This window comes from Xenopus laevis, chromosome 8L, assembly GCF_017654675.1.
Source record: "Xenopus laevis strain J_2021 chromosome 8L, Xenopus_laevis_v10.1, whole genome shotgun sequence".
Lineage (NCBI taxonomy): Eukaryota > Metazoa > Chordata > Amphibia > Anura > Pipidae > Xenopus > Xenopus laevis.
Genome location: NC_054385.1, coordinates 87,072,052 through 87,216,230, shown reverse-complemented (window position 1 = coordinate 87,216,230; position 144,179 = coordinate 87,072,052). Strand labels below are relative to the sequence as shown.

Below are 144,179 nucleotides of genomic sequence, written 5' to 3'. Positions count from 1 at the left end.
TTGTTCCAATGAGCATGAAATAAAGAAAATAACCTGTTGTGGAGTGCCCAAAATCTCTGTTGCATCCCCCTGCAATGGGCCATTGTCTGCTTTAACAAGAATATCTCTTTAGAATCCATAATAGGGGCATTCTTGAATGCAGAAACATGCAAGTCACAAAGCTGTAATAACTGTCAATGGAAAACATATGCAAAAAAAGAGAGACTCAGATGAGGCTTAATGAGATAACAGACCTCAGATGTTGGGGTGTCCACTAAATTGACAATGTGTAAACCAAGAAAAAAAGAACCAAAGGGACTTATCCCCACACTACATGGGCCTGAAAATTTTTCAGGCCCATGTAGTGTGGGGATAAGTCCCTTTGGTTCTTTTTTTCTTGGTTTACAAACTGTCAATGGAATTTGATCTTTTTTTTTAACTGTTTACTAGATTTGCAATATATTGTAAGCTAAAGTAAGTTGGCTTTTCCTGTGTTCTGAACTTACTAATTGCAAAAAAACACACAAAGCAATCTGTGCTTAGCTTTCAAGGTCACCAGTCCTTCATGGCTTCTGTGTATACTTAAAACAGAAGTGCCATCCTAATATTATTATTATTATTATTATTAATTACATGTATTTATATAGCGCCAACATATTGCATAGCACTGAAAAGTAAATGTGATTATACAACTAAATCACATGAATTCTATACATAGAACATATGGAGTTACATACATCACAATCAATACCGGTACAAAAGGTGATGAAGGCCCTAAAAGGGAAGGGAGTAATACACAAGGTGTGGGAGTGGGCAAGATCAAATTAAGTGGGTGAGAAATGTGGTACTGTATGCGGTGTTGCATTTGGTAGTTAAGCAGAGTGAGGGTAGTCTTCTCGAAAGAAGTGCATTTTAAGAGATTTCTTGAAAGCAGAAAAGTTGGGAGAAAGTCGGACAGACGTGGGAGAGAGTTCCAGAGGAGGGGTGCAGCCCTTGCAAAGTCTTGAATGCGAGCATGTGAGTTGGTAATGAGAGAAGAGTTGAGTAGCAGGTCAGTAGAGGAGTGTAGTAAGTGGTTGGGTGAGTATATAGAGATGAGTTCAGAGATGTAGGGTGGGGCAGAGTTATGAAGTGCTTTGAATGTCAGGGTCATTAATTTGAATTTGATTCTGAAAAGGTAGCGGTAGCCAGTGCTGAGATTGACAGAATGGCGTGGCAGAGGAGGAGCGGTTGCTGAGGTGAATGAGCCTCGCAGCAGTGTTCATTATGGACTGGAGAGGTGACAGTCTCTGGAGGGGAAGGCCAATTAAAAGAGAGTTACAGTAGTCTAGACGTGATATGACGAGAGAGTGAATAAGAATTTTGGCAGCATCTTGGGTGATAAATGATCGTATTTTGGATATGTTCCTTAGGTGGAAGTGACATGATTTAATAAGTGACTGGATATGAGGAGTGAATGACAGGGCAGAATCTAGGATAACCCCAAGGCATTCTGGCCTGGGGAGAGGGGGTGATAGTGGAATTGTTAACTATGATGGATACTTCCAGGATGTTACTGGTGTTAGTTGGAGGAAAGAGAACCAGCAGCCCTCCCACATGTGCATTATCCATCAGATCCTGTCAAGCCAACTGTAGTTATATGGGGTAGATGACAGCAACAAATAAGTATGACAATAATACAATATAGATGTTAACAACATGTCTGTTAAAGAAAAGCAAAATTGTTAGAAGAAATGGGCAAACAGGTGTCCAATTGTGGCAAGCACTAATTCTGCTTTTGGTACTTTTGTGATTTATCTTGACACAATAATGCAACCACGATTAGATTTTAACACAAACATTTGTACACATTTTACTATCGTGTAGTATTAAAACACACACACACCATTCCTAGAAGTCTATGATACTGTGCTAATACTGTTATTCTTTCAGGAAGTGCAGTTGATGTTGTCATATTGGAATCACCATACACCAACATCCGTGAAGCTGGTGCTTATCATCCCTTTGGGAGAGTAAGTAGCTTCTCTCACTTCTAGGTTCTGCTGCTTTTTTTTAACCAAACTAAAATCTGTGATCTCTAATAAATATATCTACACTAATGCGTAGAACTTCAAAGAATGGCTACTCTCCAAGGTACATACCTAGACTGAGATTGAGGTAAATACTTGAATTGATTTCTGAATGATTGAAACAGGAGTATTTTAAAACCTTGTTGTAAGATAAGGGGGCCCTTTGAACCTGAAAGGGGAGCTTGGACTGAAAACGTATGCATTAGGGTGCCATAAGTAGCTCTTGTGGTTCAGGTTATGATAATAAGTGTTGTGTTTTGTTTATTTGGCTAGTTAAAAACTAGCATTGCCCTAGTTTAATCGAAAGCTCAGTTCAAAACATCAAAATAACCCTCACTATTTTATTTTGCTAGATCTACCACAGCTTCCCTGGATTTGAATACTTCTTCCTAGACACATTTGCTCTGAACAATATAGTGTTTCCCAACGATGAAAAGTAGGTATTTGCTGTTAGTGGAAGAAGAGTATAGAAGAATATTGAAAATAATAATGGATCTGATGTTTTGGCACAGACTTTGCTATTGCTTATTATTTTTTTTTAATTCATAAGTAATGTTTTCAAGCTCCCCTCTATACTCCTTTAAGTAAACTAACATTGTTAGATGCCATTATATTGGTAGATTTTACACTGCTAATATTTTGCATTTGTAACTTGAGTGCCCATTGTTTAGCCTAAGCAGAGGCCAGGCAGAACAGCAAAAGCTTAATCTATTGACACAAGAAGCATTCTCTCTATTTTGTTTGTTCCATAGAAAGCCAATAATGTATTTTCCCATTGCAGTGTGAAGTTGCTAAATGCACCAATTTTAATTCTACACGCAGAAGATGATGCTGTTGTCCCGTCTTTCATGGCCAAAAAGGTATAGTGTCATTTGGTTTTAAAATGTAAGTTTAAGCAAGACCCCTTCATGTAAAAAAACAGCATCCCCAATTTCCAATACATAAAGTCCATACTACAGTTACCATAATGTTGCAAAAGCTTCATGTTAATTTGTTATTTATACATTATTATTTTTTCTACAGAAACATAATACACAGACTGGTGTCTTTTTGTTTTTTTTAATTCAACTAGTATGTATGTTGAGAACCACTGTGTGTCATCCGCTATACAGCTCCATAACTTGTCTTCCATTGTAAGACAGGGTGTCATTTATGCATGTTCTGTACACTGCTATCTTGCAGCAGTGCAGAGCAAATAGTTAAGGGCCCCAAGGGAAGCCCCCTGTGCTCATCTGTACTCTGTCTAGCCCCCCTTCAACACAGCTGAAGTGGAGGAGGACCTCATCTGAGGAAAATAGAAGGTCACTGGAGGAAAAAAACGAGAGGGCTTATGCTGAATATACTTTTTGCATTTCGATAGGTATTAATCGCTTTTCAATTTATTATTCAACAGCTTCATGACATTGCCTTAAAATCACAGAATTCCAGAGGTGTCAAGCTGGTTTTATTCCGAGCAGATCTGGATTATGAACACGAGAATATTTACAAAGATCCCAAACTACCAGAAATTATATGGTAGGTTTGTAAGACATTCTGCTTGTACAGAAAAAAACAGTCCTTTTTGAGTGATCCAATGTTTTGATTAATGAGACATTCTCACAATCACTGTCCCCCAGTAAGTATCAAATGGGTACTGGGAGGCAGAGCTAAATTAAAGCATATCGAAAACCTATACGATTCCTGTGTGCCTTTTATTTTCATGATGTTTTTTTTTTTTTTTAAATTTATGTGACATACTGTCACCATAGTGCAGCCTGCACCATTTACTTATTGCTTCCAGTCCCTGCCAAAACATACACGTTTCTGGGCAATTATGCCCATGGCTGCTACTATACCAACAGAAGCTACTCTGTGACGTACACCTCATTAAGGACTATCCAGTCGGTGGAGAATGGATAGCTTTCACACTCCTTTTGTGAAGGATTCTAGGAGTTGTAGTCCAGCAACATCTGGAGACCCATGCTTAAGAAACAGAGCCCTAAGGAATCCTTAAACTTCTTTTATATAACATCATAATTGTAATACAGTGATTAACATGAGATGATATGCAGGATGTAAACACTTAGCTAAATTTGTCTTTTATTTGTATCCTATAATCACTGTAACTGTTCTTTCCTTCTGCAGGGATTTCCTGAATGACATATGAATGCACAGCTGGACTGAAGTCTTTGCAAATGTATTGTTTATGTCACTAATAAAATATTGTTCTTTTTATTGTCTTCTACTATATTATAAGAATGGTGACATGAGCACCAACATGTTGGGAAACAACCTGACATGGCATGGAAAATGAAAGGACCCTGGCTTGGAGAGGGTTAATTTTAAAGACCACATATAAATGGCATATCTGAGCAAAACAGCACCATTTTTCTCAAATATGCTGTTTTGCTTAGATATATTTTGTTCAGATCTGCTACAGGCTTAATGCTGTTAAGATTTGTTTAATAAAAGTATAAACTGCAAAAAGGTTTGTGGCCATGCAGTTTATTACCACAGCCGAGTGTAGCAAATTTTAGGAATTTGATGGTGGGTAATGGCACGTTGTTCCATTACCGCGTCGGCAAAAAAGTGCCCAAAAATAGCTACAAATACCTTTGTATTGAAGGCCGTTAGAATGGCATTATAATGTAAAAAATGCTTCCTTCCTTATTTCTGTGCAGTATACAGTCAATCCAAATGACAGTTCTATTTTTGTGTTTTGTTGCTTACACCAAAGGTGATTTCATGCACGTTTTGAAACGCCCTGTCTGTCCTCATCTGGAGATTGCTTAAATTGTGCCCTAAGTACTTGCATCGAGTGCATTGCTGCATTTGGCTCTAGATTTTTAATCTTTAATCCTTACCAAACAAATTTGGTGCCTGTGTGTCTTCCCTAGCCTGCCTCTCATGCAGTACAAAACTGCCAGCACTGCATTATTGATGGGGGAGTGCAGAATACAAACAAGTGTAGAACAGGGTGCTGCTGAGGATGCAGACCATCACCAGATGGGGCAAATTTTTATTTGGGGGCTGTCAGACTCTGTTTTTACCTCTAAATAAAAGCATATCTAGAAAATGTTGCGGTTGGATTCCAGTGAAGCTTCTTGTGAAACAGCTATGGCAGAACCTCTTAACCAGCAACCACATAGGAATTCCTCTATGAACTTGGGTAATATGTAATGAAAGACTCTAGAGCTGAAAACAAACTTGTTTATTTGCTTATACAAATGTGGAACTGTGGGTATTGCATCCAGAAATGTCCTAATTGCTAAGGATGTTACATTCTGTGCATTTATTTCCTGATCTGCTCTGTATATTATTATAAGTGGATATTGGTTTCTCAGTTTGCATAGATTCTCTCAGTGCATAGAAAAAAATCTTGTCTGTTATCAAGGCTCAAAGGAATCTGGTGAATTTACTGTACATGTATGGGACCTGTTATCCAGAATGCTCGGGATCTGAGGTTTTCTAGATAACAGATCTTTTCGTAATTTGGATACATTAAGTCTACTAGAAAATCATGTAAGCATTAAAGGGTTGGTTCACCGTTAAGTTAACTTTTAGCAACTTTTCAACTGGTCTTCATTATTTATTTTTTATAGATTTTAGAATATGTGCCCTCTTCTTCTGACTCTTTCCACCTTTCAAATGGCACTGACCCCATCTAAAAAAAACAAATGTTCGGTAAAGCTACAAATGTATTGTTATTGCTACATTTTTATTACTCATTGTTTGTATTCAGATCATCCCTTATTCATATGCTAGTCTCTTATTCAAATCAGTGCATGGTTGCTAAGGTAATGTGGACCCTAGCGAACAGATTGCTGAAATTGCAAATTGTAGAGCTGATGAATAAAAAGCTAAATAACTCAAAAACCACAAAATGAAAACCAGTTGCAAATTGTCTCAGAATATCAATCTCTACATCATACATAAAGTCAATTCAAAGGTGAACAAAACCTTTAACATATAATTAATACAATAAGGATTAATTATATCTTAGTTTGTATCAAGTAAATGTACTGTTTTATTATTACAGAGAAAAAGGAAGTAGTTTTTAAAAATGTAGATTATTTGAATAAAATATAGTCTATCAGAGACAGCCTTTTTATAATTTGGAACTGGATAACGGGTTTCCAGGTAACGGATCCCATACCTGTAATACATTTAGGTAGTATTATTACTTTTCTTTAATTGTGGGGCAATCGGGCATTTCTTTTTCACAAATGTTTTTATTTGTTTTCAATATGCATATTAAATAGATTGTAACAAAATTATAATAAACAGAAAAAAAAAAAATAAGGTAAACAGTCAGGGGCTGATTCACTAAATTCGAGTGAAGGATTCGAAGTAAAAAAACTTCGAATTTCGAAGTATTTTTGGGCTACTTCGACCTTCGACTACGACTATCGAAGGATTCGAAGTAAAAATCGTTCGACTATTCGACCATTCGATAGTCGAAGTACTGTCTCTTTAAAAAAAACTGACCCCCTAGTTCGGCAGATAAAAGCTACCGAAGTCAATGTTAGCCTATGGGGAAGGTCCCCATAGGCTTGCCTAAGTTTTTTTGATCGAAGGATATTCCTTCGATCGTTGGATTTAAATCGTACGATCGTAGCATTTGCGCTAAATCCTTCGACTTCGATATTCGAAGTCGAAGGATTTCAATTCCTAGTCGAATATCGAGGGTTAATTAACCCTCGATATTCGACCCTTAATGAATCAGCCCCTCAATGTCAAGTACAGATTCAAATGTTAGAGCAAGCAAGGTTAACAATAGTAATCTAAGGTCTTGCCAAGTGATCATAAAAGAGGGAATTGGGTAGGTGTTCCCCTAATTGTAGATATTGAAAGTTACTCACGATTTTATTGTCTGTAGATGATAAGTTAGAGCGCTAGAGGTTTGTGATCATGGTAGAGTGGTAGTAAATAGTTGGTTAAGATGATGACTCCTGGGGGGTCCCATTGTAATTGATTGTTGTGGATTTCCCACGGACCTTAGCAGTTGATCCGCCTCACAGACAAGATCGGTTCCCAGCAGCAGCTTCCTTTCGTACCATGTGGTGTTTTGAGAAGTTTGAATAGTGAGTAATATTGTAAGTGGTGGAAGGGTGTAAAAATTTATGTAAGTCATCCAGGTGTCAAAGAACAGTTCCGTGATTTTTTCCTTGTTTGTTAGGGTTTCTATCCAGTCTAGATGGAATATGTATTGCAGTTTTTGTCGCACCAAAGATATTGGCGGAGGAAGTCGGGATAGCCAGGTGTGTAAGATGGCCTTCCTGGCCGCCGCCGCCAGTCTTTCTGCTAGGGCCCTCTCCGGCTTGGAGGTGTGTGGGGTAGATTGCATTTTGCTAAATATAGCCCATGTGGCATTAATGGTTAGCGACTTCCCAGATAGGTTTTCCCAATAGCTGGCGATTTCCTTCCAGAACTGTTGTATAAGTGGGCATGACCATAAACAAATCATATCAGCACTGGGTGCTTCGCATTTTAGGCAGCTGTGAGTGTGTTGTACCTATATGAAATCTTTTTAAAGGTGTTAGGTAAGTATGGTGTATATCGGGCATTTCTTATAATGCTCTCCCTAACATGGTCCATTGCCAATAAGTTGGTTGTTCACATACTAAAAGTTGATCTGAAGGTTATCGAATGGCCTGATGTTGACAACTTCCCATCTGATCTTTATTTTTATTTATTATTGTTATTGATTCAGCTTTCAACTGTGGTGCTACAATATCACTTTTATTGTTCTTTTGTATTCCTTATCTTTATATTCAGGCCCCTTCTTTCAATAAAACCACGGCCTGGTTGCTAGTGTAATTTGGACCCTAGTAACAATATAGCTGCTGAACAAAAAGAGAAATAAAGGAAAAACCTCAACTAATAAAATATACAATTGATCCCCAACTAGTGGCTTGTGAGCAACATGTAGCTCTCCGACCCCCTTGGATGTTGCTCCCAGTGACCTTAAAGCAGGTACTTATTTTTCAATTCCTGGCTTGAAGTCAGGCTTTAGTTGCATAAAAACCATGTCTGCTGCTAAACAGAACCTCTTATAGGCTACTGGTCCATATAGGGCTACCAATTGCCAATCACAGCCCATATATGGCATCCCCAGCACTTTTAGAATGCTTATGTTGCTCTCCAGCATTTTTTACATTTGAATGTGGCTCACTGGTAAAACGGTTGGGGACCCCTGCTCTACACCATATGAAAAGCTAGTTTTACTGTGAATAACACCTTTAAATAATTAGTAAATGAGACATTGTGGATGATATACTATGCAGGGATTGTATTTAGTTCAGCCACTACCTCTTCTTCTTTTCCATTACTGCTGTTGGTATAGTGTTCCTCTATTTTCATAGATATACCAATATTTTTTCTTGCCTGTTTCTTGTGCATGGAGACAAATATTTCCTGGCATGTCTTTTTGCTGTTACCAACCAGGGTGTGTGTTACATTGGCCGTGAATGAGGAACTAGCTGGAAGGTGGCACTGAGGGGAATAGTCATGATTATTCCATGCACACGCCCAACTTGAGAGGAAATGGATGGTAGCTATCGGAATTGCTGTGGTGGCATGGGGACAAGTTAAAGGGCCTCATTAAATTCTTTAAACTTTGGGAACAAGACATTTTCATAAACACTAAGGGGTCTAGTTATCAAACTGTATATCACACATCACTTCTGTATGATTGCAAGACATTGTGTAAAAAAACTATTTATCAAGCTGCTGCTGTTAAAAAACTGGTGATCATTTATCAAGGTTTTTGTATTCCATCACTGGCAGTATTACTTCCCTTTGACTTGAAAGGATAATGCATTAAACACTGTGATTAGGTGATGTAAAAAAATTGTTGTTTATTTATTATTACTACTTTCTGTATGGTTTTCCTCATTTAAATAGCTTTAAACAGCATAATAAATAGGCCCCATTGTAACACTGCTTATCAGTAGGTGCCCCCTATATCTCCTGGACATCCCATTAGTTGTAGAATCTGCTTCTATAACACCTCTGTTAGTTCAAACTCTAATCCTACGGGAATTATAAAGATGTTGTGCAGAATCTCTGTTTTTGGAAACTGAGTCATGCCTTTCGGATTGTGTGCCAATATGAGGCCTGCAGAAACGTGCTTTGTGTTCAGCTAGAGTGAGAATCAGTCTCCTCATAAGCTTGAGGCAGGGATCATTAATGCTGCACATCTGCTCACTCGCATTCTGATTAGCCATGTAGTGCAAGGTATCTGTGTCAGCCCAAGGGACACCTCTGCTGGAACAGCTCTCAGGAAAACATGGGTCAAATCTTCCACATCACCAACAAAATTAATTTAGCATTTTAAATAGCAGGATGTGCCAGGGGCACATTGACATCTGTATATCCACTAAGGGAAAATGTACTGGAAATTGACTAACTGGAAACAAATGCATAGGTTTAGTTAGATTTATTCCAGTGTCTTTCTTATTTCTTCTTCACAGTCTCTCCCTGCCTGACCTATGTGGAGCCCTATTAACACATTCAGTACTCCAGGCCTCTCCAGGTTTCTTCTTATTGCCCTGCAATACCAGTTTTGTTTGTGGGATAATCTCCCACACACTCATAGATTTGTAATTTAAATAAATTGTAGATTGCTTCTGATTTTGGATGATTGGGGCAATGTCTTGCTGGGCTCAAGCTAAATGATAAGCCATGCACCACTCAAACTGATCAACACTGAGCTTTATTATTAGTGTTCACAATGTTTTTTGCCAACGCATGTAATCTAGTGTTGGTGTAAAGAGACATGGAACATGTTCATTTTGCTTATTCAGTTAGGGAACTAAAGGTCGCCATACAGGGGAAGATATGCTCATTTGCAGATCTTGCTCCGATGATCATAGCCATCTTGAGTGGGAGATATCAGGCTGATAAGATCCTTGGCCCTAGGGCCCAATGATCAGATCGCAAGGCCAGGAATCCAAGAGGTTGGATCAAGGACCTCATCAGTTATCTATCACGGAAGCCCGTTGGAGGGCCCCATACACTGGCTAATAAGACGCTGACTTTGTCAGCAGTTTTTCTCGGCCCGTGTATGGCCACCTTAACAGTTGTTCAAGGGGTTACTGCACCTGGGTAACTGCCCAGGTGCAAATTTGCCCACTGTTTATAAATGAGCCCCATTGTCTTCCTTGTGTGGTATGCATTGGAGCTTCTATATGATTGTGCACAGATCCTCCAGATAGGAGTCCTCTATTATTTTGCATAATTTAAGAACGAAAATTCTAAGCAACATTCATTTTCAAAATGTGTTAAATAGTGTTAAAGTTAATTGTAAATGTATTTGCAGGTCAAAGCAGTTTTTGTTTATCCCTTTCTATTCTATCTTAGCAATATAATAAGTCAGTTCTCTTCTAGGTCTTTTAATCTTTAATCAGCTGACTTGCAACATTGTCTCAGTTACATTTCCAGATAACTTTAAAACAATTAAAACTGTGTAAATAATGTAGAATGAAAATGTCAGTTTACTGGGCATAAATCTGATTTTGGGTGGAGGACCCCTTTAAGGGATTCGGGGAGCCGGAGGAAGACAGGAGGAAGCCGTTCAGGGAGATTAGTCGCCCCAAAGAAGAGGTGATTAGTCGCCAGGCGACTAAATCTCCCTGAATCGCCAGGTGTGCCCTTACCCTTAAAGGGTTTGCTCACCTTCCAAACACTTTGCAGTTCAGTTGTTTTCAGATTGTTCCCCAGAATTAAAGACTTTCAATGACTTACCATTATTTATTTACCTGTTTTTCAAAATCCAAGTTTAATGTTCCTGTCTGTGGGGTTTGAGTCAGTAACGAAGTAGAGTAGTGCACGAGTAGAGTAGTGCACCTGGGCCCCCACCCCCCTCTGTACGCGATTTTCCGCCCAGAATCAGCGGTGCGTGAGCTGCCGGGGGGTCCTGAGAGGTTGCAGGCCCTGACCCCCTGCTCCCCCAGTAGTTCCGCCACTGGTTTGAGTTGAGCAGCTCAGCACACAACCTTGCAGATTGAGATGCAGATTCTGAACTGTTACAATTTTGCAACATTAAGTTGCACATGCTGTATCTGTGCTGAATGGAATATACTTAATGTTTACTAATCTCTGTGTTACTCACTAGCATGAAAAGCTAATGTAATTTTACTGTCACTTAACATATTGACAGCTGGCATCAATGATAAAAAAAAGTCTAGTGGATTTAATGCAAATATGCAATATGCAAATATCCCCTGTACAAATTCCATGGCTATCTGTATTGTTTAGCAGTGATCTTAAGCTGGCCATACATGCCCTGATTTGGATGGCCACTTTGGGTGGTTTCAGCAGAGACAGTTTAATAAATGGAAAAATAGGCAAAAACACCCCCTCGACTGCTTCACAGCTTCACAATATAACCATTGTAATTAAATGTATCCTTATTTTTACATCAACTTCCTAGTAGAACCAATGTTCTTAAGGAATCTTACTATTAAAAAGCTGGTATCTTTAGAAAATATGTTTTTTTTCTAGAGGTGTCATATGTAGATGTGGGTTAGGAGGTTGTGCTTGTTTGTTTTCCAGTAATAACCTTTGTTAATTTCTCCCTCTGGTATAGGACAATCTGGTCTCAGAATGTGACCAAAACACTGAAAATAAAATCTTGTTTTTCAACATTGTTGAAAAGGTCTGTAAGTGCTTTGTTTTAATATATGGAGGGGGGTTGTAGCAGGGGTGGGGGGCCATGGGGCTGGCAGGGGTGCGGGCCCCTGATTCAGCAGCACTGTGGGCCCACCCAGTCCGATGCAGGAGCTGATTTGGGCCCTCCCCCCGTGGCTTTGGGGTCTGCTTCCTGTACGGTTACACCAATGGACAAGAGGAAGGAGGTCCTTGCCCTGTAGAGCTTACACTCTAAGTGGGTGCGTAACTTACAGACACACAGATCTGTCCAAACAGGGCCAGATATAAACAGTGGGCACTCCTACGCCTGCTGACTTACATCGCCTCTGTCCCTTCACTTTTATTGGCGCATATTTTCATCATCAGGATCAGACCAATGGGGATTGGTGCATGGGAAATTTAAAAAAACGATTTTATCTCCTGCACACCCCCATTGTTTCTGAACCAATGTGGGTGTGGTTGGGCAGTATTTCACCCCCTAAAATCCTACAGCCCTAGACCCGGGCCTTGGTGGCCTTTCCACAAATCCGTGCCTGTGTCCAAAGTAAAACATGTGCTGAGTGCATCAACCAATGAGGAGGCGAGCTGCAGCTCCTCATTACTTCCTGTCAAGAACCAGCCAGTCATAGCTATGTATTTGTATAGTCATATCTTATAATATCCATAGGCTGATCCATTGGACTCCTTTATGGTTGGCCAGTGAATGACCTCCTTAACACTTGTGCAGAGCTATGGAAGTCCCACCAGCTGTTGCAGGTCCAGACTGAGAATTAAAGTAGGCCCTGGCATTAAAGGTACACAGAGGCCCAATCAGCTCACATAGAGGCCCAAACAGCCCACTAAATACTGACTTTCTATGGGACCTTATAGCAGCCCCTATGGCATTTGCCAGAACCCACAGATTGCCAGTTGTTGCAAGTACAACTCCCAGCACTCCTGAAGCTATTGACTGTTGAATAAACTGGAACTTATACACTGGCAGGTTCCACAAGTTCTAACTAACAAACAAACAAACACAGGCAGCCATCTTGTTAAATGTTCTGCTGTTGCTCCTCCACCAGGCTGATAGCAACCACTGCTTTCTATTCTATCAGTATTGGATCAATATAGGAGTGATATTATAAGAGTACTTCGTTTGTCAGTCTGCTGCCACTGCCTAATAAGCAGATCACACGCAGTGAGGAATAAAAGAACGAGCCATGGCTGCTCTGTATACACAAGCAATGCCCATACCTTGGTGCCAAGGGGTGTGAGACAGGAGTAGTCAGTTTGGGGTACCCAGGCAGTCCACACCCCTCTAGTCCCATTGGTTTCCCCGGTGCACAGCCCAATAAGCAGCCCTGGGAGGAGATAGAAGGGAAGCGGCAGTCTCTCACTGCTATTCGCCTGTCATTGGTCTCGGCGCGGGACAGCAAACATGGCCAAGCCTCTGACCGACCAGGAGAAGAGAAAGCAGATCAGTATCAGGGGCATAGTCGGGGTGGAGAATGTGGCGGAGCTGAAGAAAGGATTCAATAGGCACCTGCACTTCACTCTGGTCAAAGACCGCAATGTGGCCACGGTCAGAGACTACTACTTCGCCCTGGCGCACACCGTGCGGGATCACCTTGTCGGCAGGTGGATCAGGACCCAGCAGTACTACTATGAGAAGGATCCCAAGGTACACACTTAACCCACACTAACCCGTTCTACCTCCACAGCGCTGCGCCCTAACTCTGCCCTAATACCTTTAACTTCCTACAAGCGAAGCGGCCAGTTAGTACAGTAGTTACTATGTCTGTTTTGGCGTCTATATAAAATGTGCAAAAGTCAAGTCTAAGTCTAAACCGCAGCTGTGCAACTAGTACTGGGGTCGGTGAGTGTTGCAGTTCAGCACTGCCGGGACGCACGTCTCTACGTTATATAATGAACTCAAGTGGGCCTGCGAAATACTTTGCACAGCAGTTCTGTTACTGGGATTAAATCGGCGCCACCTGAGTTAAATGTATCCAGTGGCCTCCTAGCAAGCGAGCTGAAAGTAATTGTAACCTCTTGTGTTCCCTAGAGGAGGCAGCGGTCTCCGGCATCTAGGAGGTTAATTATGTCAGGAGACTACGTGCTCAGCCGTATAATCGAGCCCTTGTTTGCTCCTCCGCACGGTTGGTCTGATCTGGTTGGGGCTGATCGCTGGCAAGTCTGACACAAATACTACTTCTGCTGCCAAAGCCTCATTCGTTTTCCCATAGCACAAAGAAACAGGCCTCACATACTCTGTACTAATAGGAAGTGATGAGAAAAGGAACTATTTGTAAAGTTCATGAGCGCAATCATGGTCTATGCCCTCACAGTAATAAAGTAACAACGTTTCTTTTATGATCTACCTTTTGTTCCTGGGACTTTAGTAAACTTTAGTTTGTTTAAACCCTAGGAGCCAAAGCAGTCTCAGCCATTCTTTTTAGGGCAGTTTGAGTTCTGCTAAGGAGGTTTGTCCTTTCAATTCACTTTTAGTATGAGAGAGTGACATTCTGCAGTTGGTTTTCATTTTTTATTATTCGTGCAGCTCTCCAGTTTGAAAGTTCAGCTGTCTGGTTGCTAGGGTCCACATTACCTTAGCAACCATGCATTGATTTGAATACAAGACTGAAATGTGATTAGGCGAGGATCTGCATAGAAGGATCAATTATAAAAAATTAGGAATAACATTGCATGTTGACCCAGACCCTTGCAGAGCTTTTGTTCTTAAATGGGGTCAGTGATACCACATTTGAAAGCCGGAAAGAGTCAGAACTCGGAAGAAGGAGGCAAATACAAAAACGATAAAAAAAAAAAAAAAATATCAAGGCTAATTCAAAAGTTACTTAGTGTAAGCCATGTTAAAACATGTTAAGATGAAACACCCCTTTAACACTTTGGCAACAGGCTTCATATCCTGTCTTCTGTGCTTATAAGTTAAGCTGGCCATAGACGCAAAGATCTGATCGTACGAATCGAGGATTCGTACGATTTTCGGAACGTGTGTGGAGAGTCCCGACATTTTTCGTCCGGCGGAGATCGGTCATTTGGTCGATCGGACAGGTTAGAAAATGTCTGTCGGCTGCCGATAATATCTCTGCGTGTATTGCCGATCGTACGGTTTTCAGTGGGAGACTGTCACTAGCTTTGGTTGGACATAGATATCGTACGATTGCTGTCAGGGGCAGAACATTGCTGATCTGTTCTTTAACTAATCTGACTGGTAAGACTTTGATCTGAATGGTTAGTGGCGGGTCGGGAGATGGGAAAGTCCGATCGTACGATGATTTGTACGATCGGATCTTTGCATCTATGGCCAGCTAAACAGGTGTGCACAAGCAACTCAATGCACTACCCCTTTCACACTGGTGCAACTTGCTTCAAGCTAGTATCACAGGTTCAATGCTAGGGATGCATCGAATCCAGGATTCGGTTCAGGATTAGGCCTTTTTCAGCAGGATTCGGCTAAATCCTTCTGCCTGGCCAAACCGATTCGGGGGTTCAGCCGAATCCAAAATAGTGGATCCAGTGCATCCCTATTCAATGCACAAGAAGCAATATGCACAATGGAAACTTGGCTGCAGAGCTCTCTTTCTGAGCCCAGAATGGCTTTTGCTTCTGTTCTCACTAAACTAAAATTCTAAAATAATATATGGACATTGCCTTTGGTTTTAATCCGCGTTCAGACATTAAAGATTAATAGAGCAAAAGTGCTGTTCTGTAGTGCCAATTCCAACTCTATTTTTCTATAAATTTGTTCCATCATTTTCTAAGAACTATGACGTCATGTGATTAGCTTTAGAAGGAGTTTAGTTTGCTCTGAGTACCTATCAAGCCAGAACCTGTCAGTGATTTTATACCAGAAGTAATATCAAGCATGACCGAAATCCTGTGCAGGTTTGTCCTAGTTAAATAAATTATTGTTTCTGTGTGCTCGAGGGAATGCTTCTCAGTGCAGTACTCCAGAGTTCATGACTGGCAGTTAGCTATGATCTAACTGCAAAAAAAGGGAAGTGGTAGTGGTTAGCCATCTAAATCACCTATCATCAATGAACTTGAATGAGAAACTCCTAAAGGTTTCAGATCTGGATCTCTTAAGTTTTTTTTTTTGGGGGCTGAAATGTATTGGTGCTGAAATAAAAAGAATCACTTGGACTTTAAGATCATGGTGGTTTGAATATTACATTAAAGGGACAGTTACACCTAAAACACTGATTCTAATAATAAGCACAATACATAGAACTTGTGTATCAAATGCTTTCAGGTTATTTTTTAAATTTCATAAAGGAAAACTATAGCACCAAAATGAATACTTAAGCAACGGATTAAGTAGCTTATTAAAGAATCTTGCCAAACTGGTATATATATTTAAGTAAATATTGCCATTTTAGGTCTCTTGTCTTGAACCACCATTTCGTGATGGTCTGTGTGTGCTGCCTCAGATCATCTGACCTGAAATGCTACAGCTCGAACTGTAACAGGAAGAAGTATGGAAGCGGAACTCGTCTGTTAATTGGCTCATGTGACCGAACATGTATGATATGTTTGTGTGCACCTTGAATCTTACGATCCCAGGAGGAACCCTTGTTTGTTTTTATTTATTTTCTATTTAGGATTACCCAATGATACATACTACTAAAAAAGTAAATTATGAAAATGGCTTGTATACAAGGGTTTTACTTCTAAGTTTTATACAATATATTTTTAGAGACCTACATTGTTTGGGGTTATCGTTTTCTTTTAATTGTCTTTTGATGTGAACAACATTTGAAACACCTGAACAAAGCCATGCAGCCTGTCCATTACTTGAATCCACTTGTCATTGACAACGTAAGTGAATTTGGGCCACAAAACAACATTCTGCAATTTTTCGCCTGCCATAACTACACAAGTGTCAAGAAAAGAAAAAAAAATAATTCAAAATCTTATGCACCAAATGCACTATTTTTTTGATCCGGCCAAAACCTTTGTGAAAGTTTCAGCCAAATACCGAACCAAACGTAAACTAATTTGCATATGCAGATTCCATCCAGGAAGGGTTAAAGAGAGGTCAATATATTTTTAACTTATTTATGTGTTGAAAGTGTCATGTGATTTTAAGGATTTGGATTCGGTTTGGCCAGGCACTTGGATTCGGCCAAATCCTGCTGAAAAGGCAGAGTACCGGTAACAAACGAAATCCTTTATTTGGTGCATCCCTATTATGCACCCTCCTTCCCAGTGATATTAATTATTCACTGGAGACTGTGGGCTGCTGCTTCTGTTCGCTAAAAACTACAGGCCCAGGGCACTGCTGTAGGAACTTATTTGTCACCACCATCTTTTACTTCTTGCTTCTCTTCGGCCTATGATTATTTGTCTTCTCCTTCTCCTCTTTCAAATGGAGTTCACTGACCCGGCATCCAAAAAAAAATTGCTTTTGCAATTTTTTTGTTACTTTATTTTATTACCTATCCATTTAGGCCCTTTCATATTCTAGTCTCTCATTCAAACCACTGCCCTATTGGACCCAAGCAACCAGCTGGAAAGCTGCTGACAAAATCTATATTCAAACACTGCAAATACAAATTGAAGACCACATGCAAATTGTCTCAGAATAGCAGTCTTTACATCATACAAGGTTATATTAAAGCCTAAGAACACGTGGTGCTCCCACAGAAGTATGCTGATGTGGTGCAGTTTTTCGGGAACAGGAGGCACTGTCCAAGGGTTTCAGGTAAGCGACTGTTTGCTGAACAGTAAGTGGAAATCTCCCCCCACCCTGGGCGCCCACTTATTTCTAGTCATCATCAGTAAAATAAAAGTTTATTATTACAAAGCATTTTTCACACATTAAGCTCTAGAATATATAAGGCTCTATATTAGTACAGTACAATATTACAGTACATAAAATGTTACCTTAATGTCTATTGGAATTCATACTCTATTCATAAGCAGTATATTGTTAACACCCATGTAGACTATATATATATATATATATATATATATATATATATATATATATATATGTGTGTGTATATAATTTACAGTACATAAAATGTTACCTTAATGTCTATTGGAATTCATACTCTATTCATAAGCAGTATATTGTTAACACCCATGTAGACTATATATATATATATATATATATATATATATATATATATATATATATATATATATATATATATATATATATATATATATATATATATATATATATATATATATGTGTGTATATAATTTTTATTTTTTTTTTAAGATGTTACCTTTTGGAAACAGTCCCCTCCTACAATAGTTAAATACTCCTGCAATACCTGAGGGCAGAATTAGACATGATGGGCTTTTTCCGGCAGTACTCATGTTTTACTTTTAACTGGAAAAAATGCAATGGTGAAAAACCAAGGTAACTATTTTGAAATCCTGGCTTTGACCTTCACAGGAAAACATTGCTGACGGTGCAGTTCTGTCGGATCATTTCAGTGCAGTAGCCTTTTTAAGCAATAGGCTGTGTTTATTTGTGTGACTCTTCCCTCAACCCCTGGTATTGTTAAATGTTTTAGTTAAATATAAACAAGATAGAACATTTAAACAATTCCCACAGAGAAAGCAATGCATTAAGAAATATTGGGAAGTTTTGCTTGCTGAATAATGAAGCTGAAAATGTTAAATTTACAACGAAATGTCTTGCCACACTTGAGTCAACAGCCTATTGCTTTGTGTATAATGGCTGAAACCATGGCCTTCCCAATCACAGTATCTGTTTGGGAAGGTAGGAAATCCCTTAAGTAAAGGCTGCAGTGGACATTAAAGGGGTTGTTCACCTTTGAATTAACTTTTACGATGATGTAGAGCAGTGGTCCCCAACCAGTAGCTCGTGAGCAACATGTTGCTCTCCAACTCCTTGAATGTTGCTCTCCGTGTCCTCAAAGCAGGTGATTATTTTCAAATTCCAGGCTTGGAGGCAAGTTTTGGTTGTAGAAAAACTAGTTGTACTGCCAAACAGAGCCTCAGTGTTGGTTGACAATCCATATAGGGGCTACTATAAGGCCAATCACAGCCCTTATTTGGCACCCAAAGAACATTTTTCATGCTAGTGTTGCTCCCCAACTCCTTTTACTTCTGAATGTTGCTCACGGGTTCTAAAGGTTGGGGATCCCTGATGTAGAGTGATATTCTTAAAAAATGAAACCAATTGCATATTGTCTATGTGGTTTTTGATTTACTCTGCTTTTTATTCAGCAGTTCTCCAGTTTGCAGTTTTGGCAATTTGTTAACTAGGGTTCAAATTATCCTAGTAACCATGCACTGATTTGAATGAGAGAATGGAATATGAATAGGAGAGGGCCTGAATATAAAGATGAGTAATAAAAAGTAGCAATAAATAAAATATTTGTAGCATTACAGAGCATTTTTTTTGTTTGTTTTTTTTTTTAGATATGGGGGGGTCAGTGACCCCTATTTGCAAGCTGGAAAGAGTCAGAAGGAGACCAATATTTCAAAAACACTTTTTAAAATAAACACCCCTTTAAATGCAATCCTTGTCTGATGGGTTTTCATGGGCCACATGTTTGATGACCAAATCACGCAGTACATGTATTTGTTGACATCTTGCCATATGAGGGTTTCTCCCCATGTATAGCCAGTTTCATAGTCTGACCAGATTGTGCAATAGGTGTCTTTAAGGAGCTGTTCACCGTTGAGTTCTCTTTTAATAGTGATATTCTGAGACGTTTTGCAATTTTTCATTTAGCATTTTAATCAGCCTGGTTGCTATGGTCCAAATTACCATAGCAATCATGAATTTATTTGAATAAGAGACTGAAATTGGAGAGGATCTCGACAGAAAGATGAATAATAAAAAGTAGCAAACATGTGAAGCTTTATAGTGCATTTGTATTTTAGATGGGGTCAGTGACCACCATTTGAAAGCAGGGAAGTGTCAGAAGAAGGCGGCTAATTATTCAAAAACTATAACCGAAAAAATTACCAATTGAAAAGTTGCTAAGAATGAGCTATTCTATAACATAATAAAAGCTGACTTAAAGGTGAACCACTTTACCACTACAGGGACATATATTGCCTGCTGATTCAGCCACTCTTTGCAGCATGGGCAGCCCATTGGCCTGTGCATGGACTCCAAAAAGTCTTGTAAAATTTAATATTTTAGATTAGGCTTTGATTGTGGGTGAGGGAAATTTAAACTTGTCGTATTTGTATTCCTGCTAAGGTGGACCACACCAATGCAAAATAGATTGTTTATTTTTGCAGCAAGATTGGACCATTGCCTTGTGTGTATTATGGCACCAATTCAAATCCTACTTGGCAGATTGGTTCAGTTTGGACATGCACATGAGTTTTGGTATGCTTTGCGGAGTGTTAAGCATGGGTCCGGGGGCTACTCAAATGGTACTTCCTCTTGTTAATAATTCTCTTCCTCAATTTGGTACCTGGCTGGTAAAATAACCATGCCACAGGAAGTTTACACAAGTCATCCTCTGGAATGAAACCCAGGCCTCCCTTAGCCTTTCCTAATTTTTGGCAGATAATTTATTAAAGTGGACCTGTCACCGACCCATACAAAGCTGCATAATGAAGGTCCTTCACAAACGAAACATTGAACACAAATTATATTTTCATTAAAACATCCATACCTGTTATAAAGGTGTTTAAATATCTGAGCTGTCAATCAAATATTATCTGTCTCGCTTCTATGCCCGAGGCGTAGAGGAGGGGCAGTCCTTTACTTTCACTTTCCATTCAGCCATTCCTACATGTCTCTGCATTCCTCACATTTCCCCTTCCCTCCTCGGGCTCTAATTGTTTAAGGTACTGCACATAACATTTTGGGGAGATACACAATTTGTCTTAATTGCAGTGTCCACAAAATTGCTCCTGTCTACTTGCTGTGATAGTCTAATTCCAAGACTGAAGAAAACATAATTTAAATAATATAGTGTGAGTAAAGTTTACTTTGTTCAACTAACATGATAGAAAATAATTTGGAATTATTTCTTAGGATGATGGGTCCCCTTTAAAATAGAATAAAACAAAAATAAATAATTTGTAGAATTTACTGTGAAAAACTTTTTTCTCCCCCACCAGAGGACGTACTATCTCTCCTTGGAGTTCTACATGGGCCGAACTTTGCAGAACACAATGATAAACTTGGGTCTTCAGAATGCCTGTGATGAAGCAATTTATCAGGTATTAATATCTATTTGAAATAATTTGTGCATACTGCATTTTAACTATCCCTTTTATCAGAGCTGCCGTTGTCTTTCGTAATGGAAAATTAGTTCTTTATGGAGTGCATAGATGTTTGTAGTTATACAGCACACAGAGTGCCATGAATTGGTATGGCTATTGTAAATACTGCATTAAAACAAGCAGTATAGCATCTTTCTTGTATGTATGTGCAAAGATACAATATAGGAATGTTTTATATATGCAATACTGTGAAGGAAGTGTTGGTAACTCAAAAATGCTATTCCTTACAATGGACATTATATTTATAATCCCATCACTGCTTCCTACAGTCAATCATTGGTAATAAATAATTTTGCAGACAGAAGTCACGGTTTCATTGGCTTTTGCCTCATGTACATAGGCACAACTATGCAGAACATGATTCATCCTCTGTAGAATAACCTATAACAAGAGATGAGAAGATATAAGAGATGAATGTACTGTATAATAAATTGTGGGGGTTATAATCTGATGGTTTTATTAGCTTGGTCAGTATAATGAAGCTGTAAATAGAACCTTTATGTGTACAGTCCCTCTAGAGAAGCCATTGAACTAAATCAGCGGTGGTATACTGTATGTGGCACAACTCTGCAAGTATAATAGCCCTTGAACTTACAGAATATGATTTCTACTGTTATTTCATGCTGTCATAAAAATAACTATCTAGACGTTTTGTTTGATTTTCGACACCCTAAACCTCTCCCTATGTAAGCTGTGTGTATTTGTGAATAGAAAACACTCCTTTCCACATCAGGCACTGGGAGATGAATCCGATAATTCACTTGCATTCAGCATTAGTTACAAGGAAAACAAGGAATATCACAAAAAACGTCCATATAATAGTAAAAAAATGAGCTACTATCACCATGATTTAATGACATAACAAAGGTCAGAAACATGGTCATAAAGTTTAGGTGATGGTATTGACATAGTTTGCATAAGCAAAAAGGCAGCTGTATCCACCGTTAAACTTTAGGGGTTTTTTTTACTCATTTTTTTGTTTGTTTAGAGAAAACTATAAACAATGAAACAATGGAGTATTCATTTAAAATTGGCATATTTCCATTAAAATAATTGGCCTTTTCCCTGGGATAAAAAGCTGCATTTATTTAGAAGAGTATCGGTGCATCTGATATAAACTGTCCTAAAAGTACCATTTAGTGTAATCTCTCTTCTTGTCTTAAATACAGGTTGGGTTCATTGGCTTTGGGCAGATGATTAATTCTATTTCCTTTAAGATTTGGAAAGCCCCATGTCTATTTATTTGTGTTACTTTTGTTCTAGTTCTATGCAAATTGCACTTTTACATATTTTATCTTGAGCCACCTTTAGCGATGGTCACATGGGAGATAATTGAGGTTCTAACTGTAACGGGAAGATATGTAGGAGTAAAAAACACAGCTCTGTCCTTCATTGGCTGATATTACATAGCATTTACCAGAAAGATAACTTTAGTACTTACAATGGCAATTTTTTGTTTTGGAGAGGATTATCAAATATTACACACTACTAGTAAAGTATATTTTCATGAAAAAGATTTATTTGCTTTTGTTTACTTTTAAATATGGGCTATATTATGTGTGTATTTCTATAGACCCCTTTAATGTTGGAGGTATAGTTTCCCTTAATAACCATAGGCAGCCATGTGTCCACTCAATTTCAGTACTCATTGGGGAGGGAAAGGGAGATTTTAATCTGTATATCCTTCTCTATTGTGTTCTTATGGGAGGAGGGATATAACCTTAAAATAACTAATACGGGGGGGGGGGGTTAGATTGGGAACATTTCTCTGTATCCATGGCAAAGAGGAATAGGTCAAGGAGGTCTTTTGTGTTAATCCTTTTGTGTTTTCTTTTGGCAAGAGCAATTTATAAGGAAACACCCCATGAGTTTAATAAATCGCAGGGTTTCATGCCAAAGCTTTTCTTTGTTACAAAAGCTTGTTTGCGTAAAATGATGAAGATTGACAAGAGTTTCTTTAATTGCCCACTAATTGTTCACGCATGGTTTTTCATATCTGAAAAGTATGATGGTCTTGGTGCTTACAATGTTAAAAGTGGCCTACTTGACCATTGCTCCACTGTGTATTTTTTATAGCTTGGCTTGGACATAGAAGAACTGGAAGAGATGGAGGAAGATGCTGGTCTTGGCAATGGTGGTCTGGGGAGACTTGCAGGTTTGTAACAATAGATAAACAATGGTTCAGCTGAAAACTGTTTCGGTTCCCAAAAATTTAAGACATTGGGATAGCAAAAAAGTAGCAATTTACATTCAGGTATTTTTAGCTTTTTTAACCTAGTAGTTTATCGATTACAATAAATGTAATTAGTATTTTTGTAGAAAAATCAGGACTGGAATCACCCTAGATATGTATAGGACAAGTAATGTCATAAAATGAATATATATACATGTATGTGTGTAGTGAAGACTTCCTGCTGGTGACAAATCGACCTGTGTGTGACTAAAGGTCCCTCTGACCATAGGTATCGGAACATGGGGGGGGGGGCCATGTTCCCCCAGAATGTGGGCACAGCCCTGTCAAACCAAACACCCCAGAGCAAGGATCTTCTGTGGCCCATGCTTCTGATTGAAGTCTCCCAAATATGTCTAGTTGAGGCATGTTCACATTTGTACTACTGCATTTCTCCTTTAGCTATGCTTTTTTTTTTTTCTCCCTAAAGCATGCTTTTTGGATTCTATGGCAACACTTGGGCTTGCTGCTTATGGCTATGGTATTCGTTATGAATATGGCATCTTCAATCAGAAGATAAAAGATGGATGGCAGGTAAAGTACACTGCGAGTTAGGTGACTTTACTCGAGATAATGAACAGTTTTCTCATTGACAGGGCACTTATATTGTGGCTGAATGGGGTGCAATTTGTACCATGCAGTATTTTCCACTATATATCTGCTCACGGTTTCTCTCAATGATTACAATTGTATGGGGTGCCATTTGTCTTGAGTGCATTTTGTATATGAAAATATATTTTGTCTGCAAAAATGTCTCCCAATACTTTTTTTGGACACAATTGATTTTTCTCAGGTTGCATATGAAATAGACTGGTTAAAAAATTACAATGCCATATTTTTAGTATAGAATGAGAGCAATCAAGTTTGTTCACAAAAGTATATTATAATCGCACATTCTGTATATGTTAACATGCATTCTGTCTCTCACTGTATTTTGTCTTTTAAATGTATAAAATCCATTTAACAGAACCTATAACCAGCAAAATATTTGATCCTATAAGTGAGTAGCGTAAGCTAAGCTACACCATATAGAACATTAATGCTAGATATAAATAACAAAATAGAAACTTGTGTCTAGAAAGAAGGAACATTCTATATCACAGAATCCATTATGTAAACAAATTTAACACCACGTTCTAAAGAACAAATTGTTTTCATTTCAAAAAAATTTATTATTTTAGCACAAAACCAATTATGATGGTTTTTAGACATATTGGAAGAAAAACATGCAAACTATCACTTGAGGTGATGGTTATTCCCATATCCAAACCTAAGCCATGATTACAGTAGACCTATCGCCTCAAACTCGTAATTCAATTTTATTGCATCATATTAAAATCACCCCAATATTAAAAGCCCCTCTGTATAGTAAAATATACCAAAAAATATTTATAGATCAGTGTTAACTCTATATATGTGAGATGCTTTATAAATGTGTACTGTACATAACAATTTTGCATAAGCTCCCTCCAAGTATACTCACTGTTAAAAAAAAAAAAAAAAAAAAACCTTTAGTCTGAACAAATAGCACCACATGTTCGTTGTGTAGACTAAGTACGGGTAAAGCACCTATAGATTTAAGTCTCATGGCCTGCTGTTGTGCAAGTACAACAGATTCCAGCACTTAAAGGGTTTGCGCTCCTTTCAAGTTAACATTTGAGTATGTTATAGAATGGTCTATTCTAAACAACCTTTCAAAAAAAACCTTCTGCCTCTACAATGTTGTTATTTTCTATTAATGTTGCCTGGTTGCAATGGTTGGAATGAGAGACTGGAAGATTAAAAGGGACCCTAGCAACTAAATAACTCAGAACTTAGACTATCACTGTCTACATTATACTAAGTTAATTTGAAGGTGAGCTACCCCTTTTATTTACTAATATATTCTCTGGATATGTCTATTTATGAAGTAAACACAAAAGTAAACACATTTATTAATAGTCGTTAATGTATAAAATGAAAAATAGATGCAAGACTGCTTGGAAATATATTTTAGCTGCAGTAACTTTGATAGTCCTGAAGAATAGCAGACTGCATTTAATTTGAACCCACTGATAAGTTTGTTTTCATTGTTGCAGCCCTATGTACATCAGAGCTTGTTTGAGAACTTAGTTGGCCAGACTGGAGTATCGGTCAATGCATTTGGCAGAAACCACATAAACCACTGACTACAAGATGCAAACAAATAAACAAATGCCGTTGAACATGCAAAACTAGCATAATTGTGTATGCAAACATATATTTCTGTTATTTCCAAACTAAATTATTTGCACTGGGGCATTAGTCCAGAACAAAGTTAGTGTGCCTGTAAGGTGTTAAGAAATATTGCTGCTCTGTAACAGTATATATGTTACTAACTGCACAGTGCAGATAGTCTCCCCACTCATGCAGTGAATGTGCCCTGCGGATTTCTCAACTGGAACCCTCTTTGTGGTTTGATCTTTGTGCTTCAAACTTTTTATTTTCCATTTATGTTGCTGTTCTGTATTTGAAAACAGATAGAAGAAGCAGATGACTGGCTGAGACATGGAAATCCCTGGGAGAAAGCTCGGCCAGAATTTATGCTTCCTGTTCATTTCTATGGAAGAGTGGAGTCCACAAAAACAGGACCTCGATGGGTGGATACACAGGTGGGTTTCATGATGAATCTCCATTTAAGTTTCAATTTTTGCACTTGATTAGTCTTACAGAGGTTGAGTTCATCTTTGTACTCAAGAAAAACATTAGTCACTATCCAGTGATATCCTATGCTATTTGGTCAGGTGGCCTATATCATGTTGCCTCCCTCTAAGATCTTTTTGCATTGTTTTTAGGATGATCACTCAAACTAGTTGTTCCACATCTAACTCTCAGAAATTCTTTTATCACCACTTTTGTCACTAAACCCGCATATTGTTAGAAATGTGACATAAGCATGTCTTACTCCTTAAACAGGTTGTATTGGCAATGCCATATGATACCCCAGTGCCTGGCTACATGAACAACACTGTAAATACCATGAGGCTTTGGTCTGCTCGTGCTCCTAACGACTTCAACCTTCGGGACTGTGAGTGTTCATAGAATGCATATTCTTTGGAAAGGTATAATTTCTACAAGGACATCTCTGTGCAGAGCCACATTTGGTTTTGGAACTGAAAAGCAGTTTTATCTTAACTGGGATTATTTAAGAGATGTTCTAGCCAATTCAGAGGCATTCAAACAAATGTACAGGTTTGTGGAGATGCTCTCTTTTGAGTCTGCTGCTTACCATTGCATAAATGTGAGGAATTATATCCACAGGATACTTTAAAGATGAAGGAAAGATACAAATACAGTTTATTGTCAATAGATTAGCCACAATAGTGCAAGCTATAACACTATATTTATTCTGCAGAATGCTTTTCCATACCTGAGTAAACCGCTCTAGAAGCTCTGTTTGTTAAGGATAGCAGCTGCCATATTAGCTTGGTGTGACATCCCTTCATGCCTGAGTCTCTCCTTTCTCACTCATAGCTCTAAGCTCTAATTACAGCAGGGAGAGGAGGAGGGAAAAGGGAGGGGGAGAGAGGAGCATGCTCAAGCACTATCCCTGGAGGTTTATGCTATAAAACAGTCTGATATAGAAGCCCATGTATACACAATAGAAGGAAATAAATGCTGTGTTTCTTTTGACAGAGGACTCGGAGCAGCATTCCTTTGAGGATTTACTGGTGTATTTGTATAGGCCTTTCTGATAGAGCTTACTTAATTTTAGCCTTTCCTTCTCCTTTAAAGCAGACCTGTCACCCAGACATTAAAATCTGAATGATAAAAGTCCTTTTCAAATTAAACATGAAATCCAAATTCCTTTTTGTTTTTTTTTATAGCTGTTGAAGTCATTTAAAAATCTCAGCTGTCAATCAAATATTGCGTGCCCCTCCTCTATTCCTTAGGCATAGAGGCGGAGCAAGCCTTTACTTTCACTTTCCATTCAGAACTTTCTAGATGTCACTGCTCTCCACACATTCCCTCTCCCTCTTTACCATTTAATTGTGTAACCAGTGCATGGGGGATGGACATCGGGTCCCTCATTCTGGTACAGATTTTGAGATGATGCAAGGCTTTTCTTAAGTGTCCACAAAATGGCACCTGCCTGCTTGCTATAATTGAGTCCCCAGACTGAGGGAAACAATATTCAAATAATTTATACAGTGTAAATAAATTTTATTTTGCTTGACAAACATGATAAAATAGGATTTGGAATATTTTTTTTCGGTTGACAGGTCCCCTTTAAAAGGGGCATTATACAACTAATGTTCATAGTACAAACCAATAAAGAATGTGTATTTAGTCTGCTTAACACAATGGGGTTGCTCCCTCCTTGGATTAATACAACTTGCCTAGGCATGTTTAGTGTTTTAGGCTCCAACTAATATTCAACATGTCGTTTTAGCTATGTGATTAACTTCCAGTGTAAAACAATCCTTCAATATGTTTCCTTGTGGCTTCTAAAAAACAAACTTACTTGCAGTTTTAGAATTTTAATGTTTTTTTTTTTTTTTTTTTTTCAATCCTATAAACAGTTGTAGTTTCACCAAAAAATATAGGTGCCATATACAACCAATAAATACGACTAAAGGTGGCCATACACGGGCAGATTAAAGCTGCCGATATTTGTCCTTTAGATCGATTCGGCAGCTTACCTGCCCATGTGTGGGGGCTCCCGACAGGTCCTCCCGATTGATATCAGGCCAAAAATCGGCCAGATATCGATCAAGTTTGATTTTTTGATTTTTTTTTTTGTACAATCCAGGACCACATCGCTAGTTGATGCGACCCGTCGGAGCCCATTTGTAGTATTGTGATCCTATTGTTCGGCTCCAGGGCCAGATTAATCAGATATCGCCCCAGCTGTTAGTGGGCATATCGGGTTAAGATTGGCGACCTTGCCAAACGAGATCTTATAATGTATGGCCACCTTTAGAGTAAATGTAAAAGCTAGTATTTCTGCCAGTTGGTATGTACAGGTTACTGTTAACATTTTGGTTGTCATTGGTTACTAGATCTGAAACAAACATTGACAAAAAAAAAGAAATCTGACAAACGTGACATGCAGAATTTCTAAATCCTTTAAGGGCAGTGGTACGTGTGCGATTCTGGATATACTAGTGGGTCAGATGTCTGTCCCCCTGATATGCTGACTGATATGTTTTTGAGCACCTAAGAACAAAACAGGCAGATAAAAAATTGGTTCCTGGTAAAATGGAATGTGTGCATTTTGACAGGGTCTTGTATTGAAAGTTCCACTGGCAGACTTAGTGAGAGATGTAATAAAAACTAGAAATCACTGGGGTGACAAAATACTTGGGAGTAGCCACATGTGCCATTGCTCTAATATTGGAATACTGTCATACAACCTAAAGCGAACAACACAGTGTAGGATGATCTACTGGTTTTAATTGCTCAGAATTTTGTGTTGATCACTCCTGAAAGCTCCTGTTGGCTCATGACTCATCAGTGTGTTGAAGGTCACTGTGAAAAAGATGGCATAAAATCTGCTCATTCCAACTATATTTGAATGCCAGATTGGTGACGTTTTGCCACCCACGTGTGCAGTCAAACTGATATTAACGTGTCACTGGGTGCATGAGCCGACTGAGTGAATTGCACAACAATTGGAAGTATTCATAGGAAGCTTTTGCCTACAGGAGTATTGTGCTGACCCTGGATTCTCCCAAAAAACTGCTATTGGGGCCTCTTGTTTCTGTTGTGCCAGCATGCATGTTCCTGTGCTTACATTTTATTTTCTCTTTCCTCCTAGTTAATGTTGGTGATTATATCCAGGCTGTGCTGGACAGAAACTTGGCTGAAAACATCTCCCGTGTCCTGTACCCAAATGATAATGTAAGTTCAGATGGTGCTGCTAAATCCTTCTGTGGAACCTTTATATCTAAATGGGAAGCTGTCTGAAAATCATTGGCTTTGTAATATGACCGCACAAATGATATTTCAGAATGGGAACATTCATGGAGAGTGACCATTCCTCATTCACTCAGCATCTACAGCCAATTCTTAAATTTCTTTTCTGCAGTTCTTTGAAGGGAAAGAGCTTCGTCTGAAACAAGAGTATTTTGTGGTGGCTGCTTCCCTGCAGGATATAATTCGCAGATTCAAGGCTTCAAAATTAGGGTGCCGGGATTCTGTCCGAACTGCATTTGATTCCTTCCCTGATAAGGTAAGTGCACCTGTAAGACTGGAACATATTGTTTCACTTCACCTAGGCATGATCCTTGCTTGATAGCAGGCGTTTTATAGCACAGTATTCACTTATGTGTAGTCTGTATTTCAGTATCTGATGCATATGCTTTTTAGGCTGTACAATTGTTTAAAAGTAATGGAACACCGAACACCATCCTTATTATATTGCTTTACCCTTATGGTCCAGAACTTTGCTGCTACTATTTTATTTTTAAATCTGTCTCCATAGGTAGCCATACAGCTGAATGATACTCATCCGGCCCTAGGAATTCCAGAATTAATGAGGATATTCCTGGATATAGAAAAACTGCCCTGGGACAAGGTAAACATTAAATGTTTAATTCCCAGCTGATGTGAATGCTGTATGATATCAGTTATAGTGTAGAAGTGCTGCAGAATATGTTTGCGCTATATAAATAAAGCACAATGGTCCATGAGAAAACCATTATACTGGCAGAGAAGAAAAAAACCTTTTTTTTTGGGATTTTTTTTTTTTCTTTCTTTCTGGATTGATATCTATATAACTTTTTTTATTTATACCTATAGTTATATTTATTTTTTAGCAGCACTCCAATTAGGAATTTAAAGGGGCCATATACCTCATATATAGATATAATTAATATATATTTAAAAAAAAAGTTTTTTGCTGAACTGCCTTGCCTCTTCTCCCAGGGTCTTTTTTTCAAATGATGATAATTGCAAATAAAGCCCATGCTTCCCTAAGCATTAATGCCAGAATAAAGAAAAAAGTAAAAGCTTTTTATAAATGAATCAACTTTCACTGGAAACTAAGTTTCCTTGTGTGAGAAGATATAGATGTGGCAGATATTTGTATGAACAACTTAGTATGGAAATATTAAACATGGCTTCATCTGAGGCCTTTTATAAAACACTTTATAGTATGCTGTGTTATTATTGTCAGAGTATAGTGCTGCAAAATATGGCAGGGCTATATATAATAAAAGATAATGCCAAAATGTGCTTCATATGTCATTTTAATAGCAATCCCTAAAACATAAAGGCTTAAATTAGGGAAAGAAATGAAATGGCATCAGCTAATTATCTGGTAATCACTATATAACCACAGTGAGTGGGTTGTCACTGAGTTGCTCAAGTGGTAATTTTGTTTTTATTGCTGAGAGGCTTTCTCCTGTATCCTAGCAGCTATCCATTCTCTCTCTTTCTTCCTCACCGAATATAATTGTGTACTGCTGTTTTTCAGGCCTGGGAAATCACAAAGAAAACATTTGCATACACAAACCACACTGTGCTGCCTGAAGCTCTGGAGCGCTGGCCCGTGGACCTTGTGGAGAAACTCCTGCCAAGACATCTCCAGATCATCTATGAAATTAACCAAAAGCACTTAGATGTAAGTACTAAACACTTTCTGCTTCTGGAGGCTTAATTGTCCCATTTCTGAGAATTCTATTTTTCAACTGTGATTAGTTTTTTTGCTAAAATGAAAGATGTTTTCGATATTGTCAGAGGAGTGCATTTGTCAAAGTGGGCAAATTAGCACAAATGCGGTAACCCATAGCAATCTGGTTGAATTTTATTGACTTTGCAATGACGTTTCTTCTCTGCTACTGGATTGGCAGAAATTTTATTGTGCATGTGTCGAGCTAGAAGCCAAACCCCTTCAAGCTGCGTTGCTGGACGGAGCATTTTTAATTATAAATTTTAGTGTAATGCACTGGTTTACTGTGTTTGTTTTAGCAGCACTAGCATAATTTATATCATTAAGGTGCTGTCTAGAAATGGACTGGCAAGACTGGACTGATGTGTACATAGGCTACAGATAAGCTCAGTAAAATACAACAAACAAAAGTCATATGCCACTTTTGGCTCTCGATATAGTAAAAAAATGATACAATGCACAATATACAGTAGGATATTTTTTGCCAAGAAATTGTTGGCTTTCAATAAACAGACACATAAGGTAATGTCAGGCAAGGCTGCCCATGCCATCTCCTAGTGAGTAGCACTTGTCAACACTGGTGACACTCACAGCACTAAGTGAATTGGCTATGCATGAATGATCTGTACTATTTTAGTTGCCAAATTTTAAGCCCAGGAGGATCATATGTAAATATTAATAATTAAATTTATTTTTTAGTGTATTCAATTTTTTGGTTTGCAATTTCTGCCTGACTTACTATGTTGCTCCATTCACTTACATGCAAAGGACTAGCTATGTTTAATAATGGTAGGGTGTGGGTTTGTAATAGGCTACTGTTGCAAGGTGTATTTAATGGAGATATAACATATACACATTTTCTCCCTCTCCACAAACACAACGCCAGAAAATATCTTCACTCTTCCCTGAAGACCTTGGCAGGATTAGAAGGATGTCCTTGATTGAAGAGGATGGAGTGAAAAGGATCAACATGGCCCATTTGTGCATCGTTGGATCACATGCTGTTAATGGTGTAGCCAAGATTCATTCTGACATTGTGAAAAATGAAGTGTAAGCTTGTGTGGTTTGGATTTGTGGTCAAGAGGTTGCTATCCTCTGGTCTTCAGAAAATGATACAAAGCCAGGAAAATCATGGCCTTAAATTAGCATACATTTACCTGTCCTACTCTATTTACTTTTGCTTTGGCTCATTCACAATATGTTTTAAGCCTGCAGTTCAACAGTGTATGAAATACAGCTTCAAAGTTGAGTTGCTATTCTGTTTGGACCAACAGTGGCAAAGTCCAAACGTTTGCAGATGGGTGAGGCTATTTGAATGTCATTACCCTGGAAACACCCTCTAGTGATCAGTTGTAATGAGTGCCGCATATGAAAGTTTCTTACATCGATGCCACCCATACTACATAGACCAGTGATCCCCAACCAGTAGCTCGTGAGCAACATGTTGCTCTCCAACCCCTTGGATGTTGCTCCCAGTGGCCTCAAAGCAGGAGCTTGTTTTCGAATTCCAGGATTGGAGACAAGTTTTGGTTGTATAAAAACCAGGTGTACTGCCAAACAGAGCCTAAATTTAGGTTGACAACGCAAATCGGGGTTACCAAATGTCCAATCACAGCACTTATTTGGCACCCCAAGAACATTTTTCATGCTAGTGTTGCTCCCCAACTCCTTTTACTTCTGAATGTTGCTCATGGGTTCAAAAGGTTGGGCATCCCTGACATAGACCATCCAATTTTAGCTGATCGACAATACAAAATTCAGTATAACTCCTGCATGGCTTTTCAGTAGAAACATCTCAACAGCAAAAAAGGTTAAATGGAGGTAAACAGTCATATGTAAGGGCCCACAGTTTATCTGCTTCAATCCCTTAAAGGAACAGTTCAGTGTAAAAATAATAACTGTGTAAATAGGCTGTGCAAAATAAAAACTGTTTCTAATATAGTTAGGCAAAAATGTAATGTATAAAGGCTGGAGTGACTGGATGTGTAACATAATAGCCAGAACACTACTTCCTGCTTTTCAGTTCTATAACTCTGAGTTAGTCAGCGACTTGAAGGAAGACCACATTGGAAATAACTGTTCAGTAAGTTTGCAATTGATCCTCCGCATTCAGCTCAGATTCAAATGCAACAGTTATGACCGATGTGTCCCCCCCCCCCCCTCAAGTCTCTGATTACTGCCTGATAACCAATCCGTGTAAACCAAGAAAGCTGAAAAGCAGGAAGTAGTCTTCTGGCTATTATGTTAGACATCCAGTCACTCCAGCCTTTAAACATTACATTTTTGCCTAACTTACTATATTAGAAACATTTTTTTATTTTGCACAGCCTTTCTATTTACCCAGTTTTTTTTATTTTTACACTGAACAATTCCTTTAAGCTAAATGTATCTTTGGTAATTCTCTTTCAAGAAGGCCATGCATGTGAAAGGCTATGGTCTGAGTTGTGTGATTGAAGTTTCAGGGACTTGCCAGATGTTTAGACAGCAGTCTTTGTCAACGATAATGAAGCTTATCCAATGTAAAATGCTAAAGAGGTATATAAAAGAGCTGTAATATTTCTGTTTTGCTTCAGGTTTAAAGATTTTAGTGAACTGGAGCCAAATAAATTCCAGAACAAGACAAACGGGATTACTCCTAGGCGCTGGCTTCTATTGTGCAACCCTGGCCTTGCTGAGCTGATAGCAGAGGTAATAATTCTGCCCTTTACCTACCTACCTACCTTACCAACTTTGAGCCTGAAACTAATTCCCCTCATATTTCAGCCTTTTGTACTTTCTCAGCTACTGTTACAATTGTGGGGATGATGGCATGTATTGCAAACATTATTATATATTCAGACATTGCCCACTGATACATTGTTGGAACAAAAGCAGCCCTTATGATCAGCTAATATTGCTGTTATTTTTATACAGTGTCGCACCAGCTTGCAGTGCTGTATAGTTGAGAACATTCAATGATGACAATCCAGGACACTAATGAAGCAGTGGTTGAGCGTTCTGTAAACTCTAAGGGGGGAATTCACAAAAGTGTCGGTAAAAAAAGTAACCCAGAAGTGGCGGTCGACAAATTTGTAAAATGTCGTATGAACGGCAAATTCACAAAGGCAGATGTTACCATCTCTGAATGTCTCGTAAGTCTGACAATTTTCTAAAATGTCGTATATCTTTTCATCGTACAAACGACATTTACCAAGACTTTTTAAACGACAATTTGTCTGACATTTTCATTTTGGAGAGCCTAAAGTGTCTGAAAAATTGTCGGTAAAAAAACGAGTTTACGAGTAATTCATAAAAATGGCGGGAAAAGTGGCGCCGAAAAAACCACGCCCACTTTTAACGACACTAATTCAAAAGTGTCGCACATGTCGGAAAATTGGCGGAGAAATGCTCTGTGAATTTGTCGGCTGTTGCTACGAAACTTTCTACGACATTTTAAAGACATTTTTTCGTTCCCGACACTTTTGTGAATTCCCCCCTAAGGGTCTGGCCACACTGGGAGATTAGCCACCATGCGACAAATCGCCTCCTCTTCGCGGCGACTAATCTCCCCTATCTGCCTTCCAGCGGCTAATCGCCTTGGGGCAGGGACACGAAACGCTTCGTTTTCCGAAGTTGCCCCTAATTGCCTCGCGAGGAAACTTCGAGCGACTTCGGAAAATGAAGCGCTCAGTATGCCTGTCCCCAGCCGGGAAAAGTCAGGGGAAGGCAGATCGGGTAGACCCTTAGGCTTACGTTCTAAAAGATTGTAATTTGCTTGTACTTGATCACATTGTTACAGGTTAGGGAACACCAACAAACACACTTTTTGGTTCCATTCTTTACAAACTCATCATACAGAAGAAGCATACAATTTACTGCAGAATAAACCATGTGCAGTCAGTTATTCAGTCAATTCTCCCATATTGCTTAAAACATCCCCCTTGTAGATTTTTTATTCAAGGGTAAAGCCTTTTCTAATGGCTTTACCAAGTGTAATATATTAATAAATTCCCAGGTCTCCTTATCGAGCACCGGAATACAGACTTGCCAAATTCTAAATGGTGATTCCTGTAATTTCATCAATAACTTGAACAACTTGGAAACTAGTTTAATTTTACTTCGATTTGTAAGTAATCTTCTCGGCTCTATCTCAAAATACTTCTAAAAGTGTCTAAAGTAGAGGTGGTTCCCTTCTCACCCTAAGTTACCTCCATTTAGAACTCCTCTCTGGCACGGAGTTCCCCCCAATATACCTGTTATTGGCAGTGTTACAACATTGATGGATAAAACTCTCTTCTCCATGTAACATACCTTGTATCTCCTGTAACCTTTTATATATTTTTTTTTTTTCCTCTTCTTTAGAAAATTGGTGAAGACTATGTCAAGGACCTGAGCCAGCTGACCCAGCTGAAGAAGTTTGTTGATGACAACTCGTTTATCAGGGACATCTCTAAAGCTAAAGAGGCAAGTGTGCACGTTACTTGCTGGTGATAATATAATCAAGAAGTTTTACATTGTTGTAACAAGAATACCTCTCCTAGGAAAACAAGCTAAAATTTGCTCAGTTCCTGGAAAAGGAATACAGAATGAAGATCAACCCAGCTTCCATGTTTGATGTGCATGTGAAAAGGATCCATGAGTATAAACGACAACTGCTCAACTGTCTGCATATCATCACTATGTATAACCGTATGTATTACATACACCATGTGCATTTTTCCTTTGTGACTATTTTATATTGATTTATTTTGGTAGATGTAGCCGGTTACTAATTGTATATAAATGATAAATACAGGCATGTTTTAGTTTGTTGCCTTATAGCTATAGGTGTATACAATTTATTATTGCTGTCTAGTTTTATATAATGACATTTTATTTTGCTTTATTCCCTCCATCCCTTTTGTGATTGTGTATTAATTAATGTAGTAGCTGCCTGGGGCTTTAAGGGCTGACTTACATCAGCAATCTTGTAAGATGGATTTAGTTGGATATACAGATATTGTGCAATATCTATCAAAATTGATCATGCCATATTTTGCCCAACTGGTCTATAACATTTATTTTTGATTCTACACAATTTTGAATATCTTCCATGAAAGCTTAAAAGTAATAGGATTTGTTTTTGTTCCTTCCTGTTATCTGCACTATTCAGTCTTTCCAAGTCTCAGGGCAAAACACTGCTTCCCTTTATATACTATCTCTCAGCAGACACATCTCCCCTTGTATTTTTACTTGTGTATTGAACAGTGTGGGTTAAAAGTGATTCTTGCTAATGGCAGGGAAACCTTGCAGGGATAAGAGAATGGCCCTGGAATGCATCTGTACTTAAATATGAAAGCTTTCCCGCGAATTGCAGGAGGAGATATGAGTGTAAGGAGCTTTGCACAAAATCTAGCATACAAATAAATTCTTTTGTTAATTACCAATACAATGAGATAGTTTGGGAAATGGATTATTGTCCGTTTCTGCATATTCAAGGTGATATGAATATTGACTCCCTTACCTCCCAAATCCTCTGCATTCAGAACTCCACTCCGACTTTATTCCTGCTATTATTGGCAGTACTACAACACTGATGAATAAAACATTCTCCAATGTATTCACAGTCCTGACAAAGTGATGGTAACGGTTTATTTTTTTTATTTATTTTTTTAGGCATCAAAGCAAATCCCTCCAAGAATTTTGTTCCTAGAACGGTTATCATTGGAGGGAAAGTAAGTATGTAGAGAAGCACACTATCTAGGCTTGGATGTAACGGATGTAAACTGGATATTTTAAGTCAACCATGATTATAGCCCAATCAAAAATGCAAAAAAGTTGTGGGTGGGGTCGATTGAAGCATACCCCTTATGTTTTAGCTATTAAAACTTTGACATCATTTTTTATTTACTTTTAAATATTATAGAGCCTAGTTAAGAGTGTCTCTTTTCAGAGCTGTATTCCTTGTGCTTTATTCTGAGTAAAGCCTCCATCAATGTTTAGAATGTAAAACTGATAAACCACAAACCAGTATTCTCTTATTTTTCTCTTCAACATCACTGCCCCCCCCCCCCAGGCCAAGGTTTGTACCACATGTCGGACCCATGTAAATATTTGAGTTGTATTCATTGCTCAATGCCCAACAGGATTTCCCAACCACACCCACTGATATCTGACAGAGCCCCAGCCAATATTTTTAAGGCTCTTTAATTGGCAGCAAATATCTTTCCATGTATGACCAGCTTAATTTTCTACATCTAGTCTTCAGGCTGAACATGAAATGAGAACTGTGAAAGATTCAGCTAAACCCTTTGCCTTTATTTGGGCAGCTTTGATCAATTGGCCCTTGGCAAACTGTGATCAGTGGCGGATTCTAGAGCAATTGTGTAGAAATACACTGGCACACAAGGCAATTAAAGTGCAGGGTTACCCCCTTGCGGTTTATTTTGTGCGAACGTGCAACGTTTCGGGGCAAGCCCCTTTATCAAGCATACCACAAAAGTGCAAGTGCAGACATTATAACAGGTATCCAATTGTAATAATTTGCATACTTAATTAACCACCCCCTCCCATTGGCCTGCCCTGAGTGTAGTCCAATAAAAAACGACATAAAAAGATAAAAAAAGTGCTGTCCAAAGATGATCCACAGGGCTGGCAATTGTGGAAAAAGTTGTCCCAATGTGATTATTCATTTCCTGTGTACAAATACAATGTTTATCTAAAAAACAAGATAAAAAGATAAAACAGATACAAAAAAGCCATTTGAAGCCTACTAATTAAAAATTGCAACAAAGCAATGGTATAACATACTGACAAACTGACCCTATTACAGGAAATTGATTTACCTGTCCCTGGAGATTACAAGTGATTCTCTTATCTGAAAAAAGACAGGAAAAGGACAGTTTAGTGTTTATCAACTACCTAAAATACATCAGGATAACAGGAGTATTCATATAAAGCAAGATAAATTGTATTCCTCATTTAAACCTTTTGGGCTTCTGGACTGGAGTAACCAAATCCAGAAGCATTCTCTCTGGAGTAACAAGCGTTTTTTGTCCTGACCTTGTGGAACTACAACTTTTTCGAGTATCTGCCATCGTAATTGTGCCACCCGATGGCCATGTGAGAAAAAATGCTTGGCCAACAATGTTTCCTTTTTAACCTTTATTGTGTCCTTACCCACTGTTGTTAACCCAGGTAACTGCGGGGCCTGCGGTTTATAATTCCGTATAGTGCATTTGTGCTCATTGAGCCTGATTTTTATTGGTCTCGAGGTTTGGCCGATGTATGCAAGCCCACACGGGCATTTAATACAATATACCACATCACTACTCTCGCATGAAAAGCAACCATTAATAGGATGCCTAGAACCCTGTAGTGGATGTGTAACAAAATTCCCTTGTATAATGCTATTGCAATGGCCACAATTCTTGCATGGGAAAGTCCCATGCGAAGTTGCTTTAACAAGAGTATTAACCCTCGGATGGCCATGTTTCTTAGATTTGATAAGATCACCAATATTCTTCCCACGTTTGTAGGAAAAAAGAGGAGGTTGTTGAAATAAGTGATCGTATTTAAGATCATTACTTAATATACCCCAGTACTTTAAGACTATCTTACGGTAAAACTTAGCATTACTATCATCACCTGTTATAATGTCTGCACTTGCACTTTTGTGGTATGCTTGATAAAGGGGCTTGCCCCGAAACGTTGCACGTTCGCACAAAATAAACCGCAAGGGGTAACCCTGCACTTTAATTGCCTTGTGTGCCAGTGTATTTCTACACAGTTGTCGTATTTGGGGGTTGCCGCACCCTCTTACATTGTGCACCAGGCTATCCGAACAAAAGAAGGAGTGTGCTCAGCTTTACTTTGTTCCAGTTCAGGATTCTAGAGCAAGTCATTCGGGTTCCTTGCAAGTTGCTCTTTAGTTTTTGTGGGAGGGTAATAAGTCCGCACACTGTGCGAGTTGTCATGTTGCAGTATGTTGAGGGATTCTATATTCACTGAAAACTGCAACCTACAAACAGAGTGGACAGTCATCATACATTAATAGCTGCTGATGAAGAATCCAATAATCTGGTTAATTTAGTAATGACACTTGCAATTTCTTTTAATAAAGAGGTTTTTGATGCAAAATCTACCTCTGTTTTTATTTACTTTTTAAATTAAAGGCTGCTCCTGGCTATCACATGGCAAAGATGATAATAAAACTGATCACATCCGTGGGAGATATTGTGAACAATGACCCAGCCGTGGGAAACAAACTCAAGGTTCTTTATCTTGAGAACTACAGAGTATCACTGGCTGAAAAAGGTTGGTTACTGATATGTTTTCATTTCTGTTACAGCAACCCCAGGGGAACTAGTGCTACTGATTCAGTAGCTTACTTTGCAGCTTTTATAGAAGCAACTTCTATCAAATAAAAATCCCCAGTGCCCCTTAGTGTTTTTGAGAACTGAAGCTACTCCTTTTCTGGTTCTTGTGAGGTAGATAATTTAACTGTATACAACACCCCCCCCCCTTAACCCCTTGTTGTGACTGTTTTGCTAGCGGGAGTCCATTATGCAAGGGGATCATCTGTGCACTGGTAATGTAATTCTCTCCCTTGCAAAAAGCAAACATGGAATAGCTTCAGCTTCCCGGTGTGTCCTGTGTTGCTCAAGAAATAAAAGCAAATATGTTCAGCATCAGCACAAGTCCTATTAAAGTCCATTAAATAAGGGGGTATACTGTCCCTTTAAAACCAACTAGCTATGTAGTTTACACAAGGGTAATATCCAGCAGATAATTAGAATAAACCATTTTTATCATTCTGATCCATTTATTTTAGGATTTGTAAAAGTCCAATGAATGTTGAGGTTAATTGCAGGTTATTTTCTCCTATAGTTCAAGGAGCAACACTCCAACTTTTACCATTCTTTGGGTTTCTTGGGAGCTGTTAAAACTTACACAACTTGTTATACATGATCCCACACACAATGGCATAAACCTGATGCATTATGTGCAATACACTAGCTCACCTCCTAAAACTGGCACTTTAGTATTCAGGCTTTGACTTTCCTTGACTACAATGTCGGCGAGCAGACTGTTTTTTCTTTTGACAGTGATTCCAGCTACAGACTTGTCTGAACAGATTTCCACAGCGGGGACTGAAGCTTCTGGCACTGGAAACATGAAGTTCATGTTGAACGGAGCCCTGACCATCGGTACAATGGATGGTGCCAATGTAGAAATGGCAGAAGAGGCTGGGGAAGAGAACATCTTTATATTTGGCATGAGAGTGGAGGATGTTGCAGAACTGGACAAGAAAGGGTAAGAATTCTTGTTTGCGCGATATCTCCTTCTTTGGCATTGAGTCCGGGACATGCTATTGGGAATAAATAGCTAAAACGATTTGACAAATGCTAACATTAATTAACGTGTAACTAAAGAGAAAATTGTTAATGTTTGTTTTCCAGTGTATTTATATATACATCCAATTTCATTTCTGCGCTCAACAGTTCCTTTAAAACTGGATGTGTATTATAATTTATTGATTTTTCTTCAGACCCTTTCAGAATTGCCTTCCACACATTCAAGCAACTGCCTGGTTCCTTTAGTATGTAGGATCCTAGCAACCAGATAACAGGTTAAGCAATTCAAAAAGGGACATTTTCCAAAACTTCCAAAGGAGTTGTACATTTTCTAAGAATCATGTCAACAATGGTTTTCTAAATTGTCTTTTCAATGTCAATGGTTTTGGGAATTTGCATACTTCATAAAATCTGGAACTATAACTGAGTGCTGGAAGTATTAATTATTTGGAAGTCTTGTTTTGTGGGTCTGTTTAACTGTATGCTAAAAATCTCAGGATGTCTGGAACATGCCTTTGCAAGAAAGTCATACAGCCGCTATTTGATTTCAGGTTATTGATCTGTAGTTGGAAGCACACTTTTTATTTTTTTGTGTTTTAACAAATATCTCCATTATTTCTCAGATATAATGCACAAGAGTATTACGAAAAACTTCCTGAGCTAAAGAAAGTGATTGATCAGATAAAAAGTGGGTTTTTCTCTCCTGCAAAGCCTGACCTCTTTAAAGAAATTGTGAACATGTTGTTCAACCATGACAGGTTGGTAGTATCATCCTTTACCAAATTATTTATTTATTTATTTTTTGCAAGTGAATGTATCATTATCACATTGTTTGTATCATTTGAGTTATATTATGAACTTTATTTTCTTTCCTCCATTAGGTTTAAAGTCTTTGCTGACTATGAAGCTTATATCAAGTGCCAGGAAAAAGTCAGTGATTTGTACAAGGTGAGACTGCCATAGATACAGTAAGGTCATTGGATCATATGAAAAATCAGGGCCACATGAAAATACAGCTGTAAGGGCACCATAAAACCAGTGCAACTCTGCAAATAACACATGTCCATGTATTGTATATAACCATGTATTATCCAGTACCAATTGCTATTATTATAGCTCTTTTCTCTCAAGGCAGCCATCATAGGCGCACTAAAGATCCCTTATACATGAGTTTCTTCATGTAGTTCATTGCTATCTGTTGATCTTTTTCACGTGTTCCTTCTCAAGGAATTGCATGAAGAAATGCAGACCTTTTGCCCCCCATGAAGGTCGAATAAACTTTGTGGTCAAACTGATTCACTTGGTTCTGCATATATACCATAATGTCAAATGCAGAGTATATCTTCTTTTAATGTATTTTGATATACCTGTCATTTAATCCCAGTCATAAAAAAATCCTACATCTTTACTCCTCCTTTTTCAGGTAAGAACTCAAACCATTTGCTGATAATCAATGGTACTTGATCATTTTATAATTTTGAAGTAATGTTAGAGAAGCCACTGGTGGTGCTCATTTGTCTGGGAAGTGTTAAGGCCATTCTAAACAAGCACAAGTCCTTCATTCTGTACTCAGAATGGTCACGTAAATGGAAATCATTGGAGATGCTATTTTCCTAGGAATGGGTGTCTCAGAAACTTCACCCAAAAACCAGACCCTCTGATAATTTGATCCAGGGATCAAGAGGTGTCACCACTATATATGTTAAAGATGATGATTCTATCATCAAAACAATCAAGTATGGTGCTTATGGAAGGGAAGCCAGGAGAAATTGCCCAAAAAATAGTGGCTAGGGGAATTCTGTAGTCACAGGACTTTGACCTCTCAGTCTTTGAGTCAATAATGAACTACTATGTATAACAGTTATATTTTTGGAGGCTGAGCGAAATGGATCTGTTCCTTGCACCTGCACCATAGTTTATTTTATTTTTTTGAACCGATTAGCCTGTGTGCACATAACACAGCAGAGGTCAGCCCAAAAATACCTCCTTTTACTTACTTGGGTTGACCTCCACTGCATGTGTGCACATGCAGGCTAATTGATTCAAATGTATGGGGCAGGAAGCAGATCCACTTCTCTCAGCCTAAGGGCTCTTGCAGACGAGCATAATTACCTGCGCTCTCCTGCGTTCCCTTTTTCTGCGTTCAGCCGCAGGGTAGCGCAGGAATAGACGCATTACATTTTTTCCAATGGGGCTGTTCTCACACAGGCGTGTAGGCGCCGAACGCAGGAAAAATGCAGCATGTTGCGTCTCAACCTGCATTCTGTGCCTACACGTGCCTGTGTGAGTACAGCCCCATTGGAAAAAATGTAATGCGTCTATTCCTGTGCTCCCCTGCGGCTGAACGCAGAAAAACGGAACGCAGGGGAGCGCAGGTAAAAACGCTTGTCTGTAAGAGTCCTTAGGCTGAGAGCAGCTGGAACCTTCAGCCTGTGTGCCTATAGCCTAAAGTTTGATTGGAGTGGATCATACAACAGGATAGTGAAAAAAACTAAATGGTTTGGGAATGGGCAAGTCAAAGTCCATAAATCAAATTGATTGAGTGGCTGTTGCAAGACCGCTTCGTTTAAAGGAATGCCATCATCAATGTAAAAATCCCAACAATTAAGTGTAGATACTGGTTTCTGCTGCTAAATGTGGCACTACAACCTACCAACCAACTCATGGGTTGTACTAAAGAATTTTTCTATTAGTATCGCAAAAATATTGCTGGTTCTGTCCCTATCTATATCTGTTTACATTTATGCTGGATCAAACCGGTATAGCAGGATATAAAATTTGATTTGTTAAAACTCTATTCCAGAGTTAGTCGGTGTCAAAGGGCATGTAGTAGAACTCATTTATGGAGATTTAGTTGCAAAAGCAAATCAGAACTGTTTGGCTTTAACAAACAAGTTTTCTACTGCTCAAAGCTTGCTATTGTTTCTAGCCTGCAAACAAAATAACTTTATACAAATGAGTAGTATTTTACTTTTCAGACTCCAAAGGAATGGACCAAAATGGTAATTAAGAACATAGCTGCATCTGGAAAGTTCTCCAGTGATCGTACCATAAAAGAGTATGCTTTGGACATCTGGGGAGTGGAGCCATCCGATCTTAAGATCCCTCCACCCAACGAGCCAAGGGATGTGGCGGATGATGCTGGTGCAGCTGGAAAAGCAAAAGCCTAAGCTGTTTAGAAGGCTAAAATGGTGGCTGCAAGAACGGCTTGAGTGCGGCACAGTCCACTTGCTAGCATTGTTTGTCAAGGTTTGGGACCAGAATTATGACCAATGTAGTTTATATACCATGCTTTGAACAAAGAATTTATTGCACTATAAACCCAGCAGCAGCAGGCGCTACAGTGTCAGATTGGAATAATGGTGGTTGTGTTTTATTCTCTACTGTATGGTCACTCAACAAATCTTATAGTAGTAATTTGCTGCAGCATATCTAGAGCCAAATAAATATGTTTATATTGTACGTTTTTTTCTACTCGTGTGTCTCTCTTTTACTCCCAGTACAGAATGTCCATATCATTATATTCTAGTGTTTGGCCCTTTTGTTAAATTTCTCCCCATCGTTCTGTTTTTATTACACTGGAAAAAATCTTTCCAAACATCCCTTATTAATAATGTGCATGGAATTATGGGTAACTGTACAATTTAACAAAGCCCTAAACTATGAAAGAAAACACAGCTGTTGGGTGAAGTTTAGAGTTAATGGGACAGCCAATGGACTGTTTCTTAACCTTGGGTCCCTTAAATGTGGTTGGAACACAATGTCTGGCATGTGGGGAGCCATGGTTGAGAAATGGGATCCTGTAGATAACAAACTAATATTTTTGGTCTTAACATTGCTTTTTAGATTGGTTATAAGACTTAAGCATGAGTTCAAAGGGATCTTAAGCGCCAGAAAAAGTCCCAGCAGCTAATTTCATGGGAAAGCCATGAGTTTAGGTTGCACCTCCCTAACATCACCCATAAAACCTGTACAAAGTGCAGTCATCACAGTAACCACACAGGGTCAGTATTGAAGCACAATTCGTGGCAAAAAACACTTGATCAGGAAGCAGTTTGCATTGTCATTTGATTCATTTTCAACTACTAGTGAAGCAAACCCCTTGCGGTCTGTTTTTTAATGAGGTTTTTAAGAATTAGACAGGTGATTTTCACATTTTTTGTGGTGTGTAAGGAGGTCCATAACCTTGCTAGTTACGTGAATCCTCGGGGGGGGGCAAGGCTTGGTTTTAGTTGATCTGGTACTTGGTCTTTGAGGCATCGGTACGATTCCATGGCTAACGGTTGTTCCGTCAGTATCGATGTTTCATACCACATCAGTATCAGTTTTCCTCTAATAATAAAACCATTCCTTTTACTTGACCCGAGCTAAGATTTAATTAATCATTATTTGAAGCAAAACCAGCGTATTGGGTTTATTTTATTTTTACATTATTTTTTAGTAGTCTTACAATATGAAGATCCAAATTACAGAGAGATACGTTATCCAGAAAACCCCAGGTCCTAAGCATCCTGGATCACAGGTCCCATACCTGCATAACTTAAAATGACATTTATGATTCTAAGGCAATAGATGACTTGCAGAACATTATCTACTGCTACCACTAGATCTATAAGCTGAATCAGTGCTTAAATCTCCTTTTAAATTTACATTGATTTTTAATTTTCAGTATCTTTGGAATTATTTGCTGCCCCTTTCCTGCTTTGAAATTGGGCTCAGTGGCCCCAGCAGCCAAAAGCCTATTTCTCTGTGAGCCAAAGTTATTGTTTTTGTTACTTATTTCTATTCAGGCCTCTCTTATTCAAATTCCAGGATTTGTTTGGAATAACTTATAAAAGCCCTTGATTGCACAATGGGCCAGGTTAATTTCCCTTTGCTGTCGGCAGTATGTAACAATCACGTTGTTTCCTTTCTTGGATAAAATCTTTTTGTAGACCGAAGTCAAGTGTGATCTGGATGCAGTGCACATAATTAGCTCCCCTTCACCAAATCCTTACGGGATCACATATTATGGTATTTGGTCTTTGACATCCACCGCCTGCAGCTTTTTCTGTCCCCAGTATCACTGAGCATTTGTAAATGTGAAACAATTATTGTTCTGTCCCTGTCTTGCAAATAACAGTGACTGTAAGGTTGATAAAAATATCCCCATCCTCTGAATGAAATATGAGACAGCAGGTATCTCTCCTACAGGTTAAATATGAAGAACGCATATGATTTAGTTGACATTTCTGTTCATTCTAGAATTCTCTCCTACATAAAGAGCGGAGTAAAAGATTATCTAGTGCATTACAGTACCTATTATGGAACATAAAGAAATCCTGTTGAAATGAGATATAGAGATATAGATATCCAGTAAGCAATCAGTTTAGATAAAATCCAATGTACAGTTAGTAATAATTGTGTATGCTCCTTGTCAACCACAAATCTGTCCTTGTACAGCATGTGATTAAAAATGAATCAATTTGATGTTATACAGTGGATGTATACAGAAAAAGGCCTTGTGTCTATACCCCGTGATCTATAGGTGCTCCATGATCTCTGCTGTGATCTGTAGTTAGCTCGATTTCAAATGCATGAAGCTCTTGTCCCTCTCTCTGTTTATGGTTTATATCAACTTGTATAAACTTATAAAGGATATTTTTGCAAACGTTCCCCAATTTTGTGTGTGCAAAATATTAAGTTTCGTAGAAACCTAGAAATGTATTGCTACTGGCACAAAGAGGATACTTGAACCTATGATCCTGTGTGTTGTGGCATCTGATGTAGTAACTGCTGCCCTCATTTTGGATGATTAGAAGTCTTTTTATAACCCGTTAATGTATCCTATCCCCAATATGTCAACCCTGTTTTCCTATATATATGTTGTGACCTAGGGAATAGAAGAAATTCTGGACTTGAGGACCACACAAAAAAAAAGTCTAGTCTTAACTAGACCATAAAGTATAAGAGCATTTCTTATGAGTGAGCGATTGGTCTCTACTTGCTTTTGTGGTTCCCCAACTGTGGAACTGGCCCCAAAAGACATAATGTTAAGGAAAGCTTTGGGCCTCTTACTTATGTTTTTTTTTTTTTTTTTTGTGGAACCCCAGCCTAAACACTCAAGGGTGATATTTGGGGTACAAGCTAATATGTTCTCCTTCCATATTGCAGGAACTGTAGCAGGAAGACTGGTAGCACAATGGGTTAAATTATTTGCCTCCTTGTTATGAGAATCAAAATTGTATTTGGATTGAAATGTCTGACATCCTCTATCTTAGATGATACAAATTCTATGATATATAATAGCATATCATCAAAAGGGTTCGCAAATGCAATAGTGCAATTTTGTCAGGTCTATTGAAAATGATTGGAATGCAGCCAGCTCTCATATTTGAAATGATATATATTCGTGTACACCAAGGATTGTAAGTCTTCTCTTATACACATTGGTAAGGTATTCCCAATTTTAAGAGAATGATTTAAGAAAGAAGGAATATGCACTGTTTACAAACACTGAGTATATTCCTAAGTATTCTGCAATTGGGTCCCATGAACAAACAGGAAAACCTTAGCACAATCAACACTTTACACCAACACTTCACAATCACCTCGTAGTCACGGAGCATCAAGCAGGTTAAAACATCCTTTTATTGAAAAATTATTAAAATATAACAAGAGAGCATAGAGAGCCCATCGGCTCTATGGCTTTGACGCGTTTCGTGGACAAACCACTTCCTCAAAAAGCTGCATTGTAACCGACAAGAGAAACATTTAAAACAACAGATACCACACCCCTTGTAAAAACATTAACCCCATCATGGTTGAATCCCATGATCGGTTCTCTAAAAGAGTAGGAAGTGTGTCTCGCTCAAATATATTGCATAAACTCGTACATCATGTATATCATATAGCAAAAATAATAATAATTGTGATAGTGAAAAATAAAAAATGAAATGTTTCAACTTCAAATTACAAATTATATGTTCACATGGCCAACGAGATGGAATATACATATATGCTTATATCGTAATGTAATGTATAGTCAAGTGAATACTTGAAGTTACCAAAGAAAAATATTAATAGTATTGTGCAACATTTAGTAAGGTATTATATAAAAATTAATAGAAAATTGATACAAAAATAATAAAGAATAATGAATTGATAAAAAAGAGAAAAAGGAAAAAATGAAAAATTGATAAGAAATGAGAACGTGAGCAGGGAAACAAAAAGCCTCAATTTCAGTAATAACAAGTGAGTTCCCAATCTTGATGGTAGATATATACAAGGTGGAGAGTATCGCCAGTCCTGTAACTGTCTCACTGGCGCTCCGTCCTAGCACCAAAATTTAGTAATGCAACTTCACCAAAGTTGAGAACAGACAGGACGCTGAAGCAGAATTACTGCTGATATGCTCTTTTATTTTCCACATAAAATAAAATAAAAGAGCATATCAGCAGTAATTCTGCTTCAGCGTCCTGTCTGTTCTCAACTTTGGTGGAGTTCCCAATCTTGGTTAAGGCCTCCATTCATATTGAGGGTTTTTAATTCGAAGATCCAATAGGCTTCTAGCCTTGATAGGGCTTCGTTCATATCGCCTCCTCTAACGTTAATTTTAGGGGTGTCAATGACTTGAAAAGTAAAATACGATACCCCATCATGTCTCTCAAGGGCATGTCTGGAGATCGCTGATTTTCTATCTCCTCTATTAACAGCTGATAGATGTTCCAAAAATCTCACCCCGGCCCTGCGTGTGGTTTTGCCCACATATTGGGCCCCACATGCACAAGTTCCTAGGTAGACAATGCCTTTAGTACAACAATTGAAATGATGTTTAAAAGAGTATTCCTTTCTAGTAATGCTACTGCAGAAACTCTTTGAAACATTAAGTACGAGACACGATTTACATCTTTTTCGACCGCATTGATAATTTCCTTTATAGCTTAACCAAGCCGAATCAGTATGTTGAGTATTAGATCTATAAAGGCTAGGGGATAGGATAGAGCCCAATGATTTTCCTTTCCTAAAAACAAACGAGGGGGACTGGTCTAAAACGTCCTTCAGAACAGGATCCTGTAGCAGGACACTCCAATGCCGTCTAACACTCCGCTGAACACAGTACGCCTCTTTACTATGAACCATAGAGTAGCGTATAGCTGAATCTTGTGCAGTACTATTCCCATGTAAATGGATATTGGAGTTTCTCCGCTTTTGGGAATGTTTCAGCAAATCTCTTCTATTTTTTGAGACAGCCTTTTCATAGGCTTCTCTGATTAGGTCACTATCGTAACCACGTTCCAAAAACCTGTCCCAAAGCTCCATAGCTCTCTCGTGGAAAGCCTCCCACGTGGAGCATATTCGGCGGAGCCTTAGGAACTGACCCACGGGTATACCCCGTAGGCAGGACCTCGGGTGACTACTTTGTGCATGCAACAGCGTATTACATGTAATGGGCTTGCGAAACAAATTTGTCCCAATTTCCGAAACGGGTTTGTATCTCCAAAAACGTGGTGCCGCTCCCACCAACCCCTGACTTTATAAAAAACTGGAATGATACTCTTACTGACTGCTCTATGAAATTAATGCAATTGATTTTGATTAGAGACAGACAAGAACTTGATTCAGTCCAGGTGAAAATTGATAATTTACATAAGTCGGTTCTGGACCATAAAATGCTAGATCAAATTCAAGAGAAAGTCAAGGAATATGAGAATAACATTAAAGAAATCAAGAGAGATAAATTCATACGTGATAAGAAAGATTATATGAATAACAAAGTTTATCTGTGGCGTACGGACAGGCCAAGTTTCGGGAATCAAAGGCCGTTTAACAGGGGTCGTTACTATCCACGGCCTATCCTTAGGAACGGCAAGAACGTCCAATTCTCTGATTCTGAAGATTCATCTATGCCTGCCAGGTCGCTTTCTTCTATTTCTTTTTTAACCTCAGATCAGGATTTTTCGGAGAGCGACCCGGAAGAGGATGTCGACCGGATTCCCAGACAAGGTACGAAGAACAAGCAGATCCCACAAAGAGATCCAGTGAAAACCCGCAGTCAACAAGACGCACAAGGAGAGGGGGCCATCGGGCCAAGAGATCCGGGCCCAAAAACAAAATCCCACAACAAGAACAAGAAAAACAAAACTCGTTGGTAACGGACTCAGGTAATGTAATCAATTTGTCAAAGCATGTTCTCACACAGAATGAATTGACATTACTTTCCCGTGGCCTGAATTATGTATTAGATAATCGAATTGACATTTTCTCCACTGTTTTGGACTTGAATAAATTTATCCGACTACTAACTTTGAAGAGACATTTTGCAATTCCTTCGACAACCCCGTTTTTGGGGACTATTGAGGTTGTTAATCCATCGTTAGAAGCACTCGATGCTGGGACATTGATTTCCAATAACTCCCTCTCTTCCCCTTTATCCGGGGCCTCAGATTTAGAGAGGGTGGTGACTAGCGATGCTTCTTTTTCCATACAGGAGTTGAATTTTGATTTTGGTGATGTATGTGCGTTATTTAACTTACAGGATTTACAGGAAGGGGCTCAAGCGTTAGCAGAGTCAACGTACAAAGTTAGACATACAGATTTTAAGAAAAAATCAACCTATTACCCAATTCAATCGAAGAGCCACTATATTGAACTCTTCCATAAATTGGTACAGAGAGATATAGAGGGATTATCGGTTCAGGATATACAGATAGAGGGCATAAAAGCCAGTACCAGAAATAAGAATTAACTAAAGCTGAATCCATGGCACTCACTGCCCTCCGCGCAAATAAAGATATCATTATCAAGAATGCCGATAAAGGGGGGGCCGTGGTTGTCATGGATACCTCAACTTATGTACAAGAGATTAACAGACAGTTAGGTGATGACACGACTTATGTCAAACTACAAAATGATCCAACTGAGAGATTTAAAATAATGTTACATGCACTTTTGGATGATGGCCGTGAAGATGGAGTTTTGAATCAGTCTGAATTTGATTTTCTTACCTGTTCCCATCCTGTGATTCCCATCTTTCACGTTCTCCCTAAGGTGCACAAATCCCTAACAGATGTTAAGGGTAGACCTATTGTGGCCAGCATAGGCTCCTTAAACGAAAAACTTTCCAAATACATTGATACTATTGATACCCATAGTTGAGAAACTTCCTACCTTTCTGAGAGATACAACTATGTGTATTAATAGTTTGGAAAAAATATACTGGAAAGATACATATAGATGGTTCAGTATGGATGTAACTGCCCTTTACTCGTCCATCGAGCATCAATCGGGCCTTCAAGCCATCCTATATTGGTTAACGAAGGAACAGAGGTTTCCAGCCACTCAGAATGAGTTCATACTAAAATCTATAGATTTCTTATTGCATACCAATTATTTTTATTTTGACGGGGCTTTTTATCTCCAAAAGCGTGGTGCCGCGATGGGGGCTTCCTTTGCCCCCACATATGCCAACCTATACATGGGTTGGTGGGAGCGGCACCACGTTTTTGGAGATACAAACCCGTTTCGGCACCATATAGTACATTTTTATAGATATATCGACGATTGTATAGGTATATGGGACGGAGATGAGCTGTCTCTGTCATTGTTTATCGAATATTGCAACTCGATAACCAGAGAGATACAATTTACATTTGAAACCCATACCAACAATATACCGTTTCTAGATATTAGGTTTATAGTCTCGAATCACGAAATTGGGACAAATTTGTTTCGCAAGCCCATTACATGTAATACGCTGTTGCATGCACAAAGTAGTCACCCGAGGTCCTGCCTACGGGGTCAGTTCCTAAGGCTCCGCCGAATATGCTCCACGTGGGAGGCTTTCCACGAGAGAGCTATGGAGCTTTGGGACAGGTTTTTGGAACGTGGTTACGATAGTGACCTAATCAGAGAAGCCTATGAAAAGGCTGTCTCAAAAAATAGAAGAGATTTGCTGAAACATTCCCAAAAGCGGAGAAACTCCAATATCCATTTACATGGGAATAGTACTGCACAAGATTCAGCTATACGCTACTCTATGGTTCATAGTAAAGAGGCGTACTGTGTTCAGCGGAGTGTTAGACGGCATTGGAGTGTCCTGCTACAGGATCCTGTTCTGAAGGACGTTTTAGACCAGTCCCCCTCGTTTGTTTTTAGGAAAGGAAAATCATTGGGCTCTATCCTATCCCCTAGCCTTTATAGATCTAATACTCAACATACTGGTTCGGCTTGGTTAAGATATAAAGGAAATTATCAATGCGGTCGAAAAAGATGTAAATCGTGTCTCGTACTTAATGTTTCAAAGAGTTTCTGCAGTAGCATTACTAGAAAGGAATACTCTTTTAAACGTCATTTCAATTGTTGTACTAAAGGCATTGTCTACCTAGGAACTTGTGCATGTGGGGCCCAATATGTGGGCAAAACCACACGCAGGGCCGGGGTGAGATTTTTGGAACATCTATCAGCTGTTAATAGAGGAGATAGAAAATCAGCGATCTCCAGACATGCCCTTGAGAGACATGATGGGGTATCGTATTTTACTTTTCAAGTCATTGACACCCCTAAAATTAACGTTAGAGGAGGCGATATGAACGAAGCCCTATCAAGGCTAGAAGCCTATTGGATCTTCGAATTAAAAACCCTCAATATGAATGGAGGCCTTAACCAAGATTGGGAACTCCACCAAAGTTGAGAACAGACAGGACGCTGAAGCAGAATTACTGCTGATATGCTCTTTTATTTTATTTTATGTGGAAAATAAAAGAGCATATCAGCAGTAATTCTGCTTCAGCGTCCTGTCTGTTCTCAACTTTGGTGAAGTTGCATTACTAAATTTTGGTGCTAGGACGGAGCGCCAGTGAGACAGTTACAGGACTGGCGATACTCTCCACCAAGATTGGGTCTACCATCAAGATTGGGAACTCACTTGTTATTACTGAAATTGAGGCTTTTTGTTTCCCTGCTCACGTTCTCATTTCTTATCAATTTTTCATTTTTTCCTTTTTCTCTTTTTTATCAATTCATTATTCTTTATTATTTTTGTATCAATTTTCTATTAATTTTTATATAATACCTTACTAAATGTTGCACAATACTATTAATATTTTTCTTTGGTAACTTCAAGTATTCACTTGACTATACATTACATTACGATATAAGCATATATGTATATTCCATCTCGTTGGCCATGTGAACATATAATTTGTAATTTGAAGTTGAAACATTTCATTTTTTATTTTTCACTATCACAATTATTATTATTTTTGCTATATGATATACATGATGTACGAGTTTATGCAATATATTTGAGCGAGACACACTTCCTACTCTTTTAGAGAACCGATCATGGGATTCAACCATGATGGGGTTAATGTTTTTACAAGGGGTGTGGTATCTGTTGTTTTAAATGTTTCTCTTGTCGGTTACAATGCAGCTTTTTGAGGAAGTGGTTTGTCCACGAAACGCGTCAAAGCCATAGAGCCGATGGGCTCTCTATGCTCTCTTGTTATATTTTAATAATTTTTCAATAAAAGGATGTTTTAACCTGCTTGATGCTCCGTGACTACGATATAATTTTCTGTTCGAGACAACGCTTCGGGGGCGTACTTCCACGTGTAGCACAGCTGTAATTCATCGTGGGCCGGTGAGTGCTCCCAACTCTCTTTTGTTGGCCGATACTTCACAATCACCTTCCTGCAACTCCTGAATTGTGTTAGTTAGCAAGTTATCATGCTTATGGTGTCTATGCAATAGTAGTGGCTGAGTTGCAACCCACCCGCTTTGATTTAGATAACGGTTATATGTAAACCACGTTACATGCAGCACCAGGCTTAATTGCAGAAAAATATGGAAGAAGCTATATCCTGTTATTCAGCCAGATCACCACATGAAAAGTGTCCCCATTTATATAACAAGGTATTTTGTATTCTTCTCATCTGGATGGAGAATTGATTTCATGTATGCAACAAAGCACTGCATTTTACATTGCCCTAAGGCCAGGGTCAGATGCAGGCAGATCTCTGTCTGAGTTTCTACGGAGGTGGAGAATCCGCTGTCCCTTCACTCCTGGTCTGCCTGCACCCGGAAGCATTGTTTCCGCTCGGGTGGGCAGACATGGTGGATTTCGGCACCGCATTTGAAAAGGCAAGGGGGAGCAGCAGGGAAGCGGATTCTCCACCTGCGGAAAATCCTCATCTGTAGGATCGTCTGGCCCTAACCTTAATGTTTCATTTGTGGTATTCCCTTTATATCACACCCTGGATCTCTAACTTTTAACTTCTGTCACATAGGGCAATGTTTGTTTTTTTTTTTACTATAAAATTTTAGTGGAAAAAACCCCACTAATTTTTCAGGGTTTATTATACCCCCAGGATAGAAAAAGGCAGAATCTGAAAATCCGGCATCTCAGGTTTTTAATGTTCTAGCTAAATATAGCTGATATCTGAAAGCTTTGTCTGTTCCTTTCTGCAGAATGTTTAAATGCAGGCAGAAGCCTAATTCTATATAGACTGTGCATTATTCATTACAAATAATCACTGAAGCAGAGACAATTCCCAATTCATTTATTGGAACAGCAAACATAATTTATTCCTTTCGGTACAGCAGCTGCAGGGAGCTAATACACAAAGCAATCTGTACTACTAGTCACATAAAATATGAAAAGCATCATTCAAAAACCACCAGAGGAATCTCCTAACACCTTGTCTGTTCATGTACTGGAGAGCCTTTCTGGCACGGAATGGGTTAAGGGATTGCCATGAGGTTAGGAGTAAGCCCGCTCTGGGCCAGCCATGGGGGCTCGTCAGAAAAATAAACAACATTGGGGTTGTCCAGCAACAGATTTCTTCTGCAGCTAAGATTAGAGAATGGATATAGAGTAAGTGGACAAAATAGCACCTGTGAAAATAAAAATAAATTAGCAAAGGTAACTTTTCTACATACATCTGTAACACCAATGGCAAAATCACCTATTTACATGGTTGGGGAATGTCCCTCTGCCAATCTCGCTGGTTACAATGGCAAAGAGTAACACAATAGTAAAAGGGCTTCTTTCAGTATGGAAAGCACCAAGCATGTAGGGTACAACATGGTGCCATCATGCAGTGGGGACACAACCCTCTGAAAAATGGCAGCACTTGCGCAGCACCTTCCAGTATGAGAGAGCACTTTAAATGGTAGTGGGCCAGCGCACTGGATTATGATACTGAAACCAAAGGCTTACAAAATATTGAAATAATGCACCACAGCTGAGAAATAAAGGATTGAAGAAAAGGATTTTAAATATTTACATGGGTATAGAGAAAATAAAGCCAAAATAAATGTATTCCAGAGAAAAGTTGTGGCTACAAAACCCTGATGAATGTCCTGGTGAGACACTTACCTTGCTAGTCGGGTAAGTATGAAAGCAATCATTTCAATAGATCAACTGCCATACTGTTTGCTTCTAGGGATTTTTCATATGCAACAGCATTGCTAGTTATTAAACAACACTGAATATGTCAGCTCACACCCATATGTATGTATGGAATCAAGTACAGGTATGGGATCTAGGGTTGCCACCATCATTTTTTCCCTATTAATAACATTGGGATCAGCCATCGTTTTTACCAGCCAGGTCGGTAAAATATGTGGCAACCCTAATGGGATCTGTTATCCAGAAAGCTCCGAATTAAATAATGGCCATCTCCCATAGAGTCCATTTTATCCAATTAATCCAAATTTTGAAAAACGATTTCCTATTTTCTCTGTAATAATAAAACATTACCTTGTACTTGATCCTAAGATATGATTAATCCTTACTGGAAGCAGCACCAGCCTCTTGGGTTTAATTAATGTTTACATGATTTTCTAGTATGAAGATCCAAATTATGGAAACATCTGTTATCCAGAAAACCCCAGGTCCCAAGTATTCTGGATAACAGGTCCCATGCCTATTTTACAGAAGGCATATTTGGGCTCACAATAAGCTATTTCTTGGATGGAAAACTTTAGCGAAAATACTCAGTAATTAGTAATTCAGGCCTTTATCTCAAAGTCCAATGCTAGGACTGAATATACTGGATCTATATAAGTAATGAATATCATGTGACACCCAGTCTAGGGAAACAATTCCTTCCTTCCTAGATCAGTGCTGGACAGCTGCCATATTTTATGTCTGAGTGCCAAAATTAAATGAAAATGATGATGTTGTACAAAGATTTTTATGAAGCCTTTGAGAAGACAGAGAGCGATAAAAATGCCTTGTGAGACAGATCTGGTCTCCAATTCAACACTTCAGATCTAGATCAAATAGAGAACTTACAGAGAATAAATGCAAACTAATAAGGTAATCACTGCCGAAAAGCATTTGTTAAGAACATCCCAAGCAGTGGCATAACTATAGGGGGAGTATATAGTATAGTATAGGTATCCCAAGGTGCACTACTGAGCTTATGGACTATACATAAGTTGAAAAATAAAAGCTATTTCACAAAAAACATGGGACCTTCTATTTTGTTTGTAATTAAAATAAAAACATATTTTTAAATGTAGTGGTTTAGTGAATTCCACAAAGCATCATTCTGGCAGAATCCCATTAATATAGGATAACTTATTATCTATATAAAAACGATATAGAGAAACTACAATAATCAAGGACAACCTGCTTCCCTACTGCAAAATGACAAAGAAAACATGGGGGAAAGAATAATAGAAGAAACAAGGCAAGCTACCCAACCCAAAAAAATATAACAGGCCAATCAAGAGTATAGTATGTGGCATAACTAGAAGACTGCTGTTCACCAGTGTTCCCTAAGAAATATAGAGATGGATTAAAATCTCTGGTGGTTTAAAGTAATATAGACGAGGATGGACATCCTATCTGTAAGGGTCCCTTGAAGCAGGATTTGATACTAGTAAGGATCTCTTTGTCTTATGAGGTTTACCTTTGACTGGCAGAAGGTGGCATTGGGTATACAAACCATTGCCAAAAAAGACACTGCACTGTACTGCTGCCCACCCGGTTACATTGTATTTGGCCCTTTACAGGTAACTGCTGTTTCACAAGTAGTTCAACTTTATCATTGGTCTATATATATAGACCAATGATATATATGTATTTTTTTGTTTACATTTTTTGACAGATGTTCAGCTTTAAGGTATTCGGCCAAGAAACTGACACAATGTTTATCTATCCTTGAATTTGAAGATACAAATATAAACTCATAAATACTGTTTGATAAAGTGTTAGATACACAAAGAGATACATTTCATGATAGTATGTGTAGTATTAATTGCAGGGTCAGTAATTATGCCAGTGATTTGTGCTAGATCATCAAGCTTAAGAGGGCTGCTCTGAAGAATGTTATGGCTCAGAAGGATTTAGTTTTAGTTGCTTTTTTGCATTTTTCGGTAGAACACATAGTGCTTGCCATTACAGTTATGCCTGGTGCCATTATAAGGAAGAGGACCATTTCTCTGCAGGACTTATTGCAAAACCCTACTAATGCCATTGTTTGCCTGGGCAATAATACAGCAGTTTCTGGAAACTGAATCTATGCCTGTATAAAAGCGACAATCAGGGAGTAAATAAAATGGGAATAAGTACCATTTCTTAGCACAGTGCGTAATACTTATGTTTTGCCCCATTAGCTTCCGAATCAGTCCTCTGAGAAACTGAATCTCACACTAATGATTCCTATTCTCCTTGTGGGTAAAACAATGAGATGGCAGTCTGGCTTTGTATCTGCCTCTAACTGATATTGTGTTTCTAAATGAGCCTATTAGGTGTTTACTGAGGTCTGTCTTGCGGCCATAATACAATTTGTGCATAACCAGATGCGTTATGAGTGCATTCATTAACTGCAATGAATACCTGTGCGTGTAAAAGAAGCATTCATGTTGTTTAACCCATGCAAGCAGTAATAGAACTGCACAAATAAGTGTGGTGTGTTGGTGCAAAGCACCTTAAACTCATTAAGATTCTTCTTTCAAAATCAAGGATTTGTGCAAATAAAATAGAGGTATTACAGTGTATCCTTGAATTTCTATATTATACAGAGAGTTCTGGTATTTGTAGCAGATTATTTAATGGGTGAGGAAGAAGAAACCGTAGCGGGTGCTTGGCATCATCTTCCAGTCCATAAATGCAGTAAATCATGGGGAAGGCCGTGGCTATAGAAGTTGATCCATATCACTTTATGGCAATCCAAAAAGAAACCAGCAATGTGCTGTGGAACGTAAGAGTCTTTCAAGTCATTCAGTGTGGCCCTAATCAATTTGTATTCGTTCGTTTTGGGAGTTGCAGCTAAAAGGTCCATGGCATTCATGACGAAGTCCAAACACAGAAATAAAATGATGCTGGAAAAAAATTACTGACTTAACAATTCACCCATCCAAAGTACTCCAGAGGTCATCAAACATCAAAGCAAATGTGCAGACAGACAGACAGAAGGCACAGCACTTGCCAGCATATGGCAGGTATGCAGGGGCCGGCCTCTGTCTGTGGAAACCTCTAGGAGTTGGGCTGTATCACATATTGGGATTCTACATAACATAACCTTTTATCAATGTCTATTATTTATATGCTGAAGCCACTGCAGGAGATCTTGGAATTCAGCTCTGCCATCATCACTTCTTTGATATGAGAAGTTGGTTTAAATGCACAAACCACACCCATTTAGTTTTGGAGCCATTGTATTTATGACCTGAATCTGAGAGCCTGACAAAGTGACAGTAAAAAATAAAGATCGCCTGAAGCAAAATTTGTAGAAATGCATGTGGATCATTTTCAGTTGATACTTCAGATGACACCTTTAGCTTCTGCATTGTTGAAGTTCTGTAAGAAACTCCCAAGCAAGAGGATTAATCATTTTTCTAGATCAGTTTGTTCTCACAAATGGATATTAACAAATTTATGTCTGGAACATGACAAAGTGTCTGCCCTCCTATGACTACACTGGCAGCATGCCCTTTCTACACGCTTGGATGTATTCTTGGTTCCAGTGTCTTGGCTGTACTTTTCCTTTCCAGTGTTGATATGATGAAATGCTTGCTGGGTATACTTTTAATTGTGATGAGTGGCAGAAACTTGGTTCAGGCTTGCAAAGATGCTCTGGATGTGTAAAATTCAGGAACTGGCAATCCTGTATGAATTGTTACCTGAAATGCATTACATCACACAGTTAATTAAAATCGAAAATTCAAGATGGCTTTGACCATGATACAATCGGAAATGTACAGTTTTTATAAGGAATGTTTATATCCCATCTTTCATTTAACAAAAAGCTTAAAAAAAAAAGCGTTCAGCATGTGTAAGAAAAATAATGAATAAATTAATTATTCCCCTTGTTTTAATTAAAATTCATTGGTTGTACCCTAAAAAACTTTGCCCATCTTCCCCTCATCAATTGTTGACAGAAAAATAATGGGTTAGGTGCGGCCAATAGTGATGTGAGGGTCAGGAAAAACCCAACCCTAACCCGCACCCAAGAGAAAGTTGTTCACACCTCTGGTTTCAAGACACAGAATCTTTGGGAGCAGTGCAAAAGTTTACTTCCCCAGTCTGACCCGCACCCAACCCTAACCTGCAATGGTTGGCCAAATTTCAACCCCATTTTTACTAATAAAAGTAATTTCTTCCCCAGGCCATATTTATGATGTGTTAAAAATAACCATAACGATATTGTATATGTACTGTACCTGCACATTCCTATTCAGGCTCACAGCAGGAAAGAACAAGCCTTCCATGTTTTCAAAAGCAACTGGCCCTTGCTGTTCTTCATTAATGGAGAAGGTCAAGGTACGTCTGGTGAAATCTAGGAGGACACCAACAGTTGCTCCCTTTGTGATGCCTCCTTCAGTTCTGTGAAAAATAGGAAAAGTACATTTTGCTGTATAATAATTAATTTACATGTGTTGGTTACTCTTCAAATGTGCTAAATCTAGCCTGTGATTGCCCACAGTTGCTCCCTGTTATACAGAGCCTAATGAGCATTTATTGGCCATATGCATGACTAAAATAAGAGAATTTCTGTAAATAAAATACTGTACAGCATCCCACTTAAATAAGACAGAGCCGTTGCAAAAAATTGGCTTTTCAACTATAATATCAGTAGGAAATTACCTGTTTGTGTGTGAGTTGTTGTGCATGAACCAGCTGCGATTATTATCCACGTACATGGCCCAGGCTTTGTCATCCTTCCCCAGCATGACATCTTTCATCACTTCAACACGGGCAACGCCAAAGGCAGGGTCCGGGTGGTTATCATAACGATCGATTGTGAGTTCCCAGTAATGGACCCCTTTAGAAAACCCAGATTTTCCCAGCACCACCCTGTCATCATAGCTGTTGCACGTCACAGTCAGGTTGTCGTTGGAAAAAATGATGTCTGGATGTGCAGAACCAGGATTGAAAGCAAACCAGGCAACTGCAGAAATATTGGTAAGAAAAATATATCTTTCATGTTCCTTTTGATTAAGTACAGATGAATCTGAGTCAGTGCTTATAAAACTCTTATACATATCCCTGCTAGTCACAAGTGAGAGAGACAAAGGAATGAAATATTATTATGGAAAACACTACCAAAAGATTATCATTGAAAATTAGCTGATTTGATACGCACTTCGAAAAGTATCATTCTTATCCATGTGAACACTGGGCACTTCAAGTCAAAACTTTATCAATATAAAAGCATGGCAGAAGGTCTAGCCCATAAAAACAGTTGAACATTTTCTTTTAACACAGTGCCATTCACAGGTCCTATAACATATAAAGCCCCCTTTGGTTCTCAACTGCCATGCGTGTAGATATTGGAAAGTTTAAAGGCACTTTGTTTTGAGGGTAATATGATGAAACTTAAGTGACATATAAATGAAATGGTGTTAGACGGGACTGTATCTGTGCTTGTCCAAATACCATATATAAGACTGTTACACACTAAAAAAATGCCATCAAATTGTATCATTTTAAAGTCAAGATCTTTGCAAACCCTTGGTTATAATATCTATACTATATAATATTCAGACTAATCAGGTTACATGCTTAACAACTGTTTAATGCCAACATCCAAGTGAATCAAGACAACAAAGGTTCTGGATTTAGCTAAAGCCTCTTGGAATGTACATTTCCCTTCTTGGGGAAGGACTCAAAGCTGCCCCTTTTCACCCATCCTATTTGCAGTAGACATTGAACCTTTGGCTATAATAACCAGGCAATCTATAGACGTACAAGGCTTCAAGCTTAGACTCCACAAGTGGTTAGTAGTTCTCTACACAGACCCAATAGTCTCCCTAACCGCATAAAACACAAAAACCAATATACAAAGTAACCGCAAAGTGGGAAAAACCAACGTGTTTAGTCAGCCATGCTGTGATGTTTCAGGGGCGCGTCCCTCATCAGACGTAATGTATTTTTTGTTTTATGCCTTGTATTGGAAGGGGTGCAAATCTCCTTTTATACCAGGCACCATGTGTATCATTCTGAGAGGCAAATCTTTTTGCCTGACTTCCTAACCACCTCATTAGCATCAGGCATCATTTAATTTGTCACTTCTGAATCACACTCTCATTCTAGTATCTTTCAAACCTCTGTAATGTCTAGGATTTGTATTATTGTCTGCTAAAGGAAATATGATGCCCATGTGCAGCCCCACTGAAATGCAAAAAGATTCAAGAAGTTGCAAAGAGCATAAACATGGTTCTTTTTTGCATTTCTTTTTAGTTTGCCCCTTGCCGCACCATGGTAAATGATCATTCTTGAATGTTTGAAATCATCAACCATTTTTTAACATGTTCTCCTTAATTAATATAAAACACATTTTGCAACCATCCTCTACTCAACAATACACTCTGCTTTAGGCGTTAAAGTTTTTTTTATTTCTCGCAGTAATGTAAAATTCTCTTATGACAACAACCCATGCAAAACCTTATTCAATTGTTACCTGGCGAGACAAAAGATTCCTGGTCTGGGCTTTGAAGGAATTCAAGTGGACTAGGCATGGCATCGATTTGCAATCCACCTGCAAATGTAGCTGACATTCGAGAAAAGAGACCTGGTATAGGTAAAGACATGTACATAAATGTAGGTGTGTTTGGCTACTCACACTGTGGAAATGATACTCAATTCCTGGACAGACAGAGGGCATTCAGCAACTTGCTATTAGATATTCAAGTAGTATCCAGAATTTGCCTGGAATTTTAAACTGCTGGAATTTTACAATTCAAAAGGTTGTTAGGAAATGTATAATATATCATTACAAGATGCTTTATAATGTCTTAAACAGCCAGGCTTTGGTTATTGAGCACTGATTTTCCAGTGTGTAATATACAGTACGTGCCCAGAATCTAATATAGTTCCAGGCATGTAATGATTGGCCCATGTGCGGTCAGCTTTAGAAATTGAATAATCACATTGATTACAAACTGCACTTGTTCATTGGCCACTTCGCAAAACTGTCTTTGTTTTTACTGCAGTGGGATCAGCTATTACTGTTGTAGCTTAAATAATTACAGAAGGATACATATTCATTGACTTTTAGGGCTAAACTAAACAATAGAATTCTACCTGCATCTGACAATTCAGCACTAACAATGGCCGATGTTCAGGTGCCTTCAAAGGTGCCAGATCAAAATATTCCGGCCTGCTCTTTTTACGAGCCGACCGATATCCAAGTCTTCTGCTGATATCAGTCGGCTCATCTCCCACCATACATGCAACAAATTTGTTTTGTATGATATCAGCGGTGCGTCTATGGCCACCTTTAATGTTCATGCGAACGCAATGGAAAGCATATAAATGATTGTATCTATAAGTCCTAAAGCCTGTTTAGGGTTTCAAAGAGATCATGCTCCAGAAATTATGGATGCTATATATAGTATATATATATAGTAAGTTACATTTTACTACATTCTACCAGCCAGCCCAAGTAATAGTAATGTATCTGTTGTAAACTCTACCCCCCCCAAGAACTATAAATGACATTCTCCTTCTTTAAATGCATGGGCCTTATTTGACCCACTATGGCATTTTATCCACTCCCATCCATCCTTCTCAAGGTCTACATGGACTTCTCAATTTCATACCATCATTACAATATAATCCAGCCTGCAAACCTCAGAAAATCAGTCCATTATACACAATACGTGAACAACACTCATCTATAAGCAAAAAGCAACTGTCCATTACCTGGAGAGACACAAGATTCCTGTTCTGCATGCTGAAGGAATTCAAGTGGACTGGGTATGGAGTTGACTTGCAGTCGAGCTGCAATTGTAGCTGACATTCTGCGAAAAGGACCTGGGTAAAGACAATATAAAGGAACGTGTGTGCGCAGGTTCACACACAGATACAAATATGGCAGTATCACAGCACAAAGACATAGCAGTGGGCTGTAAGGGAGCTGTGTAACGCAAAATCCTAATGTCAGAGCTGACAAGTAACACAAACAAGACAAGCCGACAAATAACTACTACCACAGCAGGAAAAAACCTTGACCGATACAGATAATAAGAGAGAAATATACACACAAGTGTAGCAGAAGCCTAGTTTAGGCTATGATGTAAATATGATGTAAATCTTCACAAAAATCTCTTTATATATTGATTTAAATTGTGTTTATAGGGGTCAATTTAATAAAAGTTGCCAAGCTGACCCCATGTCTATTAACACCTTAACAAAAACTCAGAGGGTCCCATTTATGAAGCAAACATCTGATTGGCTACTTTGGTTTGCTAGATCTGGTGCAAATTGTGCAATTTCTATTATATCACCTCCATTAAGAATTAACTCTTTTTAAACCGAATAAAGGAAGGTCTCTTACGCACTGTTCCCAAAGAACTGGGAAGGAGAGTTGGCTAGACATAGCCCCATCCATCACCACTGTCAAATGAGAGTTGAGGAGGAAGCAGTTAGCTGCTAACTCGGCCCCCAAGGGGCCAAATTGGGTTCTTAAAGCTGCCAGTGTATGACTACCTTTAATTTCTTTCTTTTTAATTTTTTTAAACAAAAACAGGGTGTATAACAGCTTATACAGATACTATATATTATAGTTTATATACCTGTAGGTTGTGTGCAGAATGAGTGCATTAAAAAATTGTGTAGAATACGCCAATGGAGGGATGTGCAAAATGTCTGGATTTTTAAATTGTCTCTGGTTTATGTACTTGGCAAATGAAGATGGGAACTTCTGTAACACAAGGTGTAAGCAATTTGTTAATGATAATGGATAGCTGAACAGAATAATAAAAGCACAAATACCATGACATTCCATGCTCTAAATTGCTGCAGGAATCCAACAAAAGCCAAGGACAGCCACAAACCATAATATGACTAGAATTTCAGAAGCCGTGTGAACAATCCAAAAAGACTTCACAAAAAAATAAAAACCCCTACAACCACAAGACAACGGCACTTAAATATACACACTGAAAACTGTGATATGTACAGACACGTGCTACAGTACCTCATAGCTAAGCTTACAGCAACAAACAGTGGTAGGAATGCATAGAAACAAGTTAGGCAATAAAGTATTGGCACACAGGCAAACATTCTCACAGAAGGCAAACAGAGCTTAAAGGGATGGTTCACCTTTAAAGGACCAGTAACATCAACATTTGTTTTTATAAAATTTGTTAGTATACATTGAAAAAAAACACCAAGACAAATTAAACTTTAAAATAGCTTCCGCTCCACTTCAGAAAAAGCGACAGAGCTCCTCCCTGGCTATCTCCTTTAAGAAAGGCAGGGAGAAGAAATCGAGCGCCGCACAATGGATTGGAATCGCCTTTTCTGAAAAGGAGCGCAAGCAGAGTTTTGGGTAGAAACATAGGTAGAGAAAGGGCAGAACTCTATCAGCTATCAGGATAAAACATCACGTTTTCTGTTATAAATGTACTCCCAAGGAAGTATCATACTCTCTGAATTGCCTATTATATTGAGCTTTAGGTTTGTTGTATAAAATAAATTACTTGCCCAGAATAGGAAAATATTGTCATACATGAAAGAACAGAACAACCGAACAAACAGTTTCTATAATAAACCATTACAAGAAAGCAGCTGCAGGGCTGTTTTAAGTATTAGGGAGACTCCCTTGTAGAATTTCCACCTTTTCTGTAAAAAAATACCAGCCTTCCTATCGTAGAAGCTGGGGGGGGGATATATTGTAGATGACCGGTATATATCCCCATTCTTTAGGTTTTAAAACTACCTCTTTAAGAGACACCATGGGGTTAACCAGCCAGAGGTGGGCTGGACACCAAGGGGTGTTTAATGGAGGTGAGCAGCAGGTGAAAGGGGTGGAAGTTTTTCACAAGTGGTAACTCACTGCTGAGTTGAACAGAAAATGCTGTGTCTCTAAAAGACTGGAGAGTTCATTCCCTAAAGACTGGAAGTTGTATGTTTGGCAAGTAAGCAATTCTAATGTTTGGACTTATATATTGCTGAAGTGAATCTGTTTTGTTTTCTGTGCAGCTGTTTGCTGCTGAAATGCCACCTAGTTTACCCATGGGGTTTAGTAACAGGGGTCTTGGCCATTCGCAATTATCTTTACAAAATCTGGGGCTACGCAATTCCAGTAAATATGTACCACCTGCCACTGATAATGTAGTCGAAGCTTATATCAAATTAGTAACTAATGACATTGATAAATTAAAAAGAAGGGTATGGCGTAATCCCTGGAAGGGACAGAAGGCTAATCTTAGTTTCCAAGAAAGATCCTGTTTGAAGGATCTAGGAATGGATAAAAATTTGATAATTAAGCCAGCAGACAAAGGGGGAGCCCTAGTGGTACAAAATACACAAGATTATGTAGCAGATATACGAAATCAATTATCAGACACAGAAGTGTATAAAAAACTAAGTAATAACCCACTTACTTCTATTCAACAGTGTATTATGGATAAGGTGTATAAGGCATGTGAAGATGGCATTATAGATGAAGATCAAAAGGATTTTCTGATCAAACAAGATCCCATCACCCCTGTCTTTTACACCTTACCGAAAATACACAAGAGTCTTGAAAAACCACCGGGGAGACCCATAGTGGCAGGTACTGAATCAGTTCTTAGTCCATTATCTATCTATTTAGACAAAGTCTTACAACCTATAGTGCAAACAATGAAATCATACGTGAAGGACACAAAACATTTGTTAGAAATTATTAAGGGACTGACACTTCCTGGACACAACATTTTATTGTGCAGTTTTGATGTAACAAGCCTTTATACCTCAATCTCACATGAATCAGGTATGAAGGCTATCAGTCATTTTTTGGATATTTCATCTTACACTGAACCTAAAAAAACAATTTTTACTAGATTTACTGGAAATAGTTCTACATCAAAATTACTTCCTTTTTGGGGATGATTACTTTATACAGCAGCGTGGCACTGCCATGGGTAGCAATGTGGCACCCACATATGCAAATTTATATATGGCATTTATGGAAGAAAAATTTATTTATTCACATCCATTGTTTCAGGTTCATTGTTTGGTATATCTACGCTATATTGACGATATATTTATATTGTGGGATGGAGACCAAATGAGTTTACAATCATTTCATGATTATATTAATAATATGGAAGCAAATTTGAAATTCACAGATATATCAAGTACTGAGACATTGAACTTTCTGGATGTAAGATTATTTCGGAAAGGTGTGAAACTTGAGTCAGATTTGTATAGAAAAGAAACTGATAAAAATAATTTACTTCACTATCAAAGTTTTCATCCAGCAGCTTTAAAGAAATCTTTACCCTCTACACAGTATACCAGAGTTAAGCGCATTGTTAGTGATACAGAGGTTTGTAAAACACGACTCGCACAAATGACAGAACGCTTCTCACAAAGGGGTTATCCTAATGTAATACTAGAGGAAGGCTTGAATAAAGTCAAAGAAAAATACACAGGTCCCCTCCCGTTGAAACGGGATATTATTAATAAAAAAGAGGGACAACGGATGGTCTTTGTCAGTAAATACACAACAGCAAGCAGGCAGGTGTCTAACATTGTCCAGAAACATTGGCATTTATTACAGAACTGTCTGACACATATACCACAATTCAGCGAGCCACCACTTATTGCATATAAAAGGGGAAGTAACATACGTGATAAACTAGTGAAAGCGGATATAGGACCTCAAAAAGAGTTCAAACAACGGTTTTTACAGAGTCCCAAATATGGCACTTTCCCATGCCTGGGTTGTACACAATGTAATTCAGTGATAAAAGGGAAACACTTTTGCCATCTGCACACTGGTAAGAAATACCCAATTAAAAACTTTTTTACTTGTGAATCAACATATGTAATATATTTATTGAAATGCCCATGTGGCTTAATTTATGTGGGAGAAACCACCCAAAAAATTAAAGATCGCATTTCGAAACATAAATCCACGATCCGTAGGGAAATAACAACGCTACCAGTTCCCCAACATTTCCATCAGGCAAGACATACCGTAAGCCAATTAAAATTTCAAGTCATTGAGACAGTGGGAATTCCAAGAAGGGGTGGAGATAGATTACTACAATTAAAACACCGCGAAATGTATTGGATACATACTTTGGATACAATATGGCCACGGGGATTAAACAGGGATTACACTCCAGCAATGTTCATTTTTAAGTAAGTGGGATGTATACACAATGTTTTTAATGTTTGATTACTACTATACAAAGTTTTATCTTGTTATTTATCCTTTATTTGTATTTCCTCTTTTCTTATCTGTTCCTTTTTTTCTTCTTTTTTAAGGTTATTAACTGATCTACAATGAATACTGAGTGCTGCTTGCGTAACGTGCACAACGGTATGAGTCTTATGATTTGACTGGGTACCCAGTGCAATATTAATCATGACAGCGCCTCAGGTAAAATGAGATCAGTTTTTCACTAGTATATTTTTAACACTGTCTAATAACAGACTGAATATGGATTCACTTTTTCTATGAATGTCGACACATTAAGAGTTAACTGATGGGTAAATTATACTAACCAATGGAATTGTGGAAAGGGGGAAATTGATGTAACCACACCCTTATGACACTATATATGTTTCTCAAAGAAGTAATCACATTAGGCTTGATAAAGGGTCCAGTTGGGCCCGAAACGTTGCCCTATTGTGTGTATGTATGGGCTAATAAAACACTGAAGATTTTTTCAATACTACCGGTGTGCTACTGGATTTTTTCCATTGGATGTGAAACTTGACCCAGCTTGCAGGCAAAGGTCCTCCAGTCTAGCACCTGGACCTACACAGGTGAATATAAGAGGGTAGAGCACTCCTAAATACTTGCTGCTGCTGAAATACTAACCTGAATTGAGAAAAAAAAAACAGACTGTTTTACCTTCAATCTGGAGTGACCTGCATGTCTGGTGAAAAAAACCCCGCTGTTATCCCCCAAACTTCACACTATATATTGTATATTATGTATATTATCTTTTTCCCTATTAATAACATTGGGATCAACCATCATTTTTACCGGCCAGACCAGTTATATACTGGCCAGGTGGCAACCCTACTCCCTTGTCATGCAGTGATCCCCAACCAGTGGCTCATGAGCGGCATGTTGCTCCCCAACCCATTGAATGGTGCTCCCAGTGGCCTCAAAGCAGATGCTTATTTTTGAATTCCTGGCTTGAAGGCAGTTAGTTGCATAAAAAACAGGTGTATTGCCAAGCAGAGCCTCCTGTAGGCTGCCAGTCCACATAGGGGGATTCAGTAGCCAATCACAGGCACCCTCAGGAACTTTTTGCATCTGTATGTTGCTCTCCAACTTCTTTTAAATTTGAATGTGGCTCACTGGTAAATAAAAAAGGTTGGGGACCCCTGGTGAGGCACCTGGCATCTCGTTGCCACATTACAGTGTGTGTGGGGAGAATAGGGGTGGCATTCAGTAGAAATGACAGTTTCATATTCTAACTATACACTGTAATATAAATGATTTCTACATTTGAAGAATCCCGACAAGGGGCTTGGTCTGGATGCTGAGCTAGATACACGCACTATACAGAGACTCCCGCTCAAGGTACATTAAATCGACAAAAAATTGGGTCTATAGCTCCAAAATGGGAAAACTAACAAAAAGCTTCACCCCAGCCAGCACCCAGCGAACCACCTCGAACAGAAAAACCAAAGAAATATCAACTTTTTTCGAAGGCAGTCAGTCTTCCCTTCCTGCGCAACTGAGCCCTAAGATGGCGGTTGATGAGGAGGCGCGTCAGCAGAGTGACTCCACAGGCAACTCCACTCTGATCCGGACTCCTACAAGCCCAGCTACGGACATACAGGCACTGATAGCTGCCTTACCGCAAAAGGGCGATCTCACACAACAGCTGTCAGACATAAAAGAGGCACAACGGCATGAGACAGCGGAACTCAATAGGGAGCTCCAGACACTTGCCACGCGACTCGACACACTAGAGAGCGCACAAGCTTCATTGTCTACCATGACGCAGGCCAATTCGCGCTGTGTAAATCGGCACACGGGACAAATAGTAGCACTGAGGCGGGTGGTGGAAGACGCCGAAAACCGAAATAGGCGGTGCAATATCCGAATCAGAGGATTATCGGAGGATGTGGGAGACGCTGAGCTATGCCCAACACTACTACAACTGTTTAACGAACTGTTGGAGCAGGAGCAGAGTACAGAAATCCCCATTGACTACTAACTACCTCCTTCCCCTAGTGACTTAATTAGAGACCCAATAACTAACAAACCTACTTATGAAGTACCGAGAAAGTGGTAGCCCTCACGGTATAACCCCATAACTCAAAACTTTTGGTAGGTGTCGACCTACCTCTGTTACAAAGAAGACACCCACCCCTAGACGCCTGAAATACCTTTGCTAGGTGAGTTTCAAAACCACCTGAGGGTTGAGGCGTTAAACACCCTTCCTCTTGGCGTTTTTTTCTAAAAGGCTTGATTTGCTAAAACTCCTCCCTAAGACCAACCGTACCCTACTTACCCCCACTCCTTCCCCCCCTCCCTTTTTTTTTCTTTTTCTCTGTTTGTTTGTTTTTGTTGTTTTTTTTCCCCTCTCCTCCTTTCTCTCTCTCTCTTCTATCTGCTCATCCTCCCCTCCTACAGAGCCGCCAGTTCCAAGACCACCTCCGCCAAGCTATGTATAGTGAGCCTCAACTTTAACGGACTGAACTCTCCGCAGAAACAAATCCTGCTGTCAAGTGAACTTCGAAAACGTAAAGTCTCGGTCGCATTTATCCAAAAGACACACTTCAAAGAGGGACATGCTCCCAGATGGAACAACAGGTACTATCCAGAATTTTATACCAGCAGATACCAGAACACCAAAGTCAAAGGAGTAGTGATTTTGTTCGCACCCGACTGTGGCTTTCTGATATCTGAAAAAAAATCAGACTCATTAGGTAGATATGTCTTTGTCAAAGGTTCTATTGCAGGGAAAAAGTATACATTTGCCAATCTGTACCTCCCCAACACCGACCTTAGACACCAGTGCAGGGAAATCCAGCGTACCGGGAAACCACATCGTACTGCTGAAAAAACTTTTGCATAACCTCTAGTTCATAGACGCTTGGTGGATACAAAACCCCACCACAAGATAATATACTTTCTACTCACATCGACATAACACATATTACAGAATAGATTTCCTCCTGGTTTCACACAATAGCCTGAAAGAAGTATTTTCATATAAAATACATGACCGCACCTGGTCAGACCACCTAGCTCTGTCCCCCACACAAACACTTGGTGACTCAATGAGGCTATACTGAAAGATATACAAATTTTAAAAGATATAAGTAAACATATACAACTCTATTTTAAAGAGAACTCCACTGCGGACGTAACAGCCTTGACTTGGTGGGAAGCACATACCGTATATATCCGAGTATAAGCCGAGTTTTTCAGCATCCAAAATATGCTGAAAAAGTCTACCTCGGCTTATACTCGGGTCAGCAGTACCCGACCCGAGTAGCTGAGATTGGAGTCACTTTTAATCATTCCTATACCAACAGTACACTTGGGGAGAGACTGCAATATCCCACAATGCCTTCTGTTGGTTATATGAAAGAATAACAGTGCACCCTCTGTTGGTTATATGAAAGAATAACAGTGACTGCAATATCACACAGCGACATCTGTTGGTTATATGAAAGAATAACAGTGACTGCAATATCACACAGCGCCATCTGTTGGTTGTATGAAAGAATAACAGTGCGCCCTCTGTTGGTTATATGAAAGATTAACAGTGACTGCAATATCACACAGCGCCATCTGTTGGTTGTATGAAAGAATAACAGTGCGCCCTCTGTTGGTTATATTAAAGAATAACAGTGACTGCAATATCACACAGCGCCATCTGTTGGTTGTATGAAAGAATAACAGTGCGCCCTCTGTTGGTTATATTAAAGAATAACAGTGACTGCAATATCACACAGCACCCTCTGTTGGTTATATGAAAGAATAACAGTGCGCCCTCTGTTGGTTATATGAAAGAATAACAGTGACTGCAATATCACACAGCACCCTCTGTTGGTTATATGAAAGAATAACAGTGACTGCAATATCACACAGCGCCCTCTGTTGGTTATATGAAAGATTAACAGTGATGGCAATATCACACAGCACCCTCTGCACATGATAGTGGGACAGTGGGACAATGCACACAGTAATCCGTTTGGCAATTCTCTGTCACCATCAACTTTGCAAAGAAGTTCGGTTAATCGCTGGGGGGGTCGCTTTGGCAGAATGTGCGCTGCTGGGAGACAGGGCTGTAGTTGTGTCTAGGCTTATACTAGAGTCAATAAGTTTTCCCAGTTTTTGTAGGTAAAATTAGGTACCTCGGCTTATACTCGGGGCGGCTTATACTCGAGTATATACGGTAAGTGCATCATAAGGGGACTCCTAATACAAATAGGAGCTAAACGCTATTGCAGAAAAACAAAAGACCTTACTTATTAAGATACGGAACCTAGAGACGCAACACAAAACTGATACATCAGATACTATATTAGCTGAACTCACACTGGCCAGACAGGAATTGAATAATACACTGGACAATTTCACAAAACGAGCAATTACCATATCACGTCATATATTTTATAAACACGGGGACAAGTGTGTGCGACTGTTGGCGAGGATATTGAAAAGCAAACAAGCAAAAACCTATACAACAGCTATAAAAGACACTAAAGGGAAACTACATCATCTAACTGACAAAATAACTGAAACATTTGAGCAATTCTATACTAAGTTATACCAACTTGAGGACCCATATCAAGACCCCAACCACAGAGCCATAACTTCAATACGAGACTACCTGAACCAATCTAACACGACAAATTGAAACAACAAGATATCACAGCACTTAAACAAGAAATAACAATAGACAAAGTCAAATTAGCGCTGAGCAAAACCCCCACGGGCAAGAACCCAGGAGCAGACGGCTATCCTATAATTTACTACAAGGGAATTTACAACTTTATCACTTTACCGAAAAGGGAAAACTCATCACTAAACAAGAATTCCATAATGTTAAACCTTTTGCACCAGCAGAACATTTTAAATATTCACAAATTGCACACTACTACAGAGCATTAGGGGGAGCAACCACTCTATCTCAACCATTAACAGTATTTGAAAAACATTGTGCACTTAGTGAACCACCACGGCATAACATATCTAATATATATAGAGGCTTGCAAACGCAAGATAATTTAAACAACCTACGCTTCATCCAATCATGGAATACAGACCTAGAACTGACACTTTCAGAGGAGCAGATTGGCAACGCAATACTTAAATTACAATGTAGCTCTAGATGTAGCCGGATACAACAACTAAATTACAAAATTCTCATCAAGTGGTATAGAACGCCAGTAAAGTTACAAACAATATTTCCACAGACATTCCGGAACATGTTGAAGGTGCTCTGGGGCAAGAGGTAACATGTTACACATATTTTGGAACTGCCCTCAGTTAAAACCTTATTGGGACCAGGGCATACATCTGTCAGAAGAAATCCTAAACTCTAATATAGAACAGAGCCCAGCTTACTGCCTGTTGTTCCACATGGAGAGTCCTATCTCTGCCTTCAAAAACTCTTTAGAACCTTAACTATTAAATGTGGCGAAATGTCTCATTCCCCTACATTGGAAGATGCAACATGTGCCAACAATAAAAGACTGGCTTACAAAAATTGAAGAGCTTTATGTTTTTGAGGAACTCTCAGCATATACGGAGGAACAAAATGCAAAATTCACTGCAACTTGGTGGAGGTGGTTGGAATTTAAAGAAACGGAAAGGTATAAGGAATTGTTTTGGTAAGGTTTGGGGCGCACACCCTCTTTCTCTCCCCCCCTCCTCCTTTTTTTTTTCTTTCCCTCTCTCTCTCTCTTCTTGTCTCTCTTCATTCACACACCTTCCCCATATCCTATTGTTAAGGTGGCCATAGACACACAGATCCTATCGTACGATTTTCGGATCATGTGTGGCGTGTGCCGACATCTTTCGTCCGACGGAGATCGGTCATTTGGTCGATCGGTCAGGTTTAATTTTGACCCGACCGATCCCGCCGGAACCCAGGGCACATCGTTTGGCCATATGGCCGAACAATCAGATGACACCCGTTATAGCCATGTTTGTTAATGACATATCGGGGAAAGATCCGCTCATTTGGCGATGTTGCCAAACAAGCGGATCTTTGCATCTATGGCTACCTTTACATTCACAATTCTCGTGACCTGATATGAGATGCACTCTGCTTATGTTATTCATGTAGGTCCTGCGAGACCGATAATGTTTGGATTTCCATGTAAATATTTTTCAATAAAAAGATAATTGGGAAAAAAAAGAATCCCGACAATATTGTTTGAAATATCAATTTTTGGCCAGAAATTTCCCCAACTTGCTTATAAAAAAAGAGACCTACAAACAACAAAAATGCAACAAGAAAATAGCATGAATGTGTGCAGAAGAATGGTAAATGGCATTTTAATATGGTGATTTAAAGCTATGACGAGTTCTTATTTTTGATTTAAAGAATGTAAAAATATAATAGATAATTAGATTTTTTAGCAGCTATGAAGGTTAATTTCCACTGTACCCAACTCTTCCTGATCAAGGTGAGCGTACTATATTGCACACAACACAATAAGGCTTATTTACGTACCTAGATGCAGTGAACAAAGTGTAATTTTTAATGCAATCGCCATATTTTTCCCTACAATGTAGTGTTTATTCCTAGAATTCTAGGCCCAATTGCGAGTGCAATGGGGCGATTTGCTTGGCGCAACTGTGCTGCACCTACCGCAATTGCAGGCGATAGATCCAACTGTGCGTGTGCTCCAGCACAAATTGGGCACAGCAGCTCAAAAGTCTGGCTGGCATCATTTCTGGTGTTCACCATGCAAGTGACATCAGCACCTGATACTTTAGGCACACGTATGCTGTGCCTTTTGAAGCACGATGCAAAGGGAACTCTGAAGCTACTGTCTGGTCTGGTGGCAATAACTCCAAGGTTCCCCAACGTGAATAGGCGCAGCATTGCCCACTTCGGAATGGAAGCCAGAAAGGACTGAGTGGCACAGGGCACAACTATACTCAAGTGTGAAAAGCCCATTTTGAAGCAGATTCCTTCAATAAAAAGTTGTTTTAGGCGGACGTCAATGAGTCCCAACGGGTTCAAAGAGGAGAACACCAAAAAATGTAAATGTCGTTTGTACATGCCCATGGCAAGAATATGGGTAACACTTTAGATCCAAGTTTTGGCCTAACAGTACTTCAGATGAATAGTGTATATCTCTACACAAAATGATGACTGAGAAAGGGACTTATAAAGACTGTATATTAAACAGAAGGGTATTAAATAGAAGGGTAAATAATGCCACAGCAGGAATGTAAGAGATAAAAAGAGTACAGTTAAATGCAATCTGTGTCCTTTTACACATATTTTTATGTGTGCTCTGGAGGATACACTCTATCCCTCCCTAGCCTATAATATCTCTTCACAGGGGTCCTCTTACCTGGGTCTTAAATCTACAACTTTGCTCCCCTTTAAAGAGGAAGGTTTCCATCGAAAAAAGAATTTAATTTGAAATTGTGACGTTTAAATGAATGGCTAAGAAACAGTACTATAACAAATGTGCATTCATTGAATCAGCTGGGAGCACAAGTTAAGTCATGTTTCACCCCTTCCCAGCAAATTCATAGTGTTGGAAAGGAAATTCATAGTGCCCAAATGCTACCCAGAGATACATTTCCATTACCTTCAGAAGTCTGCAGAATCAGCGTTTTGCTGTATAAGCTGACTCCTGTCTTGTTGAACGCTTTCACTCGTGCACTGTATGTGCTATTGAAATGAAGGCCATCCACTGTGCACATTGTCTCCTTCCCAACAAAGACCTCCTGTGAAAGTCAAAAGTTATCTTCATCACAACTGTTCTCAAACCAACACTGTTACAGTTTAAATGCTCCATCCTACTGAATATTTATCCATTCTACAACTGGTGTACAGGTATGGGACCTGTTATCCAGAATGCTTGGGACCTGGGGTTTTCTAGATAACAGATCTTTCTGTAATTTGGATCTGTATCTCTTAAATCTACTAGAAAATCATGTAAACGTTAAATAAATAGGCTGGTTTTGCTTCCAATAGGGATTCATTATATGTTAGTTTGGATCAAGTACAAGGTACTGCTTTTGGTTCATTTCCAGGAATGATTTATATTCTATCAAACTATACAACTGTCTCTTGTAAAAAAAAAACATTATTTGTCTCTCAAATGGATATAATGCAATGTTCTTACATTTGTTTTGAATACTGATGATTGAAGTACCCATGTCACCATTTTCATCCAATAGACAATTATTTACATGGGGCTAAATCAGAGATAACCAGATTCTGATGAGAGCTCCAGATAAACTAGTTGCATTTATGCACCCCCCCCCCTGTACCCATTAGACATTTTTATTGCATCATTTCTCCAGTGCCGGAAATAAAGTTTATGAACTAGCAGGGCTGGGAATCTACTGCCCGCAGCCTGCATATAGATTGTGTGCATTGTTTTGACTGCAGGGATAGTAGAATTCACGATTTAGTCATTCAAATAAATCAATAGCAATCATTTCCTCTGGCAGAGGTTCATTCCCTTCTGTTTTATTTGTAATGGAATAGAATGGAATACAATGCCTTCTTGGAGACTGAATTTGGGGCTCATTTATCAACACTGGGCAAATTTGCCCATGGGCAGTTACCTATAGCAACCAATCAGTGATAAGCTTTTTAAAGTCAGCTGCAAGTAGAATAATAAATGCAGCAATCTGATTGGTTTCCAGGGGTTACTGCCCATGGGCAAATTTGCCCAGTGTTTATAAATGACCCCCATTTGTGTCTTGCGATTTGTATTACAGCTAGACACAGGGAAAGGTTAGATTATGTTTTTATTATGTGTAATGAAATAGCGAGTTTTGGTTTCTCTTCAATGACGGGATATTGTGAACTTTTATATATTAAAGATTTGTTTGCTGCCTCACTCTAATAATAGGTTAGGCGCACAGCTCAGCCAATGGTTGCAGATATATCTACCTAGCCCGAAATAAGAAATAGGCTAAAAGTATTCAATGCAACAGAAAGTGAACTCCTCGGCTCCCATGCTCATTTATCAACACTGGGCAAATTTGCCCATGGGCAGTTACCCATCGCAACCAATCAGTGAATAGCTTTTTAAAGTCAGCTGCGAGTAGAACAATGAATGTAGCAATTTGATTGGTTGGCATTAGTTACTTTCCATGGGCAAATTTGCCCAGTGTTGATAGATGACCCCCATATATGTGCTCATTAGCCTCTCCTTCACAGCTCCATAGTCTTCAAGTTAATCTTACCCTGAATTGTCCTCCATTTCCATCATCCAGCTCCAGTATGTATCCTTCTGTTTGCACCATAGACATTGATGGTTGTTTCCATGACAGAGTGGCACTGTTGTTGTGGTTACAACATTCTTCCAGATGTAAGAGTGGTGGTGCAGGGACTAAAGAGGGAACTAAAAGGGGAAAAATCATGTGACCTTTGACACTATAAATTATTCACCAAAAGTAAAAATATCAATAGGCTTCAGTGAAATACAACATGGACTGTTCCATGCCAAACCACCCAATTTAATTAGTTAATAACCAATACTACATGCCTCAGTGGGAATCAATGACTGACTGGTTTACATGTAAGGCACAATTATCCCTGAGCATCCAGCTTGAAAATGCTTTAATGTTAAAATTGTTCCAAGGTTTTTTCAAAAACCAGTTTCATCAATTTAGTGCTTTCTTTTTGGTTTTATTCACAGCAAACTATAGTGGCATTATCCAGATTTTTACTGAAATTGGTAACTATTTATGAATAGAGATATATTAACAAAAAAACGTCTTCAAATTAGAATTCTTTATCATTGCATTTTTTATATATTGTGTACTGGGTGGACTACACGGCTGGGGCCTGGGGGTTGTTTGGGGGCCCTTAAGCTGGCAGCCCCGGTGGGCCCCCCAAGTCCGACGACACTGGAACTAAATTATGAAAGCCTTCATTAAACTATGACAATTTTCATGGCCTTTGGGAATTAAATATTATAATATTATAATTTGCCTCTCTATCCTTAGGAAAGATAATTAGTTATAATCATAGTATTGCATAGTTTTGTAATTCAAAAATAGAACACGATATACATATGCCCCTCTCAATCTGTATAAATTTTGTGTCTGATCTATAGATTTAAATAAAGTCATGTGATGGGTCAATTGTCCAGACATTATCTTTAAATATGTGTTTGCTTCATACATGCATTGATGGGCTTGATGAAGGGAATGGCATATTTGCAAACTGTACCAATTTGTTTTTGTAATTTTGACAAAGAACATTATCACAATGTTATTGCTGAAAGAGGGATTTAGCTGATGTCACTAGGGTGCAATACATTTTGACACTTTCTCATTGGTTCTTTTTCTTAGTGATAAGCTTTGTTCTTCTGTTCGTGTTTAACATTGGGATAAATATATTTGAATAATAACAAACCAATGAGCCCAAATACTTCAGTGAAACATTGATTCAAGGAAGCATTATGCTAATTTTTAAATGACGCTGCAACATAAGGAGTGAGTGTTGCCCTGAGCTTAACTTGCTGAGATGAAAGAATCTGCCAGCCAATATTTGGCAGTGTGACAGGGGAAATATTTGCTGGAGGACAGTACTGCAGATACTGCAGTTACCTGCTAAACTACTTTGAAGACCTCCAATAGAGTTTTGTGGCCCCAGAGTTCCCAATGGTTCTATAGATGTCTTTGCATGGCATTTTCATTTTATTCTTAAAAAAAATCTGATTACCGTATATACTTGAGTATAAGCCGAGTTTTTCAGCCCCCACAATATGCTGAAAAACTCTACCTCGGTTTATACTCGGGTCAAGTGCAAAAACGGTCGCCGGCGCCTAAGAATAGTCGCCGGTGTCGAAGAATAGTCCCCGGCGTCCAAGAATAGTCTCCAAGAATATTCGCCGGCGTCCAAGAATTGTCACCGGCATCCAAAAACGAGACGCCGGCACCTCCAATGGGAGCAGAAACCCTCAATTTTTTGATTGAAACTTACCAGAAGCTGCTGCATTTCTCACCCTCGGCTTATACTCAAGTCAATAAGCTTTCCCAGTTTTTGGAGGTAAAATTAGGTACCTCGGCTTATACTCGGGACGGCTTATACTCAAGTATATACGGTAATGAGTGCATTAATGTATCATCGCTTACAGAGTGCTTAATGAAAGGTGCAACCTGTGTTCAGCAATTTGTGCCAGATTAAAAAATACGCCTCATAATGTAGAGTACAGCTCACATGGGTGCAAATACAGGGGATACCCATCTCAACCTTTGCCATTTCTAGGAGAACAAAAAGTTGCAAACAGGTGGCAAAATGGAACAAGGACTAAGGACTAATCTCAAATATTATACAGTACTATAATAGATCAAGTTAATAGAAATTAATTTTAATTGCCTCTATTTGTGGAGTGCTGTTTTCAAATAATAAGCTGGAATGTGAACTGCCCCTTTAATTTCAACTACTCTGTCTTTAAAATATATATAATGTTTTTTTTATTGTGATTGTCAAGCAAAATAAACTTTACTTAGACTACATAAATTATCTTGTTTCCTTTAGACTTAGAATTCACAATCACAGCAGCAGACAAATCTTGTTTATGCACCATAATAGGTGACCTGTTGCCCATCCCCATGCACACGCTATACAATTATAGATAGTGAGTAGAGAGGAGAAATGTGAAGAGTGCAGTGAGATTAGGGAAGTGCAGAATGGAAAGTGAAGGTGATTGCTGAGCCTGAGGCATAGAGGTGGGGAACGCAATACATGACTGACACTTGAAAATTTTTAATACCTTTATAACAGGTATAGATGTTTTTTTAAAAAAAATAAAGATGTGGGGTTTCATGTTTAATTTGAAAAGGACTTCCATTATACAGATTTTTATGTCTGGGTGACAGGTCCCCTTTAAATATATTTTACAAACAATTTTTATTCTAAATCCAGTGCGCCTTTTACTGAGCATCTGTCTTGATAATAAGCACCAATCAGGCATCTAATTATTGTGTGGCTGTTTTCAGCCCACGATTTTGTGTTGGAGTGTCACGTCTGCTAAGGCTCGGATCTGAACTTACTGCTCTTGACAAGCAAGAAATGACTCCCACGGGCTCTGATAAATCTGTGCCTTCCATACATAATCAGTTCTATAAACATAGCAAAGATAAACCCATTTTAAGCTACAGGCATTAAAATATGTCATCAGACATGATGTAAACATTGGCTATAAATATATATAATAGGTAATTTACATTACAGAGCTTAGAGTGCAAAGTGCAGAAAAGGTTAAAATCTGACTTTTTTTTTACACTTTGCACAGTGTTCTGGGCTTCTTAAATTGCCTCTGGTCTCTGCGCTACATTTTGGAGATACCTGCCACTTGCCCCAGGAATACAAAGCTGATTGCGTTAAAGTGGCCATACACAGGCAGAATAAAGTTGCCGATATCGGTCCTTTAGACTGATTCGGCATCTTATCTAACCATGTGTGGGGGCTCCCGACGGGGCCTCCCGATCGATATCAGGCCATAAATCGGTCAGATATCGATCTGTCAAGTTTGATTTTTTTGTATGATCCAGGACCACATTGGCTAGTTGATGCGGTCCTGCGACCCGTTGGAGCCTATTCGTAGTATTGTAATCCGATCGCTCGGGCCCAGGGCAGAGCGTTCAGATTCATCCGATATTGCCCAGCCGTTAGTGGGCATATCGGGTTAAGATCTGCTTGTTTGGCGACCTTGCCAAAAGAGCGGATCTTATAGTGTATGGCCACCTTTAGTCATGGCGGACAGTGCTGGCCTGCGCCCCTGGTGCTCAGTGCAGAGTACAGCATTCTTCTGGACAAAAAAAAAATAACCTTTATATACAATATATTTTTCTCTGATAACAAGATTAATTTTTAGGTTGGCAGGTATTTTGCTAATCTGATACCTGACAGCACCATTGCTAGTATTAACAAAGGCAGTTTAATGCAATGAAGAAATCAGATTTGATTCTGGCAGGTGAAATGGAAAAAAAAAACAGCTTGTTTTTCTCTGGCAACTCCCGCAATGATTTGACAAAATTCATATATATGCACCCAAAGGCCTGTGCAAGGGGATGAATTGGACAGTTTGCAAATCCACCAATTGGGAAAAAGTCCCGGTACAGTCACAAAGGCATTGGATAGGTTGGAGAGTAAACTTTGAAACCCCCTCCAGCCTATCCATCCCTTCGTGGCTGTATGGCAACTTACAGCCATGAGGTGTAGCCGTAAAGCTTAGAAAGTTAGCAAATGGCTTTGAATTAGAAACTAAATTAGGTGAAGAAAGAAAAGAGAGGAACTTAAAATATAACATGAAGCATTAAGGAAATAGAGCATATTGAATTGTTATAGAGATGAGGAAGGTGGAGGCATCTGATAGAAAAGATGAAGAGAATGAATGTAAAGAACACATGAGGAAGGTGGATTGGGGAGCAGATTAAAGGCATGGTTCACCTTTTAGTTAACTTTTATTATGTTATAGAGTGGCCAATACTGAGCAACTTTTCAGTTGGTTGTCATTGTTTATTTTATATAGTTTTTAAATTATTTGCCTTCTTCTTCTGATTCTTTCCAGCCATCAAATGGGGCTCACTGACCCCCATCTAAAATCAAATGCTCTGTAAATCTAGACATTTATTGTTATTGCTCCTTTTTATTACTCTGTCTTTCTATTCAGGCCTCTCCTATTCATATTCCAATCTCTTATTTAAATTCATGCATGGTTGCTAGGGTAACATGGACCCTAGCAACCAGATTGCTGAATTTGCAAACTGGAGAGCTGCTGAATAAAAAGCAAAACAGCTCAAAAATCACAAATAATAAAAGATGAAACCGAGTTGCAAATTGTCTCAGACTATCACTCTCTACATCATACTAAAAGTTAACTCAAATGTGAACAACTCCATAAGGAATGGCGAGAGGATGATTTATATTAAAGGGGTTGTTTACCTTCAAACAACTAGTTGTTATCAGATAGCTCACCAGAAATAACGACTTTTTCCAACTACTTTCTATTTTCTATGTGTAACCATTTTTCTAATATTCAAGTGGAAAGTGTAATTTTTCACCTTCAAAAGCAGCTCGGGGGGGGGGGTCACCGACCCTGTAAACTGTTCTAAATTAAAACATTTACTTGATACATTTCTTATCTTTGTCCCTGCTGAGCAGAATCCTTGAGTTTCATTACAGGCAGCTGTTAGAATTGATACAATAGTTACTAATACTCCAGAGATGCTACTGAGAAATATATCAAATGTATCAAAAACGGTAAAAAAATAAAAATGTAAAGTAATTGAAAAAAAAGTCTTTATTTCTGGTGAACAATCTGAAAACTATTGAACTGAAAAAAGTGTTTGGAGGGTGAACAATTCCTTTAATAAATATCTCCACAGGTGAGCAATATGGGCCCGTTTACCTTTCATCTGAACAAAGTCAAGTTGATGGATTGACTGCAAGAGTGGTGCACTGTCCAGATTCAGATCAAAGTCGGTGTTCATTCTAGGCGTGAGTGTTCCTTTCCCCCACTGATCCTCAGTCAGGTGAACTCTCCGAATAAGGGCATCTGAAATCTAATTTCACAAAATTTTTAGCATATAGCTTTAAAATGTTAACTACATCTTATCCTGTAGTAATTGTATCTTATATTACAGTCAGAAACCAGAGGGATATTCTTCCCCTTAGGGCATGGGCACACTGAGCTGTAGGCTCATGAAACATAACCTGCATAACGTGGCACCTCCACATTAATATGTACTAAAGCAAGTAGGAATGTTTTATGGGTTTATGATTTTCACTCATATTTATCTAATATTTATGGAAAATAAAGCCTTTACTCAGATACACAGAGATGAGCTTAAACACAGAGTCATATCATAATAACATAATCCATGTCCCCATCAACTTTCATATATCCCTCACATCCCACATGCCAGACAATCTTATGAGTTATAAGTAAGAACTCACTCTTTGCTCCAAAAACAGATCTGTGACCCATATCAAAGCAGTTGCTTTGTGACCTTGTGTCTTTATATCACTGTGAGACTCTCGTACATGTACAACAAAGATCTGATTTGCTACTGGATCCCTTTATCTATAAATTCTTCTCTATCTTAAAAACCTCTGGAATAAAATGACACTGAAGCCAAATGAATGCGTACTGAAAATTCTCCTAGGAAACCAGGGCTGATGAAAGGAGCTTCTCGTGCAAACACGAACGCATCTCTTTGTTCTTTATATAAACTGGTTTTCCCAATTTCTGGCTTTAGTGGTTATAAAATAGAGTAATTTCCAGCCTCTAACCTGCTATTGGAAGATTGGGCTTAATACGGACTGTTAGAAAAATGGACTTTGTAAAGAGACTGGTGCAGTTATTCCTCTAAAAATACCGTGATTACTGGAAAGCATCATTATCTGACCTTAAGGGGCATCTAATTCTCTGTGTGATGTTACGAAGTAGCACAAACAGACCGGAGAGGGACATTAATGTGTGTGTTTTGGAAGCAATTCTATTACAAGCCTGTTTTGATACAATTAAATTGTATGACATCAGCTGTTCTCCAACAGATGGAATTACAGTCTGAATGCCTCAAGGCAGATGATATTGAACAATGAAATAAGCAGAAAGACACATACCTGTAGGAATCCACTTGGGTCATTCTCTTTGATCACCTCCAGACAATACTCCATCAGCCCTGTGGTCTGCCGTAGCTTCACGGTACAGTGTGAAATTTGATCTCGCACAACCTGGAAATTAGTCATTAACATTAGATATTAATATTAGATATCAACTGTGTTAAAAGATGCATGCAATTTGCATGTCTGACTAGGTAAGGAGCCCTGTACCTATACAGTACCTCCTGCATTGGTCAAATTTCTTATTCACTGATCATATATGCAGATAATATGCACTGTTACAAATACAAATTGTGTGAGATGGTGAAATTGATGGTGAGTTTATAAATACCATGTGTTACATAAGAAGGCTTGGAGGATTGAGGGTTGTGCAAGGTGATATTGTTGCCTTTTACTAATTATTTATGAATGGCCTTATAAGGGCTTAATAAAATATGGTTACTTCTAATTCTATTTAAAAAAGCATTAATTAATTGAAATATTTTTTAAATTGAAAGCAGGTCACTATTTTAGCAGTCTGCTTCTGACAGTTCAGAAATCTGCCTGCTGGCTTATTGCTGTACACACTGCACAATGACTATGGTACATGGCACTGGGACCAGCACGTCACATGTTAGCAATAAAAGAAACCAAGGCCTTTGAAGAAGGAGACAATCCATGTGCATGGTTCCCTTCTGTGATTTTTTTCTTTACTGCCTAATTCTCTGCCTTCTTAGCTGAGTAACATGCAGCTCCTGTGGGGAATCAATTCAGAAGCGGGTCAAAGAGTGTCAGGCACAAAGGGACCATTTCACCAAAGAAAATCTCACTGGCTTTGGTTTCGATTTTCCAGTACAATTAATATAAATTATAATTGCTACTGGCAAACCTGCATGTCTAATAAATTAATTGAAGAACTATATATATATATATATATATATATATATATATATATATATATATATATATATACATAAATATTAAATAAAGATGTATTTCTGATAAGTCCCTAAAGTGCAGCAGTTTTCCTCTATATGCAGTCATTTATAAAACAGAGCTGTCCTTGGCAAAGAGTGTAATGATGGATAAGGGTCTATGCTGACAAGGAGGGGACAAGGCAGCGGGACATGATTTATCTGAGCTGAAAGCCAGTCACTCAGTTCATGTGCACAGTCATGCTCAGCTCCATGTATATTGCATCAGGAAAAGTCTTAATATAAAGGAAGATAGAAAATCAAAATTTGTATTTTGCATTATTGATGGATTTGTTGCCCATATTGTGAATGATTAATATTTTTTCTGACTTCCCAAACATATATGAAATTATTGAATGTTATTGAGTAATTATTTAAGTGAACAGGTGAAGCTGACAAATACAATGAATATGTGTTTTTGTTCCATGTTCCCGTGTATGGACAAGAACTATATACAAGTGCAGCATGTTGAGAGCTGCAATGGAAGAGAATTACAAGGTGAAAAGCAGTAGGACATTTTAATAGGAGCCCAGCAACCAAGTGATGAGGCTAGTGGTCTATTCATTTAATGTTTTGACATGCCTGTCGCTGCAATGGACAGATAGAAATTGCTGCTCACACCGTGTTGGGGAAATAGAAAGGTGGATGGAACCCAGCCTTGTACGCATATAAATTACTACGATATTGTCTGTAAAAAGAAAAATAAACTATAAGTAAATATAGAAACATAGTAAGGAACCATAATATGCCACCTTTCAATTATTCCACATCTGTTCAGCTGCCACAATTATGAGCATCTCCATGTAATGAAAGCAGTTTCAGAGCCACTCACCAAGATGACAGAAGCAGATAATCTGCATTTTAAACATGTTGGTGGGGGAAAATTCTTCCCTGTCTGAATGTGTCTGAATGTTATTTATCAAAAGGCCAATACAATTATGCAAAGATTGGAGGAAAACACAAGGGTTGTGGTTTATACAAAAAACATAACCCTCTAAACTTTATTTTCTTAAAATTAATTTAAATGTCTACTTTAATCAGTTAGAAGTCAATCAGTAACGTAACTAGAGGGGGGCGGGCCCTGGTGTGGGAAGTGCAGCCGGGCCCCCCCACCCCCTCCATACGTGAGTTTCCGCCTGGAAACCAGCGGTGCATACCCGGAAATCATCAGCGTGCGAGCTGCCGGTGGGCCCTGAGGGGGTGCGGGCCCTGGCCCAATCGCACCCCCTGCTCCCCCGGTAGTTCAGCCACTGGAGTCAATAGACTGGAGAACTTCAATAATGAAATGCAGCAGAAGATAAAAATCTGGAATGATAACGGCCACAGAGTGTCATTTCTACCATGGGTTTATACAACATGAACACCACAGCACAATATCTTTTACATTCTCTCAAACAATATATTTTATTTACTTACTAGAAATCATTTAAACATTAATTAAACCCAATAAGATTGTTTTGCCTCCAATGAGGATTAATTATAACTTAATTGGGTTCAAGTACAAGGTACTGTTTAATTGTGGTGAAAAAGAAAATCATTTTTAGAAATTTTAATTATTTGATTAAAATGGAATCTATTGGAGAAGACTTTCCCGTAATTCAGAGTGTTCTGAATAACAGGTTTTTGGATAATGGAACAACTACATTTATGAACCAGTAGATGATCATGTTCTACTGACAACTATACAATCATGTGACCGGCCACTGATTTGTGCAGTTGACAGATGATATTCTGATAAAAGAGTAATTTTTTTACTCTTATAGGCACCTGAAAAAAATGAATGAAATGGATGAATCAGCTGACATGACACTCTGTTTCTCCCTTCAACATGTTTCTCATATAGTACCACTGGCATTTAACATTAGCACTGAATATTTTGATTTTGACTCAAATGGCACTAGTGACAGTTGCATGCTTTAAAATAGAGTTGCGGTATTTCTAGGCTTCAGCTCAAAAATGCCAAGCTTATTAGCACAAATATTCTTACCTTTAGTTTGTGTTCATGCTCCTTGTTCACACGGGAGAGAAGCTGAACTTTCCTTCTGTTCAAAGCATCAATCAGAGCATCACACTGAGCGACAAGGCAGGCCTCGAACTCCACACTGTTCTCCTGATAAACATGTTATAGTAAGTATATGGATCTGTACTCTTTGCAAGGCATATAGTCTATATACATAGTAGTTACGTGGACCCCTGATCTATGCTTGTGCTTACTACTAAACACTAACTTGCCAGATAATCAGTAGACAGAAACTGTGTGTAGGTTTTATATATTTTATGTTTACATCTGAAACAGCCATCATTTTGACCGAATGTAATAGAACTAAAAAAAAAGCTACCTAAAAATAAAGAAAGAAAATTACAGGTAATGGAAAACACAAGAAAAAAGCTGAGGAGATAAGAAATATATGATGGGTGAGATTTAGAGAGAGTGACACCAAACAGACACAAAAGAGAAAGGAGACAACTAAAAAAGGGGTAAAAATTACAGGAGAATGTACACTAAAGATAAACAGGAGAGAAGGGACAGATAAGAGAAGATGTAATTATAACAGAAGATGGTGAATGAAGAGAAGCTGTCATTGGGGCCTGTGTTCAATTTTGCATCAAAGGAGGCGTGGCCTACATGAATGGGGCATGTTAAGAAGAGAGAAAGAAACAAGTGTAGAGCAAGACTTATAATAAAATATTTCTGTGAATATTTTTTGTGAATATTTTTTATACAAAGACATAGCCAGTGATATTAATTCTCACTCTCTGCATTACAAGTCAGAGGTCTTGGGTGCATACTTAACCCTCTGCAGTTATATTGGTGTAAATACTTCACATAACCACATAGTTGGATTTTTGCGGATTGCAATAGTCATGGCACTGGCAAATGTCTTTTGAGATTTTAAGTGCCTCATAACACAAAACATCCATATTATATAGGATATATATATAGGATGTTATTGACGATTGCAGAACAGGAAAATATGAGGAATGAGAAGAAGAAAATGTTTGATGGGAAGAGGCAAAAGAGACATGACAGGAAGGATTACAGAAGGGTAGGGGTAAATAAAAGTGATGGGGGAACACACTGCAGGGATTCTTTTTTTGAATATACGTCAGGCTATGATGGGCACGTTACTAGTAAAAAATGTAATCTATTAGCACAAATACAATAAAAAATCAGCAACAATAAGCAGGTTACTAGTGAAAAATAAAATCTATTAAAACAAATGCAATAAAAAGGCACTTTTTTTAAAAAAACTAAAGAAGTAATGAAACAGGAATCTATTCAATGTTATTCAATAATAAACAAGACTATAAAAAACGATCAGTTCCCTTTTAATGGAAGCTGCAGTTCACAATCAGTACATTCCATCCATTAATAGGGAGCTGTGGTAGGTGGGTGATGGGCTGTCTCTTCCTGCAGAGCAACCAAATGGTGAAAGATGCAAATAAATTATCCTGGAAGGAATCTGAAAGCTGTAGTGTTCCGATGCTCCTGGCATTCTTCCTGCCAGGCAGCAATTGCATATGTGCTTATATATATATATATATATATATATATATATATATATATATATATATATATATATATATAACACGATGGATCAGCACACACTGTAATTTTGCGAAGCAATAGTGTTTATTTCATACAAAACACATTTTAATCCTATATATATAGAAACGTAGTAACGGACAGCACTCGCTTGTAATGCTCAAAGGTTTCTTTATATCAAATCGTAAAAAATTACATGGTATACCATTGCTACACATGGCTTGATAAAGAGCCTATGTAGGCTTGAAACGTCGCTTTTTATATGTGCATACATATGGTGATGTCATTTTTTAGGATTTGATATAAAGAAACCTTTGAGCATTACAAGCAAAGTGCTGTCCGTTACTACGTTTCTATATTGTGGAGGACTGGCCGGAATCCCCAAGGGACGTGCACTGCTGAACCTGCTGTAAAGCGTGAGTGCTGTTGCTACTTCTTTTGTATATATATATATATATATTGATACAATCCCTGAAGGTGAAGAGGAACTGTATTTGGCCCTTCCTGACACAACTGTACAAGTAACCTAAAGATGAATGTGCTAAGCTTTCTTCCTGAGCTATCTGCTCATAGCATCCCATCTCTGATGATACAAGAATCTGTGGAAAATAGAATTACAAATTTCATATTAACCTTCTGCTTTGTGTCTTTGTCAGCTGATAAATGTACCTGGATTTGCTGGACCATGTTTCGTAGCTGCACAAGGAATTCTTTGGCTTCCTTTGCCCTATCTGACAATCCATTCAGGGCCTGGGAAAGTTGACTCTGGAAAAAGAGACCAGAAATTGGTGATTAGAAATACACTGCAGGATTAATTTTTTTTCACACTATGCTGTGAAGCAAGAGGACAAATCGCAATTCAACTTTGAGTAGCCTGATTTGTGGTTTGTGTCACATTATGAAGCAACTTCTATATACGAGAGGTGTTGTCTCTATTGTGTGTAAAACCATGTCCAGTGGGTGACAACCAGATTTACAATGGTACAGGGATACCATACGGTTTTTCCAAGTAGTATATAAGGTAGGAGGGTACGTATGTCAGTTCCCTTGGACTCCCCTTATGAAGGTGGGAGAATGGTGTCTTGGGATGGAAGGCCCAAGACAAGAAAGACATGGGCTAAGATCAGACATCAGGGGAGGCTGGGGTGGATGAAGCTGGGAAGGTGTAAAGATGATATACCTTATAAACATGCACACAATAGGAACGAAAAGGATGTTTTTGCAAGGAAGTAGTGCTTCTCAAAAGCATAGGATAATCACTATCCTAGGATAAATGATAGAAAGTCTAGCAACATCACAGCATCAGCTGACACATTATAGTAGTATAACAGACTAAACAAGAGTGTATTTGTGATTCCAACCGAAAAAGGTGGAGAGGGACTGTTTCAGAGATCATGGGGATTAATGAGCCTAAACATCAAGGACTAATTGGTGTTATGAGAAGAGCAATCTGTTAGGGAAGCACCAGGTTTACAAAACAGGTAAATGTAGAAAACAGAGCGCTGAGCACGCAGGGGATCCTAGTGAAAAATGTCCTTAAATGTGGAGAAGCTTTGCCTGACTTGTTCCGAATGCTAGAAGGAGATAAGAAACATAGACATGAACAATGCATTCAGGGCAGAACATCTAAAGGTGGCCATACACGGAGAGATCCGCTCGTCTCCCCGATATGCCCACCTTGAGGTGGGCAATATCGGGCTGATCCGATCATGGGCCCTAGGGCCCAACAATCGGATCCTAACGGTGGCTTTATGGGCGGTTGGATCGCGGGACCCCATCAACGAACAGATGCAGCCGCAATCCAACGGGATTTTTAGTCCCATCCGATCGAGATCTGGCCGACTTTCGGGCAGATCTCGATCGGGGAAGCCCGTCGGGGGGCCCCATACATGGGCCAATAAGCTGCCGACTCGGTCTGTCGGCAGCTTTCATCGCCCCGTGTATGGCCACCTTAAGGGGAGTAAAGCTGGCCATAGAGGCAAAGACCTGATCGTACGAATCGAGGATTCGTACGATTTTTGGACCGTGTGTGGAGAGTCCCGACATTTTTCGTCCGGCAGGGATCGGTTGTTTGGTCGATCGGACAGGTTAAAACATTTCTGTCGGCTGCGGGTAATATCTCTGCATGTATTGCTGAACGTAATTTTCAGAGGGAGACTGTCACTAGCTTTTGTCGGACATAACTTTCGTACTATTGCTGTCAGGGGCAGAACATCGGCTGATCTGTTCTTTTGTACTTTATTTGATCGGAATGGTTAGTGGCAGGTCGGGAGATGGGGAAGACCGATGGTATGTTGATTCGTACCATCAGATCTTTGAGTCTGTGGCCAGCTTTGGAGACATAATTATAAAATCCAATTAAAGCAACACACTAAGAATAGTACATAATTCTTTAAGTCTATTAAAGAAATTAAAAGGTACCACTTAGTTCCTCTTACTAAAGAAAACACTATATTTTTTTGCTGTAACTACTGTGGACAGAAAAGCTTCACTGTGTACTATTCTATATACCAATTTACATAATGCTAACATACTATAAAGGCATTTGGCAAACAGAAAATAATGGAAGCATTAGGAACATTTTACCTCCTGATCATCTTATCCTTAAGGGCATTTTGTACTAATTTTCTTTAAATAAACGACAGAAGCATTTAGGCTGATCTCACATGTATTAACCCAGCTGCCCCTATTTAATTTTGCATTCATTAAGCAGGAGGGCTACTGTTCAGCAATTTCCCTCTCTGGAGAGGATTAAAAGGCTTAATTAAGTTTGAGAGACTCCTGCATGACATTACAATAGAAAGAATGAATCCCCAACAAATGTGACAAACAGGATAAAAGGAATTCAGGTACGGGTATGGGATCTGTTATCCAGAATGCTCGGGACCTGGGGTTTGCCGTATATAGGATCTTTCCGTAATTTGGGTTTTCATGCCGTAAGACTACTAGAAATTAATTTAAACATTAAATAAACCCAATAGGCTGGTTTTGCTTCCAATAAGCATTAATGATATCTTAGTTTGGATCAACTACAAGCTACTGTTTTATTATTACGGAGAAAAAGGAAATCATTTTTAAAAATCTGGATTATTTGGATAAAATGGAGTCTGTGGGAGCCATTCCGTAATTCGGAGCTTTCTGATATCGGGTTTCCGGATAAGGGATGCTATACCGGTAATATAAACCAGGTTGACAGGCTCAGGTTGACACAATTACACCCGTTGTGACCAGGTAAAAGCAAAAAGTATGATGATTACAAATTATACATATTTTGGCATGTATATAGGTGATAAAAGTAATGCATTTGGTAGTTTAATGCTTAAAGTCTATAGAATGGCAATAAAACTTTTTTCCTTTTTTTTTAAATGTATGCATGGTGGAATTTGGTGCATCCAAATGGTCCTAAAGAAATGGACACCAGGAAAGCCAAGTTTATATACATTTACATTTTCTAAGTATTGTTGACTTCTCAGTGTCTATTCTTATAGCCCCTTTGTATATATGTATGTTTGTATAACTTTAGCCTGAGATTCTGACGCTTAAAAACGACTTTTTAAAATATGAATGTACATTAAAAGTTACCTATAGGTCATGATGATCGTTTTTTGCTGAGAGGTTTGTTTTTGTAAGTAATTGTTAGTTGAAGTTTCTAAAACGGACTGTTTTTCCAACCTGACTGTCCCATCTCAACCTGTAATGCTAACAGATTCCTGGTGCACAAATATGGCAGCCCCCTTATACAGGAACATGGGACACCAGACAGGTAATGTAAAAGCATTGTGCAAATACTTTATGGCAAAGTTATATATAAGTAGCTTTCAAAGCCAATATTATGATAGAAGTTTAATTTCTGGTGTCAGTATCTCTTTAAGTAAAAGACAGACAATTTAACAACATAGACAGCATGTCTTTGAAATCTGAAGAATTTACACTAATTCAGCTTTTTTGGCTGCTGCATCCCTCCCTAAAATGACCTTCAATATGTGAGCGATTGGTGTATTGCACAGCCTCCCTGGGTCATGTAGAATGCAATTAGTTGTCTGCTTGGTGTCTGGGAGTCAGATGCTGCAAGAGGAATGGAATTAGTCAAGCAGGGAAGGGCTTGGGCACAGCAGCTGTTATAGAAATTGGACCACTTAAAGATTAATGGAATACTAAAAAATAAAAAAGGTGTGAATTACACCATGACTAAAAGAAAATGCCACATATAATTTGGATAAATATAAAACAACTTTCTATTTATAACATAGATATTTTATGAGGGATATTCTGAATTTGTTTTATAGCAGTAGAAACCATACTTGCCTAGACAGGAGCAGAACTATCCATTCTTATTGCAGAAGGATTGGAATGCTCCTAACCGATCTTACACCTTCTGGGAAGGTGATAAATAAATAATCTTAAAGGACTGATGCTTATCCATATACAGTATGCAAATGAAGACGGAGGAGGTCTGGGTGAATTTCTAGCATTACAGGCAGTGACGGGCCAACGCGGGCAGGCGCCCTAGGCAGCCTGGCCCGGCAAAGCGCCCAATACACGAGTGCGCATGCGCGAAATTACGCAAGTGCACATGTGCAAAAAAAATACGGGTGTGCATGCGCACTTTGTTTTTCACGCATGCGCACTCGTATTTTTTCACGCATGTGCACTTGTGTTTCTTCGCGCATGCTCACTCGCGTATTGGGCGCTTTGCAAAACAAAGATACGCGCACGTCGGCCAGAGCAGGGACAGGACTAGGGGATAACAGAGGCAGAAAACGTGCGTGCCTGTCGCCCCTCCAGCTTTGCGCCCTAGGCACGTGCCTACTCTGCCTACCCCTAGTTCCGGCCCTGATTGCAGGATCAGGGCTACTTCATTGGGGCACAGAGGGTACGGCAAGAGGCAAGGAGCAATAACAAATTTATTGTCACTACTTAAAAACATCTCAAAGTACTGATGATTATATCCATAAAGTCATAAAAATCTGTAAAAACTGAACCTTGAGATGAGAGGTAATAGGGTGAAAGGGATGGAAATACAATAGCCTACACAGCTATTTGCAAGACATGAAGGCATGATGGACCAAAAAGAATGAATATCGAATTTAGATTTTTTTTCCACATATCATTTGTGTTTTTCCTATTTTTTTTAAAAGCTCTAAAAATTTATTAAGTGTAAAAACGATGAAAACCACTAATACAATACTTTACCAGGTAAAACTTGTCTAGGTCTTATAGAAGTCAATTGGACTGTTTTAAATTAATAAAGACTTTTAGGTTTTCAGATTTTTAGGAACTGATCAAAAAACCTTAATTTTTCGAGGTTTTCCGTTTTTGTAGCGCATTATTTACCATTCATACTTTATTTATTCAGAGCTCTTAATAAATTCCATGACATTCATAGTGTTTGAGTTTAGTTGTGGTTTCAAAAACCTCTAATACCACTAAAATCCGACCTTTGATAAATAGGCCTCCACATCCTGCTTCCAGGGACGAGGTCCATAAAACACCAGCTATGAGTTTCTTAATATAGCCAATGCATAGCTCAGCAATTCCAACAAGAACAGATCAATAACAGTCTGGCAAAAACACATATAAGAAAACATGAGATGCTGCCAGTGAGTGGAAATGTGACGAGTTAAAAAAGCCAAATGTGTCAAAACAGCAATCACCAAACAGATGGAGAAACATCTGAGAGCTGTACATTGCCTGCATTTATGGTACTGGCTGTGACTTCCCTGCTTGCGCCAACAGGATGGATCATTCTCACACTTCTTGATGTTGTTATTATTTAATTCAATTTGTTTTTAAATTTACATTAGAATCTATAACCAGTTAAAATAAACCAATTTTAAGAAGAAAACACACAAAGCTGATTTTTATTTCAAATAAATGTACTTTGGTTCTTTGGTGCTGGTACTTATGATTTTTTGTATAAATGCCCCTCTGTCAGGGGAAAGATTTAGATTTTTTTTAGTGACTTTGTTTATACAGTATCTATGGATACTTAACTAACTTTGAGTGGGCATGTTGACAATGGACCCAATTATTTGCCGTATCACCCCCAACAGTTATTTGGCATACTCCTATAGAGTACTTCTATGGTATTTTACAGAGAAAAAGAAGGTTAACAAAAGGGAATTGTCATGTTTTTATTTGCTTTCCACAAAGCTTTATTATTGAATGAAAAATTAATAATTGTGCTTTATTAATGTAGAAGGTTCCAAAGAGTTGCGCAGGGGGTGCAATCGCACCCGGGCCTGCCGAAGACAGCGACACAGCAAATGCGGTAAGGAAACCGCAAGTCTGGAGTGCACATCCTGCACCCGTGCCCGGAAAAGATTAGTTAAGTTTCTGGTTCCGAGAGAGATACTGCACCCACAGGACATTCCACAAATTACGTATTAAAGAAGGACTAACATTTCAGCTGGATCCCCAGCTTTTGTCAACCCCTTTGTGTGTGCCATTCTCTGCTTGCCCAGTGCTGCTTGTGTGTGCCATTCTCTGCTTGCCCAGTGCTGCTTGTGTATGCCATTCTCTGCTTACCCAGTGCTGCTTGTGTGTGCCATTCGCTGCTTGCCCAGTGCTGTTTGGGTGTGCCATTCTCTGCTTGCCCAATGCTGCTTGTGTGTGCCATTCTCTGCTTGCCCAGTGCTGCTTGTGTGTGCCAATCTCTGCTTGCCCAGTGCTGCTTGTGTGTGCCATTCGCTGCTTGCCCAGTGCTGCTTGTGTGTGCCATTCTCTGCTTGCCCAGTGCTGCTTGTGTGTGCCATTCTCTGCTTGCCCAGTGCTGCTTGTGTGTGCCATTCTCTGCTTGCCCAGTGCTGCTTGTGTGTGCCATTCTCTGCTTGCCCAGTGCTGCTTGTGTGTGCCATTCGCTGCTTGCCCAGTGCTGCTTGTGTGTGCCATTCTCTGCTTGCCCAGTGCTGCTTGTGTGTGCCATTCGCTGCTTGCCCAGTGCTGCTTGTGTGTGCCATTCTCTGCTTGCCCAGTGCTGCTTGTGTGTGCCATTCTCTGCTTGCCCAGTGCTGCTTGTGTGTGCCATTCGCTGCTTGCCCAGTGCTGCTTGTGTGTGCCATTCTCTGCTTGCCCAGTGCTGCTTGTGTGTGCCATTCTCTGTTTGCCCTACGCTACCTGCGGAATGTAAGCCTGTTAGGGGTTTGTTGTTGGGGTTTGTTAGCATTTGGAAACTGTTGTTAAGGGCCCCTAAGGTGTTTAATCATGTGTTGGTGGGGTTGTTGTATTATCCACAGGGGAGGATGAGGCATATGGATTTAAGGGTATATTTTAACATGACTTTTTTTTTTCACACATGATTTTCTAGTAGACTTAAGGTATGAAGATCCAAATTACGGAAAGATCTATTATCCGGAAAACCCCAGGTCCTGAATATTCTGGATAACATATCCCACACCTGTACTTGTTCTTAACTAAGATATAATTAATCCTCATTGGACTTATTATTTTTTAGTGATCCAAATTATGGAAAGATCCCTTTTTCCGGAAAACCCAAGCATTCTAGATAACAGGTCCCATACCTGATCCCGTATCCATATCCCCCTGACAGTTGACTTTATTTACTTGGATATGGTATTGTTATAAAGCTACACCTGTATAAACCTTAAATCAATATTAAAGGTAAACTATCCTGAAAATGAACATTTAATATAAGTTTCAGCATACTGAAATAAGAAACTTTCTAAATACAATCAATTAAAAATTCTTTACTGTTTCTGAATTAATCGAGTTCATATTCACTATTCCTCTCTCAGCATCTGTTTCTCTTCATTCTCTCTTCATGCAGGAGTTGGGTGTCAGATAATCATTGACAGTTACGGTAGATCCAATATATCTTATAGGGGGCTCATTTTGCATTTTGATGTATTAGAGCTCACTCTATTAAAATTACCAGAAATCCTGTCTCTCTACATGCAGAATTTGTGCAAAATGCAGTTATTTTGTTACATTTTTGTTTGTACTGGAATCAGTAATTTGAGTGAGCTCTAATAAATCTGCTAGGAAAGGAAGCCCCCCCTATAAGATATATTGGATCTAACAGGGGGCTTCCTTTCCTACCAGATGATTAGAGCTCCTCTGTAGATACGCCACTTATTCCACACAGTTCATTGATGTTGTTTTAGATCCAGTGAGAACTATATCATTTTTTGGCACTATAATAAAATTATTTGTTTATTATGCTTTATAAAAAGTCTGTTCTCGTTTGCCAAAAACCACAGAAATAGGTTGAAATCCAATTCCATGTTGAGTGTTTATAGGCCTGTAGTGACATTACTTTTCATGTGTCAGACAAAAGAACAACTTAAAATGAAGAAAACCTTATGTTGTTCTGGGAACAAGAGAGAGAAACATTTGGTCTGTTCCAGAGCTGAACTGCAGAAGTGAAGATACTGCTGCCTAATATATGGTAAAAAAAAAAGATCATGGAGATTAACAGGATTTTTTCTTGCTGTTGGAAGAGGTTATGCACACAATGCCTGTGCAACAGCAATATAAATCACATACCCATTTTATAGCTTCCTCAGAGATCTACAGAAGCTCCCACTCATGGCTCCAATAAAATTATCGATTAGTGGTAGATCTGTAACAATGAATCTTAGCCTGATGCCAGAACGAAAATGAGAGAAATAGCAATGAGCTTGCATTCATTAACCCATAGAATTTACACAAAAGCACCCTGGTTTCTGTACAGACAAATATACAGCACTTGCTTCTAGTGAGCTCAATTCCACCCACTATTCTGAGAGGTTAGGGACCCTCTAGGTGCAGAGATAGTTAATATAGCTACTGGGCTGCATTTTTATGAAAGGTACATGTACTTAGAATTTATTTTATAACATTTAACCTATACTTGGGTCATCCTTTGCTAAACTGACATTTACCTTTCCATTGATAGCTTTTAGATGGCTTTAGATGGCTTTTTGCCGCTCCATGTTTTGAGTTCATAGACTGATTTTCTTCACTGATATTTATGGCTGATCAATATGGAAGTCCCCATATAAAATGATAAAATGTACTAACAGTGTTCTCTGCTATGGTCATAACAGTGTTGGGATTAATCTTGTCAGTGTTTTCATACCACCCCGTTGCATTTAAAAATGTCTAATGGGCTGAAGAAGGTCATAAAATAGGTAGGTGTCCAAAATGAATTGCTGGATGATACGAGGTTTAACTAGCCCATATCCAAACTGTCTTTCTGTAGATGTTGAATGACAGCTTACCCCTCCCAGGGCAGACTTTAAAAAGGTCCTGGGAGTTGCAGTTTAGCTGGCAACCTTCAGGTTAGACATCAAAAGCATTCCCTAGTTTGTGTGAGATACATATGATGCTAGAAAGGCATCATGAGGAACTTTCCATGTCTATATTCTTTTCAAAACAAACAATTGGACGGCACTTCTGGACAAATCTTTATTGGCAGGTAGCTGTGAATCGCCTAACGCGTTTCGGGAGTGTATCCCTTAGTCATAAGCCTTGTCCAGAAGTGCCGTCCAATTGTTTGTTTTGTCATATGCTACAATAAGGGACACTGGGGACTGAGGCCCTGGCTGGGGGAGCAGCGGAGAACTGGAGTCTCTTTTTTTTTTGTTTTATATTGACTATATTATACTATATTTTCACCCTTTTGACTAGATGACCGAGTGCTCAAAATTATGGCAGGTAGTGTACAGACAATAAGATAGGGTTTAGGAGACTGTGCAAATTACACTATTAAAGATACTAAACTGGATAAACTAATATAGCAAAATATTTAAAATATTTATAATAATATAGATGATATAAGTAGATAAGTCAGCTGGTCATTTAAGGGTTAAACCCCATGTTAATCCCCTCTGACGCATGCATTTATGGCCAAATCTCCATGATTAAAAGCCTATGACCAACAACCCATTTCCTCTTACTGGGCTTTTGCTATTTTATTCAGGGAGCAGATATGCTGTTAAAGGGGACCTGTCACCCAGACATTAAAAGCTGTATAATAAAAGTTGTCTGTATGTATTTGGGTGAATAAATATAACACTTTTTTCAGCAATCAGTGTGCTACTGGAATTTCTTCTATGTATCTACATGACCCGCAAGGCAGGAGTGGGTCTTCTGGTATAGCACCTGGTACCGCAAAGGGTACATGATCAGGGGTGGAAGCACTCTATCATATTGTTGTGTTAAAGGGGACCTGTCACCCAGACATTAAAAGCTGTATAATAAAAGTAATTTTCAAATCAAACATGAAATCCAAATTCTTTTCTTTTTTTTTTTTTTTATTAAAGCATTCATAGCTGTTGGAAACTCAGCTGTCAATCAAATATTGCCTGCTTATCCTCTATGCCTTAGGCATAGAGGGGGGCAAGCAATTACTTTCACTTTACATTGAGCACTTCCTAGATGTCACTGTTCTCCACACATTCCGCCAATTCTCTTAACATTTAATTGTGTAGCCAGTGCATGGGGATGGACATCGGGTCTCTCATTCTGGTGCACAAACAAGATTTTGAGATGATGCAAGGGTAGAGGCACACATGGAGATTCAGGAAAGATTTAACCACCCAGCAACAAATAGGCTCTTCGTCGCCTGACACAAAAATCCTTTGCAGCGCCGTTTGTGCTTGTGCGCGGGGGCCCCCCGTGGGTTGTAACCCGGTGGGCCCCTCAACATACAGTCCAACCCTGTTTAGAAGTAAAAACTGCATCATAAAAATCCTGACAGAATCCCTTTAATAACAGTGTCCACAAAATGGCACCTGCCTGCTTGATGTAATTACGTATTCCCAGACCAAAGGAAATACGATTCATATAATTGATAAAGTGTCATTAAAGCTCATTTTGCTGGACCAACGTGATAAAATAGGATTTGGAATAATTTTTTGGGTGACGGGTCCCCTTTACTGCACATGTGCAGCTCGCCTGTCTGCCAAAACTGCCTGCATCTGTGGCCACTCCCTAATTTACACATCTGAATTGAATGGCATACAAGCTAGGGAATGGGTAGGCAGTGGGAAGGGGCACGTCTATGCCCCTTCTACCCCCTGCCTTTTATTAATTCTCTATTACTGAAAGCAGGCAGTACTGTATTCATGGGAGCGCAGGTCTTTGCAATATAAAATGGAGCACAGAGACCAGTGGCAATTCAGTTAGGTTGGAAGCCTGGATGTAAAGTGAAAAAAGAAATGGCAGATTTAGTCTGGTTTTTGCACTTTGTATACTGCCTTCCAGTTCGTAAAAGAGACCTATTATCTTAAACTACAGCAAAAGAGGACTTTGTTCGCTAAGACTTATCCCACGGAAGGTAAACCTGTGGTACTGCATTTTTTGCTGAACTGCAGCAGCTTCCATTCTCCATCCTTTTCTTTCTATCAACCTGGGAAAGCAATTTTTACCAGCATTCCAAACTCACTCCTGCGTCATGCACAGGATGAAACAGAGGAAAGCCTTTGCCAAGATACTTGATAAAATCCTCTTACTGAGAGACCACTAAAACTGGCCATTCAATGCTATGCAATAAACATAAAGGCAACTAAACTTAACTAAAATTAACTAATTAAATTAACATTTAAACTTTTAAATAAATTAACTAAAATATATTTCAGAGAAACTGATGCTCACTGTCACTTTAGAATCAAATCTACATACAATTTCTGAACAAAATGAAATCCCAATCGTTCTTTTGCATGGGCAATATTTACTAGATGCTTTACAACAAGCACTATCTATGATTGTTGTAATGTATAAGTTCAATATGGAACTAGACACCCGTGGGCCTGGGAAGCCAAATTTGCAACCTGGACCCCTTGCTCTTGTCCCCCTCCCCCCAGATATATCTGCTGTCCCCTACAAATCGTCACCAGCCACCACCTACATCAGACCCCCATGGGGGGGAGGGGGTTTAAGTGCCGTGGCACCACCTACCCCCCCCCCAGTAGTTACGCCACTGTAAATCTAGCTACATCAGATAGGGCCAGGTTTGTTGACCAGGTAAAGTTGTGTGGCCATGTTGTCCCAGCTTTTATCTTCATATTGGGAAAAAGTGGAATTACTTATGGAATTGTTGACTGTGTGAATGGCCCTACCATATAAATCCAATGATGGTGGTTGCTATTCACTTTAATAGCATGCAGTCTTCAGCATGCAGAGTTGCGGTTCATTTTGTTTTTTAAGATTTCAAGTTTTAAAAGGAACTATGTACTATTAATATGAATGAATTTTGTTACAAGATACACCACCTGCTGGTCAGTTTCTGACCATGGTCCAGGCGAGTAAGTTGTGCTTAGAATTGCACTCTCATCAATTTTACATTCACTTATTTTAAAGGTTTACATATCCTTTAATGGAATCCAACCAACTGGCAAATCAATTTTATATGCTATTTAGACCAATTTGATAACTAGTAATATTTAGCAAGCCTTTTTGGAATTCTTTATTTCAATACCAATCAAAATAAGAACTGGTTTGGGATGCTGGATCCCCTTACATGCAAATCTCATCACTTTCTGATTTCTGGGAGGATCAATCACTAGTAGACTGATTTAGAATAAGAATCTGTGTCCTTCCTTTTTTGGGATGATATATTCCAAAATCATTACAGATCAATCAAAATCAATAAGAGATCTTCATAAATCAGCCCCTTATTAAAGAATCATCTACTGATGCATCACAAGGGGTCAACAGCCACAGAATGATCCAAATAACATAAATGAGTAATTAGCAGTTTTACTTTGATGTACAAGATTTTAACGGTATCCTTTTTTACATTTTTAATTAGTTGCTAAACCAAGTGCCTTAGGGGAAAACAGCAAAATTAATTAACTAATTTACAGCATTGTATAAAATGGCATTAATAATTAATTTGGGAAACTATTTCGAATGTAAGAAGAGAGTTCGGTGAAAATGTCATCAGATATGGTGGATATATTATCATATGTCACCTATCTTTTGGAAGATACTAAATCAGACTTTGGTAACACAACTGGAACCATTTGTAAGCTAGCTATTGGCTGTAATTGGAGTTAATCGAGCCTTTTTTCCCCCAGCAATCCAAAAAACTTAAGTCTGCATGAAAAAGGCAATTTACAGGATAACAAAAGCCATGGAGATTTCAAAACAGATTTGTTGTGCAGCCCTTCTAGATGATTAAAAGAACTGATGAGTGATCAAGTAGATGCAAGTCTCTTGGAATATGAAGTCATGTAGTTTATAGCTATTTCAATTAACTCAACCATCTAACCAGGTAAAAAGGCATATAGATTTCAATGAACCTTAGTTTTAGAGGAACATTAAAACCTTTATAGAGACAATGTAATTAGTATTTATTCGCTGGCACATGTAGACTTTAGCTGGCTATTAGTGATGGACAAAATAGTTTGGCAGGTTTATTTGTACAGGTATGGTATAACAATCTCGTTATCTGGAACCTTGCTTAGGGATGGGCACACTCCATATGCACAGGGAAACCCTGAGAATTGTGTTCTCCGACACCATTTTGGGGCCCTGTGATAACACAAGGGAAAGTGCATAACAAAACAACAAGTCCGTAAACGAGGTACCGGCAAGGATTTAGAAGAGACGTGGTAGAGAATCAGGCAAAAAGTTCATGGCAGGTGGCAGGAATCAAAGTCAGAAGTCAAGCAGGAGTCTAAACCAGGAAAACAATCTCAGAATAAACGCTTTGGCTGGAACAGTAAACTAGAACCTCGCTTGGCCACTTTCAAAATGAAGACTTGGCGCCAAAGTTTGAATCCGAAGCCTCTTCATGACGTCATGACGCTCAGCGTCATGATGCCAGCGTCAACCCGGAAGTGCGCACCTGCACACCGAGAGCCTACGAGAGATGCGCCGGGAGGTAAGCAATCTCCCGGTGCGTCTGACATATGGGATCTGATATCAGAAAACCCGTTGCCCAGAAAACTGTGAATTATAAGGCTGTTCCTCCATTTCATGACTTTTTCTGCAATTTGAAACAGTACAGATTCGCCCATCACTACTGGCTATATGTGTACTAAAATGTTTAAATATACAGGCAGCTTTAATTGTTTAGGCTGTTTTGCCTTGTGAAATCCACTACCAACCCAAATATCACCCCATGCACCCGCACTTCTGCTCCTCTACATAGATAAATTATGAGATTGGCCAGGTAAAACTATAAAGTATCATTGATTTATTTGTAGCAGCACTCTGTGTTGGCTGCTGTTTTGCTGTTTGGAGCTTAAAGGAAAACTATACCCCCCAAACAATGTAGGTCTCTATTAAAAGATACTGAGTAAAACAGCTCATGTGTATAACCCTGCTTCATGTAAATGAACCATTATTATAATAATATACTTTTTTAGTAGTATGTGCCATTGGGTAATCATAAATAGAAAATTGCCATTTTAAAAAATAAGGGCCGACCCCTGAGATCGTAAGATTCACTGTGCACACATACAAACCACATGTAAGGTCACATGAGCCAATTAACAGACAGAGTTCTGCCTTTTGCTTCCTCACTTCTTCCTGTTACAGTTAGTGTTGTAGTATTTCTGGTCAGGTGATCTCTGAGGCAGCACAGATAGAGTCACGAAATGGTGGTTCAAGGCTAGAGATGTAAAAGGGCAATATTTATGTAAATATATATTCCAGTTTGGTAAGATTCTTTAATATGTCATTCAATTTGATATAAACTATCTGTTGCTTAAGTATTCATTTTGGGGGTATAGTTTTCCTTTAAGTAAGTCTAAATTTCCAAAAGTTTCCTAATAACCTTATATGGTGGCTACAAAAGAAGACTGGCAGGGAAAATGTCACTATTCATGTCAACTGTTCTACGAGGTTACTATGGAGGCAAGTGGTTCATTTTTAGTTTTCCAACAATAGAACACAGTAGGGGAGAGCTCAGATGCAAGGGCCCCCGGTCCCTATGCTTTTCTTACAAAATAAGTGTATGTCTGGTGACAGAGATCTAGCTGAGGCAAGTTGCGGAGGAAAAAAAGATTCCGTTTCTCTAATTAGCTTACAGCTGACAACTGGGAACAATGTGTTTTGGGTTGGGGGGGTTATATGGGCATGAAACAGCAGGGGGTGGTAGGAGGAGGTAAGTGTCGAATTTGGCATAAAGCAAGTATTGGACACATCCCCAAGTATATGTTGCTAGGGTACAGGAATAAGGAGGAGGATTCCTAAACACCATCTGCTACAAGCATTCCACCCCAGAGTCACTATGGGAACCTATAGACTTGTTAGTCCTTTTCTTTCACATAAATGTCTGTAAAGAGATGGACTGCTCCAACTACCAGCACTTACTAGACAAACCTTATTGCAAGCATGAAACAGAACACTGACCCTTGACATACAGTAAATCTTTTCTTCTTCACTTGAGAAAGGTGCATAGAAACACAGACATTAACACTATCCCTAAAGGGAGTCTATAATCCTTTTTAAGCCTTACATTACAACAGGCATCAACTTGAGGCTTTCACAGAGTGCCTGAAAAAGTGCAAGTCAGATCCCCGTAGCTGCACCAGCAATCAAGCCCTCTTACATGACTATCACTGTGAGTGCAGTCGCTCCTGCAGGCAATGGGTACAATAATTACAGTGATGAAGAGAGAGTGGCAATAGAATCAGCATGAAGAACGAAATTATGCAGAAATATGCTTCTTTCTCATGTGGGTGTAACACGGGTACCCATGCTACAGCCATGTTGCTTTTACCATTATTAGTATACCGGTAAGTCACTATAGTCAGTGTTGGACTGGCCCACCAGGATACCAGGAAAACTCCCGGTGGGCCCAGGTTTCAGTGGGCCCTCATTCTGCCAAATATTTGTCCTATTTCATGGCCATTTCCTATTTCTATGAGAACAGAGAGGCTAAATAGATGGAATAATAGATTATAGTATGTTAAGAAAACAGAATAGGCAAATAGAGGTTTAGTGAAATAAAAGCACGAGTGGGCCCCTGGCCTAATTTTTTTTTTGGTGGGCCCCTGGTTTAAGGTTTTTGGTGGGCCCCTGGTGTCCCAGTCCAGCACTGACTATAGTGCAGAAGCTTGCAGCAGATAAGCTTTGAGGAAGGAATCCATGCATTCAAGGCACTAGTAACCCTATGAAACTATGATAGCAAGGATAGCCATCAGTATCAGAAACCTGTATTTACCTGAAAAGGGGAATGATAGAACCCCATGAGATTTTTCCTAACGGACTAACGGAGCACCAAAAGTCAATATTCTCTATAAAATTGATGGCAATGTTTTTACAGATCCATAATCCTGTTATGAGCAAAAATGGGTCAAAACATATTTCAGTTCACAAAGGGGTCAAACCACAATAACATCAGAATTAAATATATTGTATTGAGATCTGTGTTTTTTATGTTTGATTTTGAAGATGGAAACAACTTTTGCACCAAATCAGAGATTTGCTTTCTGTATTCTATCTAAGGTTTAATAATCAAAGTTAATTGCAGATTTTTTTCGAGATGTTATTACTTTACACTGGTGCAGTTTTGACTGCCTGTGTCTAAATGCTGTTTATGTGTTTTACATAAACATCTCGCTGTAAACTGTTCTAAATTGAGTTTCATTAAAAGCAGCTGTCAGAATTGATACAATAGTTGCTAATACTCCAGAGATGCTGCTGAGAAATGTATCAACTAATTGTAACAGTTCAGAATCTGCACTTGAATTACTGAGCTGACAGACTGAAACACCAGACACAGGAACATTGAAATTTGAACTTAGATTTTGGACATACGATAAAGAATGGAAAGCAATTGAAAAAAAGTATTTATTTCTGGCAAATAATCTGAAAACAACTGAACTGAAAAAAAGTATTTGGAAGGTGAACAACCCCCTATAACAACACTTAAACTTTAAATGGTTTCCTTATAGCTATTTTATAATTTGTCTTTTGCTTAAAGCCTTTATTCAAAAGCTGATGCTTTTACTGTAAATCTAGCATCCCCAATATACTTAATATATACATGTAAGGGCAAAGCATATATATATATATATATATATATATATATATATATATATATATATATATATATATATATATATATATATATATATATATATATATATATATACACACACATATATATATATATATATATATATATATATTTACCCACTCAACTATCTTCTATTTTTTTATTTTTTACATTGATCCCATTATTCCTTATGCATTCAATGATGCCCAAATCCAAGTCCTGACGTATGTACACACTGTCATTCACTTCTCTTCTACAGCTACTAATACTGCTTGACCTCTCAGCCGCATTTGACACTGTAGATCACCCTCTCCTCCTCCAGTCCCTCCAGTCGCTTGGCCTTCGTGACACAGCCCTGTCCTGGTTCTCTTCTTACATCACCAATCGTTCCTTCAGTGTCTCCTACAATGGAGTATCATCTTCTCCCCTACCTCTTTCTGTTGGAGTTCCTCAAGGCTCTGTCCTGGGACCATTACTATTCTCCCTCTATACTTACTCCCTTGGCAAATTAATAAATTCGTATGGTTTCCACTACCACCTCTATGCTGACGATACTCAGATCTATCTCTCATCTCCTGATCTCAACCCAGAACTCCTAACTCGCGTCTCCTCCTGCCTGTCCGCTATCTCTACCTGGATGTCACAACGCTACCTTAAATTAAACCTCTCTAAAACTGAAATGGTTCTCTTTCCTCCAAGAAACACCAGTAGCATCCCGGAAGTATCCATCATAGTTAACAATTCTACTATCACCTCCTCTCCCCAGGCCCGGTGCCTTGGGGTTATCCTAGATTCTGCCCTGTCATTCACTCCTCATATCCAGTCACTTATTAAATCATGTCACTTCCACCTAAGGAACATATCCAAAATACGATCATTTATCACCCAAGACGCTGCCAAAATTCTTATTCACTCTCTCATCATATCGCGTCTAGACTACTGTAACTCTCTTTTAATTGGCCTCCCCCTCCAGAGACTGTCACCTCTCCAGTCCATAATGAACACTGCTGCGAGGCTCATACACCTCAGCAACCGCTCATCCTCTGCCTCGCCATTCTGTCAATCCCTGCACTGGCTTCCGTTACCTTTCAGAATCAAATTCAAATTAATGACACTGACTTTCAAAGCACTTCACAACTCTGCTCCACCCTACATCTCTGAACTCATCTCTATATACTCACCCACTCGCTTACTACGCTCCTCTACTGACCTGCTACTCAACTCTTCTCTCATTACCTCCTCACATGCTCGCATTCAAGACTTTGGAAGGGCTGCACCCCTCCTCTGGAACGCTCTCCCACGATCTGTCCGACTTTCTCCCAACCTTTCTGCTTTCAAAAAATCTCTGAAAACGCACTTCTTTCGAGAAGCCTACCCTCACTCTGCTTAACTACCAAACGCAACACCACATACAACACCACATTTCTCACCCACTTACTTCGATCTTGCCCACTCCCACACCTTGTGTATTACTCCCTTCCCTTTAGACTGTATGCCTATGCATAGGGCCTTCCTCACCTCTTTGTACCTGTATTGATTGTGATGTTTGTTACTCCATATATTCTATGTATGTAATTCATGTGATGTAGTTGTATAATCACAGTTACTTTACAGTGCTACGCAATATGTTGGCGCTATATAAATACATGTTTATAATAATAATAATAATAATAATACAGTTATAATGTTATGCTTATTCCAAATGCCTAGATAGGTTCTCGTAAGGAATATGGTTACAAGGTAGCCCCTCTAGCTGTACACATAGTCGAGTGCTGTCACTCTCAGGGCCGCCTGCACAATGAGAACAAGAATGGCAGCCTCAGAATTCAGAGAGCAATATACAAGGTTGATTCAGTCAATTGTCAAATGTGGCTACTATTAGGCTTAATGATTATAAGAAGCTTCCCTGATGTGTTGCTCTCATACTATTCATTTTCCCCCACCCACATACCCCATTACAAAAGTGATTTGTATTAACTTTCTTCTTATCTCTATTCTTATAATCTCCCTGCTTTTCCAGCCCCCACACCCCTCTTCTCTCCTTATCCACTCCAACCCCCACCAGCTCATTCACATTCATGTCATTATCATTTCTTCACATTCTCATTGTCCATCAAATCCTGACTCACCTCCCATTCTACACACATTCCCTCTCCCTTAGCATCCCCCTGCTCAGTACTGATCTCTCCCTTTACCCTCCAGTCTTCACCCCCACCACCATTTATATTTCTTTATATTTCTGAACCATCTCTAGGTCTCATTTTGTATTATGCCCTTCCTATTTTCACACCAAATTGATTCTCCATACCAAAATAGGTAAATCTAAAATATAAGACACATAATCCTGTTTACCTTCAAAATAATCCTTTTATTGGCAACAAATCAAATAATTGCACTTACCTGGCTATCAATTCCGGAAGCTTCTCCTATACATTAAATAGATATATGTGCAGCTACCAAAGCATTTATAACAGATCATTTTAGAATCTTGCAAGACACCATGCCTGTCGGTAAAGAGCATTCATTCAACAAAATCAGAGACGCACAATGAATGACACTACAAAATGTGATTACCTGTGCTGCACTGAAATTGTCATACTGTGTAACCACTAGTGATGAGCAGTGTATATCTTTATAATGGTGGAATCAGCATGATACCAGACAAGATGTAGAGACACATAAACACCCACTGGTAAGGTTACTGTATCTGCTGAACTATTTGCAACTCAGAGTCAATGATCTCATCTACTTTGCACAATGCTGCATTTGCAGACACGAAGATCCAAATTGCTTCATTTGTACACATCATGTAGCATGCACCTGTCTGTCTGCATCTAAATCAACTCTGCCCTGATTACCTCACTGAAGGGTCAGTGGATTGAAAATGCTTCATTTGCCTTCTGGGCACCAGAAGCTCTTTACCCATTGTGCTAGATTATTGACATTTCTGCTATTCTAGCAAGTTTAATAATGCCTTAACCCTACTGTTTGCACATGAATGCTAAAATCCTGAGAGTCTGGAAATTGCAGGGGGTATACTCTTTCTACTGTCAGAAAGTCTCTTCTCCCACATCACAAACCCTTTAATACAAAGGGAAAAGGGAAACAACATGTACAGAAACAAAGTAACCTAATCTGATCAGTAACTGTAATGTAACAGCAATATTTAGAATAAACATGGACTTTCAGATGTAACATATATATGCCTAACTAATGCTATGAAATGTTACAAGACAACAAAAATATTAGGGCTCATTTACAAACACAGGGCATACTGCAAAATGCACTTTACGGATGCAAATGTTTTTGGGAGATAGGCAGTATCAGGATGATCCGACCCTTGGGCCCTAGGACCCAATGATTGGATCACAATGAGATTCAGGTGGTCGGAGTGAGGACCTCATCAATGACCCAATGCAGTCCTCGCTCTGATGGAATTTTTAAACCTGTCCAATCGATATGTGCCTGATTTTTAGTAGCCACATAATGATTGGGGAAGCCCGTCAGTGGACCCCATACAATGGCCAATAAGCTGCCAATTCGGCCTGTTGGCAGCTTTATCAGCATGTTTATGGTCACCTTAAGACAGAATACTAATAGTTTTTTGATATGCAAAGCCTCCAGTAACAGAAAGCTGAAATGGCAGTATGACATCACAGCAAAATGCTACGGATAATTCCACCCTTACTGCCCAGCCATCAGTGCATTTAATGACACCCTATAAAGATGTCTGAACTGTTGTACAGATCCAACAGTTCAGTCTCTCCAGACAGAAAATATACTGGTGCCTTTTCTCTGAACTATTTTGAGAGGTGAGGGGGGCACATATCCCTTTCAGTTGTGTTCATGTTACCCACTCATATGTAATTTAATACTTTTAAAGTGGACCTGTCACCCAGACACAAAAAGCTGTATAATAAAAGTCCTTTTCAAATGAAACATGAAATCCAAATTCTTTTTTTATTAAAGCGTTTATAGCTGTTGTAAACTCATTTAAAATCCCAGCTGTCAATCAAATATTGCCTGCCCCTCATCTATGCCTTGGGTATAGAGGCGGGGCAAGCAATTACTTTTATTTTCCATTCAGCACTTCCTAGTTGTCAGTGCTCTCCACACATTCCCCCAGTTCTCTACACCATTTAATTGTGTAACCAGTGCATGGGGATGAACATCGGGTTCCCATTCTGGTGCACAAACAAGATTTTGAGATGATGCCTTAAGAACAGTGTCCACAAAGTGGCTCCTGCCACTTCTTCTTCTACTACTATAATTATGAGGTTTCAGACTGATGGAAACAAGATTCAAATAATTTATACAGTGTAATTAAAGTTCATTTTGCTTGACTAACATGATAAAATAGGATTTGGAATAATTATTTTGGGTGAGTTTTAAGGGCTATGTAAAAAAAAGCCCTAAGTTTGCTCAGGAGCAGTTACCCATAGCAATCAATCAGTAGGCGACATTTACTGGTCACCTGTTTAATTTAAGCAAACTTAGTGCCTTTTATTACACATAGGGGTAAGTATATAGTCAAAATACCTGCCTTGTAATGCTTTTAATGGAACCCTTATGGCAATGACACACGGTGACGACAATTTTTAATAGCCCAGATCGATGTGACTAATTGCCACAGCTCCCCTCTCATACACAAACATACAAGTTGCCACATGTAAAATACACCGTACTATTCCCAGGCCACTGGAGCTTCAGGTTGACACTGGGCCTTTTTTTGAGCAAGGAGCCACAAAATCTATACCAGTAGGAATATAACGGCTGGTAGGTCACTGGTAACTACAAATCACCATTACTAACACTATGGCAATTAGTCACCGAAATCATGGTTTCAAAAATCACTGTGACTAATCACCCCATGTGTCATTGCCCTTACACAAAGATGCCTCGTATTGAAGCAACAGTATGAAAATTGAAGTAAAGTAGACTATCTAGCTGATCCTTTAAATATCCAGTGGAGTCACAGAAATGACCAGCTGTCAGTCTAACTTCACAAGGCATATGTGCCTTCCCCATAGTTGCCAATTTCAGAACAGAGGGTTCATTTACCACCTCCTTAAAGAGACAATAGAGCACGATTATTACAGATGTATTTAAGAGCTCATGTTCATTCCTCTCAGGTGGAGGGATCATTTGTGCAGTTGGTCAATTTGACAGTTCCAGAGTCGAATGCAGGAACTGTTCCTAGCAACTTGGGACTTTGCATGCCACCCTCAGAGAACTTTATCATGAGTCTATTTAATTAATATAATGCAAAAAAAATAGGTGTGCAGCCATTTATTTGACCCAACTCTTCACGACATTATAGGAGGCAATGTCAGTGAGGGGCAATAATGCTGAAGGGTCATGTCCAGACTGGCTCATACACCATCTTTGTGTAATCTAGACCCACCATCCAAGCATTACCTACAGGTTAGGTATGCACCACTATATAATGTATACACATGCATACGCATACAGTATATAGCTGACAATTCTATATATATATCAGATATATGACAAGCCTACGAAACAAAACTGCTTTACATCTGCATGACTAAACTGCATTACCTCCCTGTTCATTTAATAAATGTCAATTGAAGGACCCATCAAACACTCCATACAACAGCAGTTTTTCTCCTTGCCTTTCTGGTGCCTAGCAGACATCAGTGCTCAGCTATACAGTACGTTATCAGCTTGGTACCTGCAGGATGTGCAGCAGTACAGGACTCTGCAATGCGTTACAGTTCTATATTCAGACTAAGGACTACCTCTGATTAAGTCACCCCGTGACCTGTCCCTGTATGATGTCATGCACTGATAAAAGTCCAATTCAGTACTTTCAGTACAATATTTTCAGCCTTGGTACCACTATAATTAAAGGCTTTGGTAATGCTACAATAATGCAGTTTCATGGTGTAATTTATCTAAATAAACATAATGACAATACCCAGTATTGGATAAACATGGCAATACATTCAGATGAATTCTATAGATCACTGACAATTTGTTGTTTCATATATATAAGCTGTTAAACATTCACTATTTTGAGGCTGCTTTGCTAATACATATTGAAATATTGAAGTATTGATGCTGTCAGCCGGCAAAATAAATGGCAATTTTCAGTAAGTGCAAGCCATGCTCTGCATGCGAAAAGCACAAGTACCGATCCTTTAACTGGCTGCACACCCCTCTAACCATTTTACTTTATGACTATAACAACCAGATTCTCATACAGACCCATATGGTAAATAAATCACAAAGAGTCTGGCAGAATTTCTAGGGAGCTACGAACTACATTTTACTGGTTTGTGAGATATTTGCTTGTGATTTCCTCTATGTAAATGTTCAGCAGCAGCACGTTCAATTAATATCTAGCAGCACTGGCTCTAATGTGAAATATATTGCAGGGACTGAAGCTAAGCAGTAAAGAGACTCATTATGCAGGAGCAGCCACTGCTGTGCGGGATCTGACTCTTATGCTGAGAGGGGGTTGCCTGCCATGTAATTCTGCCATCGCTTCTGTCTCTTGCTGAAGGGACAATGCCAAAATCTGAAGAGGATAAATGGTTCTCTTTGGCTTTTCCTCAGTGTGAGTCCCCTGGCCAGATCTAAGGACTTGTATCAATGAGCAGCAGGCCTGTTGCCATGTTTTATCCTCCTGGCACACCCATTATGACTGAAGCCAAATGAATCCAAGACTGGAAGCAGTTCATTGATTCATATACATAGACAATGGTGTAACTACAAGTTACTGGACTCCACAGCTAAATCATTTTAGGGCCCCTCTAAACTTAAAGAATAAGATATTTTTTTAAACTTAGTCAGTGCCACTTTGGGCCCCCTATCCTTCCTGCCCCCCCCCCCCCAACAGTCACAAGGTCTGCTCCCATTTATGCAATTATTATAAACACACTAAAAAACAATTGAACCTTTACTAGTACAGGTATGGCATCTGTGATCCAGAAAGTTCTGAATTACAGAAAGGCCATCTCCCATAGACTCAATTTTAATCAAATAATTTAAATTTTTAAAAATTATTTCATTTTTCTCTGTAATAATAAAACAGTGACCCTAACTAAGATATCATTAAACCTTATTGGAGGCAAAACAATCCTATTGGGTTTATTTAATGTTTTATTATTTTTTAGGAGACTTAAAGATTTCCAAATTACGCTAAGACCAATTATCAGGAAAACCCAAGGTCTGGAGCATTGTGGATTGATGATTTCTGACCTCTTCTACAGAATCTTGTGTTGTTCTTAATCTTATCTATGGCCTGAGTGAATAATAATATTTTTGGCTCCGCACAAATATGCCTTTCAGATTCTAGGAGTTGAATTCCAGATGGATGAGTTGTATAAGAATTATGACTCTGTATTTACTACCATCGTGAACTGTAGGTCCAGTTGCCATCAGGGCGGTATTTTATAAGCCTGGCCAGTAGAAATGATGCTTGATGCCAATGTTATTAATAGGGCCATCTTTTCAGAAAAGTTGGCAACCCTAATTATAGGAGGGAATTTAATTCATATGGGTCAGTCTTTTTGGTGACCCTTAAGTGTCAGTACTGCTGCTTTTAAACATTTCCCATTCATATACATTGGAGCTACAGGAAGGTGATTTTGGCACTTTGCAATTGGCTAAAAAGTTCCATGAGTGCCATAGTCATTAGGGAGGCAAAGTTGCATTGATTCCCTTGGGCACCTATGGCAGTTGTGGGTAGGGAGCCTAATAGCACACATCAGATTGGCACCCAATAACACAGCGGAAGAAAAATTCCCAGCATCCACTTACAGCCACAAAGTGTACAGCTGTAGTCTTAACGACTATATGTCAATTGTCCTGGTGACTAGGACTGAGACTACTTTCAAAAGGTTTATAAGCTTTTTTAAGTTTGGGCATTTACTATTATAACAAGAAATCCCATAGGCTATAGGAAGTATAGTCTTTTGAAGTATTTTAAGAACACAAGTCAGAACATTATGCTGATAGTATTATAACTACAAGTCAATTCATGGACAAGGTCAACATAGTGATAATTTTAAATAAAGTCCACCCACTGCAGCAATTCATTTTGCCCAACTATCTCTTCTTTAGCAAAACCTTCTGAATCCATAAATTAAATAACACTGGAAAGGCGTACCTGCAGCTCACCTGTCTGCCTTCCCAGCATTCTCCTGGTGCCCCAAGAATGCACACAAGTGACTTCCATTGACTCCTGGATGCCTTGTGACATCATGTAGGAAGGTTCCATATAGTGAACAGTGATTGGTCCTTGTACATTCCAGAGATGGTGCCTTTTCTGTGCTATTTCATCTGGGTGTGTAGTTATGAATAACTGATTGTGTGTGTCAGTGTGTGGGGAGGTGGGAATGGGGCGGTTGTTAGTGGGAGCTGGGAGTTATAGACCAAGAACAGCTGTCAGCACCCCTGAGTTTTAATCAGCAATACAATATGTATGTTTTTAAATTATCAGAACCTCTTGAAAAACAATTTTTTTTTTAAAAAAAAAAACACTTTCCTTTAGACTTAGCCTGGACCCAAAGCAGCTGTGGTACTTTGTGGTGACCACACCAGATATTTGTTAATTGTTGCTTTTACAACGGGGTCCAACCTGCAGCTCTCCGGCTCTTGATGAACTACAACTCCCAGAATCCATTGACACCTTCCATACTTGGATGGCAATACTACCATCCCCCCAAAAGTAATCAGCTATGCTTTTGGAGGAATAGTAGAGATGGGAGATGAACAACAAGTTGGAAGCCTCAGCCTTGTCCCTAGTGGCCAGATCAGTGGCTGAACATGCTGGTGCAATGCTAAGTGGTACAGGTGCAGGCTGCTGAGGCTCCTATCAAATAATCAAGCCTGCCCTGGGCCACAAGTGGAACTGCATTCAGTAACAAGGCCTTCTACAAATGCCAATATCTCTACCTGTTACGTATAGCAGGCCACACTACTTGGCTGGTAAATGAGCAGAGGGCCAGGCAGTGAGTAGTAGAGACAGGTGCCCAATATGACAGTATTAAATGGGTGGTGGAACTAGAGGCAAGCGACTCACCTTGTGCAGTTTCCACATGGCCCCCAGAGCCTTGACCTCATGGCTGGAGTGCTTTCCCTCCTCCAGGCACTGGTAGCACACGGGCATCTTACATTGCACGCAGTACATGCTGTGATTCTCCAGCTCATGGTCGGTGCAGGTGGAGATCTTGCGGGGACTCAGCCTCCTACTGACCCGGCCCTGCGCGGGGGGCAGCAGGCGATGCTTAGCGAGGGGGCCCCGGGGCGGGTGGCAGCGCAGGCGGCAGGGCTCACAGTAGAAGACGTCGCACTGCTCGCACATGACGGTGGCCTCCTTGGGACTCTTCTCGCACAACTGACACCTCAGGGCGGCCGCCTTGCTCTGCTGGTAGCGCTCGATCACCCCTTCCAGCACCCGGTTTTTGGCAAATCCCCGCAGTCCCCTCTCGTCCAGGATGAGGCTGCGGTGACACTGCGGGCAGGTGAGGCACGAGTTGCGGGGGCCGATCATGGGAAGCAGCAGTGCAGCAGACGAGTGGTGATGGGGCTGCTGGGGAGGGGGCATGGCTGGGGGGAACACCCGCACCCCGTTGGGAGATTTCTGGCACGGAGTGGTGGGAGCGCTGGCGAAGCCCCCGTACGACCCGTAGCCGCTATCCGCCTCGCTGTACAGACTCATCTTATCCAGGTCCAGGTAGTCATAATCGGACACCCCCGAGGCGCGCCGGCTCTGCGGGGACTCTGAGTCCGGGGTCTGCACAAGGATGTTCCGGGCACAGGACAGGCACAGACTGTGGGAGCAGGGCAGGATAATGGGCTCCCTGTAGAAGGAGCCGCACACCGGGCACTTCAGTTCTTCCTCCATCTCTTCCATACGGTGCCACTGGCTCTTCGCACCGAGCTCTGTTGGAAGACCGGGGCAAGTCTCTTCTACCGCTCCCCTCCCGCCCGCGACAATGCGGGGAGCTACACAGAGGCAGGAACCTCCCACGCAGCGGAGCAATTGGGCGACTGTACAGCGAGCTGGGAGCCTTATTGGCTTTCGTTGCTGTCAGTCAAAATAGCTGGCGGAGCTAACAGGTGCCTAGCAGCAGCATCCTCAGCATCCCTTGGCTTCCAGTACAAGCGGCCGGGCTAATTGTCCCCAGGCTCCTGCCCAATATTTCGGCTGTGCAACGTTAGCCAAGGTCATTTCTACTAGAAAAAGGTCGACGGTTCCGCAAAAGGCAATAGCAGCTGTGGAGTCACAAAAGCTCCCCGGTTACAGCAACCTGCCGAGCATCAGTCCCTATTATGACTGGATTGAAATATGTCAGCCAAGAGATTCTGCAGCAGCTGATGCCATTTAGTATTACATATAGGCAAAGAAACTATTTAATTCTGAACTGTTTGTTATGAACATGTAGTGATGGGGGCACCAGAGGCCTGTTTGTCAGTAGAAGTGAGAGGCACCCCTATGTCAGACTGCCACGGGGGATTATTGTGGATGTGTCACTGAGATGTGAATGTCATGTATCACACTGTATCACACTGACTGCTCACGAATCCCACTGGGATGGGCCTTGCAATTACTGATCTTTGGAAGCAGCAGGCTAGAAAGCTCTTAAAGACAAAGGAGTTTGATGGCTGGCCTCTCAGCTTTCTCTTTAACTATCAGATATTCAGAGATATTCTGGGCAGTTGTATATTCCATATATTTCACATGAAAACCCTCACAGTAACAATAAGCTGCCACTGTTGCCTTTAAATGTCAGGCCAAATGTTAGTCACTGTAGCATCAGAAATAGATTTTTATAATTCATGGCAGGACTCTGGGTGCATGGTAGGCCTTGGTAACCATTCCCAAAAGGCTCCTGATTACCTCTCTCAGTGATTGTTTTTAGAACAGTGAGTTGCTGCATGACATCATTATGTGTGTCTGTCACAGAAATTGGTGCAATGTGATAACCGGACCTCTTGGCATCCTGAATATCTGCGCTTAAAGGAGAACTAAACCATAAAAATGCCATATTTTAAATAATGAACATATTGCACCAGCCTAAAGTTTCAGCTTCTCAATAGCAGCAATGATCCAGGATTTCAAACTTGTCACAGGGGGTCACCTTCATGGAAATGTCAGTAAGTGACAGCAGCACAGAGCATGTGCAGTGAATCAACACAAAAGAAAATGGAGAGCTACTGGGGCATCTTTGGAGACACAGATCTTTACTGCTAAAGGGCTATGATTCCCTTGGGCTGGTATAAAAAACCCAAAACATAATGTACAACATTTCAAGCCTAATTCTTTAGTTAGGCTTTAGTTCTTCTTTAAACTACTTGGGATGTAGGAACAGGATTTCTCTGGAATATTTATTGCACCTGAGGAAGGGGTTGACCCGAAAGCTTGTGCTGGAATAAATGTTCTAAAAGGCAAAACCAAGTGTCTGGTGTGCTTCCTCCCTATGGGAATTCATGTATGAGAAATTGGCTTGGAGGTAGCCTGAGGAGTTGAATGCACCCTATGGAAAGAAAGTAAGTGGTGTGCCGACGAGAATTGGTATTTCTCTGGAATATCACCACTGTGGATTAAAGCCACCACCACATTTTTCTTTTTTTACTGTAATTCTATTTATATCCCCAGGACCACCATCAGTAATCAGGGGGCCCCACAGAATAAATATAAATCAGAACTTTACCCATGATTCACCCAAACCCCATCCACTTTGTGACCTACAACCTGCACTTTTGTGCCTCTTCTTCCATGTTGCCCCTGATTGGTGTGCACCGTGTACCCCCTCAATGGTGATCCTATACAACCTATCATACTTATTCTTTGTACATGTGCTTAAATCCTTTACCTTCAGTACCAACTGTTATGATGGCCTAGTCTTTGTAAAATACAGTTTCCAGTGTATGTATGTATGTCATATGAGGCTTGTTGGAGGGAAAGACTATTTCCTGAATATCCCTTGAATGTAGGCATTGGTTTCTCCTATTAGAGTTTGTACCTTCGAATAGCTAAGATGGGTGCTTAATCACAATGCATTTGTTATTAATCATTTTAAAGTACTTGGTTATCTTGATCTGCTGCTAAAATGAGAAAAGTTAATGGCCCATGTAAAGCCTATATCCCACATTAATTCTCTATTAGATAATAGCTATTGCTTTATGAGCTAGCTCTAGCTAACATTTTTTTCCATACAAAAACAAAGGACAAAATGCACAGTGTAGTCTTATACACAAGAATCCAAACAGCACATCTATGCTATTGCCATCCAAAGCTAATTTGTGTCCTTGTTTCAAGTGATTCCTTTGTGTTTAAAAGGGCTTCAAATTACTTTCAACTTTTTTTTTTTACCAGTTTTCTAATACTGAAGATTAAAATTAAAATTTTCACTTTCCTTGGAGCAGATCCACTTGAACTGAAAAAAGTGTTTGGAAAGGGAACAGCCCCTTTAATTCTGTCTAAATATGTGTGCAAATACGAGTAGCTCAAGAACAGATGTTTTTAAACGCACAATAACAAACCAGCAATACATCAGAATAATAATGATGAATGTAAAACCAATTAAAAACCCACACTGAAACTAAAATCTATTTCATAAATTAAAGAACTGCTAATCAATAAATATTCAATTCAAGTAGATATTAAAAAAAATGGGTTGGCAGAATAATAAACTAAACATGTTTTACATATTTAACAATTGAGTACTGTTTACAAGGTTTGGACTGGTACACCAAGTAATATAAAATCTCTCGAGCCCCAGCACGGGACTCCACATTCTATCAGCTAGTGCTGGACTAGGCCTTCCATGCCTACCAGAAATGAAGAGGTTAGATAAGTGTATGATGGAAATAAGGAATGGCTAATAGTAATTTTCCCATATTGGGGCCCACTAGGGCCTGGGTTCACAAAGAGATCCTCCAGCAGGCCAGTCCAGCTCCACCATCAGCCCTTTCTTATCCAGCTGATGGCCTCTCAACAAACAAATGTGTTGTAGCAGTTTCTACATTTGCTGGTTATTAGAATAGGCTCTGATATCAGGTTTATTTGGACCCTATGCTCCCAAGACAACACTCACCAAAAAGATTAAAACAAAATATTAATGTTGATCAAAATGGCAGTTTCTTGTATCATGTATTTGTTGTACTAAGTGAAATCAAATGACAAGAAACATGTAAATGAGCTGGGCCCATCTTACTTCTTGTAGCAGTACGTTGTTTGTATATAATGTATGTTTGCTTTATACACCTTTCTGTTGTATGGTGCTGCAGAATATGTTGGTTCTTAAATACTTGTTAATAATAGTCTATAGGCACAGCAGCACCCGATTCCTAATGGAAGACAAGTGCAGAGTGCAACTGTACAGAAGTGCAAGGAGCACATATTGATGTAGAAGTACATTTTTATGAAAGTGGCTTTAGGTGCAACTAGCTGCATGGAAAATCCTAGGGAGTCATGTATGTGGTGGGGTGAGCTCAAAATATTTATGACTTGAGGGACCTGGGAGGTTTATTTACACTCCTGAATCTGCTTGTTATAGAGAAGTTGCCAAACAAGCAGAGCTTTCACTGACCAGTATATCATCATATTGACTGATAACACTGGGGATCAGATCTTTGCTAATAGAGATCAGTTCAGTGGCCACCCCAAAAAACTGACGCATAGTAAGCTTTGCATTGAGAGTGCAAATTAATGAGCCATTTCTCCAGATCATCTTCTTCAAATCATAAATGTTTTGTAGCTGTATAAAAATAGCAATCGGTCATCTATCTGTATTATTTACTAGGTAATTTGCCAGTAAGAGAAATTTAAGGAGTTTGGCATTTTATTTGTTTAATGATGTTAATAGGTCACTTGCACATTTTGTTTAACAATATTTCTGAATATCTCAATTTCAAGCTTATTTCAATTATAAATGACTTGTTTAGTAATAAATGTGGCCCCATTTTCTAAAAGAAATTTTTGTGGCAGATTTTCTTTCTTATAAGAACTTGTTAAACAGCTTACGAGAGCAATTAAAACATAAATAGAATGCATTAAAATAAATTGAGGGCATATTAAAGATTTATATGATATAAAATAACATTTTATTTGATATGAAATGCATATTTATTAAAACAGCGCTAATAAACTGTGGCACCCTGAAACCGTTTGTACCCCTTATGTGACATAAGACACAAATACATTATGGTACAGCAGAGCCTCTGTCAGGACACAAATTACATTTATATATACTACACAAAGGATGGGTATCACATTCTCAATTAATTTCTAAGCCTGATTTTGTACCCTACCCACTGTACCAGGTATAAAATATGCTTTAATATATGTCTTGAAAATGGCCACTTTTATTCTTCTACAATGATGTTATTTTTTGGAATGTCATTGATGAAAATATAGGTTTTGGGCCTCATAGCATAATACAGGTATAGGAAATGTCCTTATCCAGAAAGCTTTGAATTACAGAAAGGCCATCTCCCATAGACTCAGTTATAATGAAATAATTCACATATTTAGAAATAATAATTTTTTTCTCTATAATAATAAAACAGTACGTTGTACTTCATCCTAACTAAGATATAATGAATCCTTGTTGGATGCAAAAAAAATCCTGTTGGGTTTAATCGAAGTTTAAATTATATTTCAGTATACCAAAGGCATTGAGATCCAAATTATGGAAAGACCACTTATCCGGAAAAACCCAGGTCCCAAGGATTCTGGACAACAGGTCCCATAACTTTACTTTTTTGGGCCCTTATTCCAGTGATGATCTGTTATCAAATATATTGAAATTGTGTAATAGTTAAATAAATCCCATGCATTCATCGAATAGTTATTGTGCAGATATTGCTTACAGAGCTACAGCAGTTTTTAATGAAGATTAAGCTTCCCAAACCAAAATAATTTAATTTCCCAAACAGGATGGAGTCATTATACAGGAAGTTGGCACTGAATTTATATACTACCATGTGTTCTGGGGCAGTATATATGGAACCAGCCCTGTATTTATCCTGACATCTTTTGAGATTTATGAATATGGCTCTACATTTTTCCTGCCATGTGTTCTACAGCAGTATATATATATATATATCTATATATATATATATATATCTATAGATATCTATCTATCTATCTATCTATCTATCTATCTATCTATCTATATATATATATATATATATATATATATATAGAAATGACCCTGTATTTATTGTGTCATCTTCTGAGATTTATGAAACTGGCTCTACATTCATCCTGCCATGTGTTCTGGGGTATTATATATGGAATTGGCCCTGCGATAGTATGAAGGAATCTGTGTAGAAAATACCTTTAGTTAGGCTTTCCCCCCCCCCCCAAAAACATGATCCTCTCCTCTTGAGGATTTGGAACTTGGCAACTGATGACATAACATTTAAGAATGGTCACCTGGATACTTGTGCCACAAAAAAGTCTAGATATCTGAGAGATTGCAAGTGATTATATAGTCATGCTTGATTTGGTTTGAAAATACACTTTGTCACATGTCTTATTTCATGACAGTGGTGCTAGTGGGCGTCAGTAGTGACGTGCCTCAATAGGTTTAATTCAATAAAATCATCTCACTGTAAATACTGTATGTCATAATGATTTACAGTAAACGATTATTCACCATCTTGCATAACAAAATACATGTTGTATAATTGAATATAATGTTGTTTTCTTAAGAAAGTTTCAAGGATTTAAGAGGGTGGAGAAGCAATTTTACAGATAAACTATAGTCAATTATTGTTTCTGTGGAAACGGCTTATCAAAGGTTATGTGCACTAAAACAGAAAAGAAGGCAGTTTGTCAGGAAAATTATATATGATGTGCACATTATCCATATATGAAACAGTATCATTTTTAGTATTCATAAATATTTATTTAACCATTTCCATGTCCTTGCATAACTTAATATGCTTGGATTTCAAATGGTATTTAAAGCAGCCCGAATAAGAAGTACCAGCCTTTCGTCCATATATCCAATAACATATACTGTATGACAGGGAACAAGTGTTCACCCTAAATCCCATTCTCATTGGCTTTCTAGTCAAGTAATTCACGGGTATGCCATATAGGCATTATTTTTAAATCCCGCACTATTTGGCCTTCAGGCTGAGCCCACCACTGCTCTAGATCCACTCACATGGACCAGCTCCACAAGTTACCACGCTAAGGACCAATATAAGACAGGGATGCAATCTCTAGTTTTTCTTATAGTCTTTAATGTAAGAACCCTTCTTTACAATGGTATTCCCACTTCCTTTTAAAAATGAAAAGCATTACAATTATGGGATCCGTTATCCAGAAAGCTCCAAATTACAGAAAGGCTGTCTCCCATAGACTCAATTTTATCCAAAAAATCCCAATTTTTAGATAATAATTAATCCTTATTGGAAGCAAAACCAGCCCATTGGGTTTATATCATGTTTACATGATTTGCTAGAAGATTTAAGATCTTAAACGTCAAATTATGAAAACATCCGTTATCTGGAAAACCCAAGGTCCTGAGCATTCTGGATAACAAGTCCCATACCTGTATAAGGATTCATTATTTCCCTGAAGACTTCGATTTAAAACACCTACATCTAAAAAGATGGCGTAATCGCATTTATCAGTTTGTCTGGACTAATGACTGCAGCTTCTGACTTTTACATCTGCTGCTGCCCAATTCATCCTCTAATCAGTTTGGACAGAAAGATCACAGTATGGTCAAACTCCCCAACCATATTTGGGCACGTATAACTACATTTATTGTCAGTTTATTACATAAGCGCATATGGTTGGCAAATGGCAGTAGATTCTGACTAACATGGAGGCTGGTGAAAGGGACTTGTATTAAATAATAAATTTGGTAGGGAAAGAAGAGAGGAAATGCATGAAAACATCTCCTCCCTATTTACAAGATTATCAAACTGACCCAAACGTTATTTTATATTTAATGGTTGACTTGTGGTGAGTTGCAGTTTGTCAGCACCTCAGTTCGCTATGACCTATGGAAAATGATTGAAAGTGACAAAGTATATTAACAATAATAGTGTGTTATTTTCCAAACCATATAAAGTAGATGCCCTCCTACATGATGTGGGGGTGGCAGTGAATTAACTGCAGTGACATATAAAATGTCATTCACTGGCATTGTTCTCTGTAATTATTACAACAAATCCAAGGCTGCTAATCATTCAGCATGAGGAAAGATTGCCAGTGCCTGTGACACATGAGTGAAGGGTAGTTATAGGTATGTGAGATACAGGGAACAAAGTATCAAACTTTTATAAAACGCCTAATACTAAGCTTCGATTTTAGATATTAAGTGAAATTGCAGCAGTTGAAATAGAACAAAAACACAAAAAATAATACATGAAGACTAATTGCAGACTGTATTATCTCAGAATACTACAGTGTACACCATACTAAAGGTACTATAAGATCATTTTAATGGTGAACTACACCTTTAAATTAGACTAGAGTCTTGCGTGGGTACAATGCCTGATACCAGACCTGACCAAGACACACAAACCACACACCCCTGTCAGAAGTAATGTCATAGCAAATCTGAAGGGACATCATCAGAAGATGGACTGTGAGATCTGACTGAACCATGGCTGGGAATGGTTTGTTGATGAGTCCCACATACTGGCATCTAACTTCTGTTTAGGGTCTCCAGATGGTGTGAATACTCTGTCATATGATAAGGCTCAAAGCAAATCTACACTCAAAGTGCAGGCAGGACAGCAGAACATATAGCACTAAGGATAATAGCTTTTGCTGCTGGATAACAGGTTATACTAAAAAGAAGTGGTGCCTTTAAAAGTGTGAGTAACATTTTATAGGACAGGGGCAGTGACTTAGAAATACAAGCCAACATGGCAATACATTCTTTATGCCCTTCCTGTCTATCCTGTGACTTAGCTATTGTTGAACCACTGGTGGGCTGTTGTGAGTTATAGTTAAACAAAAGCTAATTGATCTTTGGTTTGGAAGCACTATATATTACTATAATATGTCCCAGCAATGTGTAATTTGCCCTTTAATTCACCAACACTAAAGATGGCCCTGACTCTATTGTGTAGTCTGCCAGCCTGCATCTGCCTGAATATAACCAAAGAGCAGAAACCTACCTCCACTGAGAAGAAATCTATTGTATGCTTTTATATTTCTACTTTATGACAACTTGGTGGCCAGATTTCATCTGCAGACAGATTTCCCTACAGAGAACTGACACTCTGTCACTATGTGGAGGTTCTCTGAACTGGTATAGATTAATAGTGTATTGCCTAAAGTGATTCATTTCATTTGACCAAACTCAGACTTTAATAGAACACCTTTGTTATATTTATACAGTAATCCATACAGTTTCAAACAAATCCACACAATGATTGTAGGTCAACCATCTGTAATTCAAATAGAAAAAAGAGTGCTGGTTAGATTTCAATTTAAAGCAAACCCAGAGGATTAGGTTCAGTGGCCGTGTGCATTAATATTTCACTGCCAGCTGTACACAGATGGATTACAACCAAACAGAATGACTGTACACTGTATTGCTGCCAGCAATATTTTCTCAGAATAGTAAAAGACTTTGGTTTTTGTGTGTGTTCTGCATCGCTGGTTGATGTGTGGTAGTGGCTTAAGGCAAATGGTCTCTGGTGCCCCATGTATTTCATCTGCTGCCATAGCAACATGTATAGATTCTGGTCACGGCCTTGCTTTTTCTGAAATCCCCAAGTGTAGAAATAATAGAAAAGTGGTGAAAACACCCACTGGGGATAATATATTTAGTTGTGTCGAATCGATTAATACTATAATTGAGACACATTTACATAATGCATATAGAATCTTAGGAGATAAGTGTCTTTCAAGGAAAATCTGTTATCTAGGTTGGTCTGTGATGGTGAATGGAACTGAATAAACTTACATTTACTCATCTGGTATAAGTTGGGGTCTTGGTGTACAGTCTGAGACCTGCAGTACTAATATTTATTGAGTGCCACCATTCATAAAATATCAAAGTGCTCAGACATTAATGGAGTTAACGTATTTTTTAAGTACTTATCAGGTTTAATAGAAAATTATACCACCAGAATGCACAGAATAAATACTTAACCAACAAATGTCCATTGAAGTAACTACTGGAGGTGTGGGGATGCCCACACGGGGCTGCTGCAGCTACAATAAGCATAATGGGGTGGCAGGGTGGGGACATTTTTCCATGGCACATTGAGAGAGGGGTACCCTGCAGGGGCTAGTTATGGCACTTTTTATATCATATTAAGTGGCCTATCATATCAAACTGGAATATATAAAGGTATGGCAATTTCAAACCAATGGCACATACTAATAAAAAAAAAGTATATTTTTTATTAAATGGTATATTTAGAGGAAGCAGGGTTTTACATACAAGCTGTTATATGCCATATATTTTTTTAGAGACCTATGTTGTTTGGGGGGTATATTACTATATGTTAAAGGGGCATTGTATTTGTCTAAGAGCAACATTAAGAAACTGGTTAAAATGAAATATTTCCAGAATTTTTCTAGCTTCTATAAGCATTGCTTTTGCAATATACTGTAATGCAGTGAAACGTGGGGCCATGCTGCAAGGGCATACTGTGACATTAATAGTTGAAGCGTTGAGAAGAGTGAGATTGAATTTGGATGTACAAAGTCAAAAATGTGATGTAGGGGATGGCTAGAATAGTTAAGTTTCATTTAGTGTTCTTGGAGTGTTCCTGTCATACACATATCTTGATGCATTTACAGTATTTATCTATTGCAGCACTAATACTTCTGTTAGGTTACAATGGAAATCAGCAGACTTATTTTAGTACCAGTTGTCCCACTACTGTCTACTCTAACACATTTTATAGCTCTATCTCTTGTGCCTTGTTCCAGGACTATCCCATTTGCATTTCAGTACTGGCATTATTAAATATAATTCTCTCTTTCTGTTTTCCTAAAAGCAGACAATGCTCATATTCATAGCACAAAGATCATCCTTTCCCAAAATGCATGTACTGAAACTTGATTGATAGTACAAGTATGGCCAGCTTAAAACTGCTGATATTAGATCAGCATGATTGAACATGGACCATGTGATTTAAATCCATATCTTAAACATATTAAATATATATAAAAACCAAACATACTCGTACCAAGGGTATCTGTACCATTTTTTAAAACAGATTTTCACTTTGGGGAATATTGCTTATGATTAAATATAAACCCTTGCTACCCCAGCCAGCAATAACAGGAGCCATTGCAGACACTGCTATATAGTTTTTTTAGATCTTTGCACCACCCTAAGTAAGCAAATAATTACAGGTATATTGGGAATTACTGTCATGCACTGGAAAAAAGGATTTTCTTTTCTATTAAGCCAATGTCTACCTTTAAAACTATAACCCATCTAAATCATTTCTGTTGTAAAACAGCTACTTATATAACTGATGCCTTTAGCCGTGGACCTGCCTCAACTCTGAATACAATGATTAGATATTATTACTTAACACTATACACAACTTTCTCTAACAATCTGCAAACATGCTGCTGTAAAGGTGGGATTCAATATAGGCCCAGGCATAAGTACACAGAGGCACAAACAGACCCCCATAGGCCCACTAAATAGTGACTGTCTATGGCATCTTACAGCAGCCACTCTGGAATTTACCAGAATCCATACATTGTCAGTCGGGGGTTTGTCTACCTTCCAAAAATCTGCTTTAATAGGCACCATGCTTTAAGGCCATCCCACATCTTGGTGTTGTATGGTCGCTTAATATTTCAGTACTGTAAAAATAGGGCAGATTAATAGGAATGAAGGAGACATTCTGATGGCAGATGACAGGAGAGAAGGAATCGAGTAACACATTGTTAATGAGCACCACACTGAAAGTAGACACTGATACCTTAATGACAGGTAAGCATCCCAGCATACAGAAATGGGCAAAGACTGGACACTTAACATTTATTTCTATCATGGAATAAATGTTCACAGCAGGGATTGAGGATAATTTCTAAATCAAATGCAAACCGCGGACTTTTCTAATATAATATGATTCATTACTGCTTACCACTTACTCACTCCAATACAGAAAAACAGAACAATATTCCAAGTCATTTTAATTACAAATCGTCCAAAACAAAAACTTGTACTGTTGAAAAGATTCTGCATTTAGAACCAATATGTTGACAATGTAACAGAGAAATAAACTTAAAAACAAACCAAGTGAACAAGAGCATATGAATCAGATCGGCGCAAATAATCCTCCTCCCATATAACCATCTGTGCCGGTTTCACAGAACACCTACACACAATTATAAGTTGGATATAAAGAGCGACGGGTAGTTGAGTGGCTTCTGGGATTCGGATAAAGTATAACAGAAATATTAAGGGTAAATGTATGTTTGAATAAATGCAATGTAAGAAGACAAATACAGAGTTCAAAGGATAACTATTTATCTAATACATCGAAAAAAAGTGAAAAAATGTATTTATAAATAAGTTTATTTATAAATAATTTGCTGCCAAGGTAGAGCTTTAGTCTGGCACGATAATATTTGACAGTGGGCTGGATTAGGCTCTTAACTGATTTTGTGCTAATTCATTGTTTAGTTCAGAGTACACTGTAGGAGAATTTATTAGACAGGACTAGAGCCCTTACAAAGATCTATGCACCATTTCATCATTTAAGAGGTAAGCAAGGGATTAGAAAGCACATAGGCTGACTCCCTGATTTATTCATGCTAACTGCCACATATAGCATCCTTATTTCCTTATAGATTTCTCAACCCAATGTAAAATCATTCTGGCATTATCAAAAATCATGACCAATTATTGTGACATATACAAAATGAGTTTGGTTCCTACTAAATCACAGTATATTCATTAGCTTTCTTTGGCTATAGTTATACAATTATTGCTGCACTTCAGTAGGCAAAACAATCCAGCATTTAATTGGAAACTACCAATGATGTTGGGTAAAAGTGTAACCCCTGGTATATATTTTTATGACATTTTGTAGAAGGGCTTTTTTTATAAAGCAGGGACAGAGTGAATATTGTTCCATCTTTTTTTCTGTATACATTGCATTTGTCCCTGCCCTGATAAATGCTGCATATTATTCTCCTTCACTTTGCCTTTTTGGAAGGGATGCTAATAGGATGGTTTGTCATTTATACTACACTGTATATGAGAGCTGTCTGATGAGACACAGTTGACAATTCACACTGAAATTCAGGGAAAAAAATAAATGAATCACTGTGTATAACAGAAAATAATATGCTACCATATCGATGTCCAGCATTTCTTCATGCAGTGTCTCAGTTATCTCACACAACAAGAATCATTTACAGAGCAAAGGGTACAGGGGGGTTCTGGGACTGCTGCTGCCTGCCTTTTTGCACAACATCTCTGGGTTGCTCCCCAAGGCTCAGCTCACTGAGCTCCCAAAATGGAGTACAAAGAGCTGTGCCGTCCTCTGAATATAACACTGCTGTAAAGCTGTATTCATAGGGGAAGGGGAGGTAGTGGAAAGCACATGAGAACCCCCTAGTTTATATTATTTTAGATAAGGAAGCTACCCAAACTGCAAGGGGTAGGAGAGCTCTATACTTAAAGCTTGTACAGAATACATGGAATTCCCTGGATAAAAAATACTTTGTACATGAGCACGAAGGGAAGCAGTTTTGTCCCCCTAATGCTTGTGCATATATGTTCATTGGGAAATTGTAATGTCAAAGAAAAACACGGGGTCCTTAAGCAGACTGAGTCCATAAACATCCTGAATGTTGCCCACAAGCCTCCAGCTGTACAACTCGTACAACTCTGCACTACAAAAGGAAAAATTGGAATCAGAGGCTGCTTTGATAAGAAAAGTAACAAAAATGTAATTGGTGACTGAACAGTGTAGGATATATTGTACGACATAAAATGACAGTATAACACTTGGCATTTTCCATATGCTGTAGCTAAATTGATGGCCATTTATCAAAATGTTCTGGCTGTCAACGGCTACACATAAAAGAACAGATTTCATAGTGAAAATCTCATTAAAAATTAAATAGAGGGTTTTAGCCACAATTAATTCTTTAGAATGGCTGGCTGAAAATTAAATCATTTCTAATAAAAAACAAATCTTCAAAGAAATAATCCATAGACGGTCCCTACAGACGGAAATATTGCAATAATGTCTCTTTTGTTGCATACTGAGTATCCTGCATTATGATACTCACATAAAGGAGAACTAAACCCCCCTTTAGTATGAAAATACTGCATATAAAAAATGGAAAGAACATATCCAGTGAACACCCTCTCCAAAAAGTAGGGAATTTTACAGCATATTGCAAAATAGAAAGTGGAAAGAAAACCAACCACCCACTGCAGTGCTATTTCTATATTCTCTTTCTGTCACGTCACAAAAGTTACTCATTTGAATTGCTATGGAAATCTTAGTGTGATGATTCATTCATTTATACATAGAAGAATTTACAAGACAAGTAAATCCAAGATCCCATATATCCCAGAGGTTAGCAGAACCCAAATCTACAGTACCACGTTATAAAAAGACTTAATTAGGCATTTTGTATTCCCAATTTAACAGGATGCAAATATGCCCAATTTAAATATATTTGCATATTACATCAATTAAAAGGTGACATCAATGATATATTTATTTTAATTGGAAGACAACAGCGGGTGTACTGGATGATATCTTTATTGACTAACAGATGTTGCTGCATGCCAGATTTCGAGAACGAATAGAAAACTTCATTTTCTGTGATTAAAACTCTTTTTTAAAATAACAAGGATTTAAACTTCAGCAGCTACAACTGTGTGTATCTCATTCTATTGTAAATATAATTAAGCATTCAAAGGATCCCTAGTTTTTATTTCATATATCTATATATAAATAATATGTATACAAAGTTTAATAATATTTTATATTTTTGAATATAACATTAATATTGTTTTTATATATTACTATATACACATTTTGTGGAAATGCAATACAGGTATATTCCTGTCCTGATGCTTCATATTTAACACTCCCAGATTCTGCTTTCTGCTAACAACTGTTCCCATAAAAAATAAGTGAGATAAAAACTATTTTATGATTGATTTTTTGACTTCTAAGAGATCTTAGAAGTTATCTTTACTAATGTGCATGCTGTAATACACTAGTTTATTCAGTAAGAATTCATCTGTGAAACCCTGAGCCAGCATCAGAATTTGACTACTGACTGATGAATGGCCTAACCCATTTTTGCAATGTGACATGTAGAAGCTGCCAAGCTAGACACAATAATGGCACAATAATCTACCCGGCTATTTTTGGCTATCTGGGTCAGTGGAACACAGTAAGATTGCCAATAACCTATAAATGATTTTCTGTTAAAGGAGAAGGAAAGGTTAAAACTAAGTAAGCCTTAACAGAAAGGTCCATCTAAATATACCAGTAAACCCCCAAAGTAATGTTGCTCTGAGTCCCCTTTCAAAAGAAACACTGCATTTCTTACCTTCTATTGTGTACACATGGGCTTCTTTATCAGACTTCCTGCCTTCAGCTTAACCTCATTGCCCTGGGCAAGAGCATGCTCAGTTTGCTCCTCTTCCACCCACCCCTCCCTTCTCTACTGTAATCTGAGCCCAGAGCAGGGAGAGACTCAGGCAGGAAGTGATGTCACACCATGTTAATACTGCAGCTCCTATCCTAAACAAACAGAGACTTTCTAGAGCTTTTTACTCAGGTATAGTAAAACATTCTACAGAATAAATATAGCATTCTAGCTTGCACTATTGCAGCTAATCTATTGGCAATAAAATGCCTCCGTAGCTTTCCTTCTTCTTTAACATGCTTAGCTAAGCTGTGAGAGGATTTGTCATTTGATTCCATAATGTAAGGGCAGGTTATTGAATTCCCTACTAAGAAGGTGGTAATGAGTGATTCATTGGAGAGATTATATGAAAACTAGTTGGATGCCCTTTAGTAAAAAGGGCATATATAATTATGGTTAATTAAACATTCAGGATATGCTCACATACAGGCTGCCACTCCAGAATGCCATACAGATAAACGGATGCCCTTTTCAACAGAGAGGCTGCCTAAGGTTTTCTGTTCAGGAGTCAACATTATGATAAACTTGATGCCTGTAATGCAGAATCAACAGCCTGCTGGGGGGTTTGTGTACCTCCCACTAGAGAGTTTGGAAGACTTGTGTCTTTATTTGGGTAACATACTATATATAACTATCCTGTAAAGGGCTACTTTCCCACATGCATAGATGCTTTATTTATATTTACTAAAGCTTTGACAGTGGGCTTGATCTTTTTTTTTATTTTTTTTAGGGTAGGAAGTTTTCACTAACAAAATATTCTAACCATGTCAAACCAAAATCACAGCAACCAAGTAAGTGCCACAGCTGTTCACTAACATAGTGGCATAGGAGTTTCAAAGATAACCCCTTCCTTGTGGGGAAACTTAGCAGTGCTGCATTTTTTTATATTTAAAGCCACCTGCATTAACAGCCAGAAGGAGAATGGTAAGAATAAAATTATAACTGGGAGAAAGCATAAAGTAGTAAATAGGCACAGAAGGTTAAAGAGGTGGACAGTCACAGTGGTTGAGGGGAGAGGGTGCAAGATGGGAAATAGAATTAAATGATACATAGGAGAAGACAAGAGAAAATAATTGAGAACTGAAAATGAAACTAAAGTCACATACTACTTCCTGGTCCCAATGAATCAAATAAACCAGCAGTGCACTGAAAAGTCTCCGTACATAATGAACTGCTCTTCATCTAAAATCAGATTTAGATGAGTGGACACTCTGTTAGATAAACCATTAACAAAAAGAGAAGGCACAGATATAAAAAAAAAAGTGGAGAGCAATATCTATTAACTTTAGTAATGTGGAACCACAGAGGCCACATCTGCCATTCTCAGGGAAAATATAAATAAAAGTATGGGATCTATTATCCAGAATTCCAGAAAAAGGGTTTTTCCATAATTTGGATTTACAAACTTTAAGACTACTAAAACATCATTTAAATATGAAATAAAACAGATATGACTATTTTGCCATTAAAATGGATTAATGCAGCTTAGTTACCATCAAATACAAGGTACTGTTGTATTATCACAGAAAAAAGTAAATCATTTTAAAAATCTGAATAAAATGGTGTCTGGGGGAGATGGCCTTCTCGTAATTTGGAGCCTTCTGGATTACCTGGGTTTACAGGTAATGGATCCCACACCTTTAGTATGAAACTGTAAAAATAGATTCCAAATGTGCTGACAGCAAAAATGGGGTCCTGTGGGGTGAGGTACAAAGAAGAGGTTTGTGTGGTTTCACATGTTTGCAAGGTTTTTATCTTGGTAACACCTGATTATTGCTAATGCATGCGTACTGAGGATTTGTAAGATTAGAGGAGATGTGACATGCAAGAACATTTAAAAGGATGTTTACTTGAAGGATGTTTTGTCAATAAATATTTAAAATTTTGTTTTTACCATTGGCCTGAGCGGTTTCATGCAAGTGGCTATGAGCCTTTTTTTATGGTTTTATACCCAAATTGCGTCAGGCCCTTGGATCACAGCAGCTACTTATATTTTTAATAAACAAATAAAGGACTACTTTTAATTCTGGAGGAGTGTGGCCTGTTCTCTTTTCTTTTTTTTCCTATTGCAAGAAACCATTGACTCAAAAGTGAATAGGACTTGTTATTTCAATATGTGGAATTAAATTGTTAAATTAATTGAAAATGTATATGTTTTGCAGTGGGGAACAGCTTGAGAACCAAGATTATTCATCCAGTGGTGGAAGAGGTGTTGATTAACACACAATTGGGGCAGACAAGGAATGAAATAGAATATAGAATAGGAACGAGATAAAAGAATGGCGCCAGACAAGACCTCTAGGATAAACTGTAATTAAGCTGTTCTTAAAACCAAACTATAGCATTATAAAATCATACAGTAGAAAACATGTCTCTAGATGTGCAAGATATATAAATGGCAAAAGACTTGTGAGCCAAAAAATATGAGCCTAAGTGATTGTGAACTTGATTCCATAGTCACAGAAGTTAATGGGTAATTTCAGAATTAGAATTGATGGTAATTCTTTTTCTGCAGTTGTGTTCTCGTACTGGATGAACAGCTCCAGAGAAAAGGTTCATAAACTCCTCATTTGTACTCATAACTCATCCTTGTCATTTATTTGGTGAGGATTCCGTCATGAAAAGAAAAACAGTAGTCACAAATGACAGAGGTAAAGCCCACTCTGGCTGAGAAGAAAGGCAGAGAACAGGGTACATTTGAGGATTCCATGCTTCATGGCTGAATGTGAACTGTAAGCCATTATACATCATAAAAGATTACATTTTTCATAAATATCAACATATTTTCTGAATTCCAGTACAAACAAATGATGGTAAATTGGAACATTCTATAAATGTCTGTGCTGCAGTGCTGGAATACACTTGCACCAGTGAAACGTCATATCTATGGTGTTTGAATCCTTTTATACACATTGCAGACAATAGTTATTAAGGCACAAATTCTGAGAAATAATGATCTCTGACAGTTTCACAGCTCTGACCACATCAGTTAGGGTATTTTTAGACTGGGTTTGAACAATTCCCTGCATCTACAAGAGCATTATATATTTATATGTGAGAATCAGAAAGGTCTGTATGTCATTAAAGTGGATATGTTCAATAGGTTTACCATAGACTATAATGAAAGTTACGCTGTATTTAATTTAATGGCTAACAGAACATACCTGGACAAATAGAAATTATTAATTTGTTTTTTTTAATAAAACCCTAATTTCTCTTCTGCTGTCTAACAATAAGTGTTGAATATAAAAGAGAGAAATAAATGTAACAGTAATCTGTTAAAGATTAATTGTTAAAACATTGAAGCAAATAAATCAATGGAAATACATTTTTCCTTAGTACGTACAAATGAGAAGCAAATTTCACAAATGTCATATATATTTGCACACACATTGTACTGCCAGGACAGTTAATGGGAGCAAGTGTATAAACTTGTTGCGTGACAATTTTATGGCACAGTGCAGGTAACAAGAGGACATCTTTGGAGCCAGGCAGAAAGTAGACTTTACCATTAGCATATGAAGATTTTCTTTAGTGTGAGGACTAAAGAAAGGTTCTACCAAGAGAAGTGGTATGAATAATTTATTGGTTGGGTTCAGAATTGGTTGGATAACCTAGCAAACATCATTATGGTTTGTTAAACAAAATGAAGTTGATCCAGGTAGGAATTCATATTGGGGTAACAAAAGTTGTATTTCTTATGTAAGGGGCTAGCCTGACAGGGAGAGATTTGATAACCTTTTAATTTGTAAAGCATTTTGGAAACACAGAGCCCAATGGATTTATTCAATATTTCAGTCTAACTTATATATAATATAATAGGTTTATTCTATTAGTATGTTTTAATGAAACAAAGGCCAAAAGGTTGTTGTTTGGGAGCAATAACAAAAGAAACTTCCGAATAAAAGACACAAATGCAATGTCCCAATTAAGCTGGAGGTTCATCACATACTGACTGCAAACTACACAGAATACAATTCAGGCCACCACACTCAATATTTTGGAAAGATGACACACTGCTAAATATAGCTATATAACTCTATCTCTTGGAAGCCAATTACATGAAATACAAAGGCTCAAGTTGGGGAAGTGCTTCACTGCATTAAGCCCATTGAAATGCTAGACAAACAGTTGCTCTACAGTACACTTCAATTTAAAATGACCTTTGCGACCCATAGTAAAAGCATACCTCCCAACATTTTAGAAGTAAAAAGAGGGACAAAACATTTTTTGACCATGCCCGTTCTGTGGCCACGCCCCCTGATTACCATGTTTGTTTTACAAAATTTGGCAGGTTATGAAAATATTTCTCATCTAAACTGCTTTTTTGTGTCTCAATTGTTACAAAGTATCTTATTTGCACCTGTTAGTTGTTCTGTGCTCAAAATAGTAGAAGTCAGCACTCAGCAACGGAAACTTTTGCAGTTGGGGTGCACGTCTCAGGTAGCCATTTCCACCTTAATACTCAATATTCCCAGGTAGACAGCACCACACATCCAGTCATATTCCTTAAAAAGCCTTTATTGGCAAAAGGGCTTTAATAAGACAGAAATACAGCGACGTTTCAGGCCGACAACAGCCTTTTCTAAAGCTTCAAAATGCATGAAGTGAGTACATTTATATACCATCTCTATACAGTGCCATCTACTGGCTACTTTGTTGCTACAGAAACAGCTGAACTTCCTCAAACTAATGAGAACACACAATAATGCAAAAATACATCAGGGATAAAATACTTCTTGAAACAATCTTCCTACTCCATCAATGTATATTTCGAAGAGCCTCACAGCAATCCCAATGACACAACTCTGTGAAATAAAACCAATAAAAAAACAGTTTGCTATAAAAACACATTATTGAAAGATTTTATGCAGCTCATACTCCCTATTCAATCCCCCAGGTGTAAGGGTGCCCAATAACCGCATCCACATTGCCTCCTTTTTTAGTAATATTTTTAATCTATCACCCCGACGGTGTGGTTTGGGGACTCCATCTACTACTTGATATTTCAGTTGATGGATCCCATGTCCCTCCCCTATAACGTGACAGGCTACTGCTTGTTCCGTTTTTTCGTTCTAATAGCAGACTTATGCTCACGTATGCGTTCCTTAACCATGCGGGTAGTCTGACCTACATACTGTATCCCGCATGGGCACTTTATCACATATATTACAAATGAGGAGGAACAAGTAAAGAAACCTTTAATTTTAATTGGGGTACCTTTATGGGAATGATTAGTTGTTCTGTGCTCTCGGCTAAAAGCCAATTAAGTTAGAAAGTTTGTTTCTTTTTCTGGCTGTTCAATGCAGAGAAAAAAGGGACTTTCCAGTACAAATGAGGGACTGCGGGTTGAGCTGTCAAAAGAGGGACTGTCCCTCCAAAAAAGGGAGGTATGGAAAAGCTTCTATGCCCCGATTTCTGGAAATGGCATAAGAAAAAATTGCCTTGGACTGCTCACTTCCAGAATAACTCTTGTACAGCATTGTGTACTATACTGGTACTTTTTATATCCTGAATAATGAATCTCTGTGTAGAGCACTCCTTACCCTTATAAGAAGTAAGCAGCCATTTACTAAACTGTCCCTATTCCAAAATAGGTCATCAATGGTATGAAAGGGGCTAAAAACAAATTTACTACTTTTTTGCCTCTCATCATGCAAAATATTTTTGAGACAAAGCAAGCCACAAAATATAGTTACATTTATACAGTATATAACATAGAATGTTCTGGCAAGGCCCCTTGTACTTGTAGGAGAGTATGGACAATTTTATCCATTATGGCAAACTCCATAATGGTTTGGACTGCTAAGAGTTGGTCCTGTTTAACAGTTGGGGGGTGCTTTCTTTTCTAGGTGAAAATAATTTACTGGTCTATTTATCATGCTGTGTAAAAAGTGTAGTGAAACAGTACCAGTGATGTTGCGCATAGCAACCAATCACATTTTGCTTTTGTTTTCTAACCATTGATGCTGATTAGTTGCTCTATGCAACATCACTGGTAATGCTTTACTCCACTGTTTAGACAGCATGATAAATAGGCCCATTAGTAGCTGTCCAATGGGTGTTAGAATCTCTCTATAAAAAAAGAAGTCACAACTTGCTTGGCCTCTATCTGTGGATCCCCACTTGCTGGAAGTGGTAGTTGGTGGCAGAAGTGCCTGAGGTGGATGTAGGCCTCAGTAGTAAAGGGAAACTATCGAGAAAATAAAATTTTAATATAAGCTTCGGCATACTGAAATAAGATACTTTCTAAATGCAATCAATTAAAAAATCTGTAGCATTTCTGAAATAAACAACTTTATCTTCACTATCCCTCTTTCAGCATTTGTTTCGCTTCATTCTCTCTTCATGCAGGAGTTGGGTGTCAGATAATCATTGACAGATGGATCCAATATATCTTATATGGGGGGTTCATTTTGCCTATTAGATGTATTAGAGCTCACTCTATTAAAATCCCCAAACATCATGTCTCTCTACATGCAGGATTTGTGCAAAAGGCAGTTATTTTGTTAGATTTTATTTGTACTGGAATCAGTTATTTGAGTGAGCTCTAATTCATCCCCCCCCCCCATAAAATATATTGGATCGAACTGTCAATGACTATCTAACACCCAACTCCTGCATTAAAGAAGACAGAATGAAGAGAGACAGATGCTGAGAGAGGGATAGTGAACATAAACTTGATTATTTCATAAACAATGCAGAATATTTAATTGTTTGTATTTGGAAAGTTTCTTATTTCAGTATGATGAAGCTTATATTAAATTTTCATTTTCACGATAGTTCCCTTTTAAGAAAGACACTCATTTATAATCAGTGGGCAAATTTACACCTGAGCAGTATCCTATAGCAACCAAACAGTGAGTAGCTTTTTTCAGCCAGCTGCAAGTTAGACACTGAAAGCAATCATCTGATTGGTTGTCATTGGTTACTGCCTAGGTGCAAATTGCCCACTGTTTGTAAATGACCACCAGTGTAAGGAAAGTTTCTGTAATAGCTTGCACTAGGAGTGATAGATTGGATCAGGGTAGTTAGTAGTAGACCAGACAGAGGCTCCAACAAGGGGGCAAAGTCACTAACCTCAGAAAATTCGCCAGCGACGGCTTCGCTCACAGCACAACACTTCGCCAGGCGTTGATTCGCCAGGACAATGCTAATTCACTAAGATCCGAATTTGCGTACAGGGCGTCGAACGCTGGTGAAGTTGCGCTAGTGTTACTGCGCCACACAAAGCGAAGTTGAACTAGCGTTGCCTAATCTGCATATCGCGGAAAGTTAAAATTGAATGGACGTATATGTTGCAGCGAATACATTACACTACACAAGCCCAGGAAACCTTAATAAAATAAAATAGAGTTGTTATATTGCCCTACACATGAGCCCAGTGTATAGTTTATGTGCCTTATGTAAGGAAATGTAGGGGTGAAGCTGGTTACCCCAAAAAAAGTAAGGCTCTTTTGCAGCCTATCACTCTGAAAAAAAAGGAAAAGACTCTAGCGTTTTTTGGGACTTTTGGGACTATTATTTATTTAGGAATCCCTATCTACTCTATTGCACTTCGCCTGGTCTGAGGTGGTGAAGGCAAGTCTGGTGCAAGAGGTAACATTCAGTAAAATCTGCATCTTAGTGAATTTGCGTAGTTACGTCCATTCGCCAGAGCGCAAATTCGCCTGGCGTTAGGGAGTGAAGTACCACTAGAGTCTATCTCCTTCGCTAGCGAAGTTACGCTGGTGACCGTTAGTAAATCGCCAAAGTTACGAAATGACGTCACACTGGCAAATTTTCGCCAGTGTTCACTTCGCCCTTTAGTAAATTTGCCCCAAGGAGTCCAGAAGGGTTAGTACCCTGTAGTGTCATCTGCTAGTATGATCCAGGAATAGGAGATTCATGGAGTAATGCATCACTGTGAGCATCGACTAGAGCCAGGGACAACTTCATTCATAAGTAAGCCATATTCCCATGGCATAGAGGAGGGGCAGACAATATTTGATTGACAGCTGAGATTTTAAAAACAGCTATGAATGCTTTAATAAAAAATAGAAATTGGATTTCATTTTTAATTTGAAAAGGACTTTTATTATGCAGATTTTTGTGTCTGAGTGACAGGCCCACTTTAATGTACCTAGCTATTCAGACTTAAATAACTCATAATATAATCACAAAAAGTAATCTACTATAACACACACTTATCAGACCAAAGCTGCAGCGTACTACATCCATGACCCAACTGAGCACATGTCACAGAATCAGAGCTGCATGGGGCCATAGAACAAACTACACATGCAGAGTTAAGCACAGGATTTCATGGCGGGGATCAGGCAGTGTGTGTGTTGTCAGGTAGGCCACATGTTATCAGTGCTGCCTGGGAAGACTCACCACTGCCAGGTTGAATATACAATGTAGGTCAATTAGTTTCACACACGTTTTCTTTCCAGAAAAGCACAGTGAATACTTTATAAATATCTTTAGCTTTACTGTAGTGTATATATTGAGATGTACATAAAAATCCTTAGCATATACATAATTCACATTTGATCTATAGTTTGTCTCTAATAGTAAAATATTTTCTCGTATTTTTGACTAATGAAAGGTAATAGAACTGAATCTTTTCTTATAACACATTGAAACTGCCTTTGCAAATACATACGTAAAACAGGTTGCTATGGCAGTAAATCTCTGACGCATAGCTCAATTCCATCTATTTTTTTTTTATATATTTTAGGTGATGTTACTGCAATATAATTAGCTATAGTAAAAAATGGAATTATTTAGCAAATTGTGCTTTTCCTCCTGCACTGACAGTCTTCTCTGGAAGATCGATAGGAGTTTGATGAAACCATCCACTGTCTGTCAGATGTGCAATGCGCTGTGACAATGGAGATAAATGTGTGAAGTACCTATTTCAGTGTGTAATGTTTTCTTGGCTCTTGCGTGTGTAAATGATGTGTCATGAAAAGGTTTGCTGTAATATAATATATGTAGATACTTTTTCATGCAGGATACATTTGTATCTAACAGTTCACAGAGTGTGAACTGAGGCAGAAATGTAAGCTTCGTGTTTTAAGGTGTGCTTATATGCAAAGGGCAATCTCTCTATGCAGCATGTTAGGCATTTTTTTTAACAAACTACAGGTATGGGATCCGTTATCCAGAAACCGTTATCCAGAAGGCTCCAAATTATGGAAAGGCCGTCTCTCATAGACTACATTTTATCCAAATTTTAAAAAATTATTTGTAATAATAAAACAGTACCTTGTACTTGTTTCAAACTAAGATAGTAGACTTAAGGTATGAAGATCCGAATTAAGGAAAGATCTGTTATTTGGAAAACCCCAGGTACCAAGCATTCTGGATAACAGGTCCCATACCTGTATTTAAAAAGGAGGATGCTACAATTGTGTCCAGGAACTAACTTACATGACGTACTATAGTTACTATACTGTATATAAATGGATTTCACAGAGCTGCACATTATGGTAAGATTCTTTTATTATGAATAGTGATGGGCGAATCTGTCCTGTTTCACTTCTCCGAGTATTCATGAAACTCCGGAAAAATTTGCAAAACTCTGAAAAAGTTGCAAAATGCATTGAAGTCAATGGGCGTCAAAACTTTTTTGACGCACAACAATTTTGACACAAGCGACAATTTTTATATGCACAACTATTTTGTTCAAATGCTTTAAAGTCAATGCGCGTCCAAATAATTTTGACGCGCAACAATTTTTATGCGCATGACAATTTTTACACACGTGACTCTTTTGTTCGAATGCATTAAAGTCAATGGGCTTCTGTATAATTTTGACGCGCAACAATTTTTATGCGCATGACAATTTTTACACGCCTGACTATTTTGTTCAAATGCATTAAAGTCAATGAGTGTCCGAATAATGTTGATGTATGACAATTTTGACCGCAGTTTCACAAAAACATTATCCATTGGCAAAATCTGAAAATTCGGCACCAATCCATGCCCGGTGAATAAATTCGCTCATCACTAATTCTGAATGTAGATTAAAAACAAAATACATCTATGGAACCACTATCCCAAAGTCAGGGACATAGGGCTTTTTGTAATTTAGATCTCCACAACTCACCTCATGGCAGCAGCAGCAGCCTGCAAGTTAACAGGGGCAATAAAAAGCTGCATTTAAGAGCTGTGCTTTTCTGCAGGCAGAGATCAGCCCCTGTGTGGCATTAGCCTTCATGGCACAATGATAGCATTGTATTGAGATGATAAAAGTGTGTAATAAGATAATCACGTTTGAAGGCGTCTGCACAATGTAAAGTATGATTCTGTATTTAATTCCTTATAAATGGAATGGGTTCTGATGAGGATACTGTGTTACATCCGTTTTCAAGTTCAGATTACTTTTGTCAGTTTATAATACATCTGACAACAATGTTGGATAATTCCTCTTAACTCACAAAGTCAAGTATTGTTTGCTTGGCCCAGATACAGGCAAACAAAATGCACCCTGGAGGATGCAGCACATGGCAAACTGACCTTATATAAACTCATAGCTGCAAAGAAAGGTTTCTGTAAGCGGCTGTGGATAATAGCAGTGCCTACAATATACTGAAATGTGTTAATGATGGTATATTTTTCTACACTCCTGCTAAAATGTAACCAGAATTGGTCCTGGCCAACAGCCAAAACATAAAGCCCTGCTGTGTTGTATCTGCCTACCTGCATGATACTCTGATATTGTTTTGCAAAATATCCCAGGTTGGTATTGTTTTCATTGCTATTTGCTGTCGTATTACTTGTATGCGGCATTAAACAGTTATTTTGGCACAATATTCAGCCATAGTTTAGTACAGGGCTGTCAACTGGTGGCCCGCTGCCCCCCACATGCTGTGTCTGTTTACAATATGTAAACTTTAAAAGGTATCACTACAGAGATTAACTGGCCCCTGCATTGTTTAAATCTAAATTTCAGAGTGTAATCCCCTGTATTGTTCACACCTGTGATCCCCCCTGTATTTTTCACACTTGTGACACCACTATTGTTTATATCCTAAAGCCTGTACTGTTCACACCTGAGACCCAAACTGAATGTGCCCACATTGTTCACCTGTTCATAGTTTATTCAAAATGCTAATGGGGCACCAGCACTGTGTCACTGTATGTAGTACATATTAGAATGAGAGCTTTCCCTGTCTCCTGCTCCGTGTGTGTGCCATTCTCTGCTTACTCAGTGCTGCTTGTGTGTGCCATTCTCTGCTTGCCCAGTGCTGCTTGTGTGTGCCATTCTCTGCTTACTCAGTGCTGCTTGTGTGTGCCATTCTCTGCTTGCCCAGTGCTGCTTGTGTGTTCCATGCTCTGCTTGCCCAGTGCTGCTTGTGTGTGCCATTCTCTGCTTACTCAGTGCTGCTTGTGTGTGCCATTCTCTGCTTGCCCAGTGCTGCTTGTGTGTGCCATTCTCTGCTTACTCAGTGCTGCTTGTGTGTGTCATTCTCTGCTTGCCCAGTGCTGCTTGTGTGTTCCATGCTCTGCTTGCCCAGTGCTGCTTGTGTGTGCCATTCTCTGCTTGCCCAGTGCTGCTTGTGTGTGCCATTGTCTGCTTGCCCAGTGCTGCTTGTGTGTGCCATTCTCTGCTTGCCCAGGGCTGCTTGTGTGTGCCATTCTCTGCTTGCCCAGTGCTGCTTGTGTGTGCCATTCTCTGCTTGCCCAGTGCTGCTTGTGTGTGCCATTCTCTGCTTGCCCAGTGCTGCTTGTGTGTGCCATTCTCTGCTTGCCCAGTGCTGCTTGTGTGTGTCATTCTCTACTTGCCCAGTACTGCTTGTGTGTGCCATTCTCTGCTTGATAAAGGGGTTCGCCCCAAAACGTTGCACATCCGCACAAAAATAAATAGCATGGGGTAACCCTGCATTTCAATTGCCTTGTGTGCCAGTGTATCTCTAATTTACTGACACTTTGGGGGTTGCCGTGCTCTCTACACTGTGCACCAGACTATTAAAGTGATTTAAGAGTGTGCTCTACCTCATCTTGTTCCATTCTCTGCTTGCCCTGCCCTACCTGTGGAATTTAAGCCTGTTAGGGGTTTGTTCTTGGGGTTTGTTAGCATTTGGAAATTGTTGTTAAGGGCCCCTAAGTTGTTTAATCGTGTGTTGGGGGGTTGTTGTATTATCCACAGGGGAGGATGAGGCATATGGATCTAAGGGTATGTATTAACACAACTTAAATTTTTCACCTATGAGTAGGGATGTAGCGATTTGCCTATTTGGTGTTCGCGAACGCCGTTCGCGAACACCGGCAAAAAATGCGAACGTTCGCGGACAGTTCGCGAACTTCAAACACCCGCTAAAATCGTTCGATTCGAACGATCGAAGGATTTTAATCATTCGATCGAAGGATTTTCATTCAAATCGAACGATCGAAGCCATTCGATCGAATGCTTTTCATTCGATCGAATGCTTACAATCGTTCGAACGAATGGAAATCGTTCGATTTTTAGCGGTCGAAGGAATTCGAATGGTCGAATGGTCGAACGACTTGTATTCGAATCGAACGCGAACTCAAAATGCGAACGTTCCCAAACGTTCGCGAACATTCGGCGGACGCGAACGGTCGAAGTTCGCGCAAACTAGTTCGCAGCAGAACAGTTCGCTACATCCCTACCTATGAGTGATGAGGGATTTCCCTGCAGTGGGCAACAACCATTTGGTTTTTTGGTGTGCTACCACCGTTAATGTGGATATGATCTTAAAAGTTCTTGTGGTAATATGGGTGTGGTTTACAGTGGGTGTGGTTTAAAAGGGGGAGTGGCCAACGCTGACTTCCATTATCGTACAATTTTGGCCCTCAGTACCACAGAAGTTGGACAGCATTGGTTTTAGTATATAAGATTTATAGCGATTAAAGTTTCCTATGCTTTTCATAATTATTTATTCGTTCTATCTATATATAATTGACTACAGATCGTAACCTGTTCTTCAACTTACACCAGCTTTAACAGTGATAGAATACTGCCTTTTTCACATTGGCCCAACAAATATGGCTTGTGCTATACAGAATGTTAACTATTCTTTTAATTAGGTAATATCTATGGTTTTTGTAATTTCTTTTGTAGGGGACTGATAAATGTATTCCCTGTTTATAGTGCATTTGTCTAAGGTTTGGCCACTGCAGGTGTCCTTAATCTAAAGGAGGTAATAGTTCTTCTCTTCCTGGGTCACAGCATGACCGTAACTATACTAAGGTTGCCCACTATGTGGCACTGTGTAATACTATATAATATTTGAGCCATGTAGTCTAAGGGCTTTTTGCCCACAGCTTCCCTAAGGGAGAAGAGGGAAGGAGTGGAATCCCAGTATCAGTTAGACCCTGTAATAGTCTCTCTATTAGGAGAGCCAGTCAGGCTTAGGGCTACCTACTGTATATTGAGCAGTTCTTGGCTCCTTCGAGGAGTATAGAAGGGATTCGATTCCCCATGGCATTGTGGTCTAGCCAGGGAACCAGTGACAGGTTGTAGGGGCTAGCTAGACCCCCACCTGGGTTCCACATAATAAGTGTCTCCAGTGGAAAAAGGAGAAACTCTGGAAGAACAGTGTGATATTCCCCTCTCAAGTTGTCAGGCTTCTCCCTTTCTCTGAGCTGAAATGTGAGGAGATGTAACCGGTCGGAAATGGGACTGACCATTCAGGTGTAAAATCATGCACTGGGGGTCAAGGCAGGCAGAGTTCAAGCGTAGTCGGTTAAGCAGGCCGGGGTCAATGCAGGCAGAGTTCAAGTGTAATTGGTTAAGCAGACCGGGGCCAATGCAGGCAGAGTCCAAGTGTAGTCCAATAAGTAAGCAGAAGTCAAAACCGGATTCAATATAACAGGTTGCAAGTTTACTGGAGCAAAGTTTATAACCAAGCTCAGAATCATTCCATGAGCGTCCTTTTAAGGAGAGCGTTTTTGCGCCAAACGTAGCAACGCCTGCGTCCAGCGTCACGTCGATGCATGAGTTTGTGTTAGCGGACGTTTAGACGCCTGCGTCCGTTTCGTCGTGCAGAGCGTGATGACGCACCCGGATCTACATCTGCACACGTCTTTGACATCCTTACACAAGTGTTACAGGAGGATAGATTCTGCAATTGGTCTGTATAGTGAGCATACACTGACTACTGTTCAATGCTTGTGCTCTGTACAAGTGCTATTCTCTTTTGTGGATTGTTATAATAAATCAGTTCTGGTTAATTGTTCAAGAACCACTGGTGCCCATTATATATTAATATTACTAATTACAGTGTATTACACCCTGCCTCCAGAACGTTGCAAGGGCTCATCCCCTGAGAATCAGAGGTCTGATCCGAAACAAATATTGGGGTAAAGCTACTAGTTAGAGTAATGGTGCAGCTCATTTGGCAATAGCCTTATACTGTCTAAACAGGGCAACATTTAGAAATGAAAGTAAAGCCACATCCTACTTCCTAATCCCAAAGGGCAAAGCCAAACAAACCAGCAGCCCAATGAGACTCCTCTATAACAAGCTAAATTCATTATACTAAATTTAAAGGGTAGCTCATGTTAAACGAACGAATGGCTAAGCAACTTTTAAGTTGGCCTTCATTTTTTTATAGCTTTTTAATTATTTGTCTTTTTCTAACTGGGGGGGGGCACTGACCCATCTAAAAATCAAAAGCTCTGCAGGGATACAAACATATTGTTATTGTTACTTCTTATTACTCATCTTTCTATTCAGGCATCTCCTAGTCATATTCAAATCAGTGCATAGGTGGTAGGCTAATTGCAACCCTAGCAACCAGATTGCTGAAATTCTAGCAACTGCTGAATACAAAGCTAAATAACTCAAAAGCAACAAATAATGAAAAAATGAAAACCAACTGCAAATTGTCTCAGAATTTCACTCTCTATATCATACTAAAAGTTAATTTAAAGGCAAAGAATCACTTTAATATGCTCCATAACTGGATATATTAAATTGTTAAAATAATTAATTTGTATATATTACATCATTGAACTGTGATTGTATAAAATCTTGTTAAATATACAGTTAAATGAAACAGTAAACATGTTAATTTCATGAAACAGGTATAACTGAAATGGAAAATATTTTAAAGAAACCATATTTGGGGCCAGCTTTATTTTATACACAGTAAATCTGAATTACTCATGTCTATACATAAACGGCTTGGCACAAAGTTACTGTAAGCATAGTATTTTATTTTGTTCTCTATGTTTAAATGTGGAAATGCCAGCAATCTTATAATTAAATCAGACTGTGATAACACTGATCATACCAAAATGTGGGTGAGCATTTGTTTTTCTCCAACCCACAGAGTTTCTCCCCCATAGTTACACAGTGGGTATTGACTGTCTTGCACAGTCAGAGTTTGTAGTTTGCAATGTCTAATTGTCAAAATTTACCTCAGTATCTTTAAATAGAGCAATTTCCTGACAGCCATTTCTTATAGCCATATTTTATTTAATTGCAAAAAATGCTACAATAATAATAAGAAACACACGACTTAATCACTGCTCTTCTTACAGCATTTGTCATTCTTTCATTATCCTATGTGATGTACTTTAGATCAGTTTGTTGTAGACAGATTTCAGCTAGAAGACCATAGAGCAGAGCATATCAAAGAGAATTTAAGGTGTAGAAAAAAATATTTTTGTAGCGCTGGCACATGCACATAAATAAACCACTATCCTGGTGAAATGTAATATTTGGTTTTCTTTGGAAAAACTGGTGGGTTAGTATTTTGCAAATCTGTATGAATGACATGGCAAATATGTAACATTTTCCACTAAACAGGGTTTGGGCATAGAAATGTA

The 144,179-nt window shown here is 38.8% G+C and overlaps 3 protein-coding genes across 11 annotated transcripts in view; 2 read left to right on the top strand and 1 right to left on the bottom strand.

Moving 5' to 3' along the window:
• Positions 1–4,260, top strand: part of LOC108698773 (lysophosphatidylserine lipase ABHD12) — a 17,312-nt gene extending 13,052 nt beyond the window's left edge. For both annotated transcript variants that reach the window (XM_041573054.1, XM_018230548.2), the window contains exons 9-13: positions 1,912–1,991; positions 2,402–2,484; positions 2,830–2,908; positions 3,442–3,563; positions 4,173–4,260. In XM_041573054.1, the coding sequence (XP_041428988.1) occupies positions 1,912–1,991; positions 2,402–2,484; positions 2,830–2,908; positions 3,442–3,563; positions 4,173–4,194 (386 nt within the window). In that variant the 3' untranslated portion in view covers positions 4,195–4,260. The remainder of the gene's footprint in view (positions 1–1,911; positions 1,992–2,401; positions 2,485–2,829; positions 2,909–3,441; positions 3,564–4,172) is intronic.
• Positions 4,261–13,025: 8,765 nt separating this feature from the next.
• On the top strand, positions 13,026–43,560 carry pygl.L (phosphorylase, glycogen, liver L homeolog). The gene is made up of 20 exons (XM_018230547.2): positions 13,026–13,341; positions 20,757–20,858; positions 22,998–23,076; positions 23,582–23,685; positions 25,650–25,781; positions 26,086–26,197; positions 28,931–29,013; positions 29,201–29,344; positions 29,597–29,689; positions 30,590–30,736; positions 31,671–31,834; positions 33,358–33,472; positions 35,126–35,227; positions 35,305–35,452; positions 36,419–36,477; positions 38,917–39,058; positions 39,850–40,057; positions 40,722–40,856; positions 40,980–41,046; positions 43,077–43,560. The coding sequence occupies exons 1-20, from the start codon at positions 13,099–13,101 to the stop codon at positions 43,266–43,268; spliced, it is 2,571 nt and encodes an 856-aa protein (XP_018086036.1). The 5' UTR covers positions 13,026–13,098; the 3' UTR covers positions 43,269–43,560.
• A 10,064-nt stretch (positions 43,561–53,624) lies between these two features.
• Positions 53,625–113,843, bottom strand: trim9.L (tripartite motif containing 9 L homeolog). Of its 8 annotated transcripts, none has more exons than XM_041573051.1 (12): positions 112,818–113,843; positions 87,442–87,573; positions 85,249–85,371; positions 82,309–82,419; positions 81,092–81,245; positions 75,912–76,069; positions 74,297–74,435; positions 62,240–62,350; positions 60,996–61,085; positions 59,180–59,483; positions 58,756–58,918; positions 53,625–58,215 (listed from the first exon to the last, which is right to left on the bottom strand). In XM_041573051.1, the coding sequence occupies exons 1-12, from the start codon at positions 113,649–113,651 to the stop codon at positions 58,150–58,152; spliced, it is 2,385 nt and encodes a 794-aa protein (XP_041428985.1). In that variant the 5' UTR covers positions 113,652–113,843; the 3' UTR covers positions 53,625–58,149. The 8 variants fall into 8 exon arrangements, with proteins under 8 accessions (XP_041428985.1, XP_041428986.1, XP_018086030.1 ...); XM_041573052.1 differs by having other exon boundaries at positions 60,996–61,073; positions 112,818–113,842; XM_018230541.2 differs by having other exon boundaries at positions 60,996–61,106; positions 112,818–113,841.
• Positions 113,844–144,179: the final 30,336 nt, after the last annotated feature.

What these genes read in the sequence shown, in the direction of transcription:
- trim9.L (XM_018230541.2), bottom strand. Translation starts at nt 113,651, where the DNA reads ATGGAAGAGATGGAGGAAGAACTGAAGTGCCCGGTGTGCGGCTCCTTC. An exon ending in GAAATGGAGGACAATTCAGG is followed by an intron (nt 74,436 to 75,911) that starts GTAAGATTAACT and finishes TGACTTTCACAG; the next exon opens with GAGGTCTTTGTTGGGAAGGA. An exon ending in GGAATCTTTTGTCTCGCCAG is followed by an intron (nt 59,484 to 60,995) that starts GTAACAATTGAA and finishes ATATTTCTGCAG; the next exon opens with TTGCCTGGTTTGCTTTCAAT.
- pygl.L (XM_018230547.2), top strand. Translation starts at nt 13,099, where the DNA reads ATGGCCAAGCCTCTGACCGACCAGGAGAAGAGAAAGCAGATCAGTATC. An exon ending in GTGATGAAGCAATTTATCAG is followed by an intron (nt 20,859 to 22,997) that starts GTATTAATATCT and finishes TATTTTTTATAG; the next exon opens with CTTGGCTTGGACATAGAAGA. An exon ending in TTGATTCCTTCCCTGATAAG is followed by an intron (nt 29,345 to 29,596) that starts GTAAGTGCACCT and finishes CTGTCTCCATAG; the next exon opens with GTAGCCATACAGCTGAATGA.